The sequence below is a fragment of the Rhinopithecus roxellana genome, chromosome 8 (assembly GCF_007565055.1).
Source record: "Rhinopithecus roxellana isolate Shanxi Qingling chromosome 8, ASM756505v1, whole genome shotgun sequence".
NCBI classification, from domain to species: domain Eukaryota; kingdom Metazoa; phylum Chordata; class Mammalia; order Primates; family Cercopithecidae; genus Rhinopithecus; species Rhinopithecus roxellana.
Genome location: NC_044556.1, coordinates 5,673,013 through 5,816,462, shown reverse-complemented (window position 1 = coordinate 5,816,462; position 143,450 = coordinate 5,673,013). Strand labels below are relative to the sequence as shown.

General features: G+C 44.7%; 4 protein-coding genes and 4 pseudogenes across 15 annotated transcripts in view; 3 read left to right on the top strand and 5 right to left on the bottom strand.

The window, feature by feature from the left end:
* The window catches only part of ZNF560 (zinc finger protein 560), a 37,689-nt gene extending 3,887 nt beyond the window's left edge, over positions 1–33,802 (bottom strand). Inside the window, exons 1-7 of the mRNA XM_010373834.2 lie at positions 33,753–33,802; positions 33,323–33,410; positions 4,895–4,986; positions 3,770–3,896; positions 2,447–2,527; positions 869–951; positions 1–56 (exon numbers count right to left, since the gene is read on the bottom strand). The exon at positions 1–56 is cut by the window's left edge and continues 71 nt beyond it. Of these exons, the coding sequence (XP_010372136.2) occupies positions 1–56; positions 869–951; positions 2,447–2,527; positions 3,770–3,896; positions 4,895–4,924 (377 nt within the window). The 5' untranslated portion in view covers positions 4,925–4,986; positions 33,323–33,410; positions 33,753–33,802. The remainder of the gene's footprint in view (positions 57–868; positions 952–2,446; positions 2,528–3,769; positions 3,897–4,894; positions 4,987–33,322; positions 33,411–33,752) is intronic.
* On the bottom strand, positions 28,163–28,251 carry LOC115899496 (annotated as a pseudogene).
* Positions 29,199–29,584, top strand: LOC104670508 (annotated as a pseudogene).
* On the top strand, positions 31,071–31,406 carry LOC104670507 (annotated as a pseudogene).
* A 25,456-nt stretch (positions 33,803–59,258) lies between the features above and the next one.
* On the top strand, positions 59,259–66,512 carry LOC104670526 (annotated as a pseudogene).
* Positions 66,513–67,554: 1,042 nt separating this feature from the next.
* Positions 67,555–82,698, bottom strand: ZNF426 (zinc finger protein 426). 3 transcript variants are annotated; one of them, XM_030936974.1, is made up of 9 exons: positions 82,356–82,697; positions 82,043–82,129; positions 79,687–79,835; positions 78,837–79,002; positions 78,671–78,762; positions 77,106–77,232; positions 75,810–75,890; positions 73,643–73,725; positions 67,555–71,317 (listed from the first exon to the last, which is right to left on the bottom strand). In XM_030936974.1, the coding sequence occupies exons 6-9, from the start codon at positions 77,137–77,139 to the stop codon at positions 70,070–70,072; spliced, it is 1,446 nt and encodes a 481-aa protein (XP_030792834.1). In that variant the 5' UTR covers positions 77,140–77,232; positions 78,671–78,762; positions 78,837–79,002; positions 79,687–79,835; positions 82,043–82,129; positions 82,356–82,697; the 3' UTR covers positions 67,555–70,069. The 3 variants fall into 3 exon arrangements, with proteins under 3 accessions (XP_030792834.1, XP_010372117.1, XP_030792833.1); XM_010373815.2 differs by lacking the exon at positions 78,837–79,002 and having other exon boundaries at positions 82,356–82,698; XM_030936973.1 differs by lacking the exon at positions 78,837–79,002 and having other exon boundaries at positions 82,043–82,126; positions 82,356–82,698.
* Positions 82,699–99,306: 16,608 nt separating this feature from the next.
* ZNF121 (zinc finger protein 121) lies at positions 99,307–120,427 on the bottom strand. 5 transcript variants are annotated; one of them, XM_010373812.2, is made up of 5 exons: positions 120,337–120,402; positions 119,947–120,031; positions 102,996–103,076; positions 101,768–101,844; positions 99,307–100,782 (listed from the first exon to the last, which is right to left on the bottom strand). In XM_010373812.2, exons 4-5 carry the CDS (start codon positions 101,768–101,770, stop codon positions 99,613–99,615), a joined length of 1,173 nt encoding a protein of 390 aa, XP_010372114.1. In that variant the 5' UTR covers positions 101,771–101,844; positions 102,996–103,076; positions 119,947–120,031; positions 120,337–120,402; the 3' UTR covers positions 99,307–99,612. The 5 variants fall into 5 exon arrangements, with proteins under 5 accessions (XP_010372114.1, XP_030790772.1, XP_010372113.1 ...); XM_030934912.1 differs by having other exon boundaries at positions 119,947–120,009; positions 120,337–120,356; XM_010373811.2 differs by lacking the exon at positions 119,947–120,031 and having other exon boundaries at positions 120,337–120,427.
* A 6,791-nt stretch (positions 120,428–127,218) lies between these two features.
* LOC104670503 (zinc finger protein 561) lies at positions 127,219–139,214 on the bottom strand. 6 transcript variants are annotated; one of them, XM_030936409.1, is made up of 7 exons: positions 139,109–139,214; positions 138,872–138,996; positions 137,096–137,243; positions 136,066–136,154; positions 135,008–135,134; positions 130,714–130,796; positions 127,219–128,509 (listed from the first exon to the last, which is right to left on the bottom strand). In XM_030936409.1, the coding sequence occupies exons 3-7, from the start codon at positions 137,118–137,120 to the stop codon at positions 127,373–127,375; spliced, it is 1,461 nt and encodes a 486-aa protein (XP_030792269.1). In that variant the 5' UTR covers positions 137,121–137,243; positions 138,872–138,996; positions 139,109–139,214; the 3' UTR covers positions 127,219–127,372. The 6 variants fall into 6 exon arrangements, with proteins under 6 accessions (XP_030792269.1, XP_030792268.1, XP_010372110.1 ...); XM_030936408.1 differs by having other exon boundaries at positions 138,872–139,205; XM_010373808.2 differs by lacking the exon at positions 138,872–138,996 and having other exon boundaries at positions 139,109–139,205.
* Between the last annotated feature and the right edge of the window lie 4,236 nt (positions 139,215–143,450).

The following is a 143,450-nucleotide window of genomic DNA, read 5'->3' as shown; positions in this document are numbered from 1 at the left end:
AAAGTCCACTCTTCCTGGGTGAACTCCACAGCCACACTGTCAAAGGTTACCAGGTCCTAAACCAACAGACACATGCTGATTTGAGCCAAGTAACATCTCCACAAATGTTGGCTGAAGAATGAAGAAAGAGGATCCAATCCCTGTACAGGGTACCGAGTGGTCCCACTATCTATACCCCAAGGTTCAATGGCCCTAGGATCTCTTCTATCCACATTCACTCACTGTCAATTTCCTCCAATAACAAGGCTGTAACAGAACCTCTTAACGTAAACTTATCAACCACAACTAGACTGGGAGCTCTTCTCATTTGATTCCTCTCTACTGCAATACACTCCTGAGCACATGACAAACACTTGATAAATGATGACATGGAAAAATTCCTTTAGAACAGAATACTTTCATACCCCTTACCATCTGTCCTGGCACCCAGAAAAATAAATACATGGTTGGCACCAGGAAAATGAACATTAATTCATAACTACAAAAATACTGAGATAATTTTCAGGGTAACTCCTCAAAAATACTGAGATAATTTTCAGGGTAACTCCTCACCAATATGAGAGGTATGACTTTCTGGGGAAAATTCAACTAGGGTCTATATTTGCTTTAAGGAACAATAGAGACAGGTCTACCTACAAGAAAATGAGTCTTTGTTGGTATCATTACTCCAATTTTAGAAGGATACAACTTTCACACTAAGTTTGGATCTCCCCAAATTCATCATTATCAGAATATGTCTCCAGAGACATTGCTCCCTCTTGAGTGAATGCTATTTCTCTCAATTATCTTTTATGCTTATTTTCTACATACATTGAAAGTATCAATATTCTGAGTGTGAAAAATAAGAAATACCCTTTCTTAACATTACCGTTTGTATCCCATTAGAAATTTGTATTTTCCAAAAATCCTGCTGCAGTGCTGAAACACTGGTTTGATGTTTTATTGCCCAGTCTGAAATTAAACAAAAACATAAACTGAGGGTTTAAAAAAAAAAAAAGGTAAAATGAGAGAGTTAAAAATTATAGGCCTCATTCATATTTGTTTTTAAAATAATAAGAAAAAAAGAAAGTTAAATTTGAACATTTAGACTATGTCAAAAATTTGGCAATAAGAATAAAGGGTCAAAATTTTAGCTAATTTGCTACAAATTGACTCATTTAAATTTAAAACTAATGTCAAACAGAAAATGTTATCAGAACAGTAGGAAAGATCTGGACCAAGGCCATAGTTCAAAGCAAAGAACTTGAAAAACAAAATATATAGTTTCATAAGAACATACAAAGTTGGAATAGATGGAAATTTAAAGAGTATCAGAAATTGAATATTTTCTAACTTCTGAGATAAATGGCCTTAACCTTGTGACAGAAGGTGCAACTTCTGAGATAAATGGCCTTAACCTTGTGAGAGAAGGTGCATCTTGAAAAGTTCCCTCATTATGTTTCTGATGGTTTGGATGTTAGTTTCCTCCAAATCTCATATGGAAATGTAACACCAAATCCTGGAGGTGGAGCCTGGTGGGAGATTCTTGGATCATGGGGGCAGATCCTTCATGAATGGCTTAGTGACATCCTCGGAGTAATAAGTGAGTTCTTGTTCTGAGTTCATGTGAGACCTGGTAGTTTAAAACAGGAGTCTCCAACTCCGGGGCCATGGACCAGAACCAGGCCACACCACAGGAGGTGAGTGGCAGGGGAGCAAGTGAAGTTTCATTTGTATTTATAGCTGCTGTCCATCCTAATTGCCTCCTGAGCTCCACTTCTTGTCAGATCAGCGGCAGCATTAGATTCTTATAGAAAAGCAAACTCTATCATGAACTGTGCATGCGACGGATTTAGCTTGCGTGCTCCTTTTGAGAATCTAATGCCTGATGATCTGTCGCTGTCTCCCATCACCCCTAGATCCCCAAATGGGACCATCTGGTTACAGGAAAATAACCTCAGGGTTCCCATTGATTCTACATTATGGTGAGTTGTATAATTATTTCTTTATTAGAGTGTAATAATAGTAGAAATAAAGTGCACAATAAATGTAATGCACCTGAATCACCCTGAAATTATCTCCCTGCCACCTGGTCTGTGGAAAAATTGTCTTCCACAAATCTGGTCCCTGATGCCAAAAAAGTTGGGGACCGCTGGTTTAAAAAACTGTGACACCACCCCCAACTTCTCTTTTACCCCCTTTCTCATCATGTAATTTGTGGGCTCCTCCTTTGCCTTCTGCCATGATTGTAAGGTTTCTGAGGCTCTCACCTGAAGCAGATGTCAGAATCATGCTTTCTGTAGAGCCTGCAGAATCGTGAGCCAAAATAAACCTATTTTCTTTATAAATTACCCAGTCTCAGGTATTTCTTTCTTGCAACACAAGAACAGACTAACACAGCTTCCAACCATATTGAATTTCTCACTGACCAAGGTTCTTCACAAGGTTGTTCTTCACAGATACTCACCTTGGAGAACTCCTTGCTGCAAGGTCCTCAACTCTTCTTCTTCCAACCAAGAGATCACACTGGGTTTAAGGAGCTGAAACCCTTTACAAGAAGACATGATACATTAATGGAAGGCAGGCCAGGCACAGTGGCTCATGCCTGTAATCTCAGCACTTTGGGAGGCTGAAGTGGGTGGATTACCTGAGGTCAGGCGTTCAAGACCAGCCTAAGATGGTGAAACCCCCGTCTCTACTAAAAATACAAAAATTAGCTGGGTGTGATGGCGTGTGCCTATAATCCCAGCTACTTGGGAGGCTGAGGCAGGAGAATCGCTTGAACCTGGGAGACAGAGGTTGCAGTGAGTCGAGATCATGCCACTGCATTCCATCCTGGGCAACAAGAGCAAAATTCCATCTCAAAAAAAAATTAATGGAAGAGGCTCATGCAAGAGATGATAAACCTTATATTATAGAACTATAGTTCTTAGAGAAAGCAGTGAAATTTTTTCAAATGGACTAAAACTGAAAATATCTCTTCTTTCTGGGTCCCAAAAATTGGCTATCTCTAACCTCTGAAACGCAAATCCATGCTTATGTACACATTTACAAAGCAATAACCTTTCAGTCACAGAAATAAGGTAGGTTGTCAAACTCCTGAATGAAGAAAAAAAACAAAGTGAAACAAAGAAATCCTTGTATACTTGGAGAATAAAACTACACCAGTGATTCTTAATATTATAGTGTGTCAAATTGATGTGGAAGGATAGTTAAAACACAGATGATAATCCAAGTGGAGAGTTTCTGATTCAGTAGGTCAAAGGCAGAGACTAAGACTGTACATTTCTTTTTTTTTTTTTTTTTGAGACGGAGTCTTGCTCTGTCGCCCGGGCTGGAGTGCAGTGGCCGGATCTCAGCTCACTGCAAGCTCCGCCTCCCGGGTTTACACCATTCTCCTGCCTCAGCCTCCCGAGTAGCTGGGACTATAGGCGCCCGCCACCTCGCCCAGCTAGTTTTTTGTATTTTTAGTAGAGACGGGGTTTCACCGTGTTAGCCAGGATGGTCTGGATCTCCTGACCTCGTGATCCACCCGTCTCGGCCTCCCAAAGTGCTGGGATTACAGGCTTGAGCCACCGCGCCCGGCCAAGACTGTACATTTCTAAGGGAATAACAGTGATGCTGTTGAAACTGGACCACACTTTGAAAACGACCACAGTAATTAAGACCTATTATGGCAGGGACAATGTCTCTGGTGAATTCAGTGTTGAACAAACCAATTCTGGAACACGGCAAGTACACAATGTATATCTCTTCCCTAAGAGGCTACATAAAATGATGGCAGTCTTACCTACTTTGGCCACGTTCTCATAATTCTCCAGCATCACATCTCTGTATAAGTTTCTCTGAACTGGGTCCAGTAAAGTCCACTCCTCCTGGGTGAAGTCCACAGTTGTATCCTCAAAGATCACCAAGTCCTAAACCATCACATACATGCTGACTTCAGCCAAGTAACAGATCATGTTTGTAACATGGAGTGCAGTAACAGATCAACCAATGTTCAGCGAAGAATCAGTTAACAGACTCCAATGCCTATAAAGAGTTGTGAGGTCTCTCATTATCTACCCAAAGCTTAACAATTCCAGGTAAATCTCAGGTATTCCTCTCTCTATCCTTGCTCATTCACTACTTATCAATTCCAGTTGTATGGCTTTAATGGCACATCTCAAACATGAACTTCTCAACACAAGCAGACTGTGAGTGCTTTCTCATCTTATTTCCCTCTACTAAAAGATACCCCAGAGTACACTGCATCATATACTTGATAAACAGTGATGAATGATTAGCCTTTTTTTTTTTTGGAAGCAGGGTCTTGCTCTGTCACACAGGCTGGAGTGCAGTGGTGCGATCATAGTTCACTGCAGCCTTGACTTACTGGACTCAACTGATCATCCTGCCTCAGCCTCCCGAGTAGCTAGGACTATAGCCATGCACCACCATGCCTGGCTATTTATTTATTTATTTATTTTATAGAGACGATGTCTCACTATGTGCCCAGGCTGGTTTCAAATTCCTAAGATCAAGCGATAATGCCACTTCTCAGCCTCCCAAAGTGCTGAGATTACAGGTGTGAGCCACTGCGCCTGGCCAGGATTAGCCTTTGAGTAAAGAATGCTTTCATCTTCCTTTCCATCTGCCAGACCACTCAGCAAAATAAGAAACATATATCTGGCACCATAAGGGACGAAATTAATTAACAATTACTGAAATGCTGAAATGTTTTTCAAGGATTACCTTGAAAAGGGTTACCAGTATGAGAACCTCCACTCCCTGGGGAAATTCAACAAGTGACTCAGTGCTTCAGTGAGTCTTTATTTACTTAAAGAAGTTCTGGAGACACATCTGCCTAGAAGGAAATGTGTTTACCTGGTGATGCACGTATGTCATTTTGTGAAAGTATACACTTTCTGCATACCTGATAACTATTTGTCAAGAAGTAAGCCATCTTCCTTTCTGCCTCTGTCTTTTCTTCATGAAGGCAGATTGGGTTCCTATAAAGAAGACCTCCTGGAAGAGAAACAAGGCATAAGAACCAGACATAATCACAGTTCCAACATTCGCATGCATGGAAGTTATTCCATCCTGGTTCGAAATTCTCTTATAATTCATATAAACTCACACAAATATGCACTACATTCATAAAATACCACTGCAGTTCTGTCTCACCTAGAGCGAGAAAAAGGAATTGTGAGCCAAGCTGTCATAAGTAAAAGTATAATATCCTCATTGTACAGGTAAAAAAACTTTTTTTTTTTTTTTTTTGGGAGACAGGGTCTCACTCTGTCACCCAGGCTGGAGTGCAGTGGCGTGATCTTGGCTCACTGCAAGCTCCTGGGTTCACGCCATTCTCCTGCCTCAGCCTCCCAAGTAGCTGGGACTACAGGTGCCTGCTGCCACAACTGGCTAATTTTTTATAGTTTTAGTAGAGATGGGGTTTCACTGTGTTACCCAGGATGGTCTCGATCTCCTGACCTCGTGATCCGCCCACCTTGGCCTCCCAAAGTGCTGGAATTACAGGCGTGATCCACCACACCCGGCCAGGTAAAGAAACTTAAGATGAGAAATGTCTTTTTGTGCCCATGGTGATATAACTCACAAATGAGATTATGCAGCACCTCTTCTCAAAGCACACACATGAGGGGGCTAACTAACACAATAGCCCTCTCTGGCCCACTTCAACACCTCAGAAAGGAACTACTAGCGTGAATACTAAGGCCTAGAGTACTGGACTCTGTATTCTGCATGGGGTACTGATATGGTGTGGCTCTGTGTCCCCACCCAAATCTCATCTTGAATCGTAATAATCCCCACATGTCAAGGGCAGAACCAGGTGGAGGTAACTGAATCATGGGGGCAGCTTCCCCCATGCTATTTTCATGATAATGAGCGAGTCTCACAAGATCTAATGGTGGATCTTTTTTGTTTTTTGGTTTTTTTTTTTTGAAACGGAGTCTTGCTCTGTCACCCAGGCTGGAGTGCAATGGCGTGATCTCAGCTCACTGCAACCTCCGCCTCCCAGGTTCAAGCAATTCTCCTGCCTCAGCCTCCTGAGTAGCTGGGATTACAGGCACCCGCCACCACACCTGGCTAACTTTTGTATTTTTAGTAGATACGGGGTTTCACACCATGTTGGTCAGGCTGGTTCCGAACTCCTGACCTCATGATCCACCCACCTCAGCCTCTCAAAGTGCTGGGATTACAGATGTGAGTCACTGCACCCAGCCAATTTGATGGTTTTATAAGTATCTGGCATTTCCCCGGCTTGCACCCATTCTCTCTCCTGCCACCCTGTGAAGAGGTGCCTTCTGCCATTGATGTAAGTTTCCTGAGGGCTCCCCAGCCATGCAGAACTGTGAGTCAATTAAACCTCTTTTCTTTATAATTATCCAGTCTTATGTATTTTTTCACAGCAGCGAGAACAGACTAATATGGGTACCTAAAGCAGATTTTTGGAAAAACTTACCATAGGACAAATCCATGGCTTCTATCCTGTGAGGCTGGCAGTGAAATATGACTGGACACACTTTTTTGTAATTCCAAGGACATGTCAGGGTAGCTTATAAATCTAAGTGGCTAACTGGCAATCTATTCCTCTTTATATAGAGTATTCGGACTCAGGTAGACATCAATCATTAATCAACAAGCATTACTTATGTCATTAAATACCTTATATTAAATCTTTACTGCTGGTGATATGTGTGAAACCCACTAGAAATGGTATATGTACTGTATAAAATGAGTATTAATAACACCAACTGCCATTTATTAGGGACTGTTATATGTTAGACATTACATATATATATACACACATATATATATGCTCACTTATCTGAACAATATCCCTATTTAGTGCTGGAAAAAATCTAAATTCAGAAAACACAAATGACTCTTCTAATATCATCTACTTAGGAGGTGGTGAACCAGGACTTGAATACAGTCAAGTTTGTCCCTAAGTCTAATCCTCTGTGGTTGTTGTTACTCCCCTATAACGACTGCCATATAAAGGACTCTGGAAATTGATATCTGGCTTACTTAAAATGTGCTATTCTACTTTTGAATATAAAGAATTAGAACCAGAATGTCATGGCTTTACAAACAAGTCAGAACTCACTTCCAACTCTGGTTGCTTCAACAGGGTTCCAAGTAGAAACACTGAAGTTAGTGTTCTGAGCTCTACCCATTGCTCCTGCAAGAGGGCAAAAAACATGCAGAGCAGCAATAGAAAATCAGACTCTGCCCTACATTGACTATTTGATGGGTCTTCTCAGAAAATCATCTTTTTTTTTTTTTTTTTCTGAGACGGAGTCTCGCTCTGTCGCCCAGGCTGGAGTGCAGTGGCCGGATCTCAGCTCACTGCAAGCTCCGCCTCCCGGGTTCGCGCCATTCTCCTGCCTCAGCCCCCTGAGTAGCTGGGACTACAGGCGCCCGCCACCTCGCCCAGCTAATTTTTTGTATTTTTAGTAGAGATGGGGTTTCACCGTGTTAGCCAGGATGGTCTCGATCTCCTGACCTCATGATCCGCCCGTCTCGGCCTCCCAAAGTGCTGGGATTACAGGCTTGAGCCACCGCGCCCAACCAGAACATCATCTTTTATTATTATTCATGAGTTCTCTTTTTCCTAAAACTTCTGCTTGTATTTTTATTCCTTTCTTCCTTTATGGTTCTTACAAATCAAATGAAAAATGCAATTGAGGTCATCAACAGTATACAGAAGGAAACGAAAAAATTATTTGAACTTGAAAACAGACTATTTAGAAATACACAAAGGAGAAAAAACAAAAATGAAGAAAAATTGCAAGATTCAAGGGACATCATCAAAAGCAAATTTTTGAGTTACAGGAGTGCAAGAAGACAAGAAAGAAACAAAGAGAACACATACTTAAAGAAACAATAACAACAATGTTTCCACACTGAGGAAAATATATAAATATCCATACTCAGGAAGGGCAAACATCTCCAATCACATTCAATCCAAACAAGGCCACCCTAAGATATAATCAAACAGTCAAAACTGAAAAGCAAAGTGAGGATCTTGAAAGCAACATGAAAACATTAAAAAAGATGCAAATCACATATGAAGGAGTTCCAATAAGGCTATGAGCAGACCTGTCACCAAAGACCTTACAGGCCAGGAGAGAACAGGATGACATATATAAACTGCTGTCAGGAAAAACAAACCAAGAAAAAAAACTGCTCACAAAGAATACTATACCCAGCAAAGTTGTCCTTCAGGAATGAAAAGAGATGAAGATTTTCAAAGAAAAACAAAAGCAGAGGCAGTTCATCAACACCAGACCTAACAAGAAATGCTAAAGGGAGTTCTCAAGCATAAAAAAAGGCCGCTAATTAGTAACAAGAAAAAAAAGCGCAAAACTGAGGTAAAAATAAGCACCTAGTTAAATTCAGAATACTCAAACACTGTAATGGTGGTTTATAAAAGAATTATATCCTTACTATGAAGGTTAAGAGATAACAGTATTAGAAACAGTAAGAGCTAAAATAATTTAAGGGATAGACAATATTAAAATATGTAAATTATATCAAAAAAATAAAATGAGGAGAGGTTGAGTTAAAGTATAGTTATATTGTGTGATCACAGTTATTGGCTTAAAATATCCTGCTATAAGATGCTTCATATAAGTCTTACGGTAAGCACAAAGCAAAAATGTATAGCAGACACACAAGATAAAAAAAATTAAAGAATCAAAAGTACACCAGTAGAGAAAATTATTAATCATAAAAATAGACAAACAAAGAAACAAAGAATATAAAAAAAAACCAGAAAACTTAACGAGCCAGGTGCAGTGCCTCTTGCCACTAATCCCAGCACTTTGGGAAGTGGAGGCAGGCGGATCACTTGAGGCCAGAAGTTCAAGACTAGCCATGGCCAGCACAGTGAAACCTTGTCTCTACTAAAAATACAAAAATCAGCCAGGCATGATGGCAGGCACCTGTAATCCCAGCTACTCAGGAGGCTGAGGCATGAGAATTCCTTGAACGAGGCAGGAGAATCGCTTGAACCCGGCAGGCAACAGTTGCAGTGAGCCAAGATCACGCCAAGATCACACAACTGTTCTCCAGCCTGGGCTCTTTTTTCCCAAGGTAGGTACTTACCTACAACGATTACCCTGAATGCACACATACTAAATTGTTCAATTCAAAGACAGAATGGCCAAGTGGATTAAAAAAACAAACAAAGACACAAATGATATGTTGTTTACAAGGGACTCACTGCACCCTTAAGGACATACATAAATTAAAAACAAAAGGATGGGGGAAAAAAAACACTCCACGCAGACAGAAACTAAAAGACAGCTAGGTTAAGTATTACTTGTATCAGACAAAGTAAACTTTAAGCCAAAAACCATAACAGAACACAAAGGTCGTTATATGATAATAAAGGGATCTACTCATCAGTAAGAATAATTATAAATATACAACTGGCCATCTGAATTCATGGTTACCACATCTCCACTTTATTAGGGTAGATTCAACCTGCCATAGATTGAAAATACCCAGAAAAAAAAAACGCATAGGTCCAACTATATTATGCATGTGCAGATATTTTCCCTTCTCATTATTCCCCAAATAATACAGCAAAACAACTATTTACATAGCATTTACTTTAAGTATTACAGTAACCTAAAGATGTTTTAAAGTATATGAGAGGATGCACATGATTTTCAAACAAATACAACACCATTTAATAAGAGACTTGAACACGCCTAAATTTTGGTATCCATAGGTGGGGGAGGGGTTACAGGAAGCGGGGTTATTCTGAAACAAATCCCCCACAGATTCCAAAGGATGACTACATATGCCAACAACAACAGAGCACATAAATATATAAAGCAAATTAATAATAGATCTGAAAACAGAGATAGATTGCAATAAAATAATAGGGGACTTTAATACTCTACTTTCAACAATGGACAGACGATTCAGACAGAAAATCAATGAAGAAACATTAGACTAGAACTACACTTTAGACCAAAACAATCTAACAACATAAACAGAACATTTCATCCAACAGCAGCAAAATACACATTCTTCTCAAGTGCACACAGAACATTATCCAAGATAGATCATATGTTAGGCTACAAAACAACAAAGCAAGTCTTAATAAATTTAAGAAGGTTAGAATCATATCAAACATCTTTTCTTTTTTTTCTTTTTTTTTTTTTTATTGAGACGGAGTCTCACTCTGTCGCCCGGGCTGGAGTGCAGTGGCCGGATCTCAGCTCACTGCAAGCTCCGCCTCCCGGGTTCACGCCATTCTCCTGCCTCAGCCTCCTGAGTAGCTGGGACTACAGGCGCCCGCCACCTCGCCCGGCTAGTTTTTTGTATTTTTTAGTAGAGACAGGGTTTCACCATGTTAGCCAGGATGGTCTCGAACTCCTGACCTCGTGATTCGCCCGTCTCGGCCTCCCAAAGTGCTGGGATTACAGGCTTGGGCCACCGCGCCCGGCCTCAAACATCTTTTCTGACTACAGCTGTATGAAAATAGAAATCAATAATAGGAAGAAAATTAGAAAATTCACAAATAAGTGGAAACGAAGTAACACACACCTGACAAGCAAAGGATTTAAGAGGGCAATTAATAGCAATAATGCCTATATGAAAAAAGAAAATCACAAGTAAACACCCTAACACTGCACCTTGAGGACTCAGAGGAACAATAAGAACTAAGCTCAAAATTAGCAGAAGGAAGGAAATAATAAAGACCAGAACTGAAATAAATGAAACTAGAAAAACAACACAAAAAATAAAGGAACTGAAAAGTTTTCTGAAAAGATGAACAGGTCGGGCGCGGTGGCTCACGCCTGTAATCCCAGCACTTTGGGAGGCCGAGACAGGCGGATCACGAGGACAGGAGATCGAGACCATCCTGGCAAACATGGTGAAACCCCGTCTCTACTAAAAAATACAAAAATCTAGCCGGGCGAGGTGGCGGGCGCCTGTAGTCCCAGCTACTCGGGAGGCTGAGGCAGGAGAATGGCGTAAACCCGGGAGGCAGAGCTTGCAGTGAGCTGAGATCCGGCCACTGCACTCCAGCCTGGGCGATAGAGCGAGACTCCGTCACCAAAAAAAAAAAAAAAAAAAAAAAAAAAAATGAACAAACCTTTAGATAGACTAAGGAGTGAAGAGAAAAAAAAAAGGCTGGGCACAGTGGTTCACACCTGCAATTGCAGCACTTTGGGAGGCTGAGGTAAAAGGATCACTTGAGCCCAGGAATTCAAGGCCAGTCTGAGCAACATAGCAAGGTCCTTATCTATACAAAAAATGTTTTAAAAAATAGCTGGGACTGGGCATGGTGGCTCACACCTGTAATCTCAGCATTTTGGGAGGCCAAGGTAGGCAGATTGCTTGAGCTCAGGAGTCCGAGACCAGCCTAGGCAACACAGTAAAATCCTCTCTACAAAAAATACAAAAATTAGTTGGGTGTGGCAGTGCATGCCTGTAGTCCCAGCTATTCAGGAGGCTGAGGTAGGAGGATAGCTTGAGCCCAGGAGAGAGAGGCGGCAGTGAGCCGAGATCATGCCACTGCACTCCACCTGGGCAATACAGCCAGAGCTTATCTCAAAAGAAAAAAAGGGGGCCTCAGAATAACACCACCCATCTACAACCACCTGATCTTTGACAAATCTGACAAAAACAAGAAATGGGGAAACGATTCCCTATTTAATAAACGGTGCTGGGAAAATTTGCTAGCCATATGTAGAAAGCTGAAACTGGATCCCTTCCCTACACCTTATACAAAAATTAATTCAGGATGGATTAAAGACTTAAATGTTAGGCCGGGCGCGGTGGCTCAAGCCTGTAATCCCAGCACTTTGGGAGGCCGAGATGGGCGGATCACGAGGTCAGGAGATGGAGACCATCCTGGCTAACACGGTGAAACCCCGTCTCTACTAAAAAATACAAAAAACTAGCTGGGCGAGGTGGCGGGTGCCTGTAGTCCCAGCTACTCGGGAGGCTGAGGCAGGAGAATGGCATAAACCCGGGAGGCAGAGCTTGCAGTGAGCTGAGATCCGGCCACTGCACTCCAGCCTGGGCGACAGAGCGAGACTGCGTCTCAAAAAAAAAAAAAAAAAAAAAAAAAAGGCAGGCGCAGTGGCTCAAGCCTGTAATCCCAGCACTTTGGGAGGCCGAGACGGGCGGATCACGAGGTCAGGAGATCGACTGCATCCTGGCTAACACGATAAACCCCGTCTCTACTAAAAAATACAAAAAACTAGCCGGGCGATGTGGCGGGCGCCTGTAGTCCCAGCTACGTGGGAGGCTGAGGCAGGAGAATGGCCTGAACCCGGGAGGCGGAGCTTGCAGCGAGCTGAGATCCAGCCACTGCACTCCAGCCTGGGCGGCAGAGCAAAGACTTAAATGTTAGACCTAAAACCATAAAAACCCTAGAAGAAAACTTAGGCAATACCATTCAGGACATAGGCATGGGCAAGGACTTCACGTCTGAAACACCAAAAGCAATGGCAACAAAAGCCAAAATAGACAAAAGGGATCTAATTAAACTAAAGAGCTTCTGCACAGCAAAAGAAACTACCATCAGAGTGAACAGGCAACCTACAGAATAGGAGAAAATTTTTGCAATCTACTCATCTGACAAAGGGCTAATATCCAGAATCTACAAAGAACTTAAACAAACTTACAAGAAAAAAAATCAAACAACCCCATCAAAAAGTGGGCAAAGGATATGAACACACACTTTTCAAAAGAAGACATTTATGTAGCCAACAGACACATGAAAAAAATGCTCATCATCACTGGCCATCAGAGAAATGCAAATTAAAACCACAATGAGATATACCATCTCACACCAGTTAGAATGGCGATCATTAAAAAGTCAGGAAACAACAGGTGATGGAGAGGATGTGGAGAAGAAGGAACACTTCTACACTGTTGGTGGGACTGTAAACTAGTTCAACCATTGTGGAAGACAGTGTGGCGATTCCTCAAGGATCTAGAACTAGAAATACCATTTGACCCAGCCATCCCATTATTGGGTATATACTCAAAGGATTATAAATCATGATGCTATGAACACACATGCACACGTATGTTTATTGTGGCACTATTCACAATAGCAAAGACTTGGAACCAACCCAAATGTCCATCAGTGACAGACTGGATTAAGAAAATGTGGCACATATACACCATGGAATACTATGCAGCCACAAAAAAGGATGAGTTCATGTCCTTTGTAGGGACAAAGATGCAGCTGGAAACCATCATTCTCAGCAAAGTATCACAAGGACAGAAAACCAAACACCGCATGTTCTCACTCATAGGTGAGAATTGAACAATGAGAACACTTGGACACAGGGTGAGGAACATCACACACTGGAGCCTGTCGTGGGGTGTGGGGATGGGGGAAGGATAGCATTAGGAGAAACACCTAATGTAAATGACGAGTTAATGGGTGCAGCAAACCAACATGGCACATGTATACACACGTAACAAACCTGCATGTTGTGCACATGTACCCTAGAACTTAAAGTATAATAAAAATAAATGAATGAGTGAAAGAAAGAAAAAGAAAGAAAGAAAGAAAGAAAGAAAGAAAGAAAGAAAGAAAGAAAGAAAGAAAGAAAGAAAGAGAAAGAAAGAAACAAAGAAAGAAACAAAGAAAGTAAGAAAGCCAGCCAGCCAGCCAGCCAGCCAGGTAGGCATGGTAGCACAAACCTATAGTCCTAGCTACTCAGGAGACTGAGGTGGGAGGATCACTTGAGACCAGGAGGTCAAGGTTGCAGTGAGCCATGACTGCAGCACTGCACTCCAGCACAGGCAAGAGCAAGACCTTTTCTCAAAAAGAAATAAAAAAAGAACACTCAAAATCAGATATGAGAGAGGAAACATTACAACTGTTAACTACAGAAATACGAAGGATTGTAAGACTACTTGGAACAATCACATGCCAACAAACTGGATAACCTAGCAGAGATGTACAAATTTCTAGACACACACAACCTACCGAACACTAAATACTAAAAAGGAGAAAATCTGAACAGACCAATAATGAAGAAGGAGACCGAATCACTAACTAAAAACCTCCCATCAAACACACACCAAAAGGACTTGACTGCTTCGTGGTTGAATTACATAAGACATCTAAGAATATCTAAACCAATCCTTCTGAAATTATTCCAAAAAACTGAAGAAGGATGCTACAAAGAAACTTACAGGCCAATATCCCAAATGTATACAGATGCAAAAATCCTCAACAAAATACTAGAAAGCTGAATTCAACAGTACATTAAAATTATCATTCATAATGATCAAGTAGGATTTATCCCTGGAATGCATGGATGGTTCAACATATGCAAATCAATGTGATTAGTACCACATTAACAGAATTAAGTATAAGAATCATATGATCTTGTCAACAGATGCAGAAAAAGGATGAGACCACACCACTGCACTCCAGCCTGGACGACAGAGCAAGACTGCATCTCAAAAAGAAGAAGAAGAAAAACAAAAGGTGCTGAAGAACATTAACCAAAATATTTTTTTTTTTTTAGAGACAAAGTCTCACTCTGTCACCTACTCTAGAGGGCAATAGTGTGATCTCAGCTCACTGCAACCTCCACCTCCCAGGTTCAAGCAATTCTCATGCCTCAGTCTCCCTAGTAGCTGGGATGACAGGCATGCACTACCACACCCAGCTAATTTTTGTACTTTTGTAGAGACAGGGTTTTGCCATGTTGGCCACACTGGTCTTGAACTCCTGGCCTCCAGTGATCCTCCCGCCTCGATCTCCCAAAGTACTGGGATTACAGGCATGAGCCACCAAGCCCGGGCCCAAAATATTTGTAACCTCAAATAAGTTGAGAAACATGCTCAAGTATCTTAGGGGGAGAGGGATCAAGTACTCCTTCCATTCATTTTTTTAATGAGCTGCCATTCTCCATGAAAGGCATCTGCCATAACCCATGGAGCTGGCAGGGGCAGGGAGCATCAGCACCAAACCAGAATAGCATCGCAACATAGGAGGCACCTAGCAAGGTGCAGTTGGTGCAAATATACAAAAGAGGAGTGCAATTCTATTGCCAGGGTCCCTTCTTCAAATCAGTCACTTGTATATGTGCTAAGAAATGCCCAATTCACATGAACAAATGACTCCAGATCCTGGAGAAGAACAGGATAATCACCCCTCTTCCTGGGATCATGGCTGGTAAGCAGTATCCTGGGGTGCATGACTGGTACTAGCACAGGGTCCAAACTTTATGACAAAGACTTCAGGCCAACACTTGGAAGGGACAACACAAAGCATGGCACAACAATACACATAAACTCCTACAAGACAGGCAGCCTTCCCAAATGGTACAGAGTGGAAAGTAAAGTTCCTCTTCAAAGTTTCCCTTCTTGTTAAAGAATGAATCGTAAGTGTTAGAAATAATATTTTCTTCTAGGCTGGGTGCCATGACTCAGGCCTGTAATCCCAGCACTTTCAGAGGCTGAGGCAGGTGGATCACCTTGAGGGAAGAGCGAGACCCTCTCATATTGTTTTATATTGTTTTATACTCAGTACCTGTTCTAAGAAGAAACAAGGAAGTGAAACCAAAGGCAGGGAGCCCGGCACCAGGCACCAGACCCAAAACCAGACCCGAAACCAGGCTTGGGCCTGCCTGGCCTGAACCTAGTAGTTAAAAATCAACTCATGACTTAGCAACTGATGTTATCCACAGATTACAGACACTGTGTGGAAGAACATTGTGAAACTCCCTGCTCTGTTTTGTTTCACTCTGACTACCAGTGCATGCAGCCCCTGTCATGTACCCCCTAGATTGCTCAATCAATCACGACCCTTTCATGTGAAATCTTTAGTGTTGCGAGCCCTTAAAAGGGACAGAAATTGTGCACTCAGGGAGCTCAGATTTTAAGATGGTAGCTTGCCGACGCTCCCAGCTGAATAAAGCCCTTCCTTCCAAAACTCGGTGTCTGAGGGGTTTTGTCTGCAGCTCGTCCTGCTACAACCTGAGGTCAGGAGTTCTAAACCAGCCTGGCCAATATGGCAAAACCCCATCTCTAGTAAATATACAAAAATGAGCCAAGCGTGGTGGCAGGTGCCTGTAATCCCAGATACTTGGGAGGCCGAGGCAGGAGAATCACTTGAACCCAGGAGGTGGAGGTTGCAGTGAGCCGAGATCATGCCACCGTACTCTAGCCTGGGCAACAAGAGTGAGACTCTGTCTCAAAAAACAAAAAAGAAATAACAGTTTCTTTTAAAGATTAACTTCCTTCAAGCCTCCTTTCTTTGTGCTAATAACTCTTTGTTAGGCCCTATCCTATGTAGCTGTTAGATATAAGGGAATGAGTACATTCTATGTCCTTGTACTTTAACCAAGATACTTGTTCTAGACATGTTCAGGCATGTCCCAACTCACAGCTTATGCCCCTTCCTTATTTGGAAATGTTACTACTTCTCTAAGTCTTTTCATAAGCAACTTCCTTTTCCTTTGTTCTCCCTTGCCCTTACCTTTAGGAAAGTTTTAAGTTATTAGCCCATTAGGTTTAGCTTAGATTGTGCGGTCCAGCTCCAGCCAATAAAGACAGGACACAGTAGCAGGGAAAAGCTCCATAAGAGATAAAAATTGCTTCCCTCCTTTGTTTGTGTGTCCTCTCACCATTGTTCCATCTGTGAGGAGCACCCTTTCTGCAGAAAGTAAATTGCCTTGCTGAGAAAATTCTTTGTCTGAGCGCTAGTTCTTCTCAGCACCAAGGAACAAGCATTTCTAGAGTAATAAGCGTTTTACTTATACAGAAAATCAGCAAGCCACGAAAGGTCAAAGGGCACTTACAAGGGACTTTCCACCCCAGTTCAAAGTGATCTCACCCTTTTTGCCAACTGTGTTGTAAATGGGGCACTAAGTAACTTTTGTAGGATCTTTCAGGATCCCTCCAACACACTCTTGCAATTACACTTGGAGAGGCTCATGAAATTAAAGGATTTATTACACTCATAGATCCTAGAGAGGGAGGCATGCCATGCCATGGAGGGGGCCATGCTGGAGGAGGACCAAAGCAGGAGGCTCTGACAAGCAGGTAGGGAGCTGAGAGAGAAGCCTCCCTTGAGGGCAACTGCCTTTACTGGGGCTTGAGGTATAGTACTAAAGCAAAAGGCATTAGATTTCATTGGTGCATTTGAATGTTACTAGGTCATGGTCAGGGGAGGGCCAACAGAAGAACTTATAGCATAAGTACCTTATCATACTGGGACATCTTGTCACTTGAGCGGGGAGCTCACAGCCTGCTTGTTAGAATGCTAAGGCATCAAGAAAATATGAATTTTTAAAAATGTATAATGTATTCAGGGAAGAATGACAATATGGAACCTGGAATGAAGACATCTGGTTGGATCCAGATGAAAGACATGATCTTAAACCCCTGTTATGATTTGGATGTGGTCTGTCCCTATCACAACTCCTGTTGAGGCTTGGTCCTCAATATCACAGCACTGGGAGGAGGGGCCTAATGAGATGTTTGGGTCATGGGGGTGGATCCCACATAAACTGATTAATGCTGTCAGGCAGAAGTGAATTTTAGCTCACACAGAACTGGATTAGTGCCCACAGGAGCTAACTGTTACAAAGCAAGGCTGCTGTTTGTGTTTGATCCCTTTTGCACAAGCCTGCTTCCTCTTCTGCCTCTCCACCATGTTTTGCTGCAGCATGTGAGCCTCATCAGAAGCAGAGCAGATGCTGGGGCCATGCTCTTGAACTTTCCAGTCACTAGAATCCTGAGCCAAAGAAACCTCTTTTCTTTATAAATTACTCAGGTATTATATCAGCAACAATAAAGAGACTAACACAACCTAAGACACTTTGAGCCTCCCTTGCCAGGGATATAGCTTACCTTTTGGTTTCTGAGGAGAAAGCCTTCTGCTTGAAATTTGTGACAATCTCATTTGGTCCAGATACCTTGGAAGGTAATATATATTCTCCTCAAGACCCACACCATAATCACTTATTTTTATCACTAGAGTCATAACTAGTCCAAAATCCAGGGGCAAAGATATACAACATAATGCAAGAGAAAAAAGCTCACACAACAAAAAAATTCCAACTCTGATAACGTATCACAAGAAAACAAGGGAACGTGTATGGGATGGATTCTAAGGGTATTAGATCAAGAAGGTTAAAATGTAACGTTAAATAGGCCCAAATTCATTGATATGGAGCACTGATATGGTTTGGATATGTGTCCCCACCAAATCTCATGTCGAACTATAGTTCCCCAGTGTTGGAGGTGAGGTCTGGTGAGAGATGACAGGATCATGGGGGCAGATTTCTCATGAATGGTTTAGCACCATCTCCTTTCATACTGTCCTCATGAACTGGCCATTTAAAAGTGTACAGCATCTCCCATCATTCTCCCTTTCTCCTGGCTCCTGCCATATAAGATGTACCTACTCCTGCTTCACCTTCTGCCATGACTGAAAGCTTCCAGAGGCCTCCCCAGATGCAGAAGTCACTATGCTTCCTGTACAACCTGCAGAACTGTGAGCCAATTAAACTTACTTTTTTATTCTCCAATTTAAAACTTTTAATTAAAAAAATAAACTTTAATGTTGAAAATGCAAACTTGGGGAGGGCAGAAAGATCACACACAAGGCTACCATTTCACACTTGGAGGGTTGCACAGTAGCTCGACAGAGGCGCTCCTCACTTCCCAGACAGTGGGGTGGCCAGGCAGAGGTGCTCCTCGCTTCCCAGATGGCGGGGCGGCTGGGCAGAGGCACTCCTCACTTCCTAGACGGTGCAGTGACCAGGCAGAGTCACTCCTCACTTTCCAGACAGTGGGGCAGCTGGGCAGAGGTGCTCTCGCTTCCCAGATGGCGGGGCGGCCGGGCAGAGGCACTCCTCACTTCCTAGATGGTGCAGTGACCAGGCAGAGTCACTCCTCACTTCCCAGACAGGGTGGCGGCCAGGCAGAGGCGCTCCTCACTTCCCAGACAGGGTGGCGGCCAGGCAGAGGGGCTCCTCACTTCCCAGACAGGGCGGCGGCCAGGTAGAGGCGCTCCTCACTTTCCAGACAGGGCAGCAGCTGGGCAGAGGCGCTCCTCACCTACCAGATGGTGAACAGCCAGGCAGAGAGGCTCCTCACTTTCCAGACAGTGGGGCAATGGGCAGAGGCACTCATCCCTTGCCAGACGGGGCAGCGGCTAGGTAGAGGCGCTCTTCACTTCCCAGACAGTTGGGCAGCTGGGAACTTCTTTATAAATTACCCAGTCTCATGTATTTATTTATAGCAATGTGAGAATAGCCTAATACAGGTACTTACTAGACATTTTGAATTTTACATATTAGCTAATGGACCACGGCATGATTCTAATAGCTAAACTGGTTGGATGACTGAAACTTGTACTCATGACCTAGTTCACAGGGTTAGTATGTAAGAGCTTCCCTGGCTAACACAAAGGAGGGAATCCTAGACACATAGGAAGGTTGCACTGGATTTATCACATGTGATCTGCACAGCTTCCCTTCTTCAACCTACATTGAGGGCCCAGAAGACACCCTCTTCACAAAGCCATTCAGAAATAGGTAATTGAAGGGAGTACCTCCATTCTTGAAAAGTTCTGTTTATTCTCCTTTATACATTTGTTAAGACTATAGGAGATACAATCACTGAGATGAGTTCCCTGTTTCAATGGGGATGATGACAACCTTGAGTGCCAAAAATCAAGTGGGTAGCACTTAACTATCCAAGACAACAAGGCTACATCGAATGTCAAGGGCACACTGAATGTACCAATAATTGGAATGCTTTGGCCTGCAGAGATCATTGTTGTTAGCAAACTGATCACATTTCGTCCCTAGGATGAAACAGATAAGCACCCTACTACAACAGGGATTAATAAATCTTGTTGTAATGGGACATATAGTAAATGTTATACTTTGTGAGCCACAGTTTCTGTTACAAATACTCGACTCTGCCTTAGTAGTATGAAAGAAGCCTCAGAAAATATGTAAACAAATGAACATGGTTGTTCTGTTCCAATTATAATTTACAAAAACAGGTTGAAGACTAGCCATAGTTTGCCAATGTGAGTCTTGGAATATTGCTTGATCTATGTAACAAGAAATCTCAAGTCTAATGGCCAAAAACCTGGTAAGAGTCACCACAGGGGAGATTTACAGTCTCTCACCCAATCACCAGACCTAGGTAACACACCACTCAGGATTGTGCAGAAGTCACATGGACTTTGGAGAATTACGGGGAACTATCATAACTTGTATCAATTCTCCTGTTTTCCATCAAAATAGAGTCTTCAGAGGTTTTGACATTACACAAAACTTTGTAACACTCCATCACATTGATAATATTTTGTATATTAGATCCCATGAACAGGAAACAGTAAATAGTTTGGATACCTTTACAGGCTACAAAGTAGAGGATGGGAGATTCAAGAGCCAGCTAAATCAACAAAGTTGGTTTTGTTTTGTTTTGTTGAGACAGCGTCTTGCTCTGTTGCCCAGGCTGGAGTGCAGTGGTGTGATCATGGCTCACCATAACCTCCACCTCCTAAGCTCAAGTGATCCACCTCAGCCTCCCAAGCATCTAGGATGACAGGTGTATACTACCACGCCAGGCAATTTTTTTTTCTTTTAACCATTTTTTGGTAGAGATGGGATCTTACTACGTTGGCCAGGCTGGTCTTGAACTCCTGGCCTCAAGCAATCTGCCTGCCTCGGCCTCCTAAAGTGTTAGAGTTACAGGCCTGAGCCACCATGCCCCATCCAATCAACAAAGATTTGAGGGTTCAGTTGTCTAGACCATATCAAGATATCCCCTCCAAGGTGTCACTCCTAGTAAGTGCTCCCCAAAATTAGGTGCAACACTTGGCAAATCTATAAGATTCTTCGCCAGGCACGGTGGCTCATGCCTGTAATCCCAGCACTTTGGGAGGCCGAGGTGGGCAGATCACAAGGTCAGGAGATTGAGACTATCCTGGCTAACATGGTGAAACCCCATCTCTACTAAAAATACAAAAAAGTCAGCTGGGCGTAGTGGCACACGTCTGTAGTCCCAGCTACTCAGGAGGCTGAGGCAGGAGAATCACTTGGATCCAGGAGGCAGAGGCTGCAGTGAGCTGAGACTGTGCCACTGCACTCCAGCCTGGGTGACAGAGCGAGACACTGTCTAAAAAAATAAAAATAAATAAAATAAAATTCTTTAGACAGCATATACCACATTTCAATGTGCTTCAACCCATCTACAGAGTTGGTCATAATGCTTACAAGTGAGTGAACACCAAGTGATTGCAGTGCACCAAGTTCAGCCTGCAGTACAAGATTTGTAAGCACTTGGTCAAAATAATCCACCAGATACAATGATACTCAAAGTATCCATAGTAAATAATAGTTGCTGGAAGCCTCTAGCAAGCACCAGTAGGAAAATCACAGCAGTAGTTCAGAATACATATATTCCTTCTTCTGCAGGAAACTAGTCTTCTTTTGAGTAAACAATTACCACTGGGTTCAACATAGAAGTTGTACATGGTACATCAAGTGACCAAGTGGCCTGAGCTTCCTACCATGAACTCGAGGTTGTCTGACCAACAAAACTCCAAGTTTGGGGCAAATGCAGCAGCAATCTTTCATCAAATGGAAATGGCACAGAAGATATTGAGCTCTAGAAGTTTCAGCGAGTACAAGTAAACTGCACCAACAAATGGCAAAGACTCAACACAAGCTCCATTCGCACTGCCTCATTTCCCTCAATCCATGCCTGTGGCTTCCTGAGGTATTTCTTATGCCTATCTGAGACAAGGCCTGTTTACAGATGTGTCTGCACAATATGCTAGCACCATCCAAAAGTGGGAGCATGAACACAACAGCTCAGCTGAACAATGATGCCAAAAGACTGTAATATCTTTCAGATAAGAATAGCATCCCAGCCGGGCGCGGTGGCTCAAGTTTGTAATCCCAGCACTTTGGGAGGCCGAGACGGGCTGATCACGAGGTCAGGAGATGGAGACCATCCTGGCTAACATGATGAAACCCCGTCTCTACTAAAAAATACAAAAAAAAAAAAAAACTAGCCGGGCGTGTTGGCGGGCGCCTGTAGTCCCAGCTACTCGGGAGGCTGAGGCAGGAGAATGGCGCAAACCTGGGCGGCGGAGCTTGCAGTGAGCTGAGATCCGGCCACTGCACTCCAGCCTGGGTGACAGAGCGAGACTCCGTCTCAAAAAAAAAAAAAAAAAAGAGGCCAGGCGCGGTGGCTCAAGCCTGTAATCCCAGCACTTTGGGAGGCCGAGATGGGCGGATCACAAGGTCAGGAGATCGAGACCATCCTGGCTAACACGGTGAAACCCCGTCTCTACTAAAAAGTACAAAAAACTAGCCGGGCGAGGTGGCGGGCGCCTGTAGTCCCAGCTACTCGGGAGGCTGAGGCAGGAGAATGGCGTGAACCCAGGAGGCGGAGACTGTAGTGAGCTGAGATCCGGCCACTGCACTCCAGCACGGGCGACAGAGCAAGACTCGGTCTCAAAAAAAAAAAAAAAAAAAAAAAAAAAGAATAGCATCCCAGTGGCAGAACTTCTCACAGTGTATTTGACTATCTGGGTCTGGAGGACACGGCCAGAAGGACACGTAAACAATGATCCATGAGCAGTTGCTAGTGGTTTCACTGAATGACCAAGGATGTATATGGAACAAGACTGGTAAGTCTAGAAAAATATACATGGATAGATCACTCTTAAAGGACATGGGCTGTGAAGATATTTGTGTCCCACATAAATGTCCAGCAAAGGCAATCCACTAGAAATGAGACTCTTAATAATCAGATGGACAAAATGATACTCTATATAGAAGTCAATTGTTTTCCCCTGCCACCCCAATGTTTGCTCCATAGGCCCTTGAATAAGATGGTCATAAAAACAGGGATAAACGCTACTATGGCTCAACAGTATGGACTTCCATTGACCAAAGCTGATGCAGCTAACGCTACTGCTAGGTGCTTAATCTGCTAAAATCAAAAACCAAAACTGAATATATAAGGGAATTGATTTCTTTTTTCTTTTCTTTTGGGGGGAGGGGGACAGGGTCTCATTCTGTCACCCAGGCTGGAGTGCAGTGGCATGAACACGGCTCACTACAGCCTCAATCTCCTGGACTCAAGCAATCTTTCTGCCTCATGCTCCTGAGTAGCTAGGACTACAGGTGTATATCACCAAGCCTGGCTAATTTGGGGGGCTTCTGGGGAGCGTGGTTTGATTTTTTGTTTTTGTAGAGATGGGGTTTCACCATGTTGCCCAGGTTAGTCTTGAACCAAGGGCATTAATTTCTAGAGTGACCAGGGGAGCCATCTGGTGGCAAGATGATTACATTGGACCACTCCTATCATGAAGGTGACTAAGATTCATCCTCACTGGAACAGACTCATGTTCTGGATATGGATTTGCCAGAAGCCTAACTAGTAGAGAAGCAAATCCATATAGCATTTGTATAGAGACAGATTTGTATAGGGGAGAGGCAAATCCACTAGGCGTCTGCCTATACAATGCATCATCCATGCACTCACAAAATGCTTTCACTGTAGTCACAGCATTCACACAATACTGTCTTTCATCAAGGAACCCATTTCACTGCAAAGGAAGTGCAACAGTGGGAACATGTCCCTATCATCAACTAGTCTCATCACACACCCCATCACTCAGAAGCGGCTAGTCTATATGAAAGGTGAAATGGCTTGCTGAAAATTCAGATAGAGGGCCAACTAGGAGACAACCTCTGAAAGAGTTGGATTCTGTTTCACAAGACACAGTGTATGCTCTGAATCAGAGATCATTAGATGCTACTATCTCACCACAGTCAGAACAAACAGGCTCAGGAATTGATGGGTGAAGGCAGAATTAGCTCCATGACAAAAATTTTGCTTCCAATCCCAGCAATGTAGAGCAGTGTAATTTAGAGATCTGAGTCCATAATGGGGAATGCTTCCCAAGGGGCAACTATTTGGTTCCAACACATTGGAAAGTGAGATTAACATCTGGCCCTTATGAGTTTCATATCCATTAAACCAAGAAGAAAAAGAAAAAGAAGGATGTGAGAGGGAATAATCTATTAACTGAAGGGATTAATCTCAATTACCAAAGGGAAACTGGGGTACTGCTACACAACTGAGACGAAAAGGATGATGTCTAGAACCTCCTAGCACTTCCATACCACTTAGAAAGATTAACAAAAAATTACAATAGAAAAAAAGGAAGGAACATGGAGGACCAAGATCCTTTCACAATGAAGGTTTGAGTCACTCCATCAGGTACAGAACCCAGAGCTGCAGAGTTTCTGGCTGAGGGCAAGGAAAATACAAAAAATGTTCACTGAAAAAGTAAAACCATGGATATCAACTATAACTTCAAGATCAACGACAGAAACAAGAACTTCAGTAGTTTGGCAGGTTTTCTGTTTTAGCTTTTTTGAGACAGAATCTCTCTCTGTTGCCCAAGCAGGAGTGCAGTGGCGCAATCTCAGTTCACTGAAAACTCCACCTCCCAGATTCAAGCAATTCTCCTGCCTCACCCTCCAAAGTAGCTGGGATTTCAGGTGCCTACTACCACACCCAACTAATATTTTCCATAGAGACAGGGTTTCACCATGTAGGCCAGACTGCTCTCAAACCCCTGACTTCAAGTGATCCACAAGTCTCGGCCTCCGAAAGTGCTGGGATTACAGGCATGAGCCACCACATCCAGTCCCAAGTTTTCTCTTTGATTTTTATGTATACATGTTAATTTCTAAGCATGTATTTATATAAACCAACCATTCACTTCTCTTTTCTATTTTATATATAAGTTACTAGAGGTTAAATTTATATATATATATATATATATATATATATATTTTTTTTTTGAGACTCAAGTCTCGCTCTGTTGCCCAGGCTGGAGTGCAGTGGTGAGATCTTGGCTCACTGCAAGCTCTGCCTCCCAGGTTCACGCCATTCTCCTGCCTCAGCCTTCTGGGTAGCTGGGACTACAGGCGCCCGCCATCACACCTGGCTAATTTTTTTTTGTATTTTTAGTAGAGACGGGGTTTCACTGTGTTAGCCAGGATGGTCTCCATCTCCTGACCTCGTGATCAGCCCACCTCAGCCTCCCAAAGTGCTGGGATTACAGGCATGAGCCACTGCACCCGGTGCTCATGAAGACTCAAATTTAAAATTTAGTCTTCAGGTAACAGAATATTCAAGGAGAATATGACAAAATTTCAGTAGACATTAACATGGCTTCAGGTGTGGTGGCTCACACCTGTAATCCCAGCACTTTGGAAGGCCAAGGCTGGCACATCACCTAAGATGAGGAGTTCGAGACCAGCCTGGCCAACATGATGAAACACTGTGTCTACTAAAAATACAAAAATTACCTGGGCATGACCGGGCGCGGTGGCTCAAGCCTGTAATCCCAGCACTTTGGGAGGCCGAGGCGGGCGGATCACAAGGTCAGGAGATCGAGACCATCCTGGCTAACACGGTGAAACCCCGTCTCTACTAAAGAAAAGTACAAAAAACTAGCCGGGCGAGGTGGCGGGCGCCTGTAGTCCCAGCTACTCGGGAGGCTGAGGCAGGAGAATGGCGTGAACCCGGGAGGTGGAGATTGCAGTGAGCTGAGATCCGGCCACTGCACTCCAGCTTGGGCGACAGAGCGAGACTCCGTCTCAAAAAAAAAAAAAAAAAAAAAAAAAAAATTACCTGGGCATGGCGGAGCACGCCTTTAATCCCAGCTACTCGGGAAGCTGGGGCAGGAGTATCACTTGAACCTGGGAGGCGGAGGTTGTGGAGAGCTGAGATCGCACCACTGCACTCCAGTCTGGGTGAAAGAGTGAGAATCCATTCCAAAAAAAAAAGAAATTAATATGACCTGTGATGAGGGGCTGTGCACCTTCTCACTTAGGAGTGAGAAATTCTCCCTTCAATCTTGTTAAGTGGAAATGCAGACTTAATCATCATAAGAGAATCAAAGTGTGTGTAGATGGGCACATGTGGATGCTGACCAGGCAAAACGGTGAACATGCCAGTTACCAATTTATCCATCTCAGCTCCAAATTCACCATCACTATCTGCTGTGGAACAAAGGGCTGTATTCCTTAAGCATTTATCTTTTAATGGAACATGTTAAGCTTTATCATGTTGCATTATAAGATGGAAGGGAGGCCAGGTGCAGTGGCTCACGCCTGTAATCCCAGCACTTTGAGAGGCCAACATGGGCGGATCACCTGAGGTGAGGAGTTCGAGACCAGCCTGCCCAACATGGCGAAACCCAGTCTCTACTAAAAACACAAAAAATTAGCCGGGCATGGTGGCAGGTGCCTGTAATCCCAGCTACTCGGGAAGTTAAGGCAGGAGAATTGCTTGAACCCAGGAGGCAGAGATTGCAGTGAGCCAAGATCACACCACTGCACTTCAGTCTGGGCGACAAGAGCAAAACTGTCTCAAAACAAAACAAAATAAAAAATTAGCTGGGCATGGTGGCGAATGCCTGTAATCCCAGCTACTCGGGAGGCTGAGGCAAAAGAATCACTTGAACCCGGGAGGCGGAGGTTGTGATGAGCGAAGGTCACGCCATTGTACTCCAGACTGAGTAACAAGAGTGAAACTCCGTCTCAAAAAAAAAAAAAAAAAAAAAAACACAAAACCTGCAGGTAGTTTCTAGGAGTTGAGCACAGCCTCCAGCAACAGCCAGCAACAAGTCCTATAGCTGCAAGAAAATGAATTTTGCTTATTGGCTGAATGTGGAAATACACTCTTCCCTAGGCAGAGGTTGCAGTGAGCCAAGATCATGCCACTGCACTCTAGCTAGGGCAACAGAGCAAGACTCTTCAGCCAAAAACAAAAATTGTACTGTAGGTTTCAGCTAAGGCAATTAGATAAGACACAGCATGCTTATCAAATTCGTGGATGGACTATACAATTTGATGATTGATAGAATTGGATTCAAAATTACTGCCACAGGCTGAAGTGATTCACTGAATAAACAGGATTTTTATTTTTAAAAAAGAAATAGAATATCCAACACAAGAATTAAACAACACTCATATAAAATGTCTCACACATAAAACATAAACCAAAATGCTACACTACTGGCCAGCTGCAGTAGTAGTTCACGCTTGCAATCCCAGCACTTTGGGAGGCCAAGGTGGGCAGATCACTTGAGGCCAGGAGTTCAAGACTAGCCTGGGCAACATAACAAAACCCCCTATCTCTACAAATAATACAAAAGTTAGCCAGGCGTGGTGGTGCATGCCTGTAATCCCAGCTACTTCAGAGGCTGAGGCATGAGAATCACCTGAACCCAGGAGGCGGAGGGTGCAGTGAACTGAGATGGCACCACTGCACTCCAGCCTGGGCAACAGAGGAAGAATCTGTCTCAAAAACAGCGGGGAGGGGGGCGCGCGGGGAGAAAGAAAAGAAAGAAAGAAAGAACACTATACTTCTGAAAATATATTTGAGTATTCTTATTCAGGATGAAACTGAACAAGACACTGACTTTCTTTTTGAAAACAAGTCGCTTGCGGTTAAAACTAAAATCTATCTTCAGATGTAGCAGCAGTAAAACAAACAAACAGAAAAAAAAAAAAAAAAAAAAAACAAGCTAAAGTCTGTTCCTTATTTTTTCCAGAATAATTTTTACACAACTTTACATCCATTCAGAAACTGCCAAATGGTACAAGACCTATGGATGGGAATTTATAATATCCAGCAAAATTAAACGTACATTTGTTCTCTGACCTAAAATCCAGTATTAAAGGTTTAACTTGATAATACACTTATAAAAATGTTAACTACATATAAAGAAGTTCATTTACTGCAGGTTACTCATGAATGCTAAAATAATTAGTAGAAAGGTTGCTGGGGAACAAGATATTCCAGGTGTCCTGCAAGGGATGGTGGCTCATGCCTGTAATCCCAACATTTTCTGAGGTTGAGGTGGGAGGATCACTTGAGCCCAGTAGTTCAAAGCTGCAGTGAGCTAGGATCGTGACACTGCACTCCACCCTGGGCGACAGAATGAGTCTCAAAAAAAAAAACCCAAAAAAAAAACCCCACAAATATATATATGCGAATATAGAGTTATAGAGATCTCTTTCTCTCTACATATCTATGTGACACATTCTCATATAAATATATAATATATATATTCCAGGTGTCAAAATATCAACACACATATTACTCTCTTTTGTGCTGATGACATGGTAAAAAGGTACGAGGGAGGCACATCTCACACAAGAGTGTGAAAACTCAATCAGCCCACAAAAGGATCTCACATATTACTTTCTTATCCAAAAGGAAAAGGCTATCTTTAAAATAAAGTGCTCTGGCCAGGCGAGCTGGCTCATGCCTGTAATTCCAGCACTTTGGGAGGCCAAGGTAGGCAGACCATAAGGTCAGGAGTTCAAGACCAGCCAGCCTGACCAGCATGGTGAAACCCTCGTCTCCACTAAAAATACAAAAATTAACTGGGCACAGTGGCAAATGCCTGTAATCCCAGTTACTTGGGAGGCTGAGGCAGGAGAATCACTTGAACCCGGGAGGCGGAGATTGCAGTGAGCCGAGATCGGGCCACTGCACTCCAGCCTGGGAGACGGAGTGCGACTCTGTCTCAAAAAATGAATAAATAAATAGATATTCTACCATAAAGACACAGACACACAAATGTTCAATGCAGCACTATTCACAAGAGCAAAGACATGGGATCAACATAAATGCCCCTCAACGACAGACCAGATAAAGAAAATGTGGGCCGGGCGCGGTGGCTCAAGTCTGTAATCCCAGCACTTTGGGAGGCCGAGACGGACGGATCACGAGGTCAGGAGATCGAGACCATCCTGGCTAACACGGTGAAACCCTGTCTCTACTAAAAAATACAAAAAAAACTAGCCGGGCGAGGTGGCGGGTGCCTGTAGTCCCAGCTACTCAGGAGGTTGAGGCAGGAGAACGGTGTAAACCCAGGAGGCAGAGCTTGCAGTGAGCTGAGATGCGGCCACTGTACTCCAGCCCGGGCGACAGAGCAAGACTCCGTCTCAAAAAAAAAAAAAAAAAAAAAAAATGTGGTACACATACACCATCGAATACCATGCAGCCATGAGAAAGAACAAGAAGATCATGTCTTTGGCGAAAACATAGATAGAGCTGGAGGCTATTATACTTAGCAAACTAAGGCAGGTACAGAAAACCAAATACTGGCAGTTGTGTGCTAGGTCACCAAGATGTCGTTCCCAAAGTATACTCCGTCACGCCTGGCCACTCTGCCCTCGATGCTTGATGTGGCCAACTATGACATGTCCCTGGTAACCGGGAGGGCACAAGCTAAGCAGCTGGCCATAAGAGCCCAGTTTCAGCAGGAGTACCTGCTCCAGTACAATGACCCTAACCACCGCTCGTCGAAGATCCTGTCTTGATTAGTTGGACCTATGCAAGATCAGCAAATGTCTATCCTAATTTCAGACCCACTCCTAAAAACTCACTCCTGGAAGCTCTGTGTAGAATTGGGCCCCTCTTCTTCTGGTATTATGTTTTCAAAACTGACATGGATAGGAAAGAAAAACTTATCCAGGAAGGAAAATTGGATAGAACATTTAACATCTCATATTAAGTCTGGCAATGATAACTATATATATTCTTGCTTAAATAAATCATCTATTAATCATTAAAAAAAAAAGAAAAGGGCCGGGCACGGTGGCTCAAGCCTGTAATCCCAGCACTTTGGGAGGCCGAGACGGGCGGATCACGAGGTCAGGAGTTTGAGACCATCCTGGCTAACACGGTGAAACCCCATCTCTACTAAAAAATACAAAAAGCTAGCCGGGCGAGGTGGCGGGCACCTGTAGTCCCAGCTACTCGGGAGGCTGAGGCAGGAGAATGGCGTAAACCCAAGAGGCGGAGCTTGCAGTGAGCTGAGATCCGGCCACTACACTCCAGTCCGGGCGACAGAGCAAGACTCCGTCTCAAAAAAAAAAAAAAAGAAAAGAAAACCAAATACCACAGGCTCTCACTTATAAGTGGGAGCTAAATGACAAGAACTTACGAATACAAAGAAGGAAACAATAGACACTGGAGTCTACTTGCGGGTGGAGGGTAGGAGGAGGGAAAGGAGCAGAAAAGATAACCACTGGGTACTGGGCTTAACACCTGGATTTCTTTACCTATGTAACAAACCTTCACATGGACTCTCAAACCTAAAATAAACGTTAAGAAAAAAAAAAAGTGGCCGGGCGCGGTGGCTCAAGCCTGTAATCCCAGCACTTTGGGAGGCCGAGACGGGCGGATCACAAGGTCAGGAGATCGAGACCATCCTGGCTAATACGGTGAAACCCCGTCTCTACTAAAGAATACAAAAACCTAGCCGGGCGACGAGGCGGGTGCCTGTAGTCCCAGCTACTTGGGAGGCGGAGGCAGGAGAATGGCGGAGCTTGCAGTGAGCTGAGATCCGGCCACCGCACTCCAGCCTGGGCGACAGAGCCAGACTCCGTCTCAAAAAAAAAAAGAAAAGAAAAGAATAAAAAAAAGTAAATCAGTATATTGAAGAGATAGCTGCACTCTCGTTTGCTACAGCAGTATTCACAGTAGCCAGGATTTGGAAGCAGCCTAAGTGTAGATCAACAGATGAGATGAATGGATAAAGAAAATGTGTGTGGTACACATATACAATGGAGTACTGTGCATCCATAAAAACAATGAGATCCAGGCCAGGTGCGGTGACTCACACCTGTAATCCCAGCACTTTGGGAGGCTGAGGTAGGTGGATTACTTGAGTCCAGGAGTTTGAGGTCAGCCTGGGCAACACTGTGAAACCCCATCTCTACAAAAAATACAAAAATTAGCCAGATGTGGTGGTGAGCACCTGTAGTCCCAGCTACTCAGGAGGCTGAGGTGGGAGGATCACTTGAGCCCAGGAGGTGGAGGTTGCAGTGAGCTGAGATCTCATCACTGCATTCCAGCCTCGGCGACAAGAGCTCAAACTTTCTTCAGCTGCTGCCAAGGTGCTCGGTCTTTCCGAGGACCGCGTTGCAGTGAGGCCCTCACTTCATCTGGCAACTAGCACCGCATCCGGCAGCACCAGCCCCATACTGGCCCGCGACATGGCCTCCATCTCCAAGCTCGCCTGCATCTACTCGGCCCTCATTCTGCACGAGGACGAGGTGACCGCCACGGAGGATAAGATCAAAGGCCTCATTAAAGCGGCCAGTGTAAACGTTGAACCTTTTTGGTCTGGATTGTTTGCAAAGGCCCTGGCCAACGTCAACATTGGGAGCCTCATTTGCAATGTAAGGACTGGTAGACCTGCTCCCCCAGCAGCAGGTGCTGCACCAGCACGAGCTCCTACCCCCTCCACAGCTGCTGCTCCAGATGAGGAGAAGAAAGCGGAAGCAAAGAAAGAAGAATCTGAGGAGTCTGATGATGACACGGGCTTTGGTCTTTTTTTCTTTTTTTTTTTTTTTTTTTTTGAGATGGAGTCTCACTCTGTCGCCTAGGCTGGAGTGCACTGCCGTGATCTCAGCTCACTGCAACCTCCGCCTCTTGGGTTCAAGCAATTCTCTGCCTCAGCCTCCTGAGTAGCTGAGATTGCAGGTGCCTGCCACCACGCCAGGCTAATTTTTTTGTATTTTTAGTAAAGACAGGGATTCACCATCTTGGCCAGGTTGGTACGGAACTCCTGACCTTGTGATCCACCCACCTTGGCCTCCCAAAATGCTGGGATTATAGGCGTGAAACACCGTGCCTGGCCTGGCTTTGGTCTTTTTGACCAAACCTCTTTCGAAATGTGTTCAATAAAAAGCTGAACTTGAAGGAAAAAAAGGGGTAGGGGGAGCAGGGAGGAAGGCAAGAAAAAGACAAAAAAGGAGATCCTGGCCAGGTGCAGTGGCTCACACCTGTAATCCCAGCATTTTGGGAGGCCGAGGCAGGCAGACTGCAAGGTCAGGAGATCAAGACCACCCTGGCCAACATGGTGAAACCCCATCTCTACTAAAAATACAAAAATTAGCTGGGCGTGGTGGTGTGTACCTGAAATCCCAGCTACTCAAACGGCTGAGGCAGGAGAATTGCTTGAACCAGGGAGGCAGAGGTTGCAGTGAGTCGAGATTGTGCCACTGCACACCAGCCTGGCGACAGAGTGAGACTGTGTCTCAAAAAAAAAAAAAAAAATAGAATGAGATTCTGTCATTTTCAACAACATAGATAGAACTAGAGGGCGGTACATTAAGTGAAATAAACCAGGCACAGAAAGACAAACTTGGGCGTGGTAGGTGATGGTTGCCGTAAGCCAGTATCATGCCACTGCACTCCAGCCTGGGCAACAGGGCAACACCCTGCCTCAAAAAACACTCTCAAAAAAAAAAAAAAAAAAAAAAAAGCTTGCATAGAGCTCAGATCCAAAAACACTCCGTTATATTTTAGAACAATTTGGAGAATTTTCATTTATTATACAGAGTAAATATTAGATAATATTATTTTTAATATTCTTGATGCAAATAGTATTACGGTTTCAGTAAGACGACACTCTTATCATTGAGTCAGGCATTACCCACTACTTAAATGTCGAGCTTTTACCATCCTGGCTAACACAGTAAAACCCCATCTCTACTAAAATGCAAAAAATTAGCCGGGCATTGTGGCACGCACCTGTAATCCCAGCTACTCGGGAGGCTGAGGCAGGAGAATCGCTTGAACCCGGGAGGCGGAGGTTGCAGTGGGGTGAGATCGCGCCACTGCACTCCAGCCTGGGCAACAGAGCGAGACTCCCTCTCGAAAAAAAAAAAAAGTCGAGCTTCATCTCTGCAATGAATTTCCCATTTACTCTCAAACAGTTCACCATAAAATGTATTTACGAGAGAGCAAATACACAAAACGTTAAAAACAGGTGCAGCTACAATGGATACTTATTCGTCGTACTGGATGGTCAACATATCCATAGGTTTAAGTTTTTTCGAAAGAAAAATGCAGGAAAAATACACTTAGTACAGTCATCCTGTTAACGGTAAATTCGATTATTGTAGTATTTGTGTGTAAACCCTCCACTCTTTCTTCCAGGAAGGCTGGTTATGAAGCTCTTTGGAGACGTACAGAGCTAGGAACTTCAAATGAAAAGAATACCTGAGTATTCTTAGTTTTCTTTAGTAGAAAGACTCGCGGTCTACAAACGTTTATATGCACATGCAGAAATACGCATACCCTAGACAGCTAAGAAAGCACCTTTCTACCTGAACGTAAAGTGTCAGAAAAAAATATACAGGTTTCGCAAAGGCAAAATGCCAAAATCTCACATGAAACACTCGTTTGCATAAAAAAGGAAGCACCTGCCCCCTTGAACCAACTTTCTCCCGGTGCTCACCCGAACACGGTGGACTTGCCAGGTCCGTGGGGCTGCAGGATTTTGGGGACGGAGTCAATCGAACGCGAACAGCAAAATTCTTTTCCCTCTGAAAAATAATTCACAAAGGTTGCCTTGGAGACTTATTTTTTAGGCCTCAGAGTCCTCGGACACTTTTGAAGGCGGGAACGCATGGCTGAAAACATCCCTCGGACGCGCCCATACTGCACTTCCCACCCGGCTCCTCTAGGGGACCGAAGGTCCGAATGGCCTCTCCGACGTGGCCTCGCCCGATGGCGACGTGGCCTCGCCCGATGGCTCCGCGGCTCCCGTGGACGCGAGTGGAATGGTCCGGGCCTCTCGAAGGAGGATCCTCGATTACCCTGGGTCGATTGTGACCTCTGCCACCCCGCGAAACAACGCCCAACCCACTAGTCTCCACAAGCCTCACCAAAGTAGTGAACGACCAGACAACACAAAGAAAAAAGTGGCTCCGAGGCAATAGGTGCCAGCGACTAAAAGAGACAACTGGCGCGCCGCTAACGTCACTTCCGCTGGAGCACTGGGAGGGGCGTGACTCGTTGCGCGGGCAATTGGACAGGATGGAACTCTTTAGGATTCTAGTTTCCCTCCGCGTGGGTGCGGAGGTATCAAGGGGTCGGCAGAGAGAAATGGTCCCACAGGACAAGGTGGGGGTTAAATCAGGACTGAGGGCGGCGCTGTGGGCGGGGCCCATGTCCGGGGGCGGGGCTGGATGTGGGACCAGCCTCACCTGTTGGCTTCCGTCGGGCGATGCACTCGCCCCTCAAGATGCTCATTAAAAACTTTCCCGGCCGGGCGCGGTGGCTCAAGCCTGTAATCCCAGCACTTTGGGAGGCCGAGACGGGCGGATCACGAGGTCAGGAGATCGAGACCATCCTGGCTAACACGGTGAAACCCCGTCTCTACTAAAAATACAAAAAAAAACTAGCCGGGCGAAGTGGCGGGCGCCTGTAGTCCCAGCTACTCGGGAGGCTGAGGCAGGAGAATGGCGTAAACTCGGGAGGCGGAGCTTGCAGTGAGCTGAGATCTGGCCACTGCACTCCAGTCCGGGCGACAGAGCGAGACTCCGCCTCAAAAAAAAAAAAAAAAACTTTCCCCACGTTCCTGGACCCCTTTCAGGATTCTCTCCAGTTGATAACCTGCCAATCCACAAAATGACCTGCTTCCTCCATTCGATCACGTCTTTAGAACTTTATTTTCTCTTATTTCTTTTTATTTATCTGACCTTGCTAAACTCTAATCGTTGATTCCTCTGCGTTTTCAATGTATCGATACTTTCTGTAAATATTGCCTTTTTTCTTTTCTTTTCTTTCTTTCTTTTTTCTTTTCCTTTTTTTTTTTTTCCTTTGAGGCAGGGTCTGGCTCTGTTGCCCAGGCTGGAATGCAGTGGTGGGAGCACGGCTCACTGCAGTCTCGACCTCTCCGGGCTCAAGCCATCCTCCCACCTCAGCCTCCTGAGTAGCTGGGACCACGGGCGCACCACCACGCCCGGCTAATTTTTGTATGATGATGATGATGATGATGATGATGATGATGATGATGATGATGATTTTGTAGAGACAGGGTCTAACCATGTTGCCCAGGCTGGTCTGGAACTCCTAGGCTCAAGCGATCTGCCCGCCTTGCGCTCCTGAAGTGGGATTACAGGCGTGAGCCACCACGCACCATGCCTGGCCTTATTTTTTTCTTCTTCAACTGTGTATTTGTTACTATTTCTCATATCTTATCAAATTATTCAAAGCCTTCTGTACTCCATTGTGAAATACCACTGATACCAGGCATTCTTCACTTATTCTGTGCAAAAAAAAAGAAGAAGAAGACTGTTGGACTTGTGGTAGAGATTTAGTTGAATCTTTGGGTTATATTGGTATCTTTAAAATACTGAGTCTTCCTATGTGTGAATATACAATATCTCTCTATTTAGGTCTTCTTTAAATTCTTTCAGTAATGTTTTGAAATTTTCAGTTTACAAATATTTTACCTCTTGGAGTAAAGTTATTCCCATGTAACTTATTTGGATGCTTTTGTAAAAGGGATCACATTCTGTTTCCTTTTCTGATTGTTCATTGCTGGTGTATAGATACAAAACTAATTTTCATCTCTTGATGTTGTACTGTGCAACTTTACAGAATTTATTATAAGCTCTACTAGTTTTCTTGTAGATTCTTCAAAATTTTCTATATATCAAATATCACCTATAAATATACTTTTATTTGTTCTATTCTAATTGGGAAACCTTTTATTTTACTTTCTTGTATGATTGCTCTGGCTAGCATTTCCTATAGAGGCTGGGTGCGGTGGCTCATGCCTGTAATCCCAACATTTTGGGAGGCCGAGGTGGGTGGATCACCTGAGGTCAGGAGTTCAAGACCAGCCCGACCAACATGGTGAAACCCCGTCTCTCCTAAAAATACAAAAAATTAGCCAGGCGTGGTGGTGGGCACCTGTAATCCCAGCTACTCAGGAGGCTGAGGCAGGAGAATCACTTGAACCTGGGAGGCGGAGGTTGCAGTGAGAACCTGGGAGCGGAGGTTGCCATTGTACTCCAGTCTGGGTGACAAGAGCAAAACTTCATTTCAAAAAAAAAAGAAAGAAAGAAAGAAAAAATAATTTCCCGTAGAATGTTGAATAACAATGGAGAAATCAGACCTTCTCTTCTTCCTGATCTTAGGGATAATTTTTAGGCACTCACTATTGAACATGATGTTAGCTGTGTTTTTGTAAGTGCATTCTGTCATGTTGAATAAACTCCCTCCTATTTCTAGTTTTCTTAATTTTTTATTTTTTTATTTTTTTGAGACAGAGTCTCGCTCTGTCACCCAGGCTGGAGTGCAGTGGCATGATCTTGGCTCACTGCAACCTCCACCTCCAGGGTTCAAGCAATTTTCTGCCTCAGCCTCCCAAGTAGGTGGGATTGTAAGTGCCCACCACCACACCTGGCTAATTTTTTTGTATTTTTAGTAGAGACGGGGTTTCACCAGCTTGGCCAGGCTGTTCTCCAACTCCTGACCTCATGATCCAGCTGCCTCGGCCTCCCAAAGTGCTGGGATTACAGGCATGAGCCACCACGCCTGGCCGGTTTTCTTAATTTTTATCAAGGAAAAGTGTTGGGTTTCATCAAATGCCTTTCCTGCATTAGTTGAGGTCATTCTGTGGGATTTTTTGTCTTTTGTACTAATGTGAAGAATTACATTTTTAAATTTCCTTTTGTTGAACCAACTTTGCATTCCTGAGATAAATCTCACTAGTCATGGTGTATAGTGCTTTTAATGTGCTGTTGGATATGATTTACTAATTTTTTTTTTTTTTTTTTTTTTTTTTTTGAGACGGAGTCTCGCTCTGTCGCTCGGGCTGGAGTGCAGTGGCCGGATCTCAGCTCACTGCAAGCTCCGGCTCCCGGGTTTACGCCATTCTCCTGCCTCAGCCTCCCAAGTAGCTGGGACTACAGGCGCCCGCCACCTCGCCCGGCTAGTTTTTTTGTATTTTTTAGTAGAGACGGGGGTTTCGCAGTGTTAGCCAGGATGGTCTCGATCTCCTGACCTCGTGATCTGCCCGTCTCGGCCTCCCAAAGTGCTGGGATTACAGGCTTGAGCCACCGCGCCCGGCCAATTTACTAATATTTTTTAAGGATTTTTGCATCTATATTCATGAAAGATAGTCTCTAATTTCTTTTTTTTTTTTTGAGATGGAGTCTCACTCTGTCGCCCAGGCTGGAGCGCATTGCTGCAATCTCGGCTCAATGCAGTCTCAACCACCCCAGGCTCAAGCCATCCTCCCACCTCAGCCTCTCAAGAAGCTGTGAGCACAGACGCACCACTGTGCCTGGCTACTTTGTGTGTGTGTGTGTTTAGTTTTGCTCTTGTTGCCCAGGCTGGATTGCAGTGGTGTGATCTCGGCTCACCACAACCTCCGCCTCCCAGGTTCAAGCGATTCTCCTGCCTCAGCCTCTCGAGTAGCTGGGACTACAGGTGTGCATCACCACACCTGGCTAATTTTTGTGTTTTTAATAGAGACAGGGTTTCACCATGTTGGCCAGGCTGGTCTCAAACTCCTGGCTTCAGGTGATCTGCCCATCTCAGTCTCCCAAAGTGCTGGGATTACAGGCGTGAGCCACCACACCTGGCTAATTTTTGTATTTTTTTTGTAGAGATGGGGTTTCACCATGTTACCCAGGCTGGCCTCCAACCCTTAAGCTCAAGCAATCTGCCCACTCTGGGCCTCCCAACGTGCTAGGATTATAGGATGAGCCACCACTCCCAGCAAAAAAAAAAGAAAAAGAAAGGAAAAAAACAGAACGTGTTTTCTCCTGTTTTGGTTTGGTTTGGTTTGAGACAGAGGCTCGCTCTGTTGCCAGGCTGGAGTGCAGTGGCACAATCTCGGCTCACTGCAACTTCCACCTCCCGGATTCAAGCAATTCTGCCTCAGCCTACCAAGTAGCTGGGACTACAGGTGCATACCACCACGCCCAGCTAATTTTTGTATTTTTAGTAGAGATGGGGTTTCCTTTTTTTTTTTTTTTTTTTTTTTTTTTGAGACGGAGTCTTGCTCTGTCTCCCAGGCTGGAGTGCAGTGGCCGGATCTCAGCTCACTGCAAGCTCCTCCTCCCGGGTTTACGCCATTCTCTCGCCTCAGCCTCCCCAGTAGCTGGGACTACAGGCGCCCGCCACATCGCCCGGCTAAGTTTTTGTATTTCTTTAGTAGAGACGGGGTTTCACCGTGTTAGCCAGGATGGTCTCGATCTCCTGACCTCGTGATCCGCCCGTCTCGGCCTCCCAAAGTGCTGGGATTACAGGCTTGAGCCACCACGCCCGGCCTTTCCTTACTTTTTAATCCAGTTAATTTCTGTGTTTCTAGAAATGTGTCCATTTTATTTAGGTTATCTAACTAGTTGTACAATTAATTGTTCATAGAATCCTCTTATAATCTTTATTTCTGAATAGTTTGTTGTTAGTGTGCCCCAGTTTCATTTCTAATTATTTGCATCTTCTGTCTTTTTTGTCAATCCAGGTGAAGTTTTTTGATGTTATCGATCTTTGCAAAGAGCAACTTTTAGTTTCATTGATTCTCATTGAACAGATTCTTATCTATTCTCCATTTCCCGTATTTCCCCTCTTTATTATTTCCTTTCTTCTGTTGGATTAGTTTACTTTCCTCATTTTGGTAGTTCCTCAAGATGTAAAATTATTTATAGGTATTTACAGCTATAAATTTCCTACTGAGGCCAGGTAATGTGGCTCATACCTGTACTCCCAGCGCTTTGGGAGGCCAAGGCAAGAAGATTGCTTGAGCCCAGGAATTCAAAGCTGCAGTGAGCTGTGATCGTGCCACTGCACTGCAGCTTGGGGGACAGAGCCAGACCTTGTCTCAAATAATAATAATAATTTTCCACTGAGCACTCTCCTCATTGCATCCTATAAGTTTAGGTCTGTCCTGTTCATTTTTGTTTCTCTCTACATATTTTCTTTTGTAATTTGTTGTTGTTGTTGTTGTTTGTGACTAACAGAAATTTATTTCTTATAGCGCTAGAGGCTAGAAAGTGCAAGAACAAGGCACAAGTAGATTCCATGTCTCCTGGGGGCCTGCTTCCTGGTTTATACATGACTGTCTTCACACTGTGTCTTCACATAGTGCAAAGGGAAAGGCAGCTGTCGGGGCCTCTCATTTTAAAGTTACTTTGTTTTTTGATATGTTTTGAGAAAGGATCTTGCTGTCTTGGCCAGACTGGAGTACAGTGGCACAATCACAGCTTACTGCAGCCTCAACCAACTGGGCTCAAGCGATCCTCTCACCTCAGTCCCCAGAGTAGCTGGGACTACAGGCACATGCCACCATACCCAGTTAATTTTTTAGAAAATTTTTCATAGTGATAGGGGTTCACTATGTTGCCTGACTGGTCATGAACTCACAGCCTCAAGTGATCCTCCTGCATCAGCCTCCCAACGTGCTTGAATTACGGGCGTGAGTCATCGTGCCCAACCTAATTGCTTTTTTTAATTGACAAATTTTCATTGTACATATTAGTGGAGTATAAAGTGATATTATCATTTATGAATGCAATACAGAATAATTAAATGAAGCTAATTAACATATCCACCACCTCAAGTACTTACCATATTTTGTGGTGAAAACAGATACCTTGAAATTTATTCTTTTTTTTTTTTTTTTTTTTTGAGACAGAGTCTCGCTCTGTCACCCGTGCTGGAGTGCAGTGGCCGGATCTCAGCTCACTGCAAGCTCCGCCTCCCGGGTTCACGCCATTCTCCTGCCTCAGCCTCCCGAGTAGCTGGGACTACAGGCGCCGCCACCTCGCCCGGCTAGTGTTTTGTATTTTTCAGTAGAGATGGGGTTTCACCGTGTTCGCCAGGATGGTCTCGATCTCCTGACCTCGTGATCCGCCCGCCTCGGCCTCCCAAAGTGCTGGGATTACAGGCTTGAGCCACCGCGCCCGGCCTGAAATTTATTCTTGATCCTCTATTTTTTAAGAATGTGTTAATTCACACGTTTATGTATTTTAATGTTTTTCTGCCATTATATATTCTAACTTTATTCTGTTGTGTTCTGACAAGGTACTTTATATATATTCAGTGCTTTTAAATTTACTGAGACTCAGCTGGATGTGGTGGCTCACATCTGTAATCCCAGCACTTTGGGATGCCAAGAGTGGATGGATCATTTGAGGTCAGGAGTTGGAGACCAGCCAGGTCAACATGGTAAAACCCTGCTTCTGCTAAAAATACAAAAATTAGCCAGGTGTGGTGGTGCACACCTGTAATCCTAGCTACTCAGGAGGCTGAAGTAGGAGAATCACTTGAACCTGGGAGGTGGAGGTTGCAGTGAGCCAAAATTGCACCCCTGCACTCCAGCCTGGGCAACATAACAAGACTCTGTCTCAAAAAAAGTAAAAATTTAAAAAAAAAATTTACTGAGACTCGTTCTGCGGCATATACATTTGACATATCGTGAAGATGTTCCACATGAACTTAAGAATGTGTGTTTTCATGATATCGGATGGACTGTTCTACATGTCTCTGAGGGTTAGTTGGCTTACAGTATCTTTCAAGCTCTCTATGTCCTTACTGATCTTCTATGTAGATGTCCTTTTATTAAAAGTGTCATACATAACTCTCCAATTATTCCTATGGAACAATCTATTTCTCCCTTAAGTTCTGTCATATAACTTTGGGGTCTGTTTTTCATGCATACGTGTTTATGATTGCTGTATCTTCTTTTTCTAATTTTTAATTTTTTTTTTTTTTTTTTTTTTTTTTTTTTGAGACGGAGTCTCGCTCTGTCGCCCAGGCTGGAGTGCAGTGGCCGGATCTCAGCTCACTGCAAGCTCCGCCTCCCGGGTTCACGCCATTCTCCTGCCTCAGCCTCCCGAGTAGCTGGGACTACAGGCGCCCGCCAGGTCGCCCGGCTAGTTTTTTGTATTTTTAGTAGAGACGGGGTTTCACCATGTTAGCCAGGATGGTCTCGATCTCCTGACCTCGTGATCCGCCCGTCTCGGCCTCCCAAAGTGCTGGGATTACAGGCTTGAGCCACCGCGCCCGGCCATTTTTAATTTTTTTAAAAGACAGAATCTCGGCCGGGCAAGGTGGCTCACACCTGTAATCCCAGCACTTTGGGAGGCCAAGGTGGGAGGATCACGAGGTCAAGAGATTGAGACCATCCTGGCCAACATGGTGAAACCTCATCTCTACTAAAAGTACAAAAATTAGCTGGGCATGGTGGCATGCACCTGTAGTCCCAGCTACTCAGGAGGCTGAAGCAGGGGAGTCGCTTGAACCCGGGAGGTAGAGGTTGCTGTGAGCCGAGATTGCATCACTGCACTCTAGCCAGGCGACACAATGAGCCTCCGTCTCAAAAAAAAAAAAAAAAAGACAGAGTCTCATTATGTTGTTTAAGCTGAACTTAAACTCCTAGGCTCAAGCAATCCTCCTGCCTCAGCATCCCAAGTCGCTAGAACTAAAGGCATGTACCATCATGCATGGCTTGTTACATCTTGATGAATTGAAGCTTATATCAATATATTACCATCCCTTGTATATTATAAAGTCTTTTACTTTATTTGTCTGATATCATTATAGTCAAACCAATTGTCTTTTGGTTGCTATTTGCATGGAATATCTTCTTCCCATCCTTTCACTAACAACCTATCTGTTGCTTTTTATATAACGTGAATTTCTTGTAGACAATACGATTTGATCATGGTCTTTATAATTTCATCCATTCTTCAACGGCATGACTTTTTCTTGGAGTGTTTGATTCATTTACATTTAAAGTAAAAATGAAGGATTTTCTTCCTGCCATTTTGCTATATGTGTTCTGAATGTTTTATACTTTCAGCTCCTTATTTCCTCCACTGCTGATTTTTTTTGTGTTTATTTGATTTTAATCCTTTAACTCTCTTATAATTTTCATTTATGTACGTTGCACTTATATTTTCTTTTTCTTTTTTTTGCTTTGTTTTGTTTTGTTTTTGAGACAGTCTTGCTATGCCGTCCAGGCTGGACTGCAGTAGCACAATCTCACCTCCCAGGTTCAAATGATTCTTGTGCCTCAGCTTCCTGTATAGCTGGGACTACAGGCTTGTGCCACTACACCTGGCTAATTTTTGTATTTTTAGTAGAGACAGGGTTTCACCATGTTGTCCAGGCTGGTCTTTAACTCCTGACCTCATGTGATCCGCCCATCTCACCCTCTCAAAGTGCTAAGATTACAAGTGTGAGCCACCACATTCATATTTACTTTCTTTTTTTTTTTTTTTTTTGAGATGGAGTCTTCTTCTTGCTCTGTTGCCTAGGCTGAAGTGCAGTGGTGTGATCTCAGCTCACTGCAACCTCCACCTCCTGGGTTCTGATGATTCTCCTGCCTAAGCCTCCCAAGTAACTGGGATTACAGGTACGCACCACCATGCCTGGGTAATTTTTGTATTTTTAGTAGAGACAGGGTTTCACCATGTTGGCCAGGCTGGTCTTGAGCTCCTGACCTCAGGTGATCCACCTACCTCAGCCTCCCAAAGTGTTGGGATTACAGGAGTGAGCCACTGCACCCAGTCAAAACTTTAATAGCCCTCATGAGGATTACATTTACCATTCCAAAGTTATATTAAGATTATTTGAACTCGTACCCACTTAACTTCAATAGCATACAAAAACTCTGCTATACAACTGCACACTTCTGTTGTTATTTTTGTTGCAAAATGTATCTTTATATATTATATACATAAAACATGCACTTATAATTTTTATTGATGTTTTAAAAATCCAGTAAAAAGTAAAAGCTGGAGTTACATACAAAAATACCATAAATGTGGTTTTATATTTTCCAACGTACTTACCTTTACTGGAGATCTTTATTTCTCCACACAACTTGAGTTACTGTCTAGCATCCTTTTATTTTATCCTGAAGAACTCCTTTTAGCATCTATTTTATGTTTATTTTATTTATTTATTTATTTATTTATTTATTTATTTATTTATTTAAGACAGAGTCTCACTCTGTTGCTCAGGCTGGAGTGCGGTGGCACGATCTCAGCTCACCACAACTTCTGGCTCCCGGGTTCAAGAGATTTTCCTGCCTCAGCCTCCCAAGTAGCTGACACTACAGGCATGCACCACCGTACCTGGCTAATTTTTGTATTTTTAGTAAAGACAAGGTTTCACTATGTTGGCCAGGCTGCTCTCAAACTCCTGACCTCGTAATCCACCCACCTCAACCTCCCAAAATGCTGGGGTTAAAGGCATGAGCTACCGCAGCCAGCAGCATTTCTTATATGGCAAGTGTAGTGGTAACCTTTCTTGGCATTAGTTTTTCTAGGAATGTCTTAAATTCTCCCTCATTTCTGAACATTTCTGGTGAGCACAGAATTCTTCGTTGATAGTGTTTCTTTTTCAGTTCTTAAATATGTCATCTCACCGACTATGTCCCTCATTATTTCTGATGATATATTTGTTATTAATAGTATTGAGAATCCCTTTATGTAAGGAATCACTTCTTTCAGCACTCTTTGTCTTTGCCATTGGACATTTTGATGATAATGTGATTCACTGTGGGCCTGAGTTTCTCTCTTTTTATTTTTATTTTTATTTATTTATTTTTTTTTTTGAGACGGAGTCTTGCTCTGTCGCCCGGGCTGGAGTGCAGTGGCCGGATCTCAGCTCACTGCAAGCTCCGCCTCCCGGGTTTACGCCATTCTCCTGCCTCAGCCTCCCCAGTAGCTGGGACTACAGGCGCCCGCCACCTCGCCCGGCTAGTTTTTTTGTATTTTTAGTAGAGACGGGGTTTCACCGTGTTAGCCAGGATGGTCTCGATCTCCTGACCTCATGATCCGCCCGTCTCGGCCTCCCAAAGTGCTGGGATTACAGGCTTGAGCCACCGCGCCCGGCCTCTCTCTTTTTAAAAAAAAATTTTTTTTTTTTGAGATGAAGTTTTGCTCTTGTTGCCTAGGCTTGAGTGCAATGGTGCAATCTCGGTTTACTGCAACCTCCGCTTCCCAGGTTCAAGTGATTCTCCTGCCTCAGCCTCCCAAGTAGCTGGGATTACAGGCACCTACCACCGTGCCTGACTGAGTTTCTCTTACTTGGAGTTTGTTGAGCTTCTTGGATTTAAAGATTCATGTGTTTCATCAAATTTGGAAAGTTTTGCTTAATATTTCTTCACATTTTACTTCTTCCCCTTTATTTCTCTCTTATCTTTCTCCACTTTCCATAATGTGTAGTTGATCTGATGCATGGTGTACTACAGGTCCTTTAAGTTCTGTTTGGTCTTCATTCTTTTTCCTTTTTTTTTTTTTTTTTTTGAGACGGAGTCTTTCTCTGTCGCCCGGGCTGGAGTGCAGTGGCCGGATCTCAGCTCACTGCAAGCTCCGCCTCCCGGGTTTACACCATTCTCCTGCCTCAGCCTCCCGAGTAGCTGGGACTACAGGCGCCCGCCACCTCGCCTGGCTAGTTTTTTGTATTTTTTTAGTAGAGACGGGGTTTCACCATGTTAGCCAGGATGGTCTCGATCTCCTGACCTCGTGATCTGCCCGTCTTGGCCTCCCAAAGTGCTGGGATTACAGGCTTAAGCCACCGCGCCTGGCCTCTTTTTCCTTTAGTCCCCTCAGAGTTGATATTTTTCAAAAGTTCTATCTTCAAATTTGTGGATTCTTTCTTCCGCATGCTCACATCTTCTGTGAAAGAGAAGATGTAACCAGTGACCAAAGAACTAATGTTAGGAGTTTGGCTTTACAAAGAAAATAGCTCCATATTATCTTATTTAGAATTGGTAGGTATTTTATTTAGAAACTATTTTAAAAAGAAAATAAAAAAGGATATAATGTAGAAAGCAAAGTGCAGAAAACTTTAAAAAGAACGCTTACATAAAAACATTTAAGAGGAATTAAAACAGTTCCTTCTCTGAGAATAAATGAAAATGTGAATAAATGATTAGACAATGAAAAGGTGGAAAAGCTCATGTAATAGTGTTTTTTATCTTCTGCCTTGGACCCTGGTGGACTGAACAAAGGAGGATGAACACAGGAATAAAGACAAAGATAAAAAGATGTTTTAAAAGAAGGGGTCAGGGGGCTCCTTGCTTCCAGTGAACAAGGGCCCTGAGCTTCTAGAGCCCTTTGTATCTATTGAGTAAAGGAAATAGAGAGTAGGGGGAGATTGTCAGCCAGCTGCATGATTTAGTACAGGCCTGCGTGTCTGTTTTCTTTTTTTTTTTTTTTTTTTTTTGAGATGGAGTCTCACTGTTGCCCAGGCTGGAGTACAGTGGTGCGATCTTGGTTCACTGTAAGTTCCACCTCCTGGGTTCACACCATTCTCCTTCCTCAGCCTCCCGAGTAGCTGGGACTACAGGTGCCCACCACCACACCCAGCTAATTTTTTTGTCTTGTTTAGTAGAGACAGGGTTTTTCACCATGTTAGCCAGGATGGTCTTGATCTCCTGACCTCGTGATCCACCCACCTCAGCCTCCCAAAGTGCTGGGATTACAGGCGTGAGCCACTGTGCCCAGCTGCATGTCTGCTTTCTTTGGACAGTAGGCTCCAGATGTTCCAGTAGATAACCTCAAGGAGCATAGTGCCATGGAGTGATTGCCCTCAGCATACCTTCTGTGGGCACAGATGTGAGTTTGCCCACGTCCTGCATTCATGATAAACAGTTTGCTGTTTGATCATATAGCCTCCAGTGGAATGCTGAGTTGGTCACAACCCTCAGGCTTTCAGCTTCCAACATCTCCCCCTTTCTATTTTTGCATTACTTGAATGAATGTAAGGCCAGGTTGGGCAGCTCTCATTTTCTGACTGGCAGTCCATCCAATTTTACAGAGTATGAAAAGCAAACAAGGACAGAACAGCATTATTCCCAGAACAATATATGAGAAGTTAATGTGGCACTTTAGATAGGTCCAAGGGTTGAGGTTCTCCAGACCTCACTGGAATTCGGTCCATGCTTCTAAAGAAGGCCGAAATTCTTGAGTTTGCTTACTTAAATCAAGAATTTTGCTTTGTAATTCACCAATATCAAAGGTGATATTGGATGTGAAAGCTCCCTGCAAATGGGCTGTCACAAGGTCCCATGGATACTCACTTTGCTTATATTCTAAGTTGGTTACACAAATATGAGTGTGATTAAAATGACAGCACAATTGTTGTTGCAGTTGTAAGCTTCGCACTTGTTCCCCTAACCATAGAACCATGGATTTCAACATTGCCACTTCGGTTTGTAACTCAGTGTTAATTTTACTCTGAAATTGCCATGTTTTGTTAGTGGTACAAGTCTAGTTCTCTACGTACTGAACTATTTGAACAGAACTACGCAAAGCTACAGAGGACATTACTACAGAAGTTATTAGTGTGACCGAGGAAATAATAGCAAAAATTATCATGCCGAAGGCTTTACGGATACGATGAGTAAGCTGAGTTAGAAGAAGTTTCATGACGGGCGGATCACGAGGTCAGGAGATCAAGACCATCCTGGCTAACCCAGGGAAACCCCATCTCTACTAAAAAATACAAAAAACTAGCTGGGCGAGGTGGCGGGCACCTGTAGTCCCAGCTACTCGGGAAGCTGAGGCAGGAGAATGGCGTGAACCTGGGGAGGCGGAGCTTGCAGTGAGCTGAGATCCGGCCACTGCACTCCAGCCTGGGCCACAGAGTGAGACTCCATCTCAAAAAAAAAAAAAAAAGAAGACGTTTCATGAAGTGCAAAGCCGCGGGGGTGGCGGCCCAAGGCTCAGATGGATTAACAGGAATCCATACCCCAAGTATGTGACCCAGAATTATCAAAGTAGAGATGTGTTAGCACTGTGTTATGATTAATATAGTGACAGAATTGACAAGATTTACATGTCAACTGGGTATTGTTTACCTGCAGCTGGTCCTTCTTAGCTGCCATAAAGACATAAGGATTAAAAACACAAACTGTAAATTTAGTGGTGATATTCTTTACAAATGTAACATCAAAACTGCATCGAGGCCGGGCGCGGTGGCTCAAGCCTGTAATCCCAGCACTTTGGGAGGCCGAGACGGGCGGATCACGAGGTCAGGAGATCGAGACCATCCTGGCTAATACGGTGAAACCCTGTCTCTACTTAAAAATACAAAAAACTAGCCGGGCGACGAGGCGGGCGCCTGTAGTCCCAGCTACTCGGGAGGCTGAGGCAGGAGAATGGCGTGAACCCGGGAGGCGGGGCTTGCAGTGAGCTGAGATCCGGCCACTGCACTCCAGCCTGGGTGGCAGAGCAAGACTCCGTCTCGAAACAAAACAAAACAAAACAAAAAAAAAAAAAAAAAAAAAAACTGCATCGAGTAGCAGTACTAGTATCAGAGAGTACCTCTACACAGATACTACCATTTGTAAATAGGACTGCTGCTTTCCATATGGTTTCTTGAATTGGACCTTTCCTACCTAGATGTTGCCACTGAAGAAGAGGCAGGCTAAAGCCTGTTCCATGCCAAGCAACCCGGGCAGCAGAATGGGATTGGATCCCGGTATGTCATAAAGAAGAAGCATTGGCCGGGCACGGTGGCTCACGCCTGTAATCCCAGCACTTTGGGAGGCTGAGGCGGGTGGATCACAAGGTCAGGAGATCGAGACCATCCTAGCTAACATGGTAAAACCCCGTCTCTACTAAAAATACAAAAAAATTAGCCAAGCGTGGTGGCGGGCGCCTGTAGTCCCAGCTTCTCGGGAGGCTGAGGCAGGAGAATGGTGTGAACCCAGGAGGTGGAGCTTGCAGTGGGCCGAGATAGTGCCACTGCACTCCAGCCTGGGCATCAGAGCGAGACTCCATCTCAAAAAAAAAAAAAAAAAAAAGAAGAAGCATTAAAAGCCTTCTACCAGTGTCAGTGAAGTTTGTGCCATGATGTCTGATTTTCATCTTTACCATCTAGTTGACCTTTAAGTCCCCAATCCACAATGTCTCCAGTTAACATAGTTTGTTTTCTAACCAGTGGGCCAAGACACTGGGTCCATGGAGGGGGGTAGGAACTATTGAAGGGAATCCATTCCATATAGTCAACACAACTGGGGTGATTGGGCCAGGAATGGTTGGTTAGCACACCAGTTACATTATTAGAACTAAGACCTAAAAAGCACATGACTTTTCCATGGTGACTCAACCATGCTTGAGCTTGACTTGTAAGACAGCTACTATGGTTGAACAACATCTTTGTAGTGCTACACCAGGGGAGTCCTTCCAGTGGGACCGCATAATTGATGATATTGTTCGGAGAGTCTAACTGTTCTATGTCAGGGGAATTAGGGGTACTGGAACCCACACTCCCTGATCATGATAGATTTCAGGAGGAGTGTCACTCCACAGTACAGGCCGTACTACTGGGGGATTAGGAACATATGCCCAATATGTTTTTGCCTCTGCACAGGGAAAATATACCACACAGGACATTATGGCTAACATGGCCAAGAACATGGAATCAAGGGTTTTTGCCTGGCCCTGATACTCCAGTAGTTTCTACTTTTTTTTTTTTTTTTTTTGAGATGGAGTCTCGTTCTGTCACCCAGGCTGGAGTGCAGTGGCCGGATCTCAGTTCACTGCAAGCTCCGCCTCCCGGGTTCACGCCATTCTCCTGCCTCAGCCTCCCGGGTAGCTGGGACTACAGGCGCCGCCACCTCGCCTGGCTAGTTTTTTGTAGTTTTTAGTAGAGACGGGTTTCATCGTGTTAGCTAGGATGGTCTCGATCTCCTGACGTCGTGATCCGCCCGTCTCGGCCTCCCAAAGTGCTGGGATTACAGGCTTGAGCCACCGCACCCGGCCTGCTCCAGTAGTTTCTCAGCTTCCTGCGTGGTTTTCTTGAGTTGCCCTCAGGTTATGGGGGTTGATGTCATCGTGACTCCGGTCAGCCTTCTCTCTGTCTTTGCACTCAGGCTCAGCTGGCTCATGGCCCATACTGGAGGGACCGGGCCCATGGTTGGCCACCATGGATCCCTCCAGTTTCCCATTCCATGGTCACAACGTACCTTGAGGGCACCCAAACGGTTTTGTCCATCTTCTGGAAAAACACAAGCATACCCTCGTCCTCACATCAGTAAGTCCACCAGACCTTTCCATTGTCCTTCCGGGGATTTCCATAACACTTTCAGAAGAACTTTCCTCTTTTCCTCTAACACTTGCCAATGTCTTTCTGCTGAAGTCTTACCACCCATACCAGGAGTCAAAAAATTTAAAGTAAATAGGGCTAAACATAGTTTTGTTTGAGGCAGTAGCTGGTCTCCTATTCCCCCTTTCTGTTTTTTCAACATGTGTTGCAATGTTTGATGTGCCCACTCTATAATTCCTTGTCCTCAAGGGTTGTAAGAAATTCCTGTTTTGTGCGTTGTAGCCCAAAGCTGTAGGAAATTTTGAAAAGCATGACTAGCATAAGCAGGTTGATTGGCTGAGACCAGTTCGGTCAGGGAGACCCTAACCCAGTGGTGCCAGAGGAACTAAAGACACACACACAGAAATATAGAGGTATGGAGTGGGAAATCAGGGGTCTCACAGCCTTCAGAACTGACAGCCTCGAACAGAGATTTACCCACATATTTATTAACAGCAAGCCAGTGATAAACATTGTTTCTATAGATTATAGATTAACTAAAAGTATTCCTTACGGGAAACAAAGGGATGGGCCGAAATAAAGGGATGGGTCTGGCTAGTTATCTGCAGCAGGAGCATGTACTTAAGGCACAGAGCGCTCATGCTATTGTTTGTGGTTTAAGAACGCCTTTAAGTGGTTTTCTGCCCTGAGTGGGCCAGGTGTTCCTTGCCCTCATTCCGGTAAACCCACAACCTTCCAGTGTGGGCATCTTGGCCATCAAAAACGTGTCACAGTGTTGCAGAGATTTTGTTTATGGCCAGTTTTTGGGCCAGTTTATGGAAAGATTTTGGGGGGCCTGTTCCCAACATCCATTGTCAGTTTTTAATTGTTTATGGACCCCCATATGAGCAAATGACAGACAATGTTGCTGTACCTGACCAGCTGTCTCACCTGTTTGGCATGTAGCATGCAACATATGAGAATAAGTGTCTATAGTCACATGAACATAGCTAAGCTTGCCAAAGGCTGCTATATGTGTAACATCCATTTGCCATATTTCATCTGGAGCCAAGCCTCGTGGATTGCATCCTTCTATGGGTATAACACCAGTGACATGCTGACAAGTGGGACAGGCTTGCACAATAGCTCGAGACTGGCTGTGAGGTAGATGAAACATATGGGTAAGGGCAGAGGTGTTTTGATGCGGTAATGCATGAGAAGCTTGAGCTTGTTCAAATACACAACCAATCAGTTTATCTGCTTTGTCATTGCCTAAAGATAACGGTCCAGGGAGTTGTGTGTGAGAACGGATATGAGAAATATGAAAAGGAGCAGCATGAGAGTTAACAGCTTGTTGAAGTCTTAGAAACAAGTTAAGCAGTTCTGGCTCTAGTGTATTTTTAATGGTAGCAGTTTCTATGTGACTGGCTACATTTACAACATAAGCTGAATCACAGACAAAATTAATAGGAGTTGAAGCTGTAATCTCTAAAACTAGAATGACTCAATTCGTTTTGAGCATTAACCTGAAACCCCAGAGGCCCTTATTGTTGGAGTATGTTTAGGTCCATAAATAGCTGTGCGACCTTTGGAAGAGCCATCAGTAAAATAAGTTTGTCCATCTGGAATAGGTTTGTGAAGAGTGATCACAGGAAGAATGAAAGAATGGACTTTATAGAATTGCAAAATTTTGTCTGAGGGATAATGATTATCTATTGCACCTACAAAATCTGTGAGAGCAGTTTGCCATCCAGGCAACATTGCCCATGATGAGGCCTGTTGCTGGTAGTCTAAAGGAACAATAATCTTATCAGGGTCACATCCTGGCAGCATTTTTGACCTATGCCTGCCCGTAGTCATAATTTGTATAATTAAGGAAAGATAGACTTGCAAAGTTTTCACTGTTTGATTAGATAAAAATAGCCATTCTATCACTGTTACAGATTTCTCTAATCATTGGCCCAGGAGTCCTGTCGGAGAATGGGGAGTAGGAAAAATAAACAAAAGCAAAGGATTTTGTGGCTGCAGCCGTAAGGCATGTCATTGTTGAAGCATTTGCTCAGTTGTAACTCAGCTTCTGCCTCTTTTATAAGCTGCTGCAGGGAGTTTAAAGAAGAATCTCCTTGTGGGGTTTGATAAAGATGTGTAAGTTGATAAGTAGCAATACCTAGCATTGGTCACAACCAATTAATGCCCCATAACAATTGTTGAAAATCATTTAAAGTCTGTAACCTGTCTTTATGGAGAATGACTTTCTGAGGCCGTACACTCCTCTCTGTAACAATAGTTCCTAAGTAATGGTATGGGGAAGTTGTTTGCACTTTCTCTGGAGCAATTTTGAGCTTCCATTTAACAAGAGCTCACCTTACTTCTCTGAATAATTGATGCAATATTTGATCTGTAGAAGCAGCCAAAAGAATATCATCCATGTAATGAATGATATATGCAGTGGGAAACATATTTCGAGGCTCTTTTAATGCTCTTCGCACAACATGCTGACATAATGTAGGACTGTTAAGCATGTCTTGGGGTAAAACTTTCCATTGATAATAAGAAATAGGTTCTTTTTTATTAATAGAAGGCACAGAGAAGGTGAATCAAGGCTTATCTTTCTCATGTAATGGTATAGTAAAGAAACAATCTTTTTTTTTTTTTTTTTTTTTTGAGGCGGAGTCTCACTCTGTCGCCCAGACTGGAGTGCAGTGGCCGGATCTCAGCTCACTGCAAGCTCCGCCTCCCGGGTTTACACCATTCTCCTGCCTCAGCCTCCCGAGTAGCTGGGACTACAGGCGCCCGCCACCTCGCCCGGCTAGTTTTTGTATTTTTAGTAGAGATGGGGTTTCACTGTGTTAGCCAGGATGGTCTTGATCTCCTGACCTCGTGATCCGCCCGTCTCGGCCTCCCAAAGTGCTGGGATTACAGGCTTGAGCCACCGCGCCCGGCCAGTAAAGAAACAATCTTTAAGATCTATCACTACAAGAGGCCAGTACCTTGGAATGGCTGCGAGGGATGGCAGACCTTGCTGCAATGCACCCATTGGTTTAATCTGTGCATTAATAGCTCTCAAATCATGTAGGAATCGCCATTTTCCTGACTTCTTTGGAATTACAAATACTGGTGAATTCCAGAAGCTAACTGACTCTTCAATATGTCATGCATTCAATTGCTCTTTTACTAGCTGATGGAGTTGAGCTAGCTTCTCCTGCGATAGGGGCCACTGATCCACCCACACAGGTTTGTCAGCCAGCCACTCCAGCGGCAAAGCAGTGGGTAGAGAAGAAATATCAATGACCCCAATCATAAACCCTGATGTCCCAATCTTTTCCTGTCTTTCCAGTTATTGATATCGGGTTAGGGTTTCCTTGTAGGAATTTTTCTAAACCTTTTCCACTCTGATATCCCATGTCTTTCAGATTTTATTTTATTTATTTATTTGTTTGTTTATTTATTTATTTATTTTGAGACGAAGTCTCACTGTTGGAATGCAGTGGCACGATCTCGGCTCACTGCAAGCTCCACTTCCCGGGTTCATGCCATTCTCCTGCCTCAGCCTTCCATGTAGCTGGGACTACAGGGACCCACCACCACTCCCAGCTAACTTCTTGAATTTTTTAGTGGAGACGGGGTTTCACCATGTCAGCCAGGATGATCTTGATCTCCTGACCTTGTGATCTGCCCGCCTCAGCCTCCCAAAGTGCTGGGATTACAGGCGTGAGCCACCATGCCCAGCTGTCTTTCAACATTTTATTTTATTTTATTTTTTTATTTTTATTTATTTTTATTTATTTATTTATTTTTTTTTTTTGAGATGTAGTCTCGCTGTGTCACCCAGGCTGGAGTGCAGTGGCACGATCTCGGCTCACTGCAAGCTCCGCCTCCCGGGTTCATGCCATTCTTCCCCCTCAGCCTCCGAGTAGCTGGGACTACAGGCGCCCCCCCACCACGCCCGGCTAATTTTTCGTATTTTTAGTAGAGACAGGGTTTCACCGTGTTAGCCAGGATGGTCTTGATCTCCTGACCTCGTGATCCACCCGTCTCGGCCTCCCAAAGTGCTGGGATTACAGGCTTGAGCCACCGCGCCCGGCCTCAACATTTTAAATCCTGGGTTATCAAAGTTTTCATTTGTAAGTCTCATATCCCAAGCTGTAAGTAAGTCTCGACCCCATAAATTCATAGCTATATTTGCAACATAAGGCTGGAAAGCACATGATTGTCCATCTGGACCAAGACAAGGTAAAATCTCAGCACTCTGTTGAATGCTTTGAGCAGCCCCTACTCCCACTAGGGATGTGGAGGTTCATCTGAGGGGCCAAGATGGAGGCCAATCTTTACTGGATATTACGGACACATCAGCTCCTGTGTCTACAAGTTCATAAATTTTTTTTTCCTTTAATTTGCATTACACAGTGGGTCTATTAGAGGCTATGGGTTGTGATAAATAGATTTCTCATGTAGTTGTGCTCTCAAACCCCTTATTTACTCATTTCTCCTTTTGTGGAGAAGGGTGTAATTTGCAGGGGATAAGCAATAATATATTCCCCTGGTTCAAAAACCCAAAGATCTTGTGACATTAAAACTACTTGAATTTCTCCTCCATAATTGGAGTCAACTACTCTGGGGATTACTTTGATGTCTTGCAAGTTAAGGCAGTGCCTAAAATTAGTCCCATGTGTCCTGCTGGTAAAGGTCCCCAAATGCCAGTGGGAACTTTGGTAGGTTTGTCTCCTCCAACTAGTGTAATTATTTCTCTGGTGGGGAGATTTAATCCTGTGCTACCTGGTGTTCTTGGGGAGAGGCAATCAATATTCGTCCTGGGACCCACCCCTGAAGTGGGGTTGTGGTCTGAACTGGGAACGCCCTCATTGTGTGAGGGCTCAGGTCCAGGGCCCCTTCTCATTTCCCGACAGGTGGGGTGCCATTCTGATGAAATTCTGAGCAGCATTGATTAGCCCAGTGATTTCCTTTGTTACAGCAAGGACAGAGTCCTGGCGTTTTTTCCGCTGGCGGGGGCACCACATTGTAAAATCCTTTCTGTTCTGAGATCTGGTGGCATTCCTTTTTAAAATGTCCAGTTTTTCCACAAGTATAACATTTTCCCACTTTGGGGTTTGAGCCTTGACTCCTTTTAGATTTGTCAACTACTAAACTAGCCATTGCTTGCGCTAACATTGTAGGATGATGAAATTCAGTCCCTACATCCTGACAAGCTTTAAGGTAATCCCCCAAGCTCTTTGTGGATCTCACAGGAGCCATTGCACATCTGCAATCTGCATTTTCATTTTCATGGGCTAGAGTTATGGTAAGCATTTCTGTAGCAGAGGCATTGAGGGACCTGATGCTGCACTGCCTCTTGCAGCCATGTGATAAATCGTGCATAAGGTTCCCATGATCCCTGCATGACAAGCAGAAAAGACTGCACTGGAACTCCCTCTTCAGGAATTGTGCTTCAAGCATGCTTGGCAGCTAAGGTGGACTGGTGGTAAGCAGACTCTGGGAGTGTTAATTGTTGTACCAGATCTGAAAAGGGGTCACTGCCTGTCAGCATTTTCTCTGTAGTGTTTCCTTGACCAGAGGTGTGATTCTGCCTAGCCTGGTCTGTGCACATTTCTTGTCAATTTAAACTGCATGTGAGATATGCACTGGTGGATAAGCAAGTGCAAGCCAAATGTTTTATATCAAAGCGTGGGAGGCACATGGCTCCGAACATTGATTCTAACAGCCTTGCAGTAAACAGGCTTTGCACTCCATTATTAAGCACACTAGCTTTTAATTCCTTTACTAATTTAAACTCTACAGGAGTGCACTCATGTAAAAGATGTTGTGGATCATTCGGATCAGGCCTTACAGTAATAAGGAAAGTGCAGTGCAAGGTCCTAAAGGTTCCCCAGCCGTAGCAGCAGCATGCAAAATTTTTTATATGTGGGTTTCTACTTCTGCTACTGGATGGGGTGGCAGAAGCCAAGTCTCCTCTCCTATTTCCTGCTTAGCAAGCAGCCAATTCTCCTCCCCTTTCTCCTGCTCATTATTTTCAATAGGCGCTGTCAGAGGAACAAATGATGTTTTTAATTCTTGAGACTCAGAACCTGACTCCTGTTGTCCGACAGAATAAGAAGAAGACAATGGCAGTAGGACTGTGTAAACCAAACCCCAAGCAGAAAAAACAGAAGGGTCTACTTTGAGACCTTTTTGATGAGCCCGTTTCAATCCCTCTTCTGCTTTGTCCCAATTTTCCACATTGAGAGTGCCTGCCTGCAGAAACCATGGGTTATGTGTAATAACCTCCTGCAGAAGCCTAGTTAATGTCTGTGAATTAACTTGAGCTCCAGACTGTTTCAACAGAACTTTAAGCAACTGCATATAATGTTTTTCTTCAACAGACAAATTCTGCCCCATGTTACCCTGATTCAGAAACTTCCCATTCCCAGTACTTCTTTAGAGCACTGACCTTATACTCCCTGCTGGCAGATTTTTTCCAGGGTCCTCCTTCATCTTGTTAGTTTCACTTCCTCTGCTCCAGCAGACCTTCTTCATTCACATCCTTGAAGTCCCTGTTTGTGACACCACTTTGCCACAGACCCTGGTGGACTGAACAAAGGAGGACGAACACAGAAATAAAGACAGAAACAAAAATATCTGTTTTAAAAGAAGGGGTCAGGGGGCTCCTTGCTTCTAGTGAACAAGTGCCCTGAGCTTCCAGAGCCCTTTGTATTTATTGAGTAAAGGAAATAGGAACCGGGCACGGTGGCTCAAGCCTGTAATCCCAGCACTTTGGGAGGCCGAGACGGGTGGATCACGAGGTCAGGAGATCAAGACTATCCTGGCTAACACCGTGAAACCCCGTCTCTACTAAAAAAAATACAAAAAACTAGCCAAGCGAGGTGGTGGGCGCCTGTAGTCCCAGATACTCGGGAGGCTGAGGCAGGAGAATGGCGTAAACCCGGGAGGCGGAGCTTGCAGTGAGCTGAGATCCGGCCACTGCACTCCAGCCTGGGCGACTCCGTCTCAAAAAAAAAAAAAAGAAAATAGGGAGGAGGGGGTGATTGTCGGTCAGCTGTTTGATTTAGTGCAGGTCTACATGACCGCTTTCTTTGAATAGTAAGCTCCAGATGTTCCAGTAGATAACCTCAAGGAGCACAGCACCAGGGAGTGATTGCCCTAGGCATAACTTCGGCTGGCAGGCACAGATGTGAGTTTGCCCACATGCTGCATTTTATGATAAACAGTTTGTTGTTTGATCATATAGCCTCCAGTGGAATGCTGAGTTGGTCATGACCCTCAGGCTTTCAGCTCCCAAAATCTTCACTATTGAGAATTCCTTCATGTAAGGAATTACTTCTTTCAGCACTCTTTGTCTTTGCCATTTGACATTTTGATGATAATGTGACTCACTGTGGGCCTCTCTGACTTTCTCTTACTTGGAGTTTGCTGGGCTTCTTGGATTTAAAGATTCATGCCTTTCATCAAATTTGGAAAGTTTTACCTATTATTTCTTCACATTTTAATTCTTCCCCTTTATTTCTCTCTTATCTTTCTCCACTGGCTTCTCACAAGACAGGGTTGTCCCACACAATGACACTTTTCTGCCTGGGGCTCACCTGTACACGTGACTTGAAGGATTCCTCTCTTCTCTGACCTCACCTTTTTGTGCTACCCCTTGTTAATCATAGTACATTTGCAGAGCTGATACCCTGCTCATGGAACAAGACACAGGATGTGGGAGTGATGAGCAGGAGACAAGAAGTTTGCACAAAAAGAATTCTAACACTTTGGATTTAAAGCATTCTGAATATAGACAAGTCCAATTTTAGAAACAGCAAAATAATAAGAACGGAAATTTTTCACAAGGACTCAAAAGCAAACGCCCTCACTCACTATCCCATATAGAACTAATCCTTGAAAACCATGCAAGAGAAAATGAAATCCGTGCAATGAACAGATTTTCATTTTCTTGGGAAGTCACTAGACTGCCTCACAAGGACAGGGATCATCCATTTTGTGTTCACCACTAACTTACCATTATTATGGCAAATCTTGGAACACAAGACATGCTTAAGAGCAACTATTTGCTGCATTACAAATGAAGAAGTAATGAGGCCAGCCTGCTCCATCAAGGTTAAGTTTCTAAAGTTCTCCAGCAACATGTCTCTGTACAGGTTTTCCCAAAGAAAGTCCAGTAATGCCCACTCCTCCAATGATAAATCACTGCCATCTACTTGAAGGTCAAGGAGTTCTAAAGCATCACACATATATTCTGGCTCAGGCAATGAACATCTTCAAGAATGTACCAGGATGGAGGTTGCAGGAGGATGATGGATGGGCTGGTAGCACTAGGGAAGGAGACTCAAAACAGGAATTCAGACATGTCCTTGAGGCCTCTTATTACCTGCCCCATGACTCACTTCTCTCCTCTTTTACCCACAGACACTGAACTATCTTCTAGGCTTATGGCTTTAATGGCTTCACTAGCATATAGTTGACCTGATTTTTCCACTATGTTGTAAAAACTCATCCAGTGGCTGGGCGTGGTGGCTCATGCCTGTAATCCCAGCACTTTGGGAGGCCGAGGTGGGTGGATCACCTGAAGTTGGGAGTTCAAGACCAGCCTGACCAACATGGAAAAACCCCGTCTCTACTAAAAATAAAAACTCAGCCGGGCATGGTGGCACACGCCTGTAATTCCAGCTACTAGGGAGGCTGAGGCAGTAGAATCGCTCAAACCTGGGAGGTGGAGGTTGCCATGAGCCAAGATTGCGCCATTGCACTCCAGCCTAGGCAACAAGAGTGAGACTCCATTAAAAAAAAAAAAAAAAAAAAAAAAAAGAGTAGGGGAGAATGAATATTGAGAAGACAACTAGCTATTATTTGACCTGTAAGGTCAGAGAGCATTTTCTTATAAATAAGAATAAAGAGGCCAGGAGTGGTGGCTCACACCTATAATCCCAGTACTTTGGGAGGACAAGGCAGGTGGATCACAAGGTCAAGAGATCAAGACCATCCTGGCCAACATGGTGAAATCCCATCTCTACTAAAAATACAAAAATCAGCTGGGTGTGATGGTGCATGCCTGTAGTAGTAGCTGTAGTCCCAGCTATTTGGGTGACTGAGTCAGGAGAATCGCTTGAACCCAGGAGGTGGAGGTTGCAGTGAGCGGAGATTGCAACCCAGGAGGTGGAGATTGCAGTGAGCAGAGACTCTGCCTCAAAATTAAATAAATAAAAGAATAAGGAAGCTGGGCGCGATGGTTCATGCCTGTAATCCCAGCAGTTTGGGAGGCCGAGGTGGGTGGATCACCCAAGTTCCGGAGTTCCAGACCTGCCTGGCCAATATGGTGAAACCCCATCTCTACAAAAAACACAAAAAATTAGACAGGCATGGTGGCATGTCCCTGTAATCCCAGCTACTCAGGAAGCTGAGGCAGGAGAATCACTTGAACCCAGGAGGCAGAGGTTGCAGTGAGCTGAGATCGTGCCATTACACTCCAGCCTCGACAACAAGAGTAAAACTCTGTCTCAAAAAATATATATAAATAAAAATAAAGGGCTGGGCGCAGTGGATCACACCTGTAATTCCAGAACTTTGGGAGGCCTGGGCGGGCGGATCACGAGATCAGAAGATCAAGACCATCCTGACCAACATGGTGAAACTGCATCTCTACTAAAAGTACAAAAATTAGCCAGGCATGGTGGGGGGCACCTGTAGTCCCAGCTACTCGGGAGGCTGAGGCAGGAGAATCGCTTGAACCTGGGAGGCAGAAGCTGCAGTGAGCTGAGATGATCCCACCACTGCACTCCAGCCTGGACAACAGAGTGAGCCTCTGTCTAAAATAAAATAAAATAAAATAAAGGCAGGTGCAATTGCTCATGCCTATAATCCCAGCACTTTAGGAGGCCAAGGCAGGAGGCTCTCTTGAGGTCAGTGGTTCTAGACCAGCCTGGGCAACACAGTGAGACCCCCATATCTTTTTTTTTTTTTTTGAGACAGAGTCTCGCTCTGTTGCCCAGGCTGGAGTGCAGTGGTGCAATCTTGGCTCACTGTTATCTCCACCTCCTGGGTTCACGCCATTCTCCTGCCTCAGCCTCCTGAGTAGCTGGGACTACAGGTGCCCGCCACTATGCCAGGCTAATTCTTTTGTATTTTTTTAGTAGAGACAAGGTTTCACTGTGTTACCCAGATGGTCTCGATCTCCTGACCTCGTGATCTGCCCGCCTCAGCCTCCCAAAGTGCTGGGATTACAGGTGTGAGCCACTGAGCCTGGCCCCCCATCTCTATTTTTTAAAATTTTTTTTAAAAGAAGAAATGCAACCGTTAAGACTGCATCTATCCCGTGAGCACAAAGCCTTGTCCCGCCCACTGCGCCGCCTATACACGCCCACTGGCAGCTCACCATGGAAGATGATATTGAGGTGCTTGTAGTTGACAATGGCTCCGGCATGTGCAAGGCCAACTTTGCGGGTGACAATGTCCCCTGGGCCATCTTCCTCTCCATCGTGGAGCATCCGCGCACCAGGGCATTATGGTGGGCATGGGTCAGAAGGACTTCTACGTGGGTGAACAGGCCCAGAGCAAGAGAGGCAACCTGACCCTGAAATACCCATCAAGCACAGCATCATCACCAACTGGGACGACATTGAGAAGATCTGGCACCACACCTTCGACAACGAGCTGCATGTGGCTCCCAAGGAGCACCCGGTGCTGCTGACTGAGGCCCCCCGAACCCTAAAGCCAACCATGAGAAGATGACCCAGATCATGTCTAAGATATTCAACACCCCATCCAGGTACATAGCCATCCAGGCGCTGCTGTCCCTGCACATGGCCTCCAGCTTCTCCCTGAAGAAGAGATTCCAGCTGCCCAATGGCCAGGTCATCACTATCGGCAACTAGGGGTCCCCGCTGTCCCTAGGCACTCTTCCAGTCTTCCTTCCTGGGCATGGAATCCCGTGGCATCCACGAAACTACCTTCAACTCCATCATGAAATGTGACATGGATATCTGCAAAGACCAGTATGCCAACCCAGTGCTGTCCAGCAACACCACCATGTACCCTGGCATTGCTAACAGGATGGAGATCACCACCACGGCTCCCAGCATGAAGAAGATCAACATCGTTGCTCCTCCTGAGCATAAATATTCTGTATGGATCAGCGGCTCCATCTTGGTCTCGCTGTTCCCCTTTCCAGCAGATGTGGATCAGCAAGCAGGAATACGAGGAGTCTGGCCTCTGCATTGTCCACCCTACTGCAAATAGTTCTAGGCAGACGGTGACTTACATTATAACCTTTCTTGACAAAAACCTAACTTATGCAGAAAATAAGGTGAGACTGGCAATTTTTTTTTTGTTTTTTGGCTTAAGATTTAAAACCTGGAATGGTGAAGGTGACAACAGTTAGTTGGAGCAAGGAATCCCAAATGTTCAACAGTGCAGCTGAGGACTTGATTATACATTGTTCTTTCTTTTAATAGTCATTCTAAATATTGGGAGGGGCATTCTCCTTTTTTTGTTTTTTCGAGAGAGTCTTGCTCTGTCGCCCAGACTGGAGTGCAGTGGTACAACATCGGCTCACTGCACCTCTGCCTCCCGGGTTCAAGCGATTCTTCTGCCTCAGCCTCCCAAGTAGCTGGGATTACAGGTGCACCACCACACGCAGCTAATTTTTGTATTTGTAGTAGAGATGTGGTTTCACCATACTGGCAAGGATGGTCTCAAACTCCTAACCTCATGATCCACCTGCCTCAGCCTCCCATGCTGGCATTACAGGCGTGAGCCACTGCGCCCGGCTGGGAGGTGCATTCTTACAGGAAGTCCCTTGCCCTCCCAAAAGCCACCCCACTTCTAAGGAGAATGCCCAGTCGTCTCCCAAGTTCACATGGGGTGGTGATAGCATTGCTTTCATGTAAATTATATAATGCAATTTTTAAAAAAAATCTTGGCCGGGCGTGGTGGCTCACGCTTGTAATCCCAGCACTTTGGGAGGCCGAGGCGGGCGGATCACAAGGTCAGAAGATCGAGACCACAGTGAAACCCCGTCTCTACTAAAAATACAAAAAACTAGCCGGGCACGGTGGCGGGCGCCTGTAGTCCCAGCTACTCAGGAGGCTGAGGCAGGAGAATGGCATGAACCTGGGAGGCGGAGCTTGCAGTGAGCTGAGATCCGGTCACTGCACTCAGCCTGGGCGACAGAGCGAGACTCTGTCTCAAAAAAAAAAATTAAATTAAATTTAAAAAAGAAAAATCTTTGCCTTTATATTTTTATTTTGTTTAATTTTGAATGATCAGCCATCATGGCCCCCCTTTTTTGTCCCCCAGCTTGAGATGTATAAAGGCTTTTGGTCTCCCTGGGAGCGGGTGGAGGAATGGAGGCAGCCAGGGCTTACCTGTACACTGACTTGACACATTGAATGAAAATGCACACCTTAAAAAAAAAAACGTAAAGAAAAGAAATGCTAGGTAGACCCATGGTATGACCAATTATCAATGGCACTAGAGAGGACTATCTAAAAGCATCTATTAATAATCCCTCATGACAGCCAGGGGAGGTGGCAGAGGTTGCAGTGAGCAGAGGTTGCACCCCTGGACTCCAGCCTGAGTGAGAGAGCAAGATTCCATCTCAAAACAAAAACAAAAGATCACCAAGTTTTGCAGAATCTGGACTTTATGGAAAAACAAAACAAAACCTTATCTTGGCAGTTAAAGACAAACTCACTGCTAAATGAACATATAATGCAAATGAGAAAGTGTTTACAGCTGCAGTCATGAAGAAAGCGCTAATATATCAAATGTGCGTAACAGAACAAGTAATATATTCAGAAACTCTTTCAAAAACAAATTTAATCACATAAAGCCACCACAGAAAACTAAGGGACCACAAGTCTTATCTGAGAATAGGACACACAGAAAGAAAATTTCATCTTCATGTCATTTATTTGAATGTACCCCCAAAATGAATTATCTTGTTTGCAACAAGAATGATACAGAAAGGCTTCCACGGCTGGGCACGGTGGGTCATGCCTGTAATCCCAGCACTTTGGGAGGCTGAGGCGGGCAGGTGGATCACCTGAGGTTGGGAGTTCGAGACCAGCCTGACCAACGTGGAGAAATCCAGTCTCTACTAAAAATACAAAACAATTAGACGGGCGTGATGGCACATGCCTGTAATCCTACTCAGGAGGCTGAGGCAGGAAAATTGCTTGAACGTGGAAGGTGGAGATTGTGGTGAGCTAAGATTGTGCCATTGCATTCCATGGCTGGATGCCTGCAGAAACCCAGTGGACACATTCAGCTTTCAGCTTATTCCAATCATGACTGAAGAGGCCTACCCAGGCAATAAGAGTCCCCTTGAGCCAGCAGCTTAGCTTCAGGTAGAGGAATGCATGATAAAATTATGATACAGTCTTTCCAAAAGATACAGTTGCCGATAGGTAAAGCCACAAGGCTGCTAATGTCAGGCTGCTGCACTCATTCCATTTCCATTTCTTTTTTTGTTTGTTGTTTTTTTTTTTGAGACGGAGTCTCGCTGTGTCGCCCAGGCTGGAGTGCAGTGGCGTGATCTCGGCTCACTGCAAGCTCCGCCTCCCGGGTTCCCGCCATTCTCCCGCCTCAGCCTCCGAGTAGCTGGGACTACAGGCGCCCGCCACCTCGCCCGGCTAGTTTTTTGTATTTTTAGTAGAGACGGGGTTTCACCGTGTTAGCCAGGAGGGTCTCGATCTCCTGACCTCGTGATCCACCCGCCTCGGCCTCCCAAAGTGCTGGGATTACAGGCTTGGGCCACCGCGCCCGGCCCCATTTCCATTTCCATGTGACCAGCGAAGCCTACTGGGACAGTCCCTTGCTCGTCACTGAATTCCTTGGAGCTGTCAAGCATTCAGTTTCAGAGAGAGATTAGTACTAGGTCCCTATCTGACCCTTTTTTTTTTTTTTTTCTTAATAGAGGCAGAGTCTTGCTATGTTGCCCCAGGCTGGTTGTGAACTCCCGGGTTCAGGTGATCCTCCCATCTTGGCCTCCCAAAGTGCTGAAAGCCCCTACCTGACCTTTTTTTCTTTTTTTTTTTTGAGATGGAGCTTTGCTCTTGTCATCCAGACTGGAGTGCAGTGGCACAATCTCAGCTCACTGTAACCTCCACCTCCTGGGTTCAAACAACTCTTCTGCCTCAGCCTCCTGAGTAGCTGGGATTACAGGTGCCCACCACCATGCCTGGCTAATTTTTGTATTTTTAGTAGAGATGGGGTTTTGCCATGTTGGCCAGGCTGGTCTTGAATTCCTGCCCGGGCCTCCCAAGTAGCTGGGATTACAGGCATGCACCACAACACCTGGCTTATTTTGTATTTTTAGTAGAGACGGGGTTTCACCATATTGACCAGGCTGGACTCGAACTCCTGACCTCCAGTGATCCACCCACCTCGGCCTCCCAAAGTGCTGGGATTAGAGGTATGAGCCACCATGCCAGGCTCCCTACCTGACCTTTTAAAGAAGGGACATGCTTGGTGGCTCCATCAGGCAGATCATAATATCCGCATGTGAAATATCTAAGGGTTGTATCCCACTTTTCCCCTTCCCATGGCTTCACAGCAATTTACGATGTACAAAAGAAGCCTTAAGAATGAACACAGGCGATTCCACTTGATTTACAAGCAGGTTTCTCTCCACTGAGTTTCTACATCTTCTATAAGGTATGAAAAGTTTTTAAAAGCCCTGCCACATTCCTTTTTTCCTCTTACTTTTGAGTCAACTTTTTCTTGAAACAGGTTCTCATTCTGTTACCCAGGCTGGAGTGCACTGGCACAATCTCGGCTCACTGCAACCTCCGCCTCTTGGGTTCAAGTGATCCTCCCACCTCAGCCTCCTCAGTAGCTGGGACTACAGACGAACACTACCGTGCCCAGCTAATTTTTGTACTTTTGTAGAGATGAGGTTTCACCATGTTGCCCAGGCTGGTCTCGAACTCCTGGGCTCAAGTGATTTGTCCACCTCAGCCTCCCAAAGTGCTGGGATTACAGGTGTTAGCCACTGCACCCGGCCCACATTTCCTTATGATGGGGTTTCAATCCACTGTAAGCTCTTCCATGTTGTGCAAGATCAGTCTTTGATTTCATACTACAAGAATTTTTTTTTTTTTTTTTTTTTTTTTGAGACGGAGTCTCGCTTTGTCGCCCAGGCTGGAGTGCAGTGGCACCATCTCGGCTCACTGCAAGTTCCGCCTCCCGGGTTCACGCCATTCTCCCGCCTCAGCCTCTGAGTAACTGGGACTACAGGCACGCACCACCACGCCCGGCTAATTTTTTGTATTTTTAGTAGAGACGGGGTTTCACCGTGTTAGTCAGGATGGTCTTGATCTCCTGACCTCGTGATCCACCCATCTCGGCCTCCCAAAGTGCTGGGATTACAGGCGTGAGCCACTGCGCCCAGCAAGAAACCTCTTCTTTATATTCTTTTATTTTTTCTCACTTGAGTTTTATAAGTTCTTTCACCAGATGAGTTCGGATGCTTTAAGGGATAATAAAATGGTTTTTCACGTGCCTTAGATTCACTGAAATGGTCTACTGCATGATTTCTCACATTTAGCAGACTAAAGACTAAAAGGAGGCCAGGTGTGGTGGCTCATGGCTGTAATCCCAGCACTTTGCGAAGCCGAGGTGGGCAGATCACTTCAGACCAGGAGTTCGAGACCACACTGACCAACATGATGAAACCCCAGCTCTACTAAAAATACAAAAATTAGCTGAGCATGGTGGTACGTGCCTGTGATCCTAGCTACTCCAGAGGCTGAGACAGGAGAATCGCTTGAACCCAGAAGGCAGAGGTTGCAGTGAGCCAAGATCATGCCATTGCACTCAAGCCTGGGCAACACAGGCAGACTGTGTCTCAAACACACACACACACACACACACACACACACACACACACACACTACAGACAGAAAACACTTCATTCCTTACATTCATAAGGTTTCTCTCTATTGTAACTCTGAACATGAATATTAAAGACTCTGGAATACCTAAAGGTTTTCTCACATTCTTTGCTGCATTATTTTGCTAGAGTTGACAAAAAAAAAAAAAATGAACCCCACACATCGGATGCTTAAACAACAGAAATTTATTTGCTTATAATTTTGGAGGCTGGAAGTCCACGATCGAAGTGTAGGTAAGGATGATTTCCTCTATAATGACCCTTAAAAGAAGCATTTCCTCCAGGAATCTCTCCTTGCCTTGCAGGTAACCATTTCTGGTCACTTCACATAAAAATCTGTTCCTGCTACCCTAGTATCTCTTTCACTTCTTATAAGGAAACCAGTCATACGGAATGAGGGCCCCATTCTAACTGCCTCATTTTAAAATCACCTCTTTAAAAAACCATGTCTCCAAATACCACCATTATCTTGAGGTCCCAGGGATGAAAGCCTTAATATGTTAATGGGTAGATGGGACATAATCTAGATCAGTGGTCCCCTTTTTGGCACCAGGGACCGGTTTTGTGGAAGACATTTTTCCCACGGACTAGAGTTGGGGATTAACCTGTTCCAGTTCAGATCATCAGGCATTAGATTCTCATAAGGAGTGTGCAACTTAGATCCCCTGCATGTGCAGTTCACAATAGAGTTCATGCTCCTATGAGAATCTAATGTCACTGCTGATCTGATAGAAAGTGGAGCTCAGGCAGTAATATTTGCTCATCCTACATTCACCTCCTGCTGTGCGGCCTGGATCCTAATAGGCCACAGACCAGTACCAGTCCATGGCCCAGGGGTTTGGGGACCCCTGATCTAGGCCATTCCACTTATTAGATTCATCAAGTTCTTCTCCAGCATACATCGGTGTATGATTAAAGCTTGTGGAACATAAAAAGGTTTTGCCACACTTCTTGAATTCATAGTTTCTCTCCAGTTTGTGTTCTAAAATGTTTATCAAGGACTGAGTAGCAGGCAAGGGCTTTCCCACATTCCTTACATCAACACGGCTTCTCTCCACTGAGAATCCTGACATATACCTTAAAGCTTGAGGAATAAGTGAAGATTTTCCACATTCCTTATAAACGTAGGTTTTCTCCTAGTGGGAGTTTTGTGGTATCTGTCCTAAGGAGTAAATGAAGCCTTTCCCATATTTTCCATACACGTAGGGCTTCCTGCAACTGTGAATTCTTACAAGTTCATTATGACCTGAGATAATAAAGAAGTGGTTCCAGATTCCCAACTCTCTCAGCATTTTTCTTTTTTTTTTTTTTTTTGAGACAGAGTCTCACTCTGTCGCCCAGGCTGGAGTGCAGTGGCCAGATCTCAGCTCACTGCAAGCTCCGCCTCCCAGGTTCACGCCATTCTCCTGCCTCAGCCTCCCACGTAGCTGGGACTACAGGCGCCCGCCACCTCGCCCGGCTAGTTTTTGTATTCTTAGTAGAGACGGGGTTTCACCGTGTTAGTCAGGATGGTCTCGATCTCCTGACCTCATGATCCACCCGTCTCGGCCTCCCAAAGTGCTGGGATTACAGGCTTGAGCCACCGCGCCCGGCCAGCATTTTTCTACAATATGACTTTGTTCACATCTTTCAGGTAAATGGGAACAACAGAGGGCTTTCCTACAATTCTAACATCGATAAGGTTTCTCTCCAGTGTGAGTTCTTTAATGATATGGAAAGGGACTTTAGGAATTGAAGAATTGGCTGGGTGTGGTGACTCATGCCTGTAATCTCAGCACTTTGGGAGGTCAAACCAGGTGGATCACTGGAGGTCAGGAGTTCGAGACCAGCCTGACCAACATGGAGAATCCCTGCCTCCTCTAAAAATACAAAATTAGCCAGGCGTGGTGGTGCATGACTGTAATCCCAGCTACTTGGAAGGCTGAGGCAGAAGAATCACTTGAATCTGGGGGGGCAGAGGTTGTGGTAAGTTGAGATTGAGCCACTGCACTCCAGCCTGGGCAACAAGAGCAAAACTCCATCTCAAAAAAAAAAAAAAAATTCAAGAATTTATCATACTACTTACATTCACAGGATTTCTTTACAGTGAGTTCACATACTTGAAATGAATTTAAATAACTGTAGGTTTTTCAATATTGCTTTACATTTTTGGGGTTTTTCTCCAGTAAGTTTGTATGTGGATATTAAAAAGGAAAGATTATATAAATCCTTTCCAACATTTCTTATGCTGAAAGGGCATCTCTCTGGAGTAAATTCTCATACATTCAATAAGGTTTGAGTGAGTAACTAGTGATGGCTTCTCAATATTCCTCACATTCATAGGGCTCTGTTCACTATGAGTTCATGTTCAAGAAGGGCTGAGCATCGATGAATTTTTTTTTTTTTTTGAGACAGAGTCTCGCACCGTCGCCCAGGCTGGAGTGCAGTGACGAGGTCTCGGCTCACTGCAAGCTCCACCTCCCGGGTTCATGCCATTCTCCTGCCTCAGCCTCCTGAGTAGCTGGGGACTACAGGTGCCCGCCACCATGCCCAGCTAATTTTTTTTGTATTTTTAGTAGAGATGGTGTTTCGCCGTGTTGGCCAGGATGGTCTCGATCTCCTGACCTCATGATCCACCTGCCTCGGCCTCCCAAAGTGCTGGGATTACAGGCATGAGCCACTATGCTTGGCCTTTTTTTTCTTTTTTCTTTTTTTTGAGAGTGTCTCACTGTTGCCCAGGCTGGAGTGCAGTGTCACAATCTCGCCTCACTGCAACCTCCACCTCCTGGATTCCAGCGATTCAGTGTGGTCACAAACTCCCAAACTCAGGTGATCCACCTGCCTTGGCCCTCCAAAATGCTGGGATTATAGGCATAAGCCACCGCACCCAGAATTTCAGTCAGAGCTTCAGTGACCTGCAGGAAGGGAAATATCCAACTCCAGCCAACTCTATATATCCTGACCCAACTAAAGGGTGGGAAAAACTATGAAGTTCACAGTGCAGAGGCACAGACTCACTAAAAGAGTGACATCTAATCCCTGGACAATAGAACACTGCCCCTCTCCCCACAGCTTACCACCATTACTAGAGGCCTGCTTACAGCAGTTCCTCTTATCCAGTATGCCATGTCCAGCTAAGGAAAAATTACAAGCATACCAAAAGGCAAAACTTAGTTTAAAGAGAAAGAGTAAGAACCAGAACCAGACATAGCAGGATTGCTGAAATTATCAGACCGGGAATTTAAAACAATTATGATTGATATGCCCTGGATTCTACTGGATAAAGCAGACAGCATCCAAGAACAGACAGACAGTGTAAATGCAGAATGGAAATTCTAAGAACCACAAAGAATTGCTAGAGATTGAAGACAGCAACAGAAATGAAGAATGTCTTCAGTAGGCTTATTATTGGCCAGAAAACAGTCAACTAAAGAGCTTAAGAATATGTCAGTAGAAAAGAGAATATATCAGTAGAAACATCCACAACTGAAAAGCAAAGATAAGTAAGAATAAAAAAACAAGATATAAGACCTGTGGGATACCTAGAAAAGTTATATCCTACATATAAAGGAAATATCAGATGGACAGAAAAAAAAGGGAAAGAAACATTTGAAACAATAATGACAGAATTTCTCAAAATTAACTGACGCCAAAACACAAATCCAGGAGGCTAAGCAAACACCAAGCAGGACAAGCACCAAAAACCTATACCTAGGTATATCATTTAAAAATAACAGAATATCAAAGATAACAAAAATTTTCATAGAAACCTGAGGGGGAAAATGCCTTAAGTTTTGAGGATCAAGTATAAGAATTACATCCAACTTTGAGCATAGAAGTGAAGTAAAATAACAATGTTTATTTTTCTAATTCTTAATTGATCTAACAGGTAACTTCTGAAAAACAGCTACAATGTATTAGATTACATATGCTAATTTTGTGTGTGTGTATATGCATATATGTGAAATACAGTAATGAAGGAAGGTCTGAGAGGGAGGATTTAGGATTATTTTGATAGTATAAAGTACTAACACTACTCAAGAAACAATACAGTATTATGAGAATTCAGGTAAATATTACGGCATGTTAAATATTTAAAGGATATACCACATTCCTTACCTTCCCAGGGTTTTGAGGTAATTTTAGATGTGTAAAAAAAAATTTCTGTGGATTTAATGTAAGGCTTCCTACATGCATTACAGGTAGAAGGCTTCTCTCCAGTTTGACTTCTTACACCTTCTAGAAGGTAGAAAACATATAACGTAAGCTTTTCCACAATCCTAATGGGGTTTCGGTCCACTCCAAGTTCCAATATGGTGTATTGGGTCACATTCCTTACTTTCACAGAAAAAGAAACTTTCTTTCCTTTTTTCCCCTCTATTTTCATACGGTCTATATCCAGACAACTTGCATGTGAATATTAAAATACAGTGAACATTCACAGGCTTTTTCATGTGCCTTACATTCATACAATTTCTCTCCTATGTAATTCCTCCTGTATGTAGAAAGGACTGAAGACTCAATGAAGGCTTTCCCATGTCTTACATTCATATAGTTTCTCTCCAGCATGGCTTTGCATGTGAATATTAAGGCTTTTGGACAATCTATAAACGTTTTTGCTTATTGCTTACTGTATTCACTTGCTAGAGCCGCCACAACAAAACACCACAGACTGGGTGGCTCACACAAGAGAAGTTTATTCGCTCAAAGTTCTGGAAGCCCAAGATGAAGGTGCCAGCAGGGCTGGTGGCCTTGATAGAAGGATCTGTCCTGGCTCTCTGGCTTGCAGATGGCTATCATCTCATGACTTCACATCATCTTCTCTATTTGTCATCCCAGTTGTGTCTTTCTCTTCTTATAGGAACTCCAGTCAGATTGGATTAGGGATGTACCCTAACAGACTCAATTTAAGCAAATAATTTTTTTTTTTTTTTTTTTTTTTTTGAGATGGAGTCTCACTCTGTCGCCCAGGCTGGAGTGCAGTGGCACGATCTCTGCTCACTGCAACCTCTGCTTCCTGGGTTCAAGCGATTCTCTTGCCTCAGCCTCCCAAGTAGCTGGGATTACAGGCACCCACCACCATGCCTGGCTAAATTTTTTGTATTTTTAGTAGAGCCAGGGTTTCGCCAGATTGGCCTCAAACTCCTGACCTCAAGTGATCCGCCCACCTCAGCCTCCCAAAGTGCTGGCATTACAGGAATTAAGTAATTTTCGTAGACTTTCTTCTCTCCAGAGTGAGTTCATTCATGTCTTTGAAGTGAACTGGAACAAATGAGAGCTTTCCCACATGTATTACATGGACAGAGTTTCTCACTAGTGAATTTGTTCATGTCTTCGAAGTGAACGGGGATGACTGTAAGCTTTCCCGCACTGCTGACATTTATAGGGTTTCTCTTCTGTGTGAGTTTTTTCATGAATTCTAAAGGAACTGGAACACGTGAAGGCTTTCCCACACTCCTTACATTCATAGGGCTTCTCTCCAGTGTGAGTCCTTCCATGTATTTGAAATGAACTGGAATGGCTGAAGGCCTTTCCACACTGTTTACACTCATAGGGTTTTTCTCCAGTGTGGATTCTCATGTGAATTTTAAGGTGGGTGGAATAGTTAAAAGCCTTCCCACATTCCTTACAGGTGTATGGTTTCTGGGCACTGTGTGTTCGCATGTGATTATTAAGACATGAGGGATACCCAAATACTTTCCCGCATATCTTACACTCACAGGCCTTCTCTTCAGTGTGAGTTCTCAAATGTCCACTAAGATTTGAGGAAACTGCAAAGGCTTTCCCACATTCAACACATACAAAAGGTTTCTCTCCAGTGTGAGTTCTTATATGTTGAATAAGGCGTGAGGATGTAAGGAAGGATTTCCCACATTCCTTACATTCGTAGGGCTTGTCTCCACTGTGAGATCGTACATGCATACTAAGGCCCGAGTACTGAGTGAAGGCTTTCCCACATTCCTTACATACATAGGGTTTCTCTCCAGTGTGAGTTCTTCCATGTATCTGAAATGAATTGGAATAATTGAAGGCTTTCCCACATTCCTTACATTCATATGGTTTCTCCCCAGTGTGAGTTCGCATGTGAATACTGAGGTAGGCTGGGTACCTATAGCCTTTTCCACATTCCTTACATTTGTAGGGCTTTTTTGCATTGAGGGTTTCTATAAGCACAGAAAGGCTTGTGGAGTCAATAAAACCTGGCCCATAATCCCTCCATTCATAGAGTTTTTCTCCATTGTGAGTTCTCGTATGTGCCTGAAGGTATGACTCGTTAATGAAGGATTTTCCACAGTGACTACATCCAAATGACTTTTCTTGTGTGCTAGTTCTCTGGTATACAATATTTGGTGTCAGGCTGAAGATTTTTTCACTCTGATTAAACTTCTCACCCGTAGAGGTTTTCTCATGCAGAGTAAGGAAATCTTTTCCATACCGATTACAGTTATGAGTGTTCCCTGTACTTTGAGTTCTCATGTGCGTCTTAAGGCATGAGTGTTCACTGAAGACTTCTCCACACTGCTCACAGTCACAGAGTTCCCCTCCGTTGTGTTTTCCTTCCTGTTGAAGGGATGATGATGATTTAAGGATTTTTCTCAAACATATTAACAGACGTACCCATCTGAAGCTACAAACATTATAATGGTGATTATAATTGATGCCATTTTTATTACTCGCATTCAGGTCCTGCCCTGTAGATTTATTTTAAGTGGTACAACTTAACTCTTATTCTAGAATGTTGTGCCATCTACTTTAATCTTGGCTAGTTGTGGTGGCTCACGCCTGTAATCCCAGCACTCTGGGAGCCCAAGTCGGGGCAGATCACCTGAGGTCAGGAGTTCAAGACCAGTTTGGCCAACATGGTGAAACACTGTCTCTACTAAAAATACAAAAATTAGCCGGGCGCGGTGGCTCAAGCCTGTAATCCCAGCACTTTGGGAGGCCGAGACGGGCGGATCACGAGGTCAGGAGATCGAGACCATCCTGGCAAACATGGTGAAACCCCGTCTCTACTAAAAATACAAAAAACTAGCCGGACGAGGTGGCGGCACCTGTAGTCCCAGCCACCTGGGAGGCTGAGGCAGGAGAATGGCGTGAACCCAGGAGGCGGAGCTTGCAGTGAGCCGAGATCATGCCACTGCACTCCAGCCTGGGTGACAGAGCGAGACTCCGTCTCAAAAAAAAAAAAAAAAAAAAAAAATACAAAAATTAGCTGGGAGCCAGGCACGGTGGCTCAAGCCTGTAATCCCAGCACTTTGGGAGGCCGAGACGGGCGGATCACGAGGTCAGGAGATCGAGACCATCCTGGCTAACACGGTGAAACCCCGTCTCTACTAAAAAAATACAAAAAACTAGCTGGGCGTGGTGGCAGGCGCCTGTAGTCCCAGCTACTCGGGAGGCTGAGGCGAGAGAATGGCATAAACCCGGGAGGCGGAGCTTGCAGTGAGCTGAGAGCTGAGATCCGGCCACTGCACTCTAGCCTGGGCGACAGAGCGAGACTCCGTCTCAAAAAAAAAAAAAAAAAAAAAAAAAAAAAACATTAGCTGGGCTTGGTGGTACATGCCTGTAATCCCAGCTACTTGGGAGGCTGAGCACAAGAATCGCTTGAACCTGGAGGCGGAGGTTGCAGTGAGCCAAGATCGTGCCACTGCACTCCAGCCTGGGCAACAAAGTGAGACGCCATCTCAAGATAATAATAATAATAAAAAAAACATATTTCTGTAGAATTCCAAGAAATTGTTTTTGAAATTCAGTGTCTACATGGGTGCAGTAGCTCACATTTGTAATCTCGGCATTTTGTGAGGCAAAGGTGGGTGGATCATTTGAACCTAGGAGTTAGAGACCAGCCTGGGCAACATGGCGAAACTCCATCTCTACAAAAAATATCAAAAAATTAGCTGAGTTGGGCGCGGTGGCTCACGCCTGTAATCCCAGCACTTTGGGAGGCCAAGGTGGGCGGATCACAAGGTCAGGAGATCGAGACCATCCTGCCTAACACGGCAAAACCCCATCTCTACTAAAAATACAAAAAAATGAGCCAGGCGTGGTGGCGGGCGCCTGTAGTCCCAGCTACTCGGGAGGCTGAGGCAGGAGAATGGCATGAACTCAGGAGACGAGTTTGCAGTGAGCCGAGACTGTGCCACTGCACTCCAGCCTGGGTGACAGAGCAAGACTCTGTCTCAAAAAAAAAAAAAATTAGCTGGGCATGGCGGTGCATTCCTGTAGTCCCAACCACGTAGGAGGCTGAGGTGGGAGGATCACTTGAGCCAAGAAGTCAAGGCTTCAGTGAGCCATGTTTGTGCCACTGCATTCCAGCCTGGGTGACACAGTAAGACCTTGTCTCGACAAAAAAAACCAAAAGCAATTCATAGTCTAAGCCAGATGTGGTGGCTCATGCCTGTAATTCCAGCGCTTCTGTAAACTGAGGTGGAGGATCACTTGAGCACAGGAGTTCGAGACTAGCCTGGGCAACACAGCAAGACCCTGTCTCCACAAAAATTTTAAAGAATTAGCTGGGTGTGGTGGAGCATGCCTATAGCCCCAGCTACTAAGGGAGGCTGAGGTAGGAGGATTGCTTGAGCCCAGGAGGTCAAGACTCTACTGAGCCATGATTGCACCACTGCACTCCAGCCTGGGTGACAGAGCAATACTTCTTTTCAAAACAACACCAAAACAAAACTCAATGCCTAGTTACATATGTGGGAATGTGTAAAAGCTCTGAAGAAACAAGTTTCACAATACATTTGGAGCATCCCCAGATTCTTCGCTCCCTCTTGTGTGTATGCAACTTCTCTCAAATATCTCTTACTTTTGCTGACTTCCCATAATAGAATTCCTGATTTTCTCTGAGGGTGGAAGATAAAAAATATCCCTTGCAAATCTTACCAATTGTATCCCGATGGATGTCTGACCCATCAAAAAGTCCTGCTGAAGTGTAGACCATTGGGTCTCAAGCTGCATTTCCCATCCTGAAACAAAACAGACAAAGAAAAGGACTCAGGCCAGGTGCGGTGGCTCATGCCTGTAATCCCAGCATTTTGGGAGGCTAAGGCAGGTGCATCACTTGAGGTCAGGAGTTTGAGACCAGCCTGGCCAACATGGCGAAACCCTATCTCTACTAAAAATACAGAAGTTAGCTGGGCGTGGTGGTGAGCACCTGTAATCCCAGCTACTCGCGGGGCTGAGGCTGAAGAATCTCCTGAATCCGGGAGGCAGAGGTTGCAAGGAGCTGAGATCACACCACTGCACTCCAGCCTTGGCAAGAGAGTGAACCACAACAAGAATAAATGAAAGGATTTGGAGAAAGAAATGTAAAGAGTTGAAAACAATATGACTCATTTCTATTTGTTTCAAATTAAACATGGCAAGAAAAAGCAGAAAGACATTTAGGGATCTGGGCTACATTAAAAATTTGGTTTTTATGTAAATGATCCAAAGGGAGTAAAACTGGCCAAGACAAGGACATGGGGTAAAACTTTTCAATCGTTTATTACAAATTGATGCTATGAAAATTAAAACTGATAGTGAATAGAGAGTATCAGGAAATGAAAGTAGGAAATTTCTGAAAAAAGAGCGTATATCTGGCCGGGCGCGGTGGCTCAAGCCTGTAATCCCAGCACTTTGGGAGGCCGAGACGGGCGGATCACAAGGTCAGGAGATCGAGACCATCCTGGCTAACACAGTGAAACCCCGTCTCTACTAAAAATACAAAAACTAGCCGAGCGAGGTGGCGGGCTCCTGTAGTCCCAGCTACTCGGGAGGCTGAGGCAGGAGAATGGCGTAAACCCGAGAGGCGGAGCTTGCAGTGAGCTGAGATCCGGCCACTGCACTCTAGTCCGGGTGACAGAGCGAGACTCCGCCTCAAAAAAAAAAAACAAAAACAAAAACAAAAACAAAAAACAAACAAACAAACAAACAAAAAGAGCGTATATCTAAACAATTAAAGAAATGTTCTGGCCGGGCGCGGTGGCTCAAGCCTGTAATCCCGGCACTTTGGGAGGCCGAGACGGGAGGATCACGAGGCCGGGAGATCGAGACCATCCTGGCTAACACAGTGAAACCCCGTCTCTACTAAAAAAAACACAAAAATCCAGCCGGGCGAGGTGGCGGGCGCCTGTAGTCCCAGCAACTCAGGAGGCTGAGGCAGGAGAATGGCGGGAACCCGGGAGGCGGAGCTTGCAGTGAGCTGAGATCCGGCCACTGCACTCCAGCCTGGGTGACAGAGCGAGACTCCGTCTCAAAAAAAAATAAATAAATAAGAAATGTTCTAAGACCCCAGGTGGATGCCTGAATCATGGCTTAGTTCTGAACCCTGTACATACTGTGATTCTTCGATCTGGTAACTGAGATGACCACTACGTGACTGACAGGTGGTGTACACAGCATAGATATACTGGACAAATGGATGATTCACACCCCAGGCAGGATGACATAAGATTTCATCATGCTACTGAGAACGATGAGAAATTGAAAACTTATGAATTGTTTTGTTTATTTCTGGAATTTTTTTTTTTTTTTTGCGGGGTGGGGGTCAGTGGCCAGGGTCTCACTCTGTCACCTAGGCTGGAGTACAGTGGTGCAACCACATCTCACCACAGCCTTGACCTCCCAGTCTCAATTAATCCTCACAGCTCAGTCTCCTGAGTTGCTGGGACAGCAGGTGCATCCCACCACCCTTGGCTAATTTTTGTATTTTTTGTGGAAACAAGGTTCTCGGTATGTTGCCCAGGCTGGTCTTGAACTCCTGTGCTCAACGATTTCACCCACCTAGGCCTCCCAATGTGTGGGGATTATAGGCGTGGGCCACCATGCCTAGCCAAGTTTTCCATTTAATATTTTTGGACCATGGTTGAATGCAGATAACTGAAACCGTGAAAAATGAAATCACAGACAAGGGGGGACTGTTCTGTAAGTAAAAGCGTGTGGGAAGTTAAATATTTCCTAATTGTATCTAAACCTGCATGGAGAAAGTACATGTTAAAAAGTTTCCTAATTATGCTTCCAAACGGACTGAACTTCTCATCAACCAGAGTTGTTCTTCATGAACACTCACCTTGGAGAACTCCTGCCCGAACTGTCCTTGACTCTTCTTGTTCCAACCAAGAGATCAGACTGGGTTTGATGATCTGACCTCCTGAGCACAGAGAAATACATTAATGGAAGAGGCTCATACAAGAGATGACAAACCTTTCTATGATTCAGGAACTACAGACCTAATGAAAGTGATGAAGCTATTTCAAAAGGACTAAAAATGCAAATAACAACTCTGACTGTGCCCCAAACAGTCTGGTTACTTCTGTCTCCTAAATCCGAAATTCAGGTTTAGGTACACATTTAAAAAGCACTAAGACTTTTGATCAAACACAAAATAATGGCCAGGTATGGTGGCTCGTGCCTGTAATCCCAGCACTTTGGGAGACTGAGGCAGGAGGATCACTTGAGTCAGGAGTTCGAGACCAGCCTGGCCAACATGATGAAACCCTATCTCTTCTAAAAATACAAAAAAAAAAAAAAAAAAAAAATTAGCCAGGTGTGGTGGCGCATGCCGGTAATCCCAGCTGTTCCCAGCTGTTCGGGAGGTTGAGGCACAAGAATTGCTTACACCCAGGAGGCAGAGGTTGCAGTGAGCCGAGATCATGCCAATGCACTCCAACCTGCATGACAGAGTAAGACTGTCTCGAAACAACAAGAACAACAACAACAAATACGAAATAAGGAAGTATAACAGAGATCTTCGCTCTTCTGGGGAAACAAATACCCCAGTGTTTTTGAAAACATTATTGTGCATCAGAGTCATCCAGAGAACTTTTCTTTTTTTTTTTTTGAGATGGAGTCTCGCTCTGTTGCCCAGGCTGGAGTGCAATGGCCGGATCTCGGCTCACTACAAGCTCCGCCTCCCGGGTTCACGCCATTCTCCTGCCTCAGCCTCCCGAGTAGCTGGGACTACAGGCACCCGCCACCTCGCTCGGCTAGTTTTTTGTATTTTTTAGTAGAGGCGGGGTTTCACTGTGTTAGCCAGGATGGTCTCGATCTCCTGACCTCGTGATCCGCCCGTCTTGGCCTCCCAAAGTGCTGGGATTAAGAGAACTTTTCAAATACAGATGATTGGACTCCAACTCCAGGTTTCTGGGTGCAGAAGGAAAATGTACATTTCTAACAGGCAGATGGTGTTGCTATCAATCTTGGACCACATTTTGAGAAGAGTCACAGTAGATTAAAATCTATTTAGGACAGGGACTATGTCTCTATTCTTTCTCTTGCCAATGCTGCAAAACAGTAAGTATATATCAGTTCCATAGAAGGCTGCAAGGGATGAGGCCAGTTCCATAGGAGGCTGCAAGGATCTTACCCACTGTGGCCAGATTCTTGTAGTTCTCCAGCATCACGTCACTGTAGAGGCTTCTCTGAGTTGGGTCCAATAAAGTCCACTCCTCCTGGGTGAAGTCCACAGCCACATCGTCGAAGGTCACTGAACCCTAAAGCATCACACACAACACTGGTTGGAGCCAAGTAACAAGTCCATCAGCGTTTACTGGAGAATGAGGAAGGGGGACCCAATGCCTATGCAGGATTCCAAGGGCTGCAATGGCCAGCCCCAGGGTTTAGGGTCCTAGAAACTCCTCACTCCCTAAACATACTCACTGTCATCTCCTCCACTCATAGCTCATTAATGACACTCCTTGAATATGAATTTATCTCCCCACAGCCAGACTAGGAAGATCTTTTTTTTTTTTTTTTTTTTTTTCTGAAATGGAGTCTCAACCTGTCACCCAGGCTGGAGTACAGTGGTGCGATCTCAGCTCACTGCAACCTCCGCCTCCCGGGTTCAAGCAATTCTCCTGCCTCAGCCTCCCAAGTAGCTGAAATTACAGGCACGTGTCACCATTTCCAGCTAATTTTTTGTATTTTTAGTAGACATGGGGTTCCACCATACTGGCTAGGCTAGTCTCGAACTCCTGACCTCATGATCTGCCCCCTTTGGCCTCCCAAAGTGCTAGGATTACAGGCATGAGCCACCGTGCCTGGCCGAGATCTCATCTTATTTCCATCTATTTGAGCACATTGCTCAGCACGTTCCAGACATCTGATCAATGCTGATAAACAACTTGAGGAAACGACACTTTATTTTTTTTTATTTTTTTGAGACAGAGTCTCGCTCTGTTGTCCAGGCTACAGTGCAGTGATGCAATCACAGCTCACTGCAGCCTCAACTTCCAGGGCTCAAGTGATCCTCCCACTTCAGCCTCCCAAGTAGCTGGGAGTCCAGTCATGCACCACTTTGCCCATCTAATTTTTAAATTTTTTGTAGAGATGGGGTCTCACTATGTTGCTCAGGCTGGTCTTGAATTCCTATACTCAAGCAATCTGCCCGCTTCAGCCTCCTAAAGTACTGGGATTATGAGTGTAAGCCACCATGCCCAGCCTGGGATGATTTCCAAGTTAACACCTTCCTATATGGAAGGCCTCATTCTTTGGGGAAATTCAAATGGGGATTCAGTCCTTGAGTGACTCTTTATTTGCTTTAAGAAGCGTGGAGACGCCGGGCGCTGTGGCTCACTCCTATAATCCCAGCACTTTGGGAGGCTGAGGTGGGCGGATCACAAGGTCAAGAGATCGAGCCCATGGTGAAACCCTGTCTCTACTCAAAATACAAAAAATTAGCCGGGTGTGGTGGCGGACGCCTGTAGTCCCAGCTACTTGGGAGGCTGAGGCCGGAGAATGGCGTGAACCCAGGACGCAGAGCTTGCAGTGAGCCGAGATCGCACCACTGCACTCCAGCCCGGGCAAAAGAGCAAGACTCTGTCTCCAAAAAAAAAAACAAAGAAGCTTGGAGACAAGTCTGTCTAGAGGGAAATGTGTCTACCTGGTGGATGCAAGTATGTCACTACGTATAAGGATACAGCTGCTTTTTACCTGATAACAATCTGTTAGGCAGTCAGACACTATCCTTCCTGCTGGCGTCTTTTCTTCATGAAGGCAAACTGGGTTCCCAGAAAGATAATGTCCTGTAAGAAAATGAAAAGCATGAGAACTCCAAGCTGACCATAATCCCCACATCCACCTACCTAGAGGTCATTACCTCCTAGTATGAAATTCCCATATATTCCTGCAAAATCAGGAAAACACACGAGGCCAGTTGCAGTGGCTCACATCTGTAATCCTAGTGCTCTGGGAGGTTGAGGTGGGAGGACTGCTTGAGGTGAGGAGTTTGAGATCAGCCTGGGCAACACAGTGAGACTCCGTATCTACAAAAAAATTTTACAACGAGCCCGGCATGGTAATGCACACCTGCAGTCTCACCTCCCTGGGGAGGCTGAGGCAGGAAGATTGCTAAGCCTAGGAGTTCAAGACCACCCTGGGCAACATAGTGAACATAGACCCCCTCATCTCTACAAAAATAATTTTTTAATCAGTTAGGCATGGTGGCATGTGCCTGTAGTCCCAGGTACTTGGGAGGCGGAGGTGGGAGGATTGCTTGAGCCCAGGAGTTTGAGGCTGTGGTGAACTATGAACACACCACTGCACTCCAGCCTGCGCAAAAGAGTGAGACTTTGTATCAGAAAAAAAAAAAAAGAAAGAAAACACAAACATACAACCTACTGCCATACAATGCCAGAGCAGTCCTAAAGGTGACGATGAGCTGTGCTGCCCGTCAGGAAAAGTACAATGGTGTCATTTCACCCATAAGAAAACATACACCCAGAGCATGTGACTCTAGCATGCTGATTAAAATTCATGAAGGAGATTATGCAGTACTGTTTCCAAAACTCATAGCCAGGCAAGGGCTAACTCACAGAAGAGCACGTTCCGGCCCCCCTCAGCACCTCCCAAACGAATCAGCAACATGACCGGCAGCCCAAACCACTAGACCCTATATTGTGCAGAGTGAACCTAGGGCAGGATATCCAAAAAAGAGCAACAGGGCTTACCATGGGACAGATCAACAGCTGCCATCCTGTGAGATGAGAATGTGCCAGAACCCTCCTTTCATTGATGCCAACATCACTTCAGGACACCTCATTAATCTAAATGGACAGTGGCAATCTCCATTCCTCTTTAAACAGGGTTACTGGGATTCCTGTTGGTATTAATCAATAATCAACAAGCAGTACTTCATCATCAGTCATCAAAACATATACATTGGCTGGGGCAGTAGCTCATGCCTGTAATCCCAGCATTTTGGGAGGCTAGGGTGGGAGGATTGCTTCAGCCCAGAAGTTTGAGACCAGCCTTGACAACACAGCAAGACCCTAACTCTAAAGAAATAAAAATAAGGCCGGGCGCGGTGGCTCAAGCCTGTAATCCCAGCACTTTGGGAGGCCGAGACGGGCGGATCACGAGCTCAGGAGATCGAGACCATCCTGGCTAACACGGTGAAACCCCGTCTCTACTAAAAAATACAGAAAACTAGCCGGGCGAGGTGGCGGGCGCCTGTAGTCCAGCTACTCGGGAGGCTGAGGCAGGAGAATGGCGTAAACCCGGGAGGCGGAGCTTGCAGTGAGCTGAGATCCGGCCACTGCACTCCAGCCTGGGCGACAGAGCGAGACTCCGTCTCAAAAAAAAAAAAAAAAAAAAAAAAAAAAATTGAAGCGGTAAACCAGAACCTGAATGCAAGTACAAGTTTTGCATGCACACATTAAAAAAAAAAAACAAAAAACCTCACAATACACATAAGTATTGGGTAGCCTCAACAGGGCCTTGATTGGAAACACTCAAATCAAACAAACCTGCATTCCCAGGTCACACTGTCAGAGAGGCAACGCCAAACCGCTCTGTGCCTAACACTGGTCTGTTATATGGGTCTTCAAAGAGAAGACCTTTCCATAGTATTTATCTGGTTAATTTTTTTCCACCAAAGTTTGGTTTTACTTGGCCAGGCAGGGTGGCTCACGCCTGTAACCCTAGCACTTTGGGAGGCCAAGGCCAGCGGACCATGAGGTCAGGAGTTCAAAACCAGCCTGACCAACACGGTGAAACCCTGTCTCTACTAAAAACACAAAAATTAGCCGGGTATGGTGGTGTGCACCTGTAATCCCAGCTACTCAGGAGGCTTAGGCAGGAGAATCGCTCAAACCTGGGAAGTGGAAGTTGCAGTACGCTGAGATCGCGCCACTGCACTCCAGCCTAGGTGGGTGACAGAGCAAGACTCTGTCTCAAAAAAAAAAAAAAATTAATGACAATCATTAAACATGAAACAGCCACTCAAACAATGACCTACAGAATGAGAGTCAAATAATGATAAACAGTGAACATTCCACAGTTCATTATCCATGAACCAAATTCACAAAAACTCTACAGGCCTCATTCTACCAATAAGACTAAAACCCTAAAGTCACAAAAACCACAGTTCTGGACTCCTGGTACGGATCACACCTACTCCCAGGGGTCTCAAACTGGGGGTCCTAGGGCTAAGCCCACAAACATTCAGTTTAGTGGCATCTGTATAGAATATTTTACTTTCTTTTTTTTCTTGGAGAGATGGAGTCTTGCTGTGTTGCCCAGGCTGGTCTTAAACGCCTGGGCTCAAGAGATCTTCCTGCCTCGGCCTCTCAAAGTGCTGGGATCACAGGTGTGAGCCACCGTACCCAGCCAACTTTTTTTTTTTCATTGATATACAATCAATGTAGCTTAAAATACACACATCCTTTGTTTGTTTTTTTGTTTTTTTTTTTGAAACAGAGTCTCACTCTGTCACCCAGGCTGGAGTGCAGTGGCATGATCTCGGCTCACTGCAACCTCCGCCTCCTGGGTTCAAGTGATTCTCCTGCCTTAAGCCTCCCAAGTAGCTGGGATTACAAGATCCCACCACCACACCCAGCTAATTTTTTTTTTTTTTTTTTTTTTTTTTTTTGGATTTTTAGTAGAGACGGGATTTCACCATCTTGGCCAGCCTGGTTTCGAACTCCTTAATCCAACCACCCAGTTAACTGTAAATTTGATGATTGTGATACTAAAATAATAAAGCCTTCGTCCTTTTCTTCTGGAGGTCTGATTGTGAAGCTCTCTTGGGATGTACGGGCCTAGGAACTCCATTCGAAGAGAGTAAGTTATTATTTTTAGTATTCTTTAGCACAAAGACTTGGCGGTCTACAAACGTTAGTATTCATATACACAAACATGCACACCCTATAAACCTAATAAGTATTTTTATCTTTCGCCATGAAAGTAATAGTCAAAAATAAAATACAACGCACAAAGACGAAATCAAACTTACAGATGAAATATTCGTTTGCATAAGAAAAGACAGAAAAGGCCCCCTAGAACCAACTATCACCCAGTGCTTACCGAACTCAGAAATCGCCAGGTCCCTGAACCGGAAGGACCCTGGGGACGGAGCCAACGTGGATGCAAAAGGCGGAAATTATTTTCCTGCTGGAAAAAAATTCACAAACGCTGCTTTGGAGGCCTTTGGAGAGGGGAGCACACATGAAAACACCCTGCGGACACCGCAACTAGATGCCCGACTCCTCCCGGGGAGCGACGGTCTGAGCGGACGCTAGCGGCCCCTACGGACGCGAGAGGAGTGGGCCAGGCCTCTCTAAGGTCCTGGCCAAACCCGTCCTTTACCCCCAAACCACTTCATCTCCGCGGAACTCACCAACGACAGAGAGGCCCTAACTCTGAAAGGCAAAAAGACTCTCGGGCGCTCACAGCTGACGTCACAGAATGAAGGGCGCCCCGCTGACGTCATTTCAGCTCTCCGCCACGGGCCGGGCGGGGTTTTGGTACTAGAGTTTCTGCCATGTAAGACCTTCTCGAGGCAGAAAAATTCTAGTTTTCTTCTGCTTGGCTGCGGAGGACGTTAGGGTGGGCTCAGCGCGGGGGCTGCAGGCAGAAGTGGGCCCAGAGGACAAAGTCTAGGTTAGAGCCAGGCCTGTGGGCCGGGCTACAGGCAAGTGGCGGGGCCCACTCTCCCGGGCGGCGAGGAAGGTGGGGCCAAGCCCAGAAGAAAAGGTTGAAGTTACAGCCAGGCCTGCCGGCGAGGCCACAGGGGGGCGGGCCGTAGGGGAAGGAGCCAATGTGTTATGCATCTAGAAAATACATAACTATGTATTTTGCTATGTTACTATTTCAACATTTGATGTAAAAAACATTTTCTATGCAGCCAAAAGAATTGTTTTTCTTTTTCTTTTTCTTTTTTTTTTTTTTGTTGAGACGGAGTCTCGCTCTGTCGCCCAGGCTGGAGTGCAGTGGTCGGATCTCAGCTCACTGCAAGCTCCGCCTCCCGGGTTTATGCCATTCTCCTGCCTCAGCCTCCTGAGTAGCTGGGACTACAGGCGCCCACCACCTCGCCCGGCTAGTTTTTTGCATTTTTTTTAGTAGAGAGGGGGTTTCACTGTGTTAGCCAGGATGGTCTCGATCTCCTGACCTCGTGATCCGCCCGTCTCGGCCTCCCAAAGTGCTGGGATTACAGGCTTGAGCCACCGCGCCCGGCCTAAGAATTGTTTTTAAAAATAATTTCTGGGTTTTTTGCCTTGCTTTAAAACGTCTTTGCTTTCTTTTTCTTTTTCTTTTCTTTTCTTTTCTTTTTTTTTTTTTTTTTTTTGAGACAAAGTCTCACTTTGTCACCAAGGCTGGAGTTCAGTGGAGCCATCTCAGCTCACTGCAACCTCTGCCTCTCAGGTTCAAGCGATTCTCCTCCTCAGCCTCCCAAGTAGCTGGGATTACAGGCACGTCCCACCACACCCTGCTAATTTTTGTATTTTTAGTAGAGACAGGGTTTTGCCATGCTGGCCAGGTTGGTCTTGAACTCCTTGTCAGGCTTCTGGGCCCAAGCTAAGCCATCATAACCCCTGTGACCTGCATGTATACATCCAGATGGCCAGGAGCAACTGAAGAACCATAAAAGAAGTGAAACAGTCAGTTCCTGCCTTAACTGACGATGTTCCACCATTGTGATTTGTTCCTGCCCCACCCCGACTGATCTCTTGACCTTGTGACTTTCTTCTCCTGGGCAATAAGTCTCAGGAGTTCCCCACCCAGCACCTTGTGACCCCCGCCTCTGCCTGCAAAAAATAACCACCTTTAACTAACTTTCCATTACCTACCTAAATCCTGTAAAACTGCCCCACCCCATCTCCCTTTGCTGACTCCTTTCTCAGACTCAGCCCACTTACACCAAAGTGAATAAACAGCCTTGTTGCTCACACAAAGCCTGTGGTGATCTCTACACACAGATGCGTGTAACATTTGGTTCCAAAACCCAGGACGGGGGACTCCCTCAGGAGACCGGCCCCCATCCTCACCCTCACTCTGTGAGGAGCTCCACCTACAGCCTCGGATCCTCGGATCCTTAGACCAGCCCAAGGAACATCTCACCAATTTCAAATTGGGTAAGCAGTCTTTCCACTCTCTTCTCCAGCCTCTCTCACTACCCTTCAATCTCCCTGTCCTTCCAATTCCAGCTATTTTTCCTCTCTAGTAGAGACAAAGGAGACACATTTTATCTGTGGACCCAAAACTGTGGCACCAATCACAGACTCAGGAAGACAGTCTTTCCTTGGTGGCTGATCACTGTGGGGATGCCTGCCTGATTATTCACCTACATTCCCTTGGTGTCTGATCACCCCCAGGACTCCTGCCTTGGTCATTCACCCACATTCCCTTGGTGGCAAGTCAATTGCAGGGATGCCTGCTTTGGGTGCTCACCCCCACCCCACTGCCTTCTCTGTGTCTCTACCTTTGTCTTTAAACTTATCTCCTTCACTATGGGCAACTTCCACCCTCCATTCCCCATTCTTCTCCCTTAGCCTGTGTTCTCAAGAACTTAAAACCTATTCAACTCACACCTGACCTAAAACCTAAACAATTTTTCTTCTTCTGCAACACTGCTTGGCCCCAATGCAAACTTGACAATGGTTCTAAATGGCCAGAAAACAGCACTTTTGATTTCTCCATCCTACAAGATCTAGATAATGTTTGTCATAAAATGGGCAAATGGTCTGAGGTGCCTAACATCCAGACATTGTTTACACATCGGTCCCTCCCTAGTCTCTGCTCCCAGTGCGAGTCATCCCAAATCTTTCTTCTTTCTTTCCTCTCTGAGTCCTTTGAATCCTCCTTTTCTGCAGACCCATCTGACCTCTCCCCTCCTCCCCAGGCTGCTCCTCACCAAGCTGAGCCAGGTCCCAATTCTTCCTCAGCCTTTGCTCCCCGCCCTATCATCTTTCTATCGCCTCCCCTCCTCACACCTGGTCCGGCTTACGGTTTCGTTCTGTGACTAGCCTTCCCCCATCTGCCCAACAATTTCCTTTTGGAGAGGTGGCTGGAGCTGAAGGCATAGTCAAGGTTAATGTTCCTTTTTCTTCATCCGACCTCTCCCAAATCAGTTAGCATTTAGGCTCTTTTTCATCAAATATAAAAACCTAGTCCAGTTCATGGCCTGTTTGGCAACAACTTTTAGACACTTTACCACCCTAGACCCAGAGGGGCCACAAGGCCTTCTTATTCTCAATATGCATTTTATTACCCAATCTGCTCCCAAGATTAGAAAAAGCTCCAAAAATTAGATTCTGACCCTCAAACCTCACAACAGCACTTAATTAACCTCGCCTTCAAAGTGTATAATAATAGAGAAGAGGCATATATATATATATATATATATATGTATATATACACCTACATACACACACACACACACATATATATCTTTTAATTGAATGTATTTGGGCATGTAGTGTGGAGTAGTGGATCCAATTTTATTTCATCCAAAAAGAGGGCCAATTTTTGTAGCACCACTTATTGAGAGAAACTGCCTGATATAGTTTGGCTCTGGGTCCCCACCCAAATGTAATCCCCAGCATTGGAAGTGGAGCCTGGTAGGAGGTGATTGGATCATGGGGGTGGTTTCTAATGGTTTATCATCATCCCCCTAGCACAGTCTCGTGATAGGATTCTCAGGATAACTGGTTGTTTAAAAGTGTGTAACATCTCCCCCTGTGCTCTCTCTCTCCTGCTCCACCATGTGAAGTCCTGCCTGCTTCCCCTTCACCTTCTGCCATGATTGAAAGTTTCCTGAGGTCTCCCAAGCCATGTTTCCTGTACAGCCTGTGGAATTAAACCTCTTTTCTTTATAAATTTCTTTATAAATTAGAGCAGTGTGAGACCAGGCTAATGCATTACCTTTAACCTGTTGATATGAACTTCTACCTCATTAAATTTTTTTTTTTTTAACTGGGCCGGGCACAGTGGCTCACACCTGTAATCCCAGCACTTTGGGAGGCTGAGGCGGGCAGATCACAAGGTCAGGAGTTCAAGACCAGCATGACCAACATGGTGAAACCCCGTCTCTACTAAAAATACAAAAATTAGCTGGGCGTGGTTGCACGCACCTGTAATCCCAGCTACTCGGGTGGCTGAGGCAGGAAAATTGCTTGAACCCGGGAGGCGGAGGTTGCAGTGAGCCAATACTGCACCGCTGTACTCCAGCCTGGGTGACACTCCATCTCAAAAAAATTTTTTTTAATCATTATGGATACATAATAGTTGTACTCTTAAAGTTTTTAAAATTTTGTTACTCCTAATTTTATGACATTAAACTTTTGAATTATTATGGACACATACTTGTATCCACCTTTTTTTTTTTTTTTTAAGACAGAGTCTCGCTCTGTCGCCCAGGCTGGAGTGCAGTGGCCCGATCTCAGCTCACTGCAAGCTCCGCCTCCCGGGTTTACGCCATTCTCCTGCCTCAGCCTCCCGAGTAGCTGGGACTACAGGCGCCCACCACCTCGCTTGGCTAGTTTTTTGTATTTTTTTTAGTAGAGACGGGGTTTCACCATGTTAGCCAGGATGGTCTCAATCTCCTGACCTCGTGATCCACCCGTCTCGGCCTCCCAAAGTGCTGGGATTACAGGCTTGAGCCATCGCACCCGGCCATTCACCTTTTATTTATTTATTTTATTTATTTATTTATTTTTTTAATTTTTTTTTTTTTTTTGAGACGGAGCCTCACTCTGTCGCCCAGGCTGGAGTGCAGTGGCCAGATCTCAGCTCACTACAAGCTCCGCCTCCTGGGTTCACGCCATTCTCCTGCCTCAGCCTCCCGAGTAGCTGGGACTACAGGTGCCCGCCACCTCGCCCGGCTAGTTTTTTGTATTTTTTTTTTTTTTTTTTTTTAGTAGAGATGGGGTTTCACCGTGTTAGCCAGGATGGTCTCGATCTCCTGACCTCGTGATCCACCCGTCTCGGCCTCCCAAAGTGCTGGGATTACAGGCTTGAGCCATCGCGCCCGGCCATTCACCTTTTTTTTTAAAACAATAATTCCTATATATACCTGTATCAGTTTCTAAATCCTTCTGTGCCATTCGTAGATTTACTCATGCCAATGTTATTATATTCCTTTGATTCTAATGGTTTTATCTCAAATTTTAATATTTAGTTGTAAAAATGTAAGGGTAGCCAATGTTTGTTGACTATTACTGTTGTGGGATCTTTGAGGTGTCAATTATCTTCCCCTGGAAAACTCCTGTTGCCTGTGGTACTTTTGCCCAAGCTAAAGAAGAACAGGAGCTTTATTTAGTGTTAGAGCAGCTCAAAGGAGCTGGGCACAGTGGGTCACGCCTGTAATCCCTGCACTTTGGGAGGCCGAGGTGTATGGATCACCTGAGGATGGTAGTTCAAGATCAGCCTGACCAACATGGAGAAACCCCATCTCTACTAAAAATACAAAATTGGCCAGGTGTGGTGGCACATGCCTCTCATCCCAGCTACTTGGGAGGCTGAGACAGGAGAATCACTTGAACCCAGGAGGCAGAGGTTGTAGTGAGCTGAGACTGTGCCACTGCACTCCAGGATGGGCAACAAGAGCGAAACTCTGTCTCAAGAAAGAAAAAAAAAAAAAAAAAAAGAACAGCTCAGAGGAGACCCACAGTGAGTAGCTCCCCTCTGTGGGCAGGCAGGTTGTTCGTCGAGTGTTCAGTTCTCAGCAGAGAGGAGGCACTGGAGAGGGTAGCTCTTCTCAGGCAAGTTGTTCGGTGGTCTCTTCGGGTCTCTGAGGGTCTCAGCAGAGACACTAGCCTCCTCTCTTCTGCTAGTGGCACTGTCTGCTCAGCTCTAGCTGAGCCAGGGGGACTTTGTGAGCCTCAGAGGGCAGGAAGTGCATGCCAATTTGCCCACGGGTAAATGGGCAGGCCTGGAAAAGGCACCAGTTACCACTCCAGTTCGTGGGACTGGCGGCCCGGCCACCAGCCTTCAGGTCTTCCCTGGCCAGAAGGAGAAACCTTACCAGGGACCTACCCCTTTCCCCCGGGACTCTCTCATGTCTGTCCCGCTGTTCATGATGAGCCGGCTTGGCCTGACTTTGCTCCAAGATAGGAGGAAGCGTGGACAGCAGGGAGAAGCCAGGCAGCTGGGGCAGGCATTAAACATTAGCAAGGCACAGTGACGCACATCTATAGTTCCAGTTACTCAGGAAGCTGAGGTAGGAGGATTGCCTGAGCCCAGCAGGCTGAAGCTGCAGTGAGCACACTGAGGTAGGAGGCAGAATTTTACTCCAGAGGTGGGGCTCAGACCTGGACAAAATTGAGGACTAGCTAAAACAGGGATGGGGCAGAAGCAGCTTTCCATAAGAAACACCCACCAGTGAGCCATGTCAGTTTACCATTATCACGGCAACACCCAGGAGTTACCACCCCTTTCCATGGCAACGACCCGATGACCAAAGTTACCACCCTTTTCCTAGAAATTTCTGCATAAACTGACCCTTAATCTACATGTAATTAAAAGTAGGTATAAATATGACTGCAAACTGCCCTGAGCTGCTACTCTAAGCTGCTACTCTCAACACACTGCCTATGAGGTTCCCCATAAGAGCAGTCACAAAGCTGTAACACCACCAGAGCTGTAACACTGCTTCTTTGATAAAGCCTCTTTCTTCTATCATCAGCTCACCCTGAATTATTTCCCGGCCAAAGCCAAAAACCCTCATGGCCTAAGTCCCAATTTGAAGCTTGCCTGTCCTACAGCAGCATGACTGCACTCCAGCCTGGGTGACGGAGCGAGACCCTGGCTCAAAAAAGTATACTTTATCAAACAGATGTATATTAGAGGTAAGTTAAGATAGAACAGTTTCTTAATTCCAAAAAAACAAAACATTTGAGCAAAGAACAATCTTTTGAATAAAAGTCATAAAAACAGACCAGACATGGTGGCTCATGCCTGTAATCCCAGCACTTTGGGAGGCCAAGGCAGATGGATCACCTGAGGTCAGGAGTTCAAGACCAGCCTGACCAACATGATGAAACCCCATCTCTACAAAAAATACAAAAATTAGTTAGGCACGATGGTGGGTGTCTGTAATCCCAGCTACTTGGGAGGCTGAGGTAGGAGAATTGCTTGAACCTGGAAGGCAGAGGTTGCAGTGAGCTGAGATCATGGCATTGCACTCCAGCCTCGGCAATAGCACATGACTCCGTCTCAAAAAAATAAGAAAGAAAAAAGAAGGCCAGGCTTGGTGGCTCACACCTGTAATCCCAGCACTTTGGGAGGCCAAGGCAGGAGGATCAACTGAGGTTGGGAGTTCAAGACCAAACTGGCCAACATGGTGAAACCCCACCTCTACCAATAATACAAAACGTAGCCAAGCGTCATAGTGCACACCTGTAATCCTAGCTACTCGGGAGGCTGAGGCAGGAGAATCACTTGAACCCAGGAAGCAAAGATTGCAGTGAGCCAAGATCTTGCCATTGCACTCCAGCCTGGGTGACAGAGCGAGACTCTGTCTCAAAAATAAATAAATAAAATAAAATAAAAAGAATTTGCATTTGGGGAAGTTTGTCAAAGATGTTAAAAGGCTCAAAACATTTGATTAAAATAAGATAACAGGTCACTTGTTAGTAATCTATGTAAATACAGTAATAATCAAAAGTCATTAACAGCAATAGAGAATTACTGGGAAAAAATGAATTCTTTTAAAGCCCAGTTTTTTGTTGTTTCTTTTTATTTATTTTGGGGTAGATGGGGGACAGCATCTCACTCAGTTGCCCAGGCTGGAGTGCAGCAGCACAAAAGCTCACTGCAGCCTTGATCTCCCAGGCCTAAGTGATCTTCCCACCTCAGCCTCCTGAGTAGTTCAGACTACAGGCACACGTTACCACACCCAGCTAATTGTGTGTGTGTGTGTGTGTGTGTGTTTGGTAGAGATGGGCTTTCATCATGTTGCCCAGGCTGGTATCGAACTCCTGAACTCAAGCGATCCTCCCACTTGGCCTCCAATCCCCTTGGCCTCTCAAACTGCGGGGATTCAGGCATGAAACACCATGCCCAACCAGATTTGTGTGTGTGTGTGTGTGTGTGTTTTAAGTGATAAAAAAACTTAATAAAGGCAACACAGGAGATTATCTCGATAATTTCTTGTAAAACCTTTCTTAGACCAGCTACCAAAAAGGCAAAGAAAAACCTTCTACAGTGTGATTATTTCTCCTTATGTGAAGCTCATTTAGATAATCTGGAAGTTGGCCAGGCACGGTGGCTCACGCCTGTAATCCCAGCACTTGGGTGGCCGAGGTGGGTGGATCACTTGAGGTCAGGAGTTTGAGACAAGCCTGGCCAACATCGTGAAACCCCTTCTCTACTAAAAATACAAAAATTAGCCGCAGTTGGTGGCATGCACCTGTAAACCCAGCTACTCAGGAGGATGAGGCAGGAGAATCACTTGAACCCAGGAGCCAGAGGTTGCAGTGAGCTGAGATTGTGCCACTGAACTCCAGCCTGGGTGAGAGAGTGAGAATCCATCTCAAAAAATAAAATAAAAATAAAAATAACCTGGAAGTTGAACCAGATGAAAAGCATGCTTGAATTTAGTTAGCAGTATGTCCCAGGTTATGCGTGTAACAATTTAGATACATCAAGAAAAGCCAAGAATAAAGAATCAAGTTATACAGAAGAAATACATTGCTTTTCTAGGCCTTGATGATAAATATTTCAGTGTCCGGCCATAATAACTGATTTAGAACCAAAGAAAAAACTTACAGGAGCAGACAAAAAAGTTGGAGACAGTCACCATCCCAGGCCTTCTCAATGTGAAAAAAAAGAAGGCAATGATGTATGACTTGCAAATGTCATACATTGAGATGCAAGAAAAGTTGATCCTCTGAGATATCAATGAGAAATCTGAAAACCAAAACTCTACCTCAACAAATTGGCTGGTTCTGTTTATGGTGGCTCATTCCTGTAATCTCAGCACTTCGGAAGGCTGAGGCAGGAGAATAACTTAAGGCCAGGAGTTTGAGACCAGCCTGGGCAACATAGCAAGATGCCATCTGTATTAGTCTGTTCTCGCATTGCTATAAAGAAATAATTAACAGTGGGTCATTTATAAAGAAAAAAGGTTTAATCGGCACACAGTTCTGCAGGCTGGACAGGAAGCAGGTTGCTGGCATGAGCGTGGCTTCTGGGGAGGCCTCAGGAAACTTACAATCGTAGCAGAAGGCTGAGGAGCAGGCATGTCACATGGCCAAAGCAGGAGCAGGAGAGAGGGGGAGGTGCTACACACCTTTAAATGACCAAATCGAGTGACAAGAACTCACTATCTATCAGTACTGAGGCAGGTAGTGCTAAATGACCCATGAGAAATCTGTCCCCCATGATCAAGTCACCTCCCACCAGCCCCTACCTCTAACATTGGGAATTACAGTTGAACATGAGATTTGGGTAGGGACACATATCCAAACCATATCATCATCTCTACAAATTTTTTTAACTGGGTGAAATTCCACCTCGATAAATAAAATTATGGTTTTAAATGACAAGGATAGTATTTAAAACCTGAAAACTACAGAAATTAAATCAATCTCGGAAAAAATGTGGAAGAAATAGAAATTAGAGCTTAGAAGATGGCTGCTAACAGATTTTAGAACAAACGAAACGTCTTGCAAATTTATTAAGCACAGATAAACGTGTCCAAAAAAAGTTTGTTTTCAACATAGAGGACCAGACTCTGGTCCTGTATCAGTGCACCCAACACCAGTTTTTTTGTTTTTTTTTTTTTTTGAGACGGAGTCTCGCTCTGTCGCCCAAGCTGGAGTGCAGTGGCCGGATCTCAGCTCACTGCAAGCTCCGCCTCCCGGGTTTACGCCATTCTCCTGCCTCAGCCTCCCGAGTAGCTGGGACTACAGGTGCCCGCCACCTCGCCCGGCTAGTTTTTTGTACTTTTTAGTAGAGACGGGGTTTCACCGTGTTAGCCAGGATGGTCTTGATCTCCTGACCTCGTGATCCGCCCGCCTCGGCCTCCCAAAGTGCTGGGATTACAGAACACCACTGTTTTTTAGGGAAATAAAAAAAAAAAAAAAAAAAAACCTATGTACAATTTCTTTTCAATCCTAGCCAACACAATCATACATTAAACTGTCCGTAAGGCCTATCTTTCATAAATCCTATTCAAATTGTTTAGACACTTAACCATTTTCTTAAACTTTCAGTCTTAGTCTTACAGTTTTCTCTTTTTATATTGGTACAACCAATCATTTTACGTTAGGACAAAAATTTACCACATAAGATTCTTGTACAAAAATTGCTTTTTCCTAAATTTGTATTTTGAGTAATAGACAAAAATATATCTAGTCTTTTTAGACATTTTAAGAAGCCAGCTGGGTGCGGTGGCTCATGCCTGTAATCCCAGCACACTGGGAGGCAAAGACAGGTGGATCACTTGAGGTCAGCAACTCAAGACCGGCCTGGCCAACATACTGAAACCCCATCTCTACTAATAATACAAAAATTAGCCTGTCGTGGTTGCGGGCACCTGTAATCCCAGCTACTTGGGAGACTGAGGCAGAATTGCTTAAACCTGGGAGGTGGAGGTTGCAGTGAGCCGAGACTATGCCATTGCACTCCAGCTGGGTGACGAGTGAAACTCCGTCTCAAAAAAAAAGTTGTTTTTTTTTTGTAGAGAAAGAAATTTTAAGAAGCCAAGAATGAACTTATATTTATTCAGTAATTTGTTTGCTTTATATCTTATTTGGATATGAGTATTATTTAACTTTAAGATTTTAAATTACATGAAGTTTATTTATAAACAATCCATTTCCAGTTACCTACTTTAATTTTAAATTATACCTAGATTACTTATTAAAATTAAGATTTGACACAGCTAGTCATTGTTTTAAATTATTTTTTACTAACCAATTTTTTTTGGGGGGGCGGGGGGACAGAGTCTCGCTCTGTCGCCCAGGCTGGAGTGCAGTGGCCAGATCTCAGCTCACTGCAAGCTCCGCCTCCCGGGTTTTACGCCATTCTCCTGCCTCAGCCTCCTCAGTAGCTGGAACTACAGGCACCTGCCACCATGCCCAGCTAATTTTTGTATTTTTAGTAGAGACGGGATTTCGCCATACTGGCCAGGCTTGTCTTGAACTCCTGACCTTGTGATCTGCCTGCCTCAGCCTCCCAAAGTGCTGGGATAACAGGCATGAGCCACAGCACCCAGCCGTCTTTTTACGGTATACAGGATATTAATTTACGGTAGACAGGATTTCACCATGTTGGCCAGGTTGGTCTCTAACTCCCAGTCTCAGGTGATCCACCCACCTTGGCCTCCCAAAGTACTGGGATTACAGGCATAAGCCACCGTGCCTGGCCTGTTTTATATATCTAATTTAAAAAACATCAACAAGGATAACAATGTGACACAAAATGGAAAATGAACAGGAATTACTGAAATGAACTTTCTATCAAATGGATAAAAATTCAACAATAAACGGGGAAAAAACACAAAATTGACCCAAGTAACTTTTATTACAATTTTTATTATGATAAAAACACATAAAATTTACCCTTTCACATACTTTGTGTGTACCGAACATTATTAACTATATGCATATTTTTATACAACAAATCTCAAAAAGCTTTTCCATCTTGCATGGCTGACACTCAGTACCCATCGAACAACTCATTTTCTCCTCCACCAGGTTGTGGCAAATACCGCAGTACTTTGTTGCTTCTGAGTTTGACATTAGATACCCCATGTAAGTGGAATTGGGTGGTATTTGTCCTTTTGCAACTGGTTTCACTTAGCATAATGTCCTCAAGTCATATCCATGTTGTAGCATATGGCAGAATTTTGTTAAGGCTAAATGATATTGCATTGTATGTATTTTGTTTACCAATTCATCTGTCAATGGACATTTACTTTGCTTCCACCTTTTGGCTCTTCTGAATAATGCTGCAATGAACACAGGTAGGCATTCACACATTGAGATGCTTTCTTCAGTTCCTTTGGACATGTACCTAGAAGTGGATTGCTGCTGACCAAGTAAGTTTTAAACCTAGTGCTTTTATATTATGCCCTGAGCTAAAGATAAGAGCTGTGAATAAAAACTGAATTCTGGTTAGCAGATTTTTAAAAACAGTGGTGTGAGTCATCAATTCTGAGAGTAGCTTATATTTTAATCTAGAATTGAGCAAGTGCTATTTTTTGCAAGTGATGAAAGATAGCTACAGAGAAGGGAATTTGGAAGGCAAGAAATAACCCAGTAGTGTTACGGTGGAATTAAAAGTGTTGGCATGTGGTCACATTTTTAATATAGAAATACAGTTATCAATGTGGATACGTATAGATAATTATGTATGTTTCCCACATCCTCCAGACAGGACCTAAAAGCCAGGGCACTATTACCTAGGAACACCACCCCACACAGAGACTGCAGCTTCTAAATAGTATTCTCCATTAAAAGAAACTAGATTTTTCTGATTCTAGGGTGGAGACAAACGTACCATGAACAGACTGCTCCCCAGAAAATAATTATATACCCACAAAACTAGGAGAATACATTTTTAGATTCAGAAGATAGCTTGATGGGGATCCTACTTATTGAATCTGGAAAAATATCTGCATCAAATTTACAGTAGCTAACTATACCTCATAGAGTAAGAATTTATGATACATGCTCCTACAAGTAAATGGGTAAATAAATGAATAAGGATAACTCTTCCTTACAAAATTCCAGTTAAGAAATGTAGAAGGAGGCCGGGCGCGGTGGCTCAAGCCTGTAATCCCAGCACTTTGGGAGGCCGAGACGGGCGGATCACGAGGTCAGGAGATCGAGACCATCCTGGCTAACACGGTGAAACCCCGTCTCTGCTAAAAAATATAAAAATCTAGCCGGGCAAGGTGGCGAGCGCCTCTAGTCCCAGCTACTGCGGAGGCTGAGGCAGGAGAATGGCGTAAACCCGGGAGGCGGAGCTTGCAGTGAGCTGAGATCCGGCCACTGCACTCCAGCCCAGGCGACAGAGCGAGACTCCGTCTCAAAAAAAAAAAAAAAAAAAAAAGAAATGTAGAACAAACTATGGAATTAGAAAATCACTTTTTGGGCTGGGTGCAGTGGCTCACACCTGTAATCCTGGCACTTTGGGAGGCTGAGGCAGGAGGACTGCTTGAGCCCAAGAGTTTGAGACCAGTCTGGGCAACTAGTGAGACCTTGGCTCTACAAGTAAAAAAATTAACTGGGTGTGTTAGCATGTGCCTGTGGTCCCAGGTACTCAGGAGATGGAGATGGGAGGATCACTTGAGCCCAGGAGGTCAAGGCTGTAGGGAGCCATGATCGTGCCCCTGCACTCCACACCCTAAGCAACAGAGCAAGACCCCGTTGCAAACCAACAAAAAGAAGAAAAAAAGAAAAAAAAAGAAAACCACCATTTGGAAACCACTACAGCAATAACTAGACATACCGCATGCTACTTCGCTTCATCACTTTACAGATATTTTTCACAAGTAGAAGTCCTGTGGCAATGTCATGTTGAATAAATCTGTAATACCATTTTTTCCAACAGCATGTGCTCACTTTTGTCTCTCACATCCTGGTAATTCTGACAATATTTCAAACATTTTCCTTATTATTATACTTATCGTGGTGCTCTGTGATTTTTTTTTGTTGTTGTTTATTTTTTATTGAGACGGAGTCTCACTCTGTCGCCTGGGCTGGAGTGTGGTGGTGCAATCTCAGCTCACTCTAACCTTCATCTCCCGGATTCAAGCGATTCTCCTGCCTCAGCCTCCCAAATAGCCAGGACTACGGGTGCCTGCCACCACGCCTGGCTAATTTTTTGTATTTTTAGTAGAGACGGGGTTTCACCATGTTGGCCAGGCTGATCTCAAACTCCTTACCTCATGACTTACCTGCCTCAGCCTCCCAAAGTGCTGGGATTACAAGTGTGAGCCACCATGCCCAGCTGCTCTGTGATCTTTGATGTTCCTATTGTAGTTGTTTTGTGGTAGCACAAACCACAACCTTGGAAGACAGCAAACTTAATAAATGCTATGCTCTCACTCCTCCAACTGGCCACTCCCCCCCCTTCCCAGGCCTCCTAATTCCCTGAGGCACAACAAATATTGAAATTAGGCCAATTAATTACCCAACAATGGCCTTTAACTGTTCAAGTGAAAAAAGGAGTTGCACATTTCTCACTTTAGATCAAAAGCTGGAAATGATTAACCTTAGTGAAAAAGTCATGTCAAAAGCCAAGATAAAGGCCAGGTGCAGGGGCTCACACCTGTAATCCCACCGTGTTGGGAGGCAGATAGGGGAGCATCACTTGAGGTTTTAAGTTCAAGATCAGCCTGGTCAACAGTAAAGTCCTGCCTCTTCAAAAAAAATAAAAACAAAAAATTAGCTGGCCATGGTGGTGCACACCTGCGGTCTTAGCTACTCAGAAGACAGGAAGATCACTTGAACCCATGAGTCTGAGGCTGCAATGGGCTATAACTGTACTACACTCCAGCCTGGACAAAAGCGAGACTATGTCTCTAAAAACAAAAACAAAAACAAAACAAAAAAACACTGGAATAGGCCAAAATCTAGGCCTCCTGTGCCAGTTAGCCAAGTTGTGAATGCAAAGTTCTTTTTTTTTTTTTTTTTTTGAGACGGAGTCTCGCTCTGTCGCCCAGGCTGGAGTGCAGTGACCGGATCTCGGCTCACTGCAAGCTCCGCCTCCCGGGTTTACGCCATTCTCCTGCCTCAGCCTCCCGTGTAGCTGGGACAACAGGCGCCTGCCACCTCGCCCGGCTAGTTTTTCTTCGTATTTTTAGTAGAGGCGGGGTTTCACCGCATTAGCCAGGATGGTCTGGATCTCCTGACCTCGTGATCCGCCCGCCCGTCTCGGCCTCCCAAAGTGCTGGGATTACAGGCTTGAGCCACCGCGCCCGGCCGCAAAGTTCTTGAAGGAAACTAAAAGTGCTACTCCAGTGAAAACACAGATAATAAGAAAGGAAAACAGCCTCACCACTAACATGGAATAAGTTTTAGTGGTCTGGATAGATCAGACCAGCCACAACATTCCCTTAAACCAAAACCTAATCCAGAGCAAGGCCCTAACTCTAATTCTATGAAGGCTGAGAGGTGAATTAACTGCAGAAGAAATGCTGGAAACTGGCAAAGATCAGTTTGTGAGGTTTAACAAGTTATTTCCATAACAAAAGTACAAAGTGAAGTAGCAATTGCTGATGTGGAAGCTGCAGCAAGCATTTCCAGAATATCTAGATAACTGGCAGAGGTAGCTCTACTAGAATTTTAACAGAGACAAAACAGCCTTACTTCAGGAGATGCTGTCTAGGACTTTCATAGCTCTAGGTAAGCCATATCTGACTTCAAAGGACGGGCTGACTCTTTACTTTGTAGAGACAGGGTCATGCTCCGTTGTGCTGGTTGGTCTTGAACTCTTGACCTCAAGTGATCCTCCAACCTGAGCCTCCCAAAGCACTGGAATTCCAGGTATAAGCCACTTTTCCCAGACTGGGCTGGCTTTCTTGTTAAGAGGCCAATGCAGCTGATGACTTTAAAAGAATGCTAATATTCAATTACCATTCTAAAAATCCAAGAGCCAGTTAAGAATTATGCTACATCTAATCTCCTTGTGGTATCTATTTACATCTATTTACAGCATGGTTTACTGAATATTTTAAGCCCACTGTAAAACATACTGTTCAGAGATTCCTTTCAAAATATTACCACTGATAATGCACCTAGTAACCAAGAGCTCTTATGGAGGTATAGACAAGATTAACGTTTTCATGTCTGCTAACTGCAGCCCATGGATTAAGGAGTAATTCTGACTTTCAAGTCTTATTTAAGAAATACACTTCATAAGGCTAGAGCTGCCACTAATAATGCTTCTTCTGACGGGATCTGGATAAATTAAATTGTAGACCTTGCAAAAAGGGTTCACCATTCTAGATGCCATTAACAACATTTATGACTCATGGAAGGAGGCCAAAATATCAACATTAAGGCAGGTGTGGTGGTGTGTGCCTGGAGCCTTGGTTACTCAGGAGGCACAGGCAGGAGGATTGCTTGAGGCCAGGAGTTCAAGGCTACCGTGTGCTCTCATCGTGCTGGTGAACACCCACTTGTACTCCAGCACAAACAACACAGCAAGACCTTGTCTCTAAAAAAAAAAAAAAAACCCAACATTAACCAGAGTTTGGAAGAAGTTGATTCCAACCTTCAGAGGTGACTCTGAAGGGTTCAAGTCTTCAGTGGAAAAAGTAACTGTGGATATGATGGAAAAAAAGAGAACTAGAATTAGAAATGGAGCCTCAAGATTTGACAGAATTGTTTCAATCTCGTGAAAAAACTTGAACAGATGAGAGGTTGCTTTGTATAGATGAGCAAAGAAAGTGGTTTCCTGAAATGAAATCTACTCCTGGTGAAGATGCTGTGAACACTGTTGAAATGACAACAGACTTAGAATATTACATCAACTTAGTTGATCAAGCAGTGGCGAAGTTTGAGAGATTGAGTCCAATTCTAAAAGAAGTTTCACTATGCATAAAATGTTATCAAACAGCATCGCAGGCTACAGAGAAGTTTTTCATGTAATGAAGAGTCAATCAATGCAGCAATCTTCACTGCTGTCTTATTTTAAGAAACTGCCACAGCCACCCTGACCAACAGCCATCAACACTGAGGCAAGACCTACTACAAGCAAAAAGATTACAACTCGCCAAAATCTCACATGATCATTAGCACTTTTTGGCAATAAAGTATTTTAAAGTAAGGTACTTTACTTAGACGTAACACAACTGCACACAAGAGACTACCATATGATGTAAACCTAACTTATATGCACTGGGAAACCAAAACATTTGTATGATTCATTATTGTGATACTCGCTTTATAGTGGTAGTCTGGAACCAAACTCGCAGTATCTACAGGGCATGCCTGTATCTTATATCAATAGGGTTTCTCTCCATTGCAACATCTTACATACTTAAAAAGGCCTAAGGAAATAATGAGGGCTTTCTGTGTTTCCTATATTGTATGGCCCCAGGGTGAGTTCTCAAATGTTGGATTGTGACCACAATCCAATTGCTTGAGAAGAATGTGTATTAACAACAACTGAAAAAAAAAAAAAAAAGGCCGGGTGCAGTGGTTCATGCCTGTAACCCCAGCACTTTGGGAGGTCAAGGCGGGTGGATCACCTGAAGTCAGGAGTTCAAGACCAGCCATGGCCAACCCCGTCTCTACTAATAAAGTACAAAAATTAGCTGGGCGTGGTGGAGGGCGCCTGTTATCCAAGCTACTCAAAGACTGAGGCAGGAGAATCGCCTGAACCCAGGAGGCAGAGGTTGCAGTGAACCGCGATCATGCCATTGCATTCCAGCCTGGATGATCACAAGAGCAAAACTCTGTCTCAAAAAAAAAAAAAAAAAAAAAAAGAATCCAATGGCGCCCTAACATTCCTAAAATTTATGGGGGACACAGAGAGTACAAGTTCTTTCATGTCTTCAAAGTGAATGGGGATAACTGAAGGCCTCCCCACATTCTTCGTACCAATAAGATTTCTCTTCAGTGTGAATTCAAATGTGGTAATTATGGTATGAGAAATTCCTAAAAGATTTCCAAATTCCTTACATTCAGAGTTTTTCTTCAGTGTGTTTTTAAATGTTTAGTAAGTAAATAAAATCTATTGTAGGCTTTCCCACATTCGTTACATATATAGGGTTTCTCTCCAGTGTGAATTCTAACATGTTTCTGTAGGTGTGAAGAAGCACGGAAGGTTTTCCCACATTCCTTACATATATACGGTTTCTCTCCAGTGTGAGTTCTTATGTGTTCGATGAGTTGTGAAGATGTAGCAAAGGCTTTCCCACAGTCCTTACATTCATAGGGCTTCTCTCCAGTATGGATTTTTACATGATTATGTAAGCTTGAGGAAACAGTGAATGCTTTCCCACACTCCTTACATTTATAAGGTTTTATTCCAGTGTGAATTCTAAAGTGATTCTTAAGGCATGAAGAGCTTCTGAAGGATTTTCCACATACCTTACATTCAAAGGGCTTCTCCTCTGTGTGAGTTTTAAAATGTTCAGTTAGTAGATAAAACCTATTGTAGGCTTTCCCACATTCGTTACATTCATAGGGCTTCTCTCCAGTGTGTATTCGTACATGTTTAGTAAGGCCTGAGCGCCCAGCGAAGGCTCTTCCACATTCCTTACATTGATAAGGTTTCTCTCCAGTATGAATTCTTACATGTTCAACTAGGTGTGAAGAAACAGTGAAGCATTTCCCACATTCCTTACATTCATAGGGTTTCTCCCCAGTATGGGTTCGCATGTGACTATTAAGATATGAAGAATATCTAAAGAATTTTCCACATTCCTTACATTCGTAGGGTTTTTCTACAGTATGCATTTTAACAGACACAGCATGGCTTGTGGAGTAAGTAAAAGCTCTCCCACATTGCTTCTGTTCATAGAGTGTTTCTCCATTGTGAGTTATCCTATTTGCCTGAAGATGTGACTGATCAACAAAGGCTTCCTCACAGTCACTGTATTCAAAGGATTTGTCTCCTATCCACGTCCTCTGGTGAACATTTGGTGGCAGGCTGAAGGCTTTTCTGCACTGATTCAACACAGAAAGTGTCTCTCCAGTAGGGGCACTGTTGTGTAACATGGGAAAGTTTTCTCCATACTCATCACAGTCATAAGTGTCCCCTGTATTTTCAGTTCCCATGTGTGCATTAAGGCATGAGTGTTCACTGAAGAGTTCTCCATTTTCCATAAAGTCACAGAGTTCCTCTCCATTGTGGATTTCTGCCTGTTAATAAAGGGATGAATGATGATTAAAGGATTTTTCAGACTTATCAATAGATCTTACCCATCTGAAATCAGACACATTATTATTATAATTTTTGCCATTTTCATTACATGAATACAGTTGCTGCCCCATGGATTTTTTACAAGTTGAATGAAGAAAACCTGCAAGAACCCTGTGCCATTTGCTCTAAGAACCTTGAAATATTTCCTATATATTTTCATGAAATTGTTTTTATTATCTATCTAGCTACATATGTGATAATCTGTACTTGTGAGAATGCTGAAGCACCAAGTTTTAAGATAGAATTAGGGTATCCCCAAATTCATTATATTTAGAGTATCCCTCTACAGCAGAGGTCCCCAACCTTTTTGGTACCAGGGACCAATTTCATAGATGACAATTTTTCCACAAACAGGGGTGGAATGAGGGTGGGACAGGGACGGTTTCAGCATGATTCAAGAACATTACATTTACTGTGACTTTATTTCTATTATTACATTGTAACATATAGTGAAATAATTATACAACTCACCATAAAGTAGGATCAGCAGGAGACCTGAACTTGTTTTCCTGCAACTAGACAGTCCCATCTAGGTGATGGGAGACAGTGACAGATCATCAGGCTCATAAGGAGCACACAATCTAGAACCCTCACATGGGTGCTTCACAGTAAGGTTTGTGCTTCTATGAGAATCGAATGCTGCTACTGATCTGACAGGCGGAGTAATAAGACAGGCAGTAATACGAGTGATGGGGAATGGCTATACGTACAGATGAAGTTTTGTTCACCTGCCGCTCACCTCCTGCTGTGCAGCCCAGTTCCTAACTCTAATAGAAACAGTGCCAGTGGGGACCCTTGCTCTAGAGACATTCCTCCTGCTTGAGTAAATGTTACCTCTCTCAAATATCTCTCATTTTTGCTGATTCTTTATAACTGAATTCCCAATCTTTTTTGAGTGTGGTAAATAAGAAATCTTAATCTTACCATTTGTATGCCGTTTGATGTTTTAAGCCAAAAAAAATGTTGTTGAAGTGCTGACACTTTGGTTTTAACTTGCCATTCTGAAGTAAAACAGAAAAAAAGAAAAAAAATAGGGTCTGAGAACAAAACGGTAGGTTAAATAAGTCAGAATTATAAAGCTCATTTGTGTTTTTCATATTCAGCACACTCAAAAAAATTAAACAAACATAGATTTGAACAGTTTATCCATGACTAATATTTGGCAATCATAAGGACTTGGGGTCTAAACCTAGTAATTTCTTTTTTTTTTTTTTGAGACAGAGTCTCACTCTGTCACCCTGACTGGAGTGCTGGAGTGCAGTGGCGCGATCTCGGCTCACTGCAACCTCCGCCTCCTGGGCTCGAGCGATTCTCCTGCATCAGCCTCCCAAGCAGCTGGGATTACAGGCATGCGCTACCACATTTGGCTAATTTTGTAATTTTAGTAGAGATGGGGTTTCTACATGTTGGCCAGGCTGGTCTTGAACTCCTGCCCTCAAAAGATCCACCCGCCTCAGCCTCCCAAAGTGCTGGGATTACACGCATGAGCCACCACGCCCGGCAATTTAGTAACTTTTTAAACAATTTATTCTATAGAAATTAAATGAGATAATGAACAGAAATAGTATTATTAGGGAAGGAAAGTAGAAATGATCTGGATAAAAAGCACACGTTAACATAAGCAGGCCGGGTGCAGTGGCTCAAGCCTGTAATCCCGGCACTTGGGAGGCCGAGACGGGCGGATCATGAGGTCAGGAGATCGAGACCATCCTGGCTAACACGGTGAAACCCCATCTCTACTAAAAAAAAATACAAAAAAACTAGCCGGGCAAGGTGGCGGGCGCCTGTAGTCCCAGCTACTCGGGAGGCTGAGGCAGGAGAATGGCGTGAACCCGGGAGGCGGAGCTTGCAGTGAGCTGAGATCTGGCCACTGCACTCCAGCCTGGGTGACAGAGCGAGACTCCGTCTCAAAAAAAAAAAAAAAAAAAAAAAAAAAATCATAAGCAAAAAGATATAAGAGCAGATCATTTGCAAAACCACATGGAAGTCTGGGTTAGATGAAAAGGAGAAATATGGAAAGTTGAAGATACCCTAAAACTTCCAAGTCCAATGGTCCCATGTTCTGTGACAAAGTACATCTTTTAAATATATCTTCATTATGCTTCCCAACATACTGAACTTATCATTGACTAGGAATGTTCTTCACACTCACCTTGGAGAACTCCAGTTGGCAATGTGCTCAACTTTTCCTCCTCCTCGTCCAGTCAAGAGACAGACTGAGTTTGAACAGGTCCTGTACAGAGGGAAAGATACATCAATGGAAGAGGCTTATGAAGGAAACGACAAACATAACCAAGAAAAAATAACTATATTTCTAAAGAGAGTAGTGAAACTACTTTAAAAGAGCTCAAATTTCATATATCTCATCTTTTTGTGCCCTGAGGAGACTGGTTATCTCTGACCAAATACCCACTATTCAAACTTAAATACACATTTAAAACCATTAAAGACTGGGCGCAGTGGTTCATGCCTGTAATCCCAGAATTTTGGGAGACTGAGGTGGGAGAATCACCTGAGCCCAGGGAGGTTGAGGCTGCAGTGAGTCATGATTGTGCCACTGTACTCCCAGCCTAGGCGATAAAGTAGACTCTGTCTCGAAAAAAATTAAATAAAAACCATTAAAACGTGTATCCAAATAGGTAATGCAAGTGCAAAGAGAGATCATTATTTTGTTTTTTGGTTTTCTTCTGAGACAGAGTCTCACTCTGTCACCCAGGCTGGAGCACAATGGCACGGTCTCAGCTCACTGCAACCTCGACCTCGCAGGTTCAAGTGATTCTCCTGCCTCAGCCTCCCGAGCAGCTGGGATTACAGGCACCCACCATCAGGTCTGGCTAATTTTTTTTTGTATTTTTATACAGACAGGATTTCACCACATTGGCCAGGCTGGTCTTGAACTCCTGACCTCAGGTGATCCGCCCACCTCAGCCTCCCAAAGTGCTGGGATTACAGGCGTGAGCCACCGCGCCTTGCTGAGATCATTTTTTTTTTAAACAATATTGTCAATAGTTTGAATATTGTGTCTTTTGTAGCTTTTTTAATATCATGGGTAATATTACATCTCTCTTTTTTTTCTTTTTGAGACAGATTTTTGCTCTGTCACCCAGGCTGGAGTGTAGTGGCACAATCTTACTCACTGCAACCTCTGCCACTGCCCACCCTGGTTCAAGCAATACAAAAATTAGCCAGGCGTGGTGGCAGGTGCCTGTAGTCCCAACCACTCAGGAGGCTGAGGCAGGAGAATGGCTTTTACTCAGGAAGCGGAGTCTGCAGTGGGCCGAGATCGTGCCACTGCATTCCAGGCCGGGCAACAGATCAAGATTCCGTCCAAAAAAAAAAAAAATCAGAGAGGTTCTTTAGGACACCCCTGAAATAAAGCTATTTCTTATGTTCTCAGGGCTGAAATTGTTATAATTAATGAGGCTCATATGCCAGAGCCTCCCTGGCATAATGTGAAGAAGAGAATCCTAGAGAGACAGGAGTGTTGCACTGGATTTACTATGTGTCATCTGTATAGCCCACTCCCCCACCCTTTGTTGACAGAGCAGAAGACACTCTCTGTGTCACAAAGGTTATTGAGAGTAGTGGGAGGAGTATCGTAATTCTTGAAAAGTCCTGTTGGTATTCTCCTTCATAGGACAGGTATGACTGCAAAGAATACCATCAGTGAGATGAGTTCCCTGTTGTGTTTTGTTGTGTTTTGTTTTGTTTGTTGAGTTTTGCTTTTGTTGCCTAGGTTGGAATGCAATGACGCAGTTTAGGCTCACTGCAACCTCTGCCTCCTGGGTTCAAGTGATTCTCCTGCCTAAGCCTCCCAAGTAGCTGGGATTACAGGCACCTGCCACAACACTAGGCTAATTTTATTATTATTATTTTTTTTGTATTTTTAGTAGAGACAGGGTTTAACCATGTTGGCCAGGATGGTCTCGAACTCCTGGCCTCAGGTGATCTGCCCGCCTAGGTCTCCTGAAGTGCTGGGATTTCAGGCGTGAGCCACCGTGCCCGGCCGAGTTCCCTGCTTTCAATCGAGATGAAGGGGGGACCCGGCCGGGCGCGGTGGCTCAAGCCTGTAATCCCAGCACTTTGGGAGGCCGAGACGGGCGGATCACAAGGTCCAGCGATCGAGACCATCCTGGCTAACTTGGTGAAACCCCGTCTCTACTAAAAAAAATACAAAAAACTAGCCGGGCCAGGTGGTGGGCGCCTGTAGTCCCAGCTACTCGGGAGGCTGAGGCAGGAGAATGGCATAAACCCGGGAGGCGGAGCTTGCAGTGAGCTGAAATCCGGCCACTGCATTCCAGCCTGGGCGACAGAGCAAGACCCCGTCTAAAAAAAAAAAAAAAAAAAAAAAAAAAAAAAAAAAAAGAAGGGGGGACCCAGAATAGCAGAAATCAAGACAGTAGTATTTAGTCACCAAAGACAAGGTGAGAAAATCAACTATCAAGGACAGTGGAAATGTACCAATAATCAGAATGCCCTGACCTACAGAGGTCTGTGGTGGTGGCTAACCGATCGTGGTGTCCCCAGAAATGAACTAGATAAGCAGTTAACAAATCCTACTCTAAGGAGCCACAAAATATATGTTAGGCATTAGGGGCCACATGGTCTCTGTTGCAGCTACTCAACTCTACTGTTGTAGCATGGAAAACACCATAGAAAATGTAAACAAACGAACACGGTTGTGCTCTGATTAAACTTTATACATAAAAAACACGCAGAGGGACAGACATGGCCCATGGGCCATAGTGTGCCAATCTCTGCACTTGAATACTGCTCTATCCATGTAAAAAAGTCTAAACTACAGTAGCCAAAAACTAGACTTATCCCAGTGGACAAATCATAACCTCTCACTCAATTACCACACCAAAATCATTCATAAATCATGAACTTAGCCATTTTTCAAAATGTAATGTCTTTACTAGATAAATCAACATAATTTCTGTCACTTGGTATGCAGGCACTGACATAGCTAATGTCTCTTCTCCATACCAATTTGAAAAAAACAAGACTCAGTTACCTTTCACCTGGCAGGCCCAACAGTGTATCTTCACAGCATTGCCCCTAGCATGTGTCAGTTCTCCAGGTCTCTGTCTAACTTAGTCCCCAGAGAAAATGACATTCAATGAAACACCACACTGGTACACTATGTTGACACCACTATACTGATCATATCCAATGAATAGGAAGTAGAAAACACATTTTTTTTTTTTTTTTGAGACGGAGTCTTGCTCTGTCGCCCGGGCTGGAGTGCAGTGGCCGGATCTCAGCTCACTGCAAGCTCCGCCTCCCGGGTTTACGCCATTCTCCTGCCTCAGCCTCCAGAGTAGCTGGGACTACAGGCGCCCGCCACCTCGCCTGGCTAATTTTTTGTATTTTTAGTAGAGACGGGGTTTCACCGTGTTAGCCAGGATGGTCTCGATCTCCTGACCTCGTGATCCGCCCGTCTCAGCCTCCCAAAGTGCTGGGATTACAGGCTTGAGCCACCGCGCCCGGCTGAAAACACATTTTTAAAAATTAGAGACAGGATCTTACTCTGTCACCCAGGCTGGATTAGAGTGGTGGCAATCATAGCTCACTGCAACCTCATATTCCCGGGCTCAAGCAATCCTCCTGCCTCAGCCTCTCAAGCATGTGGGACTACAGGCACATACTACCACACCTGGCTGATTTTTTAAAATTATTTTATTTTATTATTATTATTATTTTTTTACTATAGACCTGAGGTTTCACTATGTTGCCCAGGCTAGTCTCAAACAATTCTCCCACGTCAGCTTCCCAGTGTTAGGATTACACGCATGAACCATTGTGCCCTGCCTGAAAATACCTTAGACAGCTTTATTAGAAGCATGCAGCATTAATGGTTCCAAAATGTAGTACAGAAGCAAGCTGGTTTCAATCCCCTTACAGAAAACCAAAACCAAATATACTTTGGGAAAATTATCACCAGCAATGTCCCTGATCTCAAATATAAAAATTAGGCAGTTTCTGGGGCTACAAAGAAGTGAAAAAACTCCAAGAAGACGTTAAGAGAATCAAATTTCCAAGAACATGGAAAATTTCTACCAATTCACAGTTTCTACACTGGAAAAAAAAATGAGATCAAGGTGGACAACTGCCTTCTCCACCATCCTGGGTTCCCTGGTAAAAGATCAGTCCCTCCCTGTCTCAACCCACAGGAAGCATCACACAAGTGTCTGAAGGGAGAAACATCCCTGACGACATCCAGGGACAAAGAGGGGAGGCAGGACTACCATCGCCAGCCCTGGAAACTCTGTTTTATATCTCGGCCAAAGGAGAAGTCAAATCAGAGTGGCTGTTCAGGAGCACCATACTGTAGGGGTATGCTACACAGGTCACCTGGGCATGAACACACAGCCAGCCTGTCCACAGTGCTGGAATATGCCCTTTAGGACTCCCTCATTCTGGATGGACAGTATTCTTGATAGTTTGCTAGAGCAGAGGCAAACGTGGGCTTGATTCCATCTAGTGCTGAAAAGGAGGCAGTGACCTAGGGAAATTTTAAAGAAAGAAAATCACTTTGGGAGGCTGAGACAGGCAGATCGCTTAAGCTCAGGAGTTCAAGAACAGCCTGGGCAACAGGATGAACACCCGTCTCTACTAAAAAGTACAAAAAGTAGCCAGGTGTGGTGGCGTGCACCTCACCTACTCGGGAGAGGACTGCTTCAGCCTAGGAGGCAGAGGCTCCAGTAAGCCATGATCATACCACTGCACTCCAGCCTGGGTAACAGAGAGACCTTGTCTCCAAAACAAACAAACAAAAAAAAAAACAAACAAAAAAAAAAAAAAAAAACAAAGCAAAAACAAAAACAAAACAACAACAAAAAAACAAACAGGTAAAGAAAACATATCCAATAAAAACCACAAGGCAGACAAAGACTGTAATAAATAATCCTTCAATGCAGACACAAATGTACATCCACAAGAAACAGCAAATGGGAACCATGACCTCCCAAAATGGACAAAAAAATTACCAGTGACTGAAATGACAATACGTGAGTTCCCTAAGAATTCAAAATAGCACTTTTAAGGAAATACAGTGATCTCCAAGATAACACAGAAGAGCAACTCAGAAATGTGTCAGAAAAAAACTTTATATTAACAACAACAAAAAAGAGCAATCTTGTAACTGAGAAATACTTAAAAAAATTCACAGTAGAGGCTCTCAATAGCAAAACGGATCAGAGGAAAGATTCACTGAGCTTGAAGAAAGGCTATTTGAAAATATAGCCAGAGGAGAAGAATGAAAAGGAACTAAGATTGTCTGCAAGATACAGAAAGTTACCTTGAAAGACCAAACCTAGGAATCACTGGTGTTCAAGAGGGAATGCAGCAAGTGCAAGGGTAAGCTTTGAAAGCTTATTAAAGAAATAACCAAAGATTCCAAAAATTGAGAAAAATATAAATATCCAGGTACAGGAAGGTAAGACGACACCAAACAGATTCAACCCACATATGACTACTACAAAGCATCCAATAATCAGACTCTCAAAGGTCAAGGACAAAGAAAGGACCTTAAAAGCAGTAAGAGAAAAAAAGCAAATAACATATAAAGGACGCTAACTGGTCTGGCAACAGGATTTCTCAATGGAAACCACACAGGCCAGAAGGGAGGAGGATGACATTTTCTTTCTTTCTTTTTTTGTGAGACGGTCTCACTCCACTGCCCAGGATGGAGTACCATGGCACAAACATGGCTCAGTGCAGCCTTTATCTCCTAGGCTCAAGCCATACTCATCAGCCTCCCAAGTAACTGGTACTACAAACGTGCACCACCATGCCTGGCTAATTTTTCTATTTTTTTGTAGAGATGGGGTTTCACCATGTTTGAAATGCTTGTTTCCCGGTGTGGAAAGAAATAGCACGTGAACATAAATTTAATTCATTTAGCAAGGCCATTTTTATCTTTTCTGCAGAAAGGGCACACTCCCCAGCAGTTTTGCCATGAGAATACACCGAACAAAGGAGACAGGGTCATTTATAACCTGACACAACCACCCTACTGCTGTGTCCAGTTTCCATTGGCTGGAAAGGGACCTCACATTTTGTATTTCTTCTGACTGGCTAGCAACTTAGAACTTTTTAAAAGAGGCAAAGGCACAGGAGAACAAAGGAAGAAGTAACTTGTGGAATGCTGAGAAGGGTAAAAACCCCTTCAAATAAGAAAGAGGGGCCGGGCGCGGTGGCTCAAGCCTGTAATCCCAGCACTTTGGGAGGCCGAGACGGACGGATCACGAGGTCAGGAGATCGAGACCATCCTGGCTAATACGGTGAAACCCCGTCTCTACTAAAAAATACAAAAAACTAGCCGGGCGACGAGGCGGGCGCCTGTAGTCCCAGCTACTCGGGAGGCTGAGACAGGAGAATGGCGTGAACCCGGGAGGCGGAGCTTGCAGTGAGCTGAGATCCGGCCACTGCACTCCAGCCTGGGCGGCAGAGCAAGACTCCGTCTCAAAAAAAAAAAAAAAAAAAAAAGAAAGAAAGAGGAACAGGCTATGACCAATGCTTGCTTGGACCAGTATAAGCATGCCAGGGCAAATATTTAGGCTAAACTGTGGGAGCGAAGAACATAAAGTACATTGATTTCTTTATTACAGCTAGCAGATATTTAAGAATGTTAACACAGGTCTTTGAAAAAATTTTGCTTCTAAAAAAAGTTATTTATTCCTCATTAGACGGGAAAAAAAAAAGTCTTTAAAGAAAAACCTCTACTTTACTTTCTACAACCAAGTTGCCCAGGCTAGTCTCAAAGTCCTGAGTTCAAGCAATCCACCTGCCTCAGCCTCACAAAGTGCTGGAATTACAGGCATGGGCCACCTTGCCTGCCTATGGGATGAAATTTTCAAAGTGCTGGAAGAAAAAAAAAATTGACATCAGGCCGGGCGCAGTGGCTCAAGCCTGTAATCCCAGCACTTTGGGAGGCCGAGACGGGCGGATCACGAGGTCAGGAGATCGAGACCATCCTGGCTAACACGGTGAAACCCCGTCTCTACAAAAAAATACAAAAAAAAACTAGCCGGGCGAGGTGGCGGGCGTCTGTAGTCGCAGCTACTCAGGAGGCTGAGGCAGGAGAATGGCGGGAACCTGGGAGGCGGAGCTTGCAGTGAGCTGAGATCTGGCCACTGCACTCCAGCCTGGGCAACAGAGCGAGACTCTGTCTCAAAAAAAAAAAAAAAAAAAAAAAAAATTGACATCTAAGAATACAGTATTCAGGCCGGTGCACTGTCTCACACCTGAAATCTCAACACTTTGGGAGGCCTAGGCGGGCGAATCACCTGAGGTCACAAGTTAGAGACCAGCGTGGCCAATGTGGTGAAACCCCATCTCTAATAAAATTTTAAAAAAGTTAGCCTAGTATGGTGGCACATGCCTTAGTCGCAGCTACTCAGGAGGCTGAGGCAGGAGAATCATTTGAACCCAGGAAGCAGAGGTTGCAGTGAGCCGATATCGCGCCACTGCACTCCAGACTGGGTGACAGAGCAAGACTTCATCTCAAACAAAAACAAAAACAAAAAGAGATAAAGAAGGTCACTATAGCTGGTCATAGTGGCTCACGCCTGTAATCCCAGCACTTTGGGGACGCCGAGGTAGGCATATCATGATGTCAGAAGTTCAAGACCAGCCTGGCCAACATGGTGAAACCCCGTCTCTACTAAAAATACAAAAATTAGCCAGGCGTGGTGGCGCATGCCTGTAATACCAGCTACTCAGGAGGCTGAGGCAGGAGAATCGCTTGAACTCAGGAGGTGGAGATTGCAGTGAGCTGAGATCACACCACTGCACTCCAGCCTGGGAGACAGAGCAAGACTCTGTCTCAAAAATACAAAAAAAAAAGAAGGTCACTATGTAATGATAAAGGGGTCAATTCAGCAAGAGGATATAAAAACTGTCAATATTTATGCACCCAACACTGGGGCACCCAAGTATATAAAGCAAATATTAATAAATCTAAAGGGAGATACACACTGCAATACAGTAATAGTAGGGGATTTTAACACCCCACTCTCAGTGATGGACAGATCATCCAGTTAGAAAATCAACAAAGAAACACAAAAGAAGTTAAGCAATACACTAAACCAGAAAGGCCTAACTAAAACAGGACATTTTATCCTACTGCTACAGATTTATTCCTTTTCTCAGCATATGGAATATTCTCCAGAATAGACCATATCTTAGGCCACAAAAAAAGTCTCAACAAATTCAAAAATGTAGAAATCATATCATCTTTTCTGACCACAAAGGAATAAAACTAGAAATCATGAACAAGAGGAACCTTGATTCACAGTCTCAAAATGGTGGCTCATGCCTATAATCCCAGCACTTTGGGAGGCTGGCACAGGAAGACTGCTTGCACCCAGGACTTTGAGACCAGCCTGGGCAACATAAGGAGACCCTACCTCTTCAAAAAAAAACAAAACAAAACAAAACACAACGGAACATTGTTTCGGTATGTTGACATATCAAAATCCATGGGGCAAAAGCACACAGAAATTTGGAAATTACAGTATTTCCTAAAACAAATGAAAGTAAAAATACAACATACCAAAATCTATGGGATAAAAGCAGTACTAAGGGAGTATTTTACAGCAATAAACACGTACATACAAAAAGTAGAAAGATTTAAAATAGGCCGGGCGCGGTGGCTCAAGCCTGTAATCCTAGCACTTTGGGAGGCCGAGACGGGCGGATCACGAGGTCAGGAGATCGAGACCATCCTGGCTAACATGGTGAAACCCCGTCTCTACTAAAAATACAAAAAACTAGCCGGGCGACCTGGCGGGCGCCTGTAGTCCCAGCTACTCGGGAGGCTGAGGCAGGAGAATGGCGGGAACCCGGGAGGCGGAGCTTGCAGTGAGCTGGGATCCGGCCACTGCACTCCAGCCTGGGCGGCAGAGCGAGACTCCGTCTCAAAAAAAAAAAAAAAAAAAAAAAAAAGATTTAAAATAACCGGATGATACCCCCTAAGATACTAGAAAAGCAAAAACAAACCAGACTCACAATTAGATCAAAAGGATAAAGACCATAGCCAAATAAACAAAATTGAGAATAAAAAACAATACAGAATATCAATAAAACAAAGTTGATTACTTGAAAAGATAAAATCAACCAACCTTTGGCTAGACTGAGGGGAAAAAATGACCCAAATAAAATAAAAAATGAAAAAGAAAACAGAACAGAAACCATAAATACATAAATACATAAACATAATACATAAATACATAAACATAAATACAACCAATCATTAGAAACTATTGTGAAAAACTATATGCCGACAAACTGAAAAGCCTGGAAGAAATGGACAAATTCTTGGGCGCGTACAACTACCAAGATCGAACCACGAAGAAACAGAAAACCTCAACACACCAATAACAAGATTGAAGCCATAACAAAATGAATCCCATGAAAGAAAAGCCCAAGACCTGATGGCTTCACTGCTAAATCCTACCAAAAACTGAAAGAAGAATACTACTCGAACTCCGCAAAAAATATTGAAGAGAAGAGAATATTTCCAAACTTGGTCTACAAAGTAAGCATTATTCTGATAGCAAAACCAGACAAGAGCACAACACCAAACTACAGGCTAGGCCGGGTGCGGTGGCTCACGCCTGTAATTCTAGCACTTTGAAAGGCTGAGGCGGGTGGATTACCTGAAGTCAGGAGTTTGAGACCAGCTTGGCCAATATGGTGAAACTCCATCTCTACTAAAAAAAAAACACAAGTGGCTCATGCCTGTAATCCCAACACTTTGGGAGGCCGAGGTAGGCAGATCACAAGGTCAGGAGATCAAGACCATCCTGGCTAACATGGTGAAACCCCGTCTCTACTAAAAATACAAAAAAATTAGCCGGGCATGGTGGCAGGCGCCTGTAGTCCCACCTACTCAGGAGGCTAAGGCAGGAAAATGGCATGAACCTGGGAGGCGGAGCTTGAAGTGAGTAGAGATTACACCACTGCACTCCAGCCTGGGCAACAAAGAGACTCCGTTTCAAAAAAAAAAAAAAATACAAAAGTTCTCCGGGCATGGAGGCATGTGTGCCTGTAGTCCCCACTACTCTGGAAGCTGAGGCAGAAGAATCGCTTGAATCCAGGAGGCGGAGGTTGTGGTGAGCCAAGACTGAGTCATGTACTTCAGCCTGAGTGACAGAGCAAGACTCCGTCTCAAAAAAGAAAAACAAAGAAAAAGAAAAAAAGTAACCAAAAATGTGAAGGAGCTATGCAAGAAAAACTCTAAAACACTGATGAAACAAACTGCAGAGGACACAGAAAAAAAACTGGAAGATATTCCATGCTCATGGATTAGAAGAATATTGTTAAAATGACAATACTACCCAAAGCAATTTACAATTCAGAGCAACCCTTCTCAAAATACCAATGAAATTCGTCACAAAAATAGAAAAAAAATCCTAAAATTTATATGCAATCACAAAAGACCTTAAACAGCCAAAGAAATACTGACCAAAAAAACAAAGCTGGAGTGACTGGGTGCGGTGGCTCACGCCTGTAATCCCAGCACTTTGGGAGGCTGAGGCAGGTGGATCATGAGGTCAGGAGTTCAAGACCAGCCTGGCCAACATGATGAAACCCCATCTCCACTAAAAATACAAAAATTAGCCAGGGTGGTGGTGCGTGCCTGTAGTTCCAGCTACTAGGTAGGCTGAGACGGGAGAATTCCTTGAACTGGGAGGCAGAGGTTGCAGTGAGCCGAGATCACACCACTGCACTTCAGCCTGGGAGACAGAGTGAGACTCAGTCTCAAAAAAAAAGAAGAAAAAAAAAAAAAAGCTGGAAGCATCCAACTGCTTGACCTCAAAATATACTACAAAGCTACCATAACCCAATCAGTATGGTACTGACATAAAAACAAACACATAGGCCAGGGACGGTGGCTCAAGCCTGTAATTCCAGCACTTTGGGAGGCCGAGACGGGCGGATCACGAGGTCAGGAGATCGAGACCATCCTGGCTAACACAGTGAAACCCTGTCTCTACTAAAAATACAAAAAAAAAATTAGCCGGGCGAGGTGGCGGGCGCCTGTAATCCCTGCTACTTGGGAGGCTGAGGCAGGAGAATGGCGTGAACCCGGGAGGCGGAGCTTGCAGTGAGCTGAGATCTCACCACTGCACTCCAACCTGGGCGACAGAGGGAGACTCAGAGGGAGACTCGTCTCAAAAAAAAACAAACACATAAGATCTATGGAAGAAAACAGAGAACCTAAATATAAATCTACACATTTATAGACAGCTCTTTTTCAACAAAGGCACCAAAAGCATACAATGGGAAAATAGCAGTCTTTTCAATAAATGCTGCTGGGAAAACTGAATAACCATATGCAGAATGAACTAGATGTCATCTCTCAGCATAAACAAAGTCAAAACAGATTAAAGATATGTAACACCTGAAACCATAATGCTACTAGAGGAAGAAACTGGGGAAACAATCCAGGAAATAGGTCTGGGTAAAGATTTCTTAGGTAAGACCTCAACAGCACAAGCAACAGGAGAAAAAATAAACATGAGATTACATCAAACTAAAAACTTCTCCACAGCAAAAGAAACAATTAACAAAGTGAAGAGACAACCTACGGTATGGGAGAAAATATTTACAAACTATTCACCTGACAAAGATTAGTAATCAAAATATATAAGGAACTCAACTTGATAGCAAAAAAAAAAAAAAAAATCCAATCAAAAAATTGGCAAAAGGTTAGAAGAGCTGTTTCTCATAAAAAAGACACACAAATGGCCAACAAGTGTACGAAAAAATGCTCAACATGGCTAAACATCAAAGAAATACAAATCACACATAACTACAATGAGAAATCATCTCACCTCACAGAATGGCTTTTATAAAGACAGGGAATAACAAGTACTGATGAGGATGTGGTGAAAAGATAATCCTTGTATGCAGTTGATGGGAATGTAAATTAGTACAGCCACTATAGAAAACAATATTCAGGTGTGGTGGATCATGCCTGTAATCCCAAAACCTGAGGCTGCGGTGGGAGGATCACTTGAGCCCACAAATTCGAGACCAGCCTGGGCAACACAGCAAGACCTGTCTGCACACACATGCACACACAAAACCTGTCAGGCACAGTGGATCTTGCCTGTAATCCCAGCACTTTAGGAGCCCGAGGCAAGTGAATCACTTGAGGTCAGGAGTTCGAGACCAGCCTGGCCAACATGGTGAAACTCTGTCTCTACTGAAAATACAAAAATTAGCTGGGCATGGTGGCATGCGCCTGTAGTCCCAGGCAGAAGAATCACTTGAACCCAGGAGGCGGAGGTTGCAGTGAGCTGAGATCATGCCACTGCATTCCAGCTTGGGCAACAGTGAGACTCTGTCTCCAAAAAAAAAAGAGAGGTTGAGTCATTGGTAAAATATACAGGTAGAAGAAATAAGAACTGGCCGGGCGCGGTGGCTCAAGCCGAGACAGGCGGATCACGAGGTCAGGAGATCGAGACCACCCTGGCTAACACAGTGAAACCCCGTCTCTACTAAAAATACAAAAACTAGCCGGGCGAGGTGGCGGGCGCCTGTAGTCCCAGCTACTTGGGAGGCTGAGGCAGGAGAATGGCGTAAACCCGGGAGGCGGAGCTTGCAGTGAGCTGAGATCCGGCCACTGCACTCCAGCCTGGGCGACAGAGCGAGACTCCGCCTCAAAAAAAAAAAAAAAAAAAAGAAATAAGAACTGGTGTTCAATAGATCAGTAAGGTGACTACATTTAACACTCATCTCCTGTACATTTCAAAACAGTTAAGAGAATAATTTGATGTTCCTGCAATAAAGATAAATATTTAAGGTGACAGATATCCTACTTACCCTGATTTGATAACATAAATGTATCAAATTATCACATGTACACAGAAAATATGTACATCTATTATGAATCAAAAACTTTTTTTGAATTGTAAAATAGGAGGTGGGAGATTCTGGGGCCGCCATGTCTGTGGGTAAAAATACTCCCTTGTCTGGATCATGTAAAGACATCCCTGCAAGATGTCACTCCAAGTTATTTCACCTAATACCGCCTACCACTAAAAAGAAGCAAGGAGCCATGATTATGCCCTTGCACTCCAGCCTGGGTGATCCAGCAAGACTCTGTCTCAAAAACAAAAAAAACACAAAAACTCAAGATGGAGGTTTCTCAAAAAACTAAAAATAGAACTATCAATAGAACTATCATCTGTAGACCTCTTGAATTTTGGAGGCAATATATACATTTGCATGTGCTTGTTTAACGTCCCACAGACTTGCCTGTAAGGATTCTAGTAGTTTCAACTGTAGACAAGAGCAATTTCAGGCTGCAGTGCAGGCTTCCCAAGCACTTGGTCCACCTGATCAAGCAGACCCAATGAAACTCAAAGTGTACATGTTAAACAGCATCCTATTTATTGGAATGCTCTGGCATGCACCAACAGAAGATGTAGAGTACAGCCCTCTGGTATTCCAGTCAATCCATGCCGTCTTGTGCAGATTAACTGTTTTTCTTTTGAGAAACAAGTTGTGGTTTGCCATTAGCACATGATAGAGAATGAACAACTAATCATGGGACATGAAGTAACTAAGGCGGAACTGAGTAATTTGAGACTTTATCGTTCCCAAAGCATGAAGTACATACTGTCAGACCTTATCAAACAATGGTTGTCAGCTTCTCCTCTGGACCCAATTCCAAGTTTGTAGGAAATCGCATGAAATAAAGGAATATTTACACATACCATGAGAATCCAATCAGAAATATCTGATTGTATGACTTTCTAAAAGAATGAGTGTTGTTAGGAATAACACTCAAAATCCTAAGGAAGTTGAACACTCGAACAAAGAATTATTAGCAAAGCAATTTTACTTCTGCGCAGAGGGGTGCCTCCTTGGCCAGTCGCCATGAGAGCACACCTGAACAAAGGGGCACGAGAGCCTTTATTCCAGATGCAAGTCCTGCCCCTATACCCTTTCCCCATTGGCCAGGGTTGGGTTGTACAATCTAAACTAATCCCGGTTGGCTAAACATTTGATTTTTTTTAGATAGTGTGGGCACGCAAAAGAAAAGTGGAGAGGAAGGAGAAGGGATGTCTGTAACGAGCTAGGAAGTTAGTCCTCTTTCCAAATGAGGAAAGGCATGTGAGCTGGTACTGATAACGCTTGGTACTGTGGTGTGCCTGGGCATCTAACAAAGGCAAAAAGGAGAAAAAAGGAGAAGGGTGGGGGGGTACTATAAAGTAAAGAATAAAATATTGATGAGATTATTTGAAGAGAAATCTCATCATACCCCACAGTGTGACTCTCCGAAAGTCAATATAATATACAATAATAACTGTTTTAGATAAAAAGACACTGAAAACATTAACAATTTGCAATGTAAAAATGGATACATTTTGAATGGATCTTAGACCAAAAAACATTCAAGAGCATACGTTGAATCAATGCAGAGAATTTTAATTAAGCAAAGTAGACATTAGATGACATTATTATTTTTTACTTAAGTGAAATACTAGTATTGCGGTTTCAGAATGACAATGCCTTTTTTTTAGGAGATGCTTTACCAAGTATTTAAAGGTCAAGCATCAAGTGTGCAATTATGCTCAATTTACACTCAAATTGTTCACCATAAGATGTATTTACCTGAGGAGAAAGAAAACAAGCACAATGCTAAAAAAGTAAGTGTTTGGGCACAGTGGCTCACACCTGCGATCCCAGCACTTTGGGAGGCCGAGGCAAATGAATTGCCTTGGTTCAGGATTTTGAGACCAGCCTGGCCAACACGGTGAAACCTCGTCTCTACTAAAATACAAAAAAAAAAAAATTAGCTGGGTGTGGCGGCGTGTGCCTGTGTCCCAGCTATTAGGTGTCAGGCCTCTGAGCCCAAGATAAGCCATCATATCCCCTGTGACCTGCACGTATACATCCAGATGGCCTGAAGCAACTAAGAACCACAAGAAGCGAAAACAGAGGACATTCCGCCATTGTGATTTGTTCCTGCCCCACCCTAACTGATCAATTGACCTTGTAACATTCTTCTCCTGGAGAATGAAGCTCAGGAGCTCCCCACTGAGCAGTTTGTGATCCCCGCCCCTGCGGGGATCTCTGTAAAGAGAACAACCCCCTTTAACTGTAATTTTCCACTACCTACCCAAATCCTATAAGACTGCCCCACCCCTATCTCCCTTTGCTGACTACTTTTTCTTCTTCTTTTTTTTTTTTTTTTTTTGAGATGGAGTCTCGCTCTGTCACCCGGGCTGGAGTGCAGTGGCCAGATCTCAGCTCACTGCAAGCTCCGCCTCCCGGGTTTACGCCATTCTCCTGCCTCAGCCTCCCGAGTAGCTGGGACTACAGGCGCCCACCACCTCGCCTGGCTAGTTTTGTATTTTTTAGTAGAGACGGGGTTTCACTGTGTTAGCCAGGATGGTTTCGATCTCCTGACCTCGTGATCCACCCGTCTTGGCCTCCCAAAGTGCTGGGATTACAGGCTTGAGCCACCGCGCCCGGTTCTGACTCCTTTTTCGAACTCAGTCCCCTGCACGCAGGTGATTAAAAGTTTTATTGCTCACATAAAGCCTGTTTGGTAGTCTCTTCACATGGACATGCCTGACACTAGGGAGGCAGAATTACTTGAACCTGGGAAGCAGAGGTTGCAGTGAGCCAAGATCGCACCTGTGCACTCCAGCCTGAGTGGCAGAGCGAGACTCTGTCTCAAAAAAAAAAAAAAAAAAAATCCAGACTGGGTGTGTTAGATGTTCAAGTTTTACTTAGGATCAAATTTTTCGGAAAAAAAAATGTAAAAACTACACTTAGCATAATAAAGCCTCCACCCTGGTGGCCACTCCTGTAATTACAGGCTCACTCCTGTAATTCCAGCTCTTTGTAGGCTGTCGGATGGATCACAAGGTTAGGAGTTCGAGATCAGCCTGGCCAGCATGGTGAAACCCCATCTCTACTAAAAATACAAAAAAAAAAAAAAAAAATAGCTGGACATGGTAGTCCCCGCTACTCGGAGGCTGAGGCAACAGAATCGCTTGAATCCAGGAGGTGGAGGTTGCAGTGAGCTGAGATTGCTCCACTGCACTCCAGCCTGGGCGGGAGAGCAAGACTCCGTCTCAAAAAACAAACCAAAGCCTCCATCCTTTCTTCCTGTGGGCCCTGTTTTAAGGCTCTGTGGGGGAAGTACAGGCCTAGGAACTTCAGATGAAGAGAACAGCTGTGTATTACTGCCTTTCTTTTTTTTTTTTTTTTTGAGACGGAGTCTTGCTCTGCCACCCAGGCTGGAGTACAGTGGCCGGATCTCAGCTCACTGCAAGCTCCGCCTCCCGGGTTCACGCCATTCTCCTGCCTCAGCCTCCCGAGTAGCTGGGACTACAGGCGCCCGCCTCGTCGCCCGGCTAGTTTTTTGTATTTTTAAGTAGAGACAGGGTTTCACCGTATTAGCCAGGATGGTCTCGATCTCCTGACCTCGTGATCCGCCCGTCTCGGCCTCCCAAAGTGCTGGGATTACAGGCTTGAGCCACCGCGCCCGGCCCTACTGCCTTTCTTACTTTCTTTTGTTTGAGACGGAGTTTTGCTTTTGTCGCCCAGGCTGGAGTGCAGTGGCAGATCTCGGCTCATTGCAACCTCGGCCTCTCAGGTTCAAGCAATTCTCCTGCTTCAGCCTCCCGAGGAGCCGGAATTACAGGGGCCTGCCACCACCCCTGGCTAATTTTTGTTATTTTTTACTGAAAATACAAGGTTTCATCATGTTGGCCAGGCTGGTCTCACCTCAGCCTCCACCTCCCAAAGTGCTGGGATTACAGGCGTGAGCCGGCACGCCTGGCCTGCCTTTCTTTTGTAAAGTCTTGTAGCTGGTAACAACAACAACAAAAAATCAAGTCCAGGAAAATAAAAATAAGAAACTAAAGGCTTACAGTCTACACGTGTTCATATTTACATACAGAAATAGGCACGCCCTAAACGACTATATTTTTTTCCATCCGAAAGTAGTGAGTCAAAAATAAGTAAAGGACATAAAGACAATGCCAGATTCTCAGACGATACATTTTTTAGCAAAGAAATGGAAGTCAGAGCCCTCTTGAAACCAATTTTCTGCCGGTGCTCACCAGAAACAGGCCGGAATCGCCAGGTTCCTGAGGCGGGGGGATGCGGGGCCGCAGCCAACCTGACTGGAACGCAGAAATCCTTTTACTTTCGGAAAGAAAAAAAAATTCACAAAGGTTGCTTTCCAAGCTTTTGAAGAGGGGAGCACAGCGGTTGAAAAGACTCCAGAAAACACTGCGCGGAGGCGGGACAAACACAATTCCCGACCTGGCCCCTGACCGGGACCGACTGAGCCTGCGGCCTCTCGCAACTGGCCGCGCCGGGAGGACAGACAGCCCCTGGAGAAGACAGTGAAACGAGGCGGATCCCAGAGGCTCCTGGGCGACCGCGCTCAATCGTTCCTTTACCACCCCCGCTACTATCTCAGGGATCCCCAAGCAGGCGGAACTCACCACAGCAACGGCGGACTCCACCGCGATAAAGGCGAAATGGCACTGACCATGCGGAGCCAGCGCCGGAAAAGATGGCGATGGCGCGCTGACGTCACTTCCGCTCGGAGCCTAGGCCCGGGCGGGGCTCCTGGGTTCGAGTTTCAGCCACGTAGGACCCATTCCAACACAGAAATTCTAGTTTCCTCCTGGGTGGTTGCGGACAAGTCTGGGGTTGGCTCGGGGAGGGGGATGCAGAAACAGGTCCAGAGCAAAAGGTGAGGTTAGAACCGGGCCTCTGGAAGGAACTGTGGGGCCCATACTCCGGGGCGATTTAGAGGTGGGACCAGGCCTAGCCATCGGTTCAGGTGGCCAGACCCACTGGAAGGGCAGGGATGGGGGATGGGACGCACCCCGGGGGATGCTCCTGCATAGCTTTTCCCTGTTGCCCGCAGTGGCTAATGCCTGTAATTCCAACACTTAGGGAGACTAAGGCACGTGTATAGCTTGAGTCCAAGAGTTCAAGACAAGCGTGGGCAAACTAGCAACATCCTTTCTGTGGGCGGCAAGCCATCCAGGTGCTAAGGCAAGAGACTAAGGCACGAGCTGTTGCGGTATAATAAAATATATAAAATAAGAATAGTTATACTAGATTAGATATAGATCATAGATATGATTATATATGAATATAATTAATCATTAGTTTGTAGCAATTACTCTTTATTTCAATATTATAATAATCCTCGCTCTATAATCATAACCTAGGTAAAACCAGGCCATACAGAGATAAGAGCTGAGGGGACATAGTGAGAAGTGACCAGAAGACAGGAGTGTGAGCCTTCTGTCATGCCCGGGCAGGGCCACCAGAGGGCTCCTTGGTCTAGTGGTAACGCCAGCATCTGGGAAGATGCCCGTTGCCAAGCAGACTGTGGTCTAGCGTTAGCGTTAGTGTCAAGGAAAAATACCTGCTACTTAGCAGACCAGGAAAGGGAGTCTTCTTTTCCCCAGGGGAGTTTAGAGAAGACTGTACTCCTCCACCTCTTGTGGAGGGCCTAACATCAGTCAGGCCCGCCCACAGTTATCCGGAGACCTGTCTCCCTATGATGCTGTGCTTCAGTGGTCACGCTCCTAGTCCGCTTTCATGTTCCATCCTGTACACCTGGCTCTGCCTTTTAGATAATAGTAGCAAAATTAATGAAGATACTAAAAGTCTGATGTGCAGAAATAATGGTGTAAGCTGTCTCTCTCACTCCCTCTCTCTCTCTCTGCCTCGGCTGCCAGTCAGGGAAGGCCCGCTGTCCAGTGGACACGTGACCTACGTGACCTTACCTATCATTGGAGATGGCTCACACCCCTTACCCTGCCCCTTTGTCTTGTATCCAATAAACATCAGCGCAGCCTGGCATTCGGGGCCACTACCGGTCTCCGCTTCTTGGTGGTAGTGGTCCCCCGGGCCCAGCTCTCTTTTCTTTTATCTCTGTCTTGTGTCTCTATTTCTACAATCTCTAGTCTCCGCACATGGGGAGAAAAACCCACCGACCCTGTGGGGCTGGACCCTACACCTTTCTCTATTAAAATATATATATATGTGTGTGTGTGTGTGTGTGTGTGTGTGTTGTGTGTAGCTTTTTTGTATATATCTCCTCATGTTCCTAGAGCCTTTCCACAATTCTTCCATATTGATAAACCTGCCAGTCAATGGCATGGTCTATCTCTTCTATTCAGTCAGGCTTTCTGTAGGCCTTTATTTCTTCATTCTTTCTTTCTTTATGTATTTATTTGAGATGGAGTCTCGCTCTGTTGCCCAGGCTGGAGTGCAGTGGCGCGACCTAGGCTCACTGCAAGCTCCGCCTCCCGGGTTCAAGCAATTCTTCTGCCTCAGTCTCCCGAGTAGCTGGGACTACAGGCGCCCACCACCACACCTGGCTAATTTTTTTGTATATTTAGTAGAGACGGGGCTTCCCCGTGTTAGCCAGGATGATCTTGATCTCCTGACCTAGTGATCCGCCTGCCTTGGCCTCCCAAAGTGCTGGGATTACAGGTGTGAGCCACCACGCCTGGCCAAAAACAAGTATTTCTATTATTTTTCTGATTTCTATGATTTACCACATGGGCCAGGACCACATTTCCTACATTATAAAATAGCACTGACACCAGACATTCTCCCCAGGTTTATTCAGAAATGTAACATAATCCCAATAAAAACATTAAAAGTTTTTTCTGGAGTTAGGTACATTGATACTAAAGTTTATGTGGAAGAACAAACATCTGATAATAACCAAGAAAAGAAAAATAAAAGCAATGATGAGCAGCAGATGTTAAAACATACTATTGACAGTTTTCACACAAGGCAAATAATCAAAGTATATTAAAATAAAATAAATAAGACATACTATAAAGCCTCTATAATTAAAACTATGTGGTACTAGCACATGAAACAGAAACAGACTAATAAAATATCTAAAAATAGACCCAAGAACACGTAGAAATTTGGTTCATAAATTAATTTTGCCAAGTGCGGTGGCTCATGCCTGTAAACCTAGCAATTTGGGAGACCAAGGCTGGAGGATCACTTGAGGTCAGGAGTTCAAAACCAGCCTGCCCAACATGGTGAAACCCCGTCTCTATTAAAAATACAAAAAAATTTAGCCAAGCATGGCCTGGAATGGGGTGCCTGTAATCCCAGGCCGAGGTAGGCGGATCACAAGGTCAAGAGATGGAGACCATCCTGGCCAACTTGGTGAAATCCCATGTCTACTAAAAATACAAAAATTAGCTGGGCATGGTGGCGGGTGCCTGTAATCCAGCTACTCAGGAGGCTGAGGTAGGAGAATCGCTTGAACCCGGGAGGCAGAGGTTGCAGGAGGTCGCTCCCCTGCACTCCAGCCTGATGATACAGCAAGAATCCGTCTCAAAAAAAAAAAAAAAAAAAAAAAAAAATTTAGCCAAGCATTGTGGTGGGCGCCTGTAAGCCCAGGTACTCCAGAGGCTGAGGCAAGAGAATCGCTCAAACCTGGGACGCAGAAATTGCAGTGAGCCTAGACTGCGCCATTGCACTCGAGCCTGGGCAACAGAGCAAGACTCCATCTCAAAAAAAAAAAAGGCCGGGTGTGTTGGCTGACGCCTGTAATTCCAGCACTTTTGGAGGCACAGGCGGGTGGATCACCTGCGGTCACGAGCTAGAGACCAGCCTGACCAACATGGAGAAGCCCCGTCTCTACTAAAAATACAAAATTAGCCAGATATGGTGGCACATGCCTATAATCCCAGGTACTCGGGAGGCTGAGGCAGGAGAATAGCTTGAACCCAGGAGGCAGAGATTGCAGTGAGCGGAGATCGTGCCATTGCACTCCAGCCAGGGCAACAAGAGTGAAACTGTCTGGAAAAAAAAAAAAAAGTGGCATTTCAGATAAATGGGACAAAAAATGCCATTTGTAATGAAAGGTCTAAGATAGCTGGTTAGCCATCTGAGAAAATATGAAATTAAATCCATACTTCGGCCGGGCGCGATGGCTCAAGCCTGTAATCCCAGCACTTTGGGAGGCTGAGACGGGCGGATCACGAGGTCGGGAGATCGAGACCATCCTGGCTAACACGGTGAAACCCCGTCTCTGCTAAAAAAATACAAAAAACTAGCCAGGCGAGGTGGCGGGCGCCTGTAGTCCCAGCTACTCAGGAGGCTGAGGCAGGAGAATGGCGTGAACCCGGGAGGCGGAGCTTGCAGTGAGCTGAGATCGCACCACTGCACTCCAGCCTGGGCGACAGAGCAAGACTCCATCTCAAAAAAAAAAAAAAAAAATCAGGGACAATAAGAAAAAAAATTGCAAAGTTATTCAGACATAGCTCCATAACATATTAGTAAAGGTAATCAAGTCTTTTAAAATGATCCATTATGTCTCAGTTGAGCTTATCCAGGAATGCAAGGTTGATGTAATACTAGAAATAAATACTAGAAACTAGAAATAAATACAAAAACCACATTTATTTTACTTTTGATGGAGTCTCACTCTGTCACCAAGGCTGGAGTGTAGTGGTGCAATCTACACTCAATGCAACCTCCACCTCTCAGGTTCAAGTGATTCTCCTGCTTCAGCCCCACGAGTAGCTGGAATTACAGGTGCACACAACCACATCCAGCTAATTTCTGTATTTTTAGTAGAGATGGGATTTCACCATGTTGGCCAGGCTGGTCTCCAACTCCTGACCTCAAGTGATCCACCCATCCCTGCCTCGCAAAGTGCTGGGATTACAGGTATGAGCCACCACACCCAACCTGACCGCATTTATTTATTTATTTTTATTATTATACTTTAAGTTCTAGGGTACATGTGCATAACGTGCAGGTTTGTTACATATGTATACTTGTGCCATATTGGTGTGCTGCACCCATCAACTCGTCAGCACCCATCAATTCGTCATTTATATCAGGTATAACTCCCAATGCAATCCCTCCCCCCTCCCCATGATAGGCCCCGGTGTGTGATGTTCCCCTTCCTGAGTCCAAGTGATCTCATTGTTCAGTTCCCACCTATGACTGACCGCATTTATTTTAGAAACAAGTCCTTCCATGCATTCACTCATTCAAGTTTTTTTGTTTTGTTTTGTTGTTTAGTTTTTTTTTTTTTTTTTTTTTTTGAGATGTGGTCTTGCTATGTTGCCTAAGCTGGTCTAGAACCCCTGGGTTCAGGCCATCCTCCCAAGTAGCTAGAACTACAGGCATGCATCACCACATCATTTCACTGAAGTATTTATTACATACCATCATGGACCAGGTACAGTTCTAGGTACTTGAGTATTAGTAAATAAACATGATCATCACAGAGGATGCACAGGAAGCAGTTAATAAATTCAAGAGGAATTCAGCCTCACAAATTATGAAATATTGGGAAATCATTCATCATGTAAAAACTGGATATAAAAAGAAACTTTACCTGTAAGAGCCTCTTCAAAAAATAAGATAAAAACCTACAGCCAAGCCAATAAAATAGAGCACATATCTCAGCAGAACTGCGGACAATTATGCTGGTATTACTACTTTTAGTTGGTGTTGTGCTGGAGGTTGAAATGAGTCCAGTAAACCAAGGAATAAAATATATATGTATAACTTAACGACTAAAGTGGAAAAATAAGAGTCGTTATTTACAGATTATGTGATTGTCTATGTGGAAACGGAAAAGAATCATACCAAGTACTTTGGACTGAATGATAACCCCAAATATTCCTATGTTAAAGCTTCAAATCCCAATGTGACTGTATGTGAAAATAGAGTCTTCAGGAAGTATCATGAAATGATGTCGAGAGATGGGTGGGGGGAGGGAGGGGGAGAGAGAGATGGTGGGGAGAGAGGACAGAGGAGGAAGGAGAGAGGAGAAAGAGACCTATTTGCTGGTTTCCATCCTGTGAAGACATAAGGAAGTAGGCATTTACATACCAGGAAGAGAGCTCTTACCAGAAGTTGACCATGCTGGCACTCTGATCTCAGACTTACAGCCTCGAGAAATGTGAGAATATAATGTTTTTTTTTTTTTTTAGACGGAGTCTTGCTCTGTCACCCAGGCTGGAGTGCAGCAGCCGGATCTCAGCTCACTGCAAGCTCCGCCTCCTGGGTTTACGCCATTCTTCTGCCTCAGCAGTAGCAGCTGGGACTACAGGCGCCCGCCACCTCACACAGCTATTTTTTTTTTATTTTTTAGTAGAGATGGGGTTTCACTGTGTTAGGCAGAATGGTCTCGATCTCCTGACCTCGTGATCCACCCGTCTCAGCCTCCCAAAGTGCTGGGATTACAGGCTTGAGCCACCACACCCGGCAGAATGTAATGTTTTTAACCTGATTTATTTACAATTAAATGAATTTGTAAGCCATTTGGTCTGTGGTATTTTGTTATGGTGGCCTGAGCTCATTAAGGTAGATTAAAAACAAAGAAACAACAAAACTAAAAATGTGAAGCAGCTTGGAAAGTGACAAATGAGTAGTGGCTGGAAAAACTGTGATGTGCAAGCTGGAAATAAGGTTGGCAAGGGTGATTCTGGTGAGGTGTCATTGGAGAATGAGGAACATGCTATTGGGAAATAAGACAACCCTTGATATGAAGCGGTGAAGAACTTGGCAGAACTGTATTCTAGCATTTTGTGCAAGGTAGAGCTTGAGAGAGATAAAATTAGGTATTTATCACTAACATCTGTAATTAAAGTGTTAAAAGACACAGGAAGCTTCATTCTTCCTGACTGCTTACAGGGAAATCCAAAGAGGAGACTTGAATTGCAGAAGCAACTGTTAAGGAAAAAGGAACCAGAACCTGGAGATTTGGAAAATTCTCAGCCTATCCATACTGCAAAAATTATAAAACTTGTGCTGAAGAGAATCCTGAAAGTGTGGCTGAACAATCATTTGATAAAGAGATCATGAGTGGGATTCATGGACTATATCAGCCATCTTAAGAGGAGTGAGGAGATAGACTGGATTATACTAGAAGAGACACTGCCACTTACATTGTGCCACCTGAAATAGACATACAAGGGAGAACAGGCAAGGCTGTCACACTTCTTAGATTTTACAAGGGGACACAGAAATAATCAGCTGTGAAAGTGCACTGGCAGTTAAGGATGGTTTCATTCCTGCCATGCTCTGCAGGATCTGTGGAAATAGAAGAGACCCTTGGAAGAGCATCTCTTAACAACCCACCTCTGGGGTCCTACATCATCTTGGTTTCTGGTAAATTTTGACATGAATGTGCCACACTGGCAGCCACTCATCAACAGGGGCTGGGATCAATCTGCATGATGTATCTCATACAGAACTTGTTAATGCTATGATCTTAGGAATGTAATCACCAAGGTGAGGCAGGCTGCAGTACTGACCTCACCATCCATGACCCTTCTTCACAGATGCCCAGACTCAGGCAACCATGAAGTTGTATTCAGAACCTGTAGGTTTAATTTCAGACCTTCAGGATGGCATCTAAGGCCAATCCATGAGCCATTACAACCTCCACAAGGCATTTAGGACAAATCTGATAATCTTTGGTGTCATTGCCAATAATTAAAGATGGCAACTGATGGTCTAAATGGTAACACTCATACCCTTACATTCATAGGGTTTCTCCCCAGTGTGAATTTTTTCATGTCTACTTAGGCGTGAGGAAACAGCAAATGCTTTCCCACATTCTTTACATACGAAGGGTTTCTCCCCAGTATGAGTTCGCAGGTGAACATTAAGGCGTGAGGAATACAGAAATGCTTTCCCACATATCTTGCATACAAAGGGCTTTTCTCCACTGTGAGTTTTCAAATGTTTACTACGACGGGAAGAAGTAATGAAGGTCTTCCCACATTCAACACATTCATAAGGCTTCTCTCCTGTGTGAATTCTTGTATGTTGAATAAGGCTTGTGGATGTAGTGAAGGCTTTCCCACATTCCTCACACTGATAGGGTTTCTTCCCACTGTGACTTCGTATGTGTATAGAAAGGCCCGAGTACTGAGCAAAGGCTTGGCCACATTCCTTACATTCATAGGGTTTTATTCCAGTGTGAGTTCTTACATGTTCAGTAAGTTGAGTTGATCTAGTGAAGGCTTTCCCACAGTATGTACACTTGTGTGGCTTTATTCCAGTGTGAATCTGAATGTGATCATTAAGGCATGAGGAATTTCTAAAGGATCTTCCACATTCTTTGCATTCAAAGGACTTCTCTCCTTTATGAGTTTTCACATGTGCATAAAGTTGAGAAAAACCAGTGAAGGATTTCCCATATTTCTTAGTCTTTTTGGATTTCTTTCCTGTATGAATTGCTACACACTGCTTTAGGTGTGAGGAAGGTGTGATAGCTCTCTCACATTCCTGAAATTCACAGAGTTTCTCATCAGTGTGGATTCCCATGTGATTATCAAGGCTTGCAAAATACTTAAAGCCTTTTCCACATTCCTTACATTTGTAAGGTTGTCTTGCATTGAGAACTTCAAGATGTACAGCAAGGCCTGAAGTTAGAGTGAAGACTTTTCCACATGGATTAAATTTGGGAAGTTCCTGTCCAACAGAGGCTTCCTTGTGCACACTGAGGATGCCTTTTCCGTAACAATTACCCTCAGAAGTGTTCCCTCCATTCTGAGCTCTCATGTGTGTCTTAAGGCAAAACTGTTCACTGAAGACCTCTCCACAATTCTTACAGTCACAGAGTTTCCATCCACTGTAGCCTCTTGTCTGTTGATGACGGGATAAAGGTTTTAAAACATTTTCAGACATATTAAGAGATTTCACCCATCTGAACACAGAAACATTATTTTAATGACAATTATTATTTTACTTCTTAATGTTTACTTTTTTTTTTTTTTTTGGAGAGAAAGTCTTGTTCTGTCTCCCAGTCTGGAGTGCAGTGGCACACTCACAGCAAACTGCAACCTCCACCTCCCATGCTCAAGCGATTCTCCTGTCTCAGCCTCCCAAGTAGCTAGGAATACAGGTGCCCACCACTGCACCTGGCTAATTTTTCTGTTTTGTAGAGACAGGGTTTTGCCAAGTTACCCAGGCTGGTCTCAAACTCCTGAGCTCAGGTGATTGGCCTGCCTCGGCCTCCCAAAGTGCTGAGATTACAGGCGTGGCCACCACGCCCCACCTCAGTTTATTTATTTTTGAGATGGAGTCTCGCTTTGGCTGGAGTGCAAGTGGCGAGATTTTGGCTCACTGTAACCTCCACCTCCTGGGCTCAAGTGATTGTCATGCCTCAGCCTCGCGTGTAGCTGGGATTACAGGCACGTGCAGCCACACCCAGCTAGTTTTGGAATTTTTAGTAGAGACTGGGTTTCACCATGTTGGCCAGGCTGGTGTTGAACTCCTGACCTCATGATCTGCCCGCCTCGACTTCCCAAATTGCTGGGATTACAGGCATGAGCCACCACACCCAGCCTCAATTTATCAGTATAGAGACAGAGTCTTGCTATGTAGCCTAGGCTGATCTCATACTCTTCACAAAACCCCCCTGCCTCAGCCTCCCAAGGTGCTGGGATTACAGCCATGAGTTACCATGTCTGCCTACTTTGATAATTATAATTTTTACAATTTTTCTTCCTTGTTTTTATTTCCTGACTTTCTGATTTCTCCCAGATTGAATGATGGGAACTTTGGCTAGAATTCTATGCCACTGGCTCTAATTGTTAAAAAACAAACAAACAAAAAAACTGTAGTTCTTTTTTTATTGTGGGGGTGGTTTGAGACAAGGTCTCACTCTGTCACTCAGGCTGGGTACCATGGCACAATCACAGCTCACTGCGGCCTTAATCTCCCAGGCTGAAACCGTCATCCTGCCTCAGTCGCCCGAGAAGCTTGGATTACAGGTGCATGCCAACACACCCGGCAAATTTTTTATTCCTTGTAGAAACAGGGTCTCCGTTGTCCAGGCTGGTCTTGAACTCCTAGGCTCAAACAATTCACCTGCCTCAGCTTCCCAAAGTGCTGGGATTATAGGTGTCAGCCATTGCACCCAACCAAATAGTGTAGATTTTCATGAAACTGTTTAAATCGTCAATGTCTAGTTACTTATGTGGGAATGTGTACTTGTGGGTATTTTGAAGTGACAAGTTATATAGGAATGAAACATCACAAAATTCACCACATTCAGACTCTCTCTCCAGAGACCCTGCTCCCTCAACGGTACAGGCTACTTCTGTAATTCTCTCAAGTATCTCTCATTTGTGCTGTTTCTTTTTCACTGCAACCTCCACCTCCCGGGTTTAAGCAATTCTGCCTCAGCCTCCCATGTAACTGGGATTATCGGTGTCTGCCACCATGCCTGGCTACCTTTGTATTTTTAGTAGAGATAAGAGTTTCACTAGGTTGGCCAGGCTGGTCTCGAAGTGCTGACCTCAAGTGATCCACCTGCCTAGGCCTCCCAAAGTGATGGGACTACAGACTCAGTTTTACTTTATTTCTGAGAGTCTCACTCAGTCGCCCAGGCTGGAATGCAGTGGTGCAATCTCAGTTCATTGCAACCTCTGCCTCTGTGTTCATGCCATTCTCCTGCCTCAGTCTCCTAAGTAACTGGTATGACAGGTGCCCACCACCACACTCAGCTAATTTTGTATTTTCAGTAGAGACGGAGTATTACCATGTTGGCCAGCCTGGTCTCAAACTCCTGACCTCAAGTGATCCACCCACCTCAGTCTCCCAGAATGTTGGATTACAGGTGTGAGCCACCACATTCACCCTCTTTTTAAAATCAGAGCTGGAATCTTGCTATGCTGCCTAGGCTAGCCTTGAACTCTTGGGCTCAAATGATCCTCCCACTTAAGCCTCCCAAGTAGCTGGGATTACAGATGTAAGCCACACCTCTGACTGCGCTGCTATTCTAGAATGGAATTCTCAATCTTCTCTAAGAGAGGAAATTAAGAAATAACCCTCACGAATCTTACCATTTGTATCCCATTGAATATTGGATTCTTCAGAAAACCCTGCTGAAGTGATGGCCGTTTGATTCTAGGTTGTATTTCCCATTCTGAAGTTAAGCAGAGAAAGAAATGTAAGCCTTTAGAGAAATGTTAGTTTAAAATGAGTCATTTTTACTTGTTTTCAAATTAAACACAGCAATAAAATAAAAGCCAGAGAACCTAGAGGATTTTGGTATGTCAAAAATCAGGCTATAATGATGTGGGGTTTATTACACAACTGATGCGTATAGATAGTTTATTACAAACTACTTCTGTGAAAATTAAAACTGCCGGGAGCAGTGGCTCACATCTGTAATCCCAGCATTTTGGGAGGCTGAGGCAGGTGGATAACTTGAGATCAGGAGTTCAAGACCAGCCTGACCAACCTGGAGAAACCCCATCTCTACTAAAAATACAAAATTAGCCGCACATGGTGGTGCATGCCTGTAATCCCAGCTACTCGTGAGGCTGAGGCAAGAGAATCGCTTGAACCCGGGAGGCAGAGGTTACAGTGAGCCGAGATCGTGCCATTGCACCCCATCCTGGGCAACACAGGGAGACTTCAGAAAAGAAAAGAAAATTAAAGCTGATGGAAAACAGGAAGAGAGTATCTTCAGGAAAGGAAAGTAGGAAAGATCTAGATAAAGAGCATATATCAAAATGATAAAGTTAATAAAGAAACAGAACAGGTAGTTTAATTAGATCATAGGAATGTTTGACAAAACGGAAAATAAAACTCAAAGATATCCAAAACTCTGAGAAAAATAGCTGAAATCTTCTGAGGCAAAGTACATCTTTAAAAATCTCCTTTTTTTTTTTTGAGATGGAGTCTCGTTCTGTCACCCATGCTGGAGTGCAGTGGCACAATGTTGGCTCAATGCAACCTCTGTCTCCCATTTTGAAGCGATTCTCCTGACTCAGCCTCTTGACTAGCTGGGACTACAGGTGTGTGCCACCACGTCTGGCTAATTTTTTGTATTTTTAGTAGAGATGGGGTTTCACCGTGTAGGACAGGCTGGTCTCAAAACTCCTGGCTTCAGGCAATCCACCCACCTCAGCCTCCCAAAGTGCTGGGATTACAGGCATGAGCCACCACACCTGGCCAGGAGATATATTTCTAATAAAAGCAATGTAATTATTACAAAAGAGATAAAAAAGCTAAGATCTCCATTTCTGTGCCCAAAAAAGATTGGTTATATCTGACCCATTAAACCCAAAATTCAGACTGATGTACACACTTGTAAAGCACTAAAACTTTTATTTCAGTAAGAAATAGGCTGGGCGCGGTGGCTCAAGCCTGTAATCCCAGCACTTTGGGAGGCCGAGACGGGTGGATCACAAGGTCAGGAGATCGAGACCATCCTGGCTAATACGGTGAAACCCCGTCTCCACTAAAGAATACAAAAAACTAGCCGGGCGACGAGGCAGACGCCTGTAGTCCCAGCTACTTGGGAGGCGGAGGCAGGAGAATGGCGTGAACCTGGGAGCCGGAGCTTGCAGTGAGCTGAGATCCGGCCACCGCACTCCAGCCTGGGCGACAGAGCCAGACTCCGTCTCAAAAAAAAAAAAAAGAAAAGAAAAGAAATAAAGGGCCGGGTGCGGTGGCTCAAGCCTGTAATCCCAGCACTTTGGGAGGCCGAGACGGGCAGATCACGAGGTCAGGAGATCGAGACCATCCTGGCTAACACGGTGAAACCTCGTCTCTACTAAAAAATACAAAAAGCTAGCCGGGCAAGGTGGTGGGCGCCTGTAGTCCCAGCTACTCGGGAGGCTGAGGCAGGAGAATGGCGTAAACCTGGGAGGCGGAGCTTGCAGTGAGCTGAGATCCGGCCGCTGAACTCCAGTCCGGGAGACAGAGCGAGACTCCGTCTCAAAAAAAAAAAAAGAAATAAAGTAGGCTGGGCACAGTGGCTCATGCCTGTAATCCTAACACTTTGGGAGGCTGAGGTGGGTGGATCACTTGAGGTCAGGAGTTTAAGACCAGCCTGGCCAACATGGTAAAACCCCTTCTCTACTAAAAATACAAAAATTAGCTGGGCACAGTGGCACTTGCCTGTAATCCCAGCTACTCAGGAGGCTGAGGCAGGAGAATCGCTTGAACCTGGGAGGGCGGAGGTTGCAGTGAGCAGAGATTGCACCACTGCACTCCAGCCTGGGCAACAGAGCAAGACCCTGTCACCAAAAAATAAATAAATAAATAAAGTAAGTAGGCCGGGTGCAGTGGCTCACACCTGTAATCCCAGCATTCTGGGAGGCCGAGGCGGGTGGATCACCTGAGGTCAGGAGTTCAAGACTGGGCTAGCCAACATGGCAAAACCCCATCCATCTCTACTAAAAATACAAAAAATCAAAATAAAAAAAATTAACTGGGCATGGTGGCAGGTGTGTCTCATCCCAGCTACTTGGGAGGCTGAAGTGCAGTGAGCCAAAGTGGCACCATTACACTCCAGCCTGGGTGACGGAGTGAGACTCTGTCTCAAAAAAAAAAAAAAAAAAAGCAGAAATACAGTAAGTACAACAAAAAGATGCTTGCTCTCATGGGTAAACAACTCTGCCATTGGATCTCAAACATGATAGTACATTAGATTCATCTTCATTGATTCTGAAAACACAGATGACTGGGCCCCAACCCTGGAGTTTCCAATTTACTAAATCAAATAGGGGAAGGAGGCCGGATGCTGTGGCTCACGCATGTAATCTCAGCACTTTGGGAGGCCAAGGTGGGCAGATCACTGAGGTTAGGAGTTCGAGACCAGCCTGGCCAATATAGTGAAACCCCATCTCTACTAAAAATACAAAAATTAGCCGGGCATGGTGGTAGTCACCTGTAATCCCAGCTACTCAGGAGGCTGAGGCAGAAGAATCGCTTGAACTTGTGAGTTGGAGGTTGCAGTGAGCGGAGATCGTGCCACTGCACTCCAGCCTGGGACACAAGAGCAAGACTTCATCTCGGGAAAAAAAAAAAAAAAAGAATAGGAAGGAAGATGTATATTTCATTTTTTTTTTTTTTTTTTTTTTTGAGGCGGAGTCTCGCTCTGTCGCCCAGGCTGGAGTGCAGTGGCCGGATCTCAGCTCACTGCAAGCTCCGCCTCCCGGGTTTACGCCATTCTCCTGCCTCAGCCTCCCGAGTAGCTGGGACTACAGGCGCCCGCCACCTCGCCCGGCTAGTTTTTGTATTTTTTAGTAGAGACGGGGTTTCACCATGTTAGCCAGGATGGTCTCGATCTCCCAACCTCGTGATCCGCCCGTCTCGGCCTCCCACAGTGCTGGGAGGACAGGCTTGAGCCACCGCGCCCGGCCTGGAAGACGTATATTTCTTACAGCACGAAGCTGATGCTGTTGATAATGCTTCCAGGATTACCACAGTAAATTAAAACATACTACAGCAGGGACTGTTACTTGGGACTGTCTCTGTTATTCCCCATTGTATTCAGAATTGACAAGCAAACATGTAACATACATCTGCTCTATAACAGGCTACAAGAAATGATGCTAGTGTTTATTTTTATTTTTAATTAATTAATTTTTTTAGACGAAGTATCACTGTGTCGCCCCGGCTGGAGAGCAGTGGCGCAATCTCAGCTCACTGCAACTTCTCCCTCCTGGTTCAAGCAATGCTCCTGTCTCAGCCTCCCGAGTAGCTGGGATTACAGGTGCCCGCCAACAAGTCTGTCTAATTTTTGTATTTTTAGCAGAGATGGGGTTTCACTATGTTGGCCAAGCTGGTCTCAAATTCCTGACCACATGTGATCTGCCCGCCTTGGCCTTCCAAAGTGCTGGGATTACAGGCGTGAGCCACCGCAACTGGCCTAGTCTTCATTTTTAGGATTTTTTTTTTTTTTTTGAGATGGAATCTCGCTCTGTCACCCAGGCTGGAGTGCAGTGGCCGGATCTCAGCTCACTGTAAGCTCTGCTTCCTGGGTTCATGCCATTCTCCTGCCTCAGCTTCCTGAGTAGCTGGGACTACAGGCACCTGCCACTACACCCACCTATTTTTTTTTTTTTTTTTTAGTAGAGATGGGGTTTCAGTGTTAGCCAGGATGGTCTCCATCTCCTGACCTCGTGATCTGCCCACCTCAGCATCCCAAAGTGTTGGGATTACAGGCGTGAGCCACTGCGCCCGACCTAGAATTTTTTTCTTTTAAGAGACGAGGTCACATAATGCTGCCCATGCTAGTATCCAACTCCCAGGCTCCAACGATTCTCCCACCTCAGCCTCCCAAGTATCTGGGACTACAGGTGCAGGCCACCATGCCAAGCAAAGTGATGTTACTCTTACCCACAGAGGCCAGGTTCATGTAGTTCTCCAGCATCACATCTCTGTAGAGGTATTTCTGAGTTGTGTCCAGTAAAGCCCACTCCTCCGGGGTGAAGTCCACAGCCACATCATCAAAGGTCACTGAATCCTAAGTCATCACACACATGCTGGTTTGAGCCAATGAACACTTCTACCAATGCTCACCGGAGAATGATGAAGGGGAACCTTATACTCACTTATGCGTGGTTCTCAGGTCTCCCATGATCTACTCCAGGGTTTAATGTCTCAGGAGCTCTTGTGTCTAAACACTCAAGGGTGACTTCTGACAGGCATATGCCTTAAACAGCACTTTAAAAATTTTTTTAAATCTTTTTTTCTGATCTATTTATTTTTAATTTTTTAATATTTGCATTTTTAAATTTTAAATTTTATTTTTATTAGAACAGTACTTCCTAAACGTGAATTTTTATCTATCTAGCATCTATCTATCTATCTATTCGATCTGTTTATTTATTTATATATAAACATAGGGTCCCACTGTGTCACGCAGGCACAATTGCTGCTTACTGCAGCTTCCATCTCCTGGGCTGAAGTGCTCCTCCCACCTCTGTCTCCTGAGTAGCTGGAATTACAGGCATGAGCCACTGCACACTGCTTACACTTTATCTCAGCACAACCAGGCTAGAAGCTCTTCCTGTCCCATTGGTCTCTATGTAGCACACTCCTGAGTACACTGCAGATACCTGATAAATGCTGATGAGTAAATAAATTATTTGATAAAAGGACACTTTCATCTGTCTTATCATCTGTCACAGAACCCAGTAATATAAGAAACATGCAGTTAGCACCAAGAAAGTCAAGCTTAATTAGTAATTACTGAGATATTGAGGTGATTTTCAACTTAACACTTTACATATAGGAGACTTCATTCCCTGCGGAAATTCACCTGGGGACTCAGTCCTTGAGTAAGGCTTCATTTGCTCTAAGAAAACTCTGGAGATGAGTCTGTCTAGAAGGAAATGTGTCTACCTATTGGATGTAAGCATGTCATTTGGTACAACAGTACATTTTCTGCTTACCTGATAAGAATTTGCCAGGTAGTCCTCCACCATCCCTTCTACCTTTGTCTTTTCTTCAAAAGGGCAGATTGGTTCCCTGGAAAAAAACCCTAGTGGACAAGTAAGAGAGCATGAGAAGCCAGAGCTGCCCGTCCTTCCCACATTCTCATGCCTAGAAGTCATTCCATCCTAGCTTGAAATTCCCACATATTCCTGTACACTCGAGAAAACTGCACACACACAACACTGCCACGAAATGCCATAGTAGTCCTGTGTCAGCTAGACCCAGAAAAGCAGATGTGGGCCGAGCTGCCTGTTGGGTAAAGGGTAATAGTTTCATTTTACAAGGAAACTTATACCCAGAAAAATGTGACTCTCTATCTGCCCATAGTAGTAATACTCATGAAGCTTATGTAGCATTTCCTAAGGTACACAAACCAGGGCTGAATTCTAAAATAGCATTCTGGCTGGGAACAGTGGCTCATGCCTGTAATTCCAACACTTTGGGAGGCCATGGCGGGCAAATCACTTGAGGTCAGGAATTTGATACCAGACTGGCCTATATGATGAAACCCCGTCTCTACTAAAAATACAAAAATTATGAGAGGCTGAGGCAGATAATTGCTTGAACCCAGGAGGCAGAGATTGCAGTGAGTCGAGATCACAGCACTGCACTCCAGCCTGGAAGACAGAGTGAGACTCCATCTCAAAAACAAAAACAAATAAACAAAAATTAGCCAGGCCTGGTGGTATGTGCTTGTGGTCCCAGCTACTTGGGAGGCTGAGGCAAGAGAATCACTTGAACCCGGGAGGCGGAGGTTGCAGTGAGCGAAGATTGCACCACTGCACTCCAGCCTGGGTGACGGAACAAGATTCTGTCTCAAAAATAAATAAACAAACAAACAAATAAACAGCATTCTGTTGTGGTTCACTTCAATTCCTCCTAAAACAATCAGCTGCATGCCTGCTCAGGCCCAGCTCACTGGACTCTTGTGGTGTGCAGGGTGACCTAAAGCAGAATCTTTGAAAAAGAGCATCAACAAGGACTTACCACAGGACAAATCAATGACTGCCATTCTCTGAAGCTGATGGTGCGATGTGCATCCCTTCCTTGATCCCAAGATCACCTCAGGGCAGCTTATGAATCTAGGTGGATAGAGGCAATCTCCATTCCTCTTTGTACAGGGTTATTTGCGATCCTGTTCATATCAATCATCAAACAACAAGCATGAAACATCAGTCATCAAACATTATGCCTGAGTTTTGCCTCTGCAGGTGACAGATGTGAAGGCCACCAAAAATTGCCCATTCAGTATCGTCACTCAGTAACGAAAGTATTAATGACAGTAACTGACATTTACTGGGGACTGATATGCCAGAAGTAGCTCTAGTAGCTTTATATATACATGCTAACTTAATTACAACCATCCTTCCCAATAGCTATCATTACATCTATCTATCCATCCATCCATCCATCCATCCATCCATCCATCCATCCATCTATCTATCTTTCTATTAAGACAGAGTCTTACTCTGTTGCTCAGGTTGAAGTGCAATGGCACCAACACGACTCTCTGTAGCCTAGACCTCCGGGGCTCAAGTGATCCTCCCACCTCAGCCTCCTGAATAGCTGGGACCACAGGTAGGCATCATCATTCATTATTATTATTATTATTATTATTATTATTATTATTAATTATTTTGAGACAAAGTCTCACTCTGTTGCCCAGGCTGGAATGCAGTGGCGCGATCTCGACTTACTGCTACCTCTGCCTCCCAGGTTCAAGCAATTATCAGGCCTCAGCCTCCTGAGTAGCTGGGATTACAGGTATGCACCAGGATGCTTGGCCAATTTTTGCATTTTTAGTAGAGACGGGGTTTCGCCATGTTGGCCAGGCTGGTCTCGAACTCCCAGCCTTACGTGATTCTCCCACTTCAGCCCCCCAAGTAGCTGGGACAACAGGTGCACACCACTGGGTCCGGCTACTTTTTGTATTTTTTAGTAGAGACAGGGTTTCACCAGGTTGCCCAGGCTGGTCTCAAACTCCTGGGCTCAAACAATCCTCCTGACTTGGCCTCCCAAAATGCTGTGATAATAAGCATGAGCAGGCCGGACGCGGTGGCTCAAGCCTGTAATCCCAGCACTTTGGGAGGCCGAGACGGGCGGATCACGAGGTCAGGAGATCGAGACCATCCTGGCTAACACGGTGAAACCCCGTCTCTACTAAAAACTACAAAAAACTAGCCAGGCGAGGTGGTGGGCGCCTGTAGTCCCAGCTACTTGGGAGGCTGAGGCAGGAGAATGGCTGAACCCGGGAGGCGGAGCTTGCAGTGAGCTGAGATCCGGCCACTGCACTCCAGCCTGGGCAACAGAGTGAGACTCCGTCTCAAAAATAAATAAATAAATAAATAAATAAATAAGCATGAGCCACCATGCCTGGCCCATTACTTCTATTTAATACTGAAAAAAACCTACACTCAAACAACCCTAGTAATTGGTCTGATATTTGTCCCTACAGCCTGATCTCCTGTGGATGCTGTTACCCCCTAGTATGACCAGAAGACAGTCCAGACCTGCACAGAACAATTCAGTAGTCACCAGCCATGTGAGTTATTAACTTCATTATGTACCTAAGATAACTGAAGAACAGAATTTAAAATTTTCAAAAGTTGGCCAGGTGCGGTGGCTCACACCTATAATCCCCACACTTTGGGGGACCGTCGCAGACAGATCACCTAAGGTCAGGCGTTCAAGACCAGCCTGGCCAACATGGCAAAACCGTCTCTACTAAAGATACAAAAAGTAGGCGGGCGTGGTGGCACTTGCCTGTAATCCCAGGAAGGCTGAGGCAGGAGAACTGCTTGACCCAGGAGGCAAAGGTTGCAGAGGTTGCAGTGAGCTGAGAGTGTGCAGCCTCTCGGAACTGGCTGCGCAGGGAAGACCGATAGTCCCTGGAGAAGCGAGCGAAGTGAACCGGATGCGGGAGGCTCCTGCGCGAGGGCGCGCAATCATTCCTTTGCCGCCGCCTGCTATCTAGGGAACCGCCAAGCAGGAGGAACTCACCATTGGCGCGGCTGACTCCGCCACCATAAAGGCGAAACGCCACTGACCGAGAGGAGCCAGCGCCGGAAAAGATGCCGTTTGTGCGCTGACGTCACTTCCGCTTCGAGCCACTGGCCGGGCGGGGCTCGTGGGCTCGAGTTTCAGCCACGTAGGACAGGGTAGAACACGGAAATTCTGGTTTCCTCCTGGGTGGGTGCGGAGAAGGCCTGGGGTTAGCACAGGGAGGGGGATGCAGAAATAGATCCAGAGAAAAAATTGAGGTTAAAACCGGGCCTCCAGACGGAACTGTGGGCGAGGGGTGGGGCCCGTACTCGGGGGCGGTTTAGAGGTGGGAGCCGGCCTAGCAGGCGGTTCAGGCGGCTGGTCAGGCTGGAAGGGCGGGGATGAGGGATTGGAGGCATCCCAGGGGATGCTCCTCTAAAGTTTTTCTCGGAGAGCGCGGTGGCTTACGCCTGTAATTCCTGCACTTTGGGAGACTAAGGCAGGTACATAGCTTGAGCCTGCTGGGAACTGGTACTTAGTGTGGCAAAATCAACACTGAGACAAAGGATCTCAGCAAGGCTAGTTTACTTTCTATGGGTGCCACTGGCTAGCAGTTTTGCCACCAGAGCACACACTAACAAAAGAGACAGGGTTATTTAAACTTGACGCGTCCACCCTACTGCTGTGACCGTCTTCCACTGGCCGGAACAGGACCTCTCCTTCAATACTTGACTGGATTGGCTAGCAACTTAGAACTTCTCACAAGAGGCAAAGGCAGCCGGGCGCGGTGGCTCAAGCCTGTAATCCCAGCACTTTGGGAGGCCGAGACGGGCGGATCACGAGGTCAGGAGATCAAGACCATCCTGGCTAACACGGTGAAACCCCGTCTCTACTAAAAATACAAAAAACTAGCCGGGCGAGGTGGCGGGTGCCTGTAGTCCCAGCTACTCGGGAGGCTGAGGCAGGAGAATGGCGTAAACCCGGGAGGCGGAGCTTGCAGTGAGCTGAGATCTGGCCACTGCACTCCAGCCCGGGTGACAGAGCAAGACTCCGTCTCAAAAAAAAAAAAAAAAAAAAAAAAAAAAAAAAAAAAAAAAAAAAAAAAAAAAAAAGAGGCAAAGGCAGAAGAGAACAAAGGAAGAGAGGAAGTAACTTGTGGGCTGTTGAGAGAGGCAAATACACTTCTAAATAGAGAAAGGAATAGGCCATGACCTAATGCTTGCTTGGACCAGTTCCGGCATGCCCGGGCAAATATCTAGGCTAAAATGTGGGAGCTAAGAACACAGAGTATATTGATTTCTTTATTACAGCTGGTAGAATTTAAGAATATTACCACAGATCTTTCAGAAAATTTGGCTTCTAAGAGGGATTACTGTTTATTTTCAGACTGGGAGGAAAGTCCCTTTGAAGAGGAACCGCTATTTCATTTTCTACAAGTCCAAGAGTTTGAGACCAGCCTGGGCAAAGTAGCAAGACCCTGTCTCTATTTATGTATATATATGTACATGCATATATATAGTGTGTGTGTATACATATATATATGTTTGAAATGCTTGTTCCTCGGTGCCATGAAGAAATAGCACTTGAACATTAATTTAATTTACTCAGCAAGGACATTTTTAGTTCCTACAGAAAGGGTACACTCACCAGCAGTTTTGCCACAAGAGTACACCAAACAAAGGAGACAGAGTCGTTTATAACCTGATGCTTCCATCCTACTGCTGTATCCGGTTTCCGTTGGCTGGAACGGGACCTCACATTCTATATTTGTCCTGATTGGCTAGCCACTTACAACTTTTTTTTTTTTTTTTTTTTTTGAGACGGAGTCTCGCTCTGTCCCCCGGGCTGGAGTGCAGTGGCCGGTTCTCAGCTCACTGCAAGCTCCGCCTCTCGGGTTCACGCCATTCTCCTGCCTGCCTCAGCCTCCCAGTAGCTGGGTCTACAGGTGCCCGCCACCTCGCCCGGCTAGTTTTTTGTATTTTTTAGTAGAGACGGGGTTTCACCGTGTTAGCCAGGATGATCTTGATCTGCTGACCTCGTGATCCACCCCTCTCGGCCTCCCAAAGTGCTGGGATTACAGGCTTGAGCCACCGCGCCCGGCCCTTACAACTTTTTAAAAGAGGCAAAGGTAGAGGAGAACAAAGGAAGGAAGAAGTAACTTGTGGAATGCTGAGAAGGGTGAAAACACCTTCAAATAAGGAAAAGGAACAGGCTGTGACCTAACGCTTGTTTGGACCAGTGTAAGCATGCCAGGGCAAATATTCAGACTAAATTGTGAGAGCTAAGAATATAAAGTACATTGATATCTTTATAACGGCTAGCAGATATTTGAGAATGTTAGTACAGGTCTTTGAATAAATTTTGCTTCTAAGAGAAGTTACTATTTATTTCTAATTAAATGGGAAGGAACGTCTTGGAAGAGGAACTTCTACTTTACTTTTTAGATATAAATATAAAGCTTGTTTGTATGTCTCTCCTCATGTTCCTAGAGCCTTTCCATGATTCTTCCATATCGATAAACCTGCCAGTGAATGGCATGGTCTGTCTCTTCCATTCAGTCAGGCTTTCTGTAGGCCTTTATTTCTTCATTCCTTATTTTTTAGAACCTGCTGATTGCATTGTGTTTTCTTTCTTGCTGCTTGCTTGCTTGCGACAGATCTCACTGGATCTGGCCAGGCTGGAGTGCAGTGGCCTGATCTCAGCCCACTGCAACCTCCGCCTCCCAGGTTCAAGTGATTCTCCTGCCTCAGCCTCTGGAGTAGCTGGGATCACAGGTGCCTGCCACCATGCCCAGCTAATTTTTGTATTTTTAGTAGAGAACGATTTCACCACTTTGGCCAGGCTGATCTCAAACTCCTGACCTAAAATATCTGACCACCTCAGCCTCCCAAAGTGCTGGGATTATAGGCATAAGCCACTGTGCCCAACCACGTTTTCAATATAATAATATTTTCTATAACTCTTTTTTTTTTAATCTTCATCAAATATGTATATCTGGCTGGGCATGGTGGCTCATGCCTGTAATCCTAGGTCCTAGGACTTTGGGAGGCCAAGGTGGGAGGATGGTTTAAGGCCAGGAGTTTAAGACAACCCTGGGCTACACAGCAAAACCCCGTCTCTCTATATATATACATAAAATAAATTTTAAAAATGTTATTTCTTTTTTTTTTTTTTGGAGACCTAGTTTCGCTCAATCGCCCATACTGGAGTGCAGTGGTGCGATCTTTGCTCACTGCAAACTCTGCCTCCTGGGTTCAAGCCATTCTGCCTCAGCCTCTTGAGTAGCTGGGACTACAGGCACGCGCCACCACGCCCAGCTAATTTTTGCTTTTTTTTTTTTTTTTTTGAGACGAAGTCTCGCTCTGTCGCCCAGGCTGGAGCGCAGTGGCCGGATCTCAGCTCACTGCAAGCTCGGCCTCCCAGGTTTACGCCATTCTCCTGCCTCAGCCTCCCGAGTAGCTGGGACTACAGGTGCCCGCCACCTTGCCCAGCTAGTTTTTTGTATTTTTTAGTAGAGACGGGGTTTCACCGTGTTAGCCAGGATGGTCTCGATCTCCTGACCTCGTGATCCGCCCGTCTCGGCCTCCCAAAGTGCTGGGATTACAGGCTGGAGCCACCGCGCCCGGCCAATTTTTGCATTTTTAATAGAGACATGGTTTCACCATATTGGCCAGGCTGGTCTCAAACTCCTGACCTCGTGATCCACTTGCCTCATCCTCCCAAAGTGCTGGAATTACAGGTGTGAGCCACTGCCCCGGCCAAAAATATGTATTTCTATTGTTATTTTTCTGATCTTACCACATGGGCCAGGATCACATTTCCTACATTGTAAAATAGCACTGATACCAGACATTCTCCCCAAGATTATTCAGAAATGTAACATAATCCCAATAAAAATACGAAAAGTTTTTTCTGGAGTTAAGTACATTGATACTAAAGTTTATGTGGAGGAACAAACATCTAATCATAACCAAGAAAACAAAAACAAAAGCAATGATGAGCAGCAGATAAAACATACTATTGACAGTTTTCATGCAAGGCAAATAATTAAATTATTTTAAAATAAAAATAAAAGCTGGGCACGGTGGCTTACGCCTGTAATCCCAGCAATTTGGGAGGCCAAGGTGGGCAAATTACCTGAGGTCAGGAGTTCGAGACCAGCCTGGCTAATATGGTGAAACCCCATCTCTACTAGAAGTACAAAAATTAGCCAGACGTGGTGGCACATGTTTGTAATCCCAGCTACTTGGGAGGCTGAGGCAGAAGAGTTGCTTGAGCCTGGGAGACGAAGGTTACAGTGAGCCGAGATTGTGCCACTGAACTCCAGCCTGGCTGACAGAGTGAGACCCCATCTAAAAAA

What these genes read in the sequence shown, in the direction of transcription:
- LOC104670503 (XM_030936409.1), bottom strand. Translation starts at nt 137,120, where the DNA reads ATGGCAGTCATTGATTTGTCCTGTG. An exon ending in AGTCATTGATTTGTCCTGTG is followed by an intron (nt 136,155 to 137,095) that starts GTAAGTCCTTGT and finishes CTTGTCCACTAG; the next exon opens with GGTTTTTTTCCAGGGAACCA. An exon ending in TATTCAATGGGATACAAATG is followed by an intron (nt 128,510 to 130,713) that starts GTAAGATTCGTG and finishes CGTCATCAACAG; the next exon opens with ACAAGAGGCTACAGTGGATG.
- ZNF426 (XM_010373815.2), bottom strand. Translation starts at nt 79,711, where the DNA reads ATGGCAGCTGTTGATCTGTCCCATG. An exon ending in CAAGAATCTGGCCACAGTGG is followed by an intron (nt 75,891 to 77,105) that starts GTAAGATCCTTG and finishes CTCTGTGCTCAG; the next exon opens with GAGGTCAGATCATCAAACCC. An exon ending in CATCCATCGGGATACAATTG is followed by an intron (nt 71,318 to 73,642) that starts GTAAGATTTGCA and finishes TCCCTTCAACAG; the next exon opens with GAAGGAAAACACAACGGAGG.